We start from the raw sequence: 140,186 nt of genomic DNA on the forward strand, positions 1-140,186 counted from the left end.
ATTAATCACATAAAAATGATTAACCATTTTTTAAAATGGATGCTAATGAGAAGGAAATACTATAATAAAATTCACAAGAATGAATATATATGTGTGCAAGAATTTAAATAAGATTTGGAAAGAAAAAGGGGAAGAAAATATAGAGATTGGATGGAAGAAACAAATGTTTAATGGAGAGGAAGGAGTGGGGAGGGTGAGGGGTCTAATTTTATGGAGTAATTAAAGGGATCCAAGATTTGACTAGGGACAAGGTGGTTGAGGATGGAGGAAAAGGATTGGATTAGGGACAAATGTTGAAGGTTCTCTTTCCTAGAAAAGTGCAATTGGACAATAGACTTAGGGAGTGGTAGCTTAGAGAGTGGCCTAATAGAAATAATGAAGAGGCAATTGACTTTGATTCTTGGATTCCATGTAGCATTAGGGAGCATAAACCATGATCTCAATTCTCAAGTGGACAAGCCATGTGTCTAATAATTGGTTCTTGTAAGTCCAACTAGTGATTGAAGCTTCAAACTAGAAGTCAATATAAGTTGCTATCACAAGAACTAATCAACTGTTTCAGATATATTGTTTGTGTACATCATTATCATATAACTTGTGTAATGTTTGATACTTTTGTGTTCATCCACTGTTAGAGCTTTATAATGGAAGGTAATTGTTGGATTCTTATTGCATGCAATTTTTGTTGCTACACAAGAAGTAATAATTTCAGGACCAAAACTTGTTTCTTTGATGATTGGTTTCAATTGGGTTCCTCAATTTGATTCATCCATTTGAAGTTCACTCATAGAAAATAGGATTGTCAAGGGATCTAGTGATATTTAAACAAATTAGACCAAATAAATGGGCCACATTAGGGTTTTAATTTAGCCTTAACATGCAAGCAAGCAATCAATCTATCACTAGACATTTGAGCTTATGATTGGTAGTAGTTATAGCAAATAAAAATTGACTACACACATTTGACTAATAGGATTCCATGGACATGACATGTGCCTCCCACTTTTCCTCAACCAAAACAACATAGACATTTCATCAACTTCATTGTCAACCCATTAGCATCAAGGGATAGTTCCTACAAGTTAGTATCATGATTCAATAATAACAACTAGATCAAATTAGGAGTGATATTAGAAATATATAGTTATCAAAATTGGATGATATTGTTGAGGTTCATGTCACTAACTCAGTCAAAAATATATGATTAGTACTAAATATTAATTAAAAAGGATATTTTATGATTTTTTAATATATTAGTAACCTAAAGAATAAAATTCTCATTCATGCCATTAACTCGATCAAATCAGTCAAAAATATATGATTAATAATAAATATTACTACAAAAGGGGATATTATATTTTTTTTACCTATTAGTAATTTAAAGAATAAAATTCTCATTCATATCACTAACTTGATCAAATCAGATTAATAATAAATATTACTATAAAAGTAGACATTTTATGATTTTTTTTACCTATTAGTAATTTAAAGAATAAAATTCTCATTCGTGTCACTAACTCGATCAAATAAGTCAAAAATATATGATTATTAATAAATATTAATTAATAGAGGATATTTTATGAATTTTTTAATCTATTAGTAACCTAAAGAATAAAATTCTTAGTCATGTCACTAACTTGATAAAATCAGTGAAAAATATATGATTAATAATAAATCTTAAGTAAAAAGGGGGCATTTTATGATTTTTTTAATCTATTAGTAACCTAAAGAATAAAATTCTCATTCATGTAATAAAAAATATATGACTAATAATAAATATTAATTAAAAAAAAGATATTTTATGAATTTTTTAATCTATTAGTAACCTAAAGAATAAAATTCTCACTAACTTGATCAAATCAGTGAAAAATATATGATTAATAATAAATCTTAACTAAAAAGGGGACATTTTATGATTTTTTTAATATCTATTAGTAACCTAAAGAATAAAGTTCTCATTCATGTCACTAACTTGATCAAATCAGTCAAAAACATATGATTAATAATAAATATTACTATAAAATGGATATTTTATGATTTTTTTTACCTATTAATAATTTAAAGAATAAAATTTAAAGAATCAAATAAGTTAAAAATATATGATTAATAATATATATTACTAAAAAAGCAGGCATTTTATGATTTTTTTTTTACCTATTAGTAACCTAAAGAATAAAGTTCTCATAATTAAATGATTGGTACCGTAAAGATGAAGAGAAGCTTTTAGCCAATTTTATTTTCTACAGCAATCTAATTATTTGATATGCCTATTTTATTTTTTGTAATAGTACTTCAATTTCCTGAATTGCAATGTACAAATGAGTCTCACTCTCATAAGAAATAATCAAAATCTAATTTACCCAAATCAAAATGATATAAAACTTATGGTAGATTCCGAATCTGAAGAAGGTCGATCTTTGCCACCATTCAAACCGACATGAAACTTAACGAGGGAAGGCCACTGCTTTGTTGACAGGGACGGGAAGAGAGCACTGCATCAGTGCAGACGAGCATGCATGCATGCTGACCCATGTCACGCTGCAGTAGGAGCAGCCTTCTGCTGCAGCTGCTGGAGAAGTGCCAGTCCATGCGGCAGCTGAAACAAACCCAATCTCAGATCATCACCACCGGCCTCGCCCAGGACGCCTTCTTCCTCAGCCGCCTCTTGGCCATCTGCTCCCACCCCACCCACGGCAGCCTCAGCCACGCGCATCTCCTCTTCCGGCACATCCACAGCCCGACGCTTTGCGTCCGCAACACCATGATCAAGGCCTTCCTGCTGAGAGAGGACTACGCGAACACCTTCGAGATCTATTGCGGCTTGCTGCGTGACGGCCTCTTCCCGGACAACTACACCTTCCCCTACGTCCTCAAGTCGTGCGCCGGCCTGCGGGACCTCAGAGCCGGAGCGCAGGTCCACAGCCACGTTGTAAAGCTTGGGTTTTGTTCCGACACTTTCGTCGGTAACACGTTGGCGCTGATGTACGTCGCTTGCGGCGATGTGAGCGCGGCGCGAGAAGCGTTCGACGGAATTCTCCAACGAGATGCCGCCTCGTGGACCGTCATGATTTCTGGGTACTCTCAGCTGGGTGATGTCGAGACAGCTCGGATGTTGTTTGACGAATCACCGGTTAAGGATCGAGGAATTTGGGGCGCCGTCATATCTGCTTATGTCCACAACAACTGTTTCAAAGAAGGCCTGTCGATGTTTCGACTGCTGCAAGCAGAAGGTTTGGAGCCAGATGAGGGAGTGTTAGTGAGCGCTCTCTGCGCTTGTGCGCAGACTGGGGCAGTGGACATCGGGTCGTGGATTCACCACTATGTGAACCGAGTTGGCTTCGCACTGAGTGTAAGGTTGGGAACTGCACTTGTGGATATGTATTTGAAATGCGGCTCTCTAAATTCCGCTAAGAAGGTATTCGACGGGATGACGTGCAAGGATACTGTTTGTTGGAATGTGATGATTCTTGGACTGGCAATGCACGGCGATGGAGAGGGAGCGCTTGAACTGTTCACTTGCATGAAGAAGGAAGGGTTGAAGCCGGACGATGCCACGTTTGTCGCTGTCTTGTCTGCTTGCAGTCATTCAGGAATGGTGGAAGAAGGCCTAGAAGTCTTCAAGAGCATGAGGAGTTTGTATCATGTCGAGCCCAGAAGTGAGCACTATGTTTGTGTGGTAGACTTTCTTGGCCGATCGGGGCGTTTTCAAGAGGCAAAAGAAATAATTGAAGGAATGCCCCGTAATAGTAGTCCTGCAGAGAGGGCAATGGCTTGGAGGGCGCTACTAAGTGCTTGTCGGAATCACACAGAGGCACGATGGGCTGAAGTTGCTGCTGGACATCTCCTTGAGTTGGAAGACCACAGTGGAGTTTATGTTCTTCTGTCAAACATATACGACACATACGGGAAACAGGACGATGCTAGGAGAATGAGGAATTGCATGAAGTTGAGAGGAGTGCCTAAAATGCCAGGTTGCAGCTCAATACAGCTTGGCGGGCATGTTCATGAGTTTGTTGCTGGTGAGCAGATTCATCCAGGGATGAAAGAAGTATATAGTGTACTGGAGACAATGAATGAACAGTTGTAGGGCTAGATTATTGAAGGTTGAATAACCTATTATTTAGGACATCTGATATTTGGATCTGCAGCTTCTTTTTCAAGTTAAGATGCTTATCGCCTGCAATATAATAAGCTATTAGATGATTTAATCAATAGGACTCTGAAACAAGAGTTTCAGGTAAGCCACAATTCTTTTTGCAATTTAAGGGTTCCACGAAGTAGGCTGCTGGATATACATCGAACACCTGACTTAGTTATACATTGTAATGGTATCACTACTTTTTGTGTTGTTTTTTATTTAAGGATACTGACATACATAGACTTCGATGAGGGGAAGATACATATAGTTGACCTTGAATAGTTGGGATTCCACAACTCGTTATATTATCATCTAGTATCTGTTTACAAACTTATCTTCGTAATTGAATTCATGTTTATTCTAATACAAATAATCATTATCAATACTTCTTATTAAGAATTGCATTGACTACTAGTATGAGCTTTCTCAAACTATTAGCAGAGGTATGAATTCAAAGATTGCAGTTTCGAATAATGGAATTGTGTCAATCCTTGGCTGTGTCAGTACGGATCAAATTTGTGCTAGTATACCAATACACGGTGGGGAAGGAGGATGAGAAGAGGAGCAGTACCAAAAGATCAAGCTCGTGGCGATGGCATGGGGCAAGGTGTCTTCCATGTTTTGAATCTCACATCTTTTTTTGAAGTGGGAGCTTAAGAGAGAAAAGAAATGAATAGACCAGATTGGACCGCTCGAAAAGGAGAGATCCGCATCTCAATTCATGCTTAGACGTAAATAGGTTTTAATTGTTTTTTGTTTCTGTTTTTTCTGGATGTTTTTTCAGACCTTTTTTGATGATTTATACAATTAACCGTCTTTGCCATTTCTGTTGTTGTATTTCTGGCACTGTTATAGACTTCCTCCTTATGAAATGGTCTGAATTTAGTTATTCTTGTACAAAATTGGTGATTGTGTATATAATTATCTCTGTTTCATGTATACTACCACTAAGTGACTTTGGTTCTGTTGGTTGGCAGTTCAGAGTTTTTCTCCTCAAATTATTCTCCTCTTGTCCATAGTTCTTATATGCCATTTGCATATCACAAATCGGTTAAATTCATTTGTAACCTGGTGAAATCTACTGCTCAAAAGTTAATATTTTTTGTGAATTTGGCATAGCTCTGGTGTGGAATGATTTGTTTGTTTAAATTGATCAGCATCATATTCCATTCACTTGTAAAATTGCAGGAATCAAAGGGGAACAGATTGTCACATGCCTTGCACCCCTGAAGAAGGGCAACTCACATGTATTACCTTTTGCTAGACATTTTATCTTGTTAATCTAACTCATCTTCTTACATGTGAAGCTTGTATTCTAGGAAGGCTTGTATCTTTATTTTATGTCCTCTTCTTCTTGCTGGATGCATCATCCATCAGTCAGAATATCTTCATCTGTTAAGCTACATGCAGTGTGTAATAAATCCTCTACCACTAGGATTCCATGATTCATCAGAAAAGCTGATATGCATGTTATCTGTGATGTACTTTTTGAGTAGAAAAGAGAGGGGTAGGAAATATTGGAGCATGCACAAGTAAAGCCAGCAACTGCTAAGAACTGCATGAGGTCCTGATGTTTGGATTCAGTAGTACAAGTCCAAGGCTGTTGGTACCTGTTCTCCATTCCCAAAAGGTAATAAAATTATTTCTCTCTTTAGTTTGACATGAGTCACCATCAAATATCATTCATCCAAATAGGTTGATTCTGTCTTTTGCTTTCTGAAAGATTCCCTCATACTTGGTTGATTTAGCAAGGGAATATAAGTTGGAATTGATGAAGGCAGTGAAGTGCAAGAAGGCAGGAACAGATGAGCTCCCTGAGAAGGTTAAAGAAGACATATCTGTGTGTGGGCTATTCTTCTACATTACCAACAACACCACATTGATCAAGCAAATTACAATTGGTTTCCTTGCAAAACATTGCCATAGAAAAGTTGGTAGTGAAAGAACAAAGTCATCACTCATCATGTCAACTAATCAACATAAAATTCCAAAAGATTAACTGCAAACCATTAACAGTCAGTTTGTAAGCTTTTTCCTTAAGTTATTTAATATCTATATTTATAAATCTATATCTTCTCCTTTATCTAAGTCGATTTAGACTTAACGCGTCAATAAAATCCCGATACAAATATTTTTAATTAAATACTAAAACAAAAGCGGTATATACAAAAATTCGAATTCATGATTTTGATACCAATTTAAATATTTTAATTGAGTGACCATTAACTATCCGATTTATTTGTTATTGATGTGTCGAATTTATGTAAAATTCATATACATATGTCATAAATCTGATTTGAATACATCGTATTTTCCTTAATAAATATGGCTACAAAATTAAATATTCCTCTCTGAGAATATATCAGTGAGTTAAATTGTATTTCTTTTGTTTTCTTTTTTATTTTAATTATTATTGAAACAAAAGAGGAGTCCGCAAGTTTCCCGTGAAACGGAATCGGTGTGAAACGTGGATGAGAAACGGGGAAACGAGTCATGCGCCAATCTAACCCATGAGTTCCTGATTGGGGGATATCGTTCGACGGCGATGGCTTCGCCTGCTTCGCGAGCGGAGGTGCTCTCGTTGTTCCGCTCGCTCCTCCGCACGGCGACGAAGTTCTCCGACTACAACATACGGGAGTACGCGAAGAGGCGTGCGATCGATGGGTTCCGTGACAACCGGGGTCTCACCGATCCCTCCTCCATCGTTGCGGCTTTCGCCGACGGGAAGTCCCAACTCGAGGTCGCAAAGAGGCAGGCGGTGGTGTACTCTCTCTACGCCCCGAGGATAAAAAGCGTCATGGAGGCCGAGAGCCCGTAAAGCACTCGGTCGAAAGGTATGAAATTTACGCTGGGTGCAGTGGGGGTATGACTCAATTTAGTATGCTTTCGTGAGCTCGATTGGGGATTTGGGGGAAAGACTCGATTTAGGTTTGCTGGTTTTGTGAATTTAGTGCTTGTAGTTGTGGCCTCCATATCAATAACTGCACCGTTGTTTGCTATGATTGCTAGATAGAAGTGGATGCCATAGGATTCATGAATAGTATTTTCTGCTACAGAATCATTTTGGCTAAATCAATTGCCATTCTCATTTATGTTTCCCTACTGAATTGCTTTTGACATTGTAATACCTGCGAGTTTGCCGATTGCCCAGGAGGCATTTCATCTAAGAAGTTGATGTGATTCACCACATTAGCAGTATATTCTCGTTTCATACACTTTATTGATGTTGATTTGTTAACCAATTTCCTAGGTTTTCCTAATGGATGATTTTAATACGTACGTGAATCTTGAGGCTAATTACATATTATTATCCCCCCGTGGTTAACTCCCTTTAGTATCTCGGTCCCTACACTTAAAAAAATAGCATTGGTAATCCTATAGTTACGAAAGTGAAATATCTATGTTTATTTACCCTAACTTCGTTGGTTTTACTAACGAAAACATAAAAACAAAGGGTAAAAAGATAATTTTAACGTTTCAGTTGGTGGTGACGGATAATGACAGTGGTGGCGGACGGTGTCGGTGGTGGCGGACAATGACATCGTTAGGGGCCGCACGTGGTTGTTGTGGATGAGGAGAGTGATTGCGAGAGATGAGGCCGCTTGGCAACTGCGTCGACGACGGGTATGACGACATACTAAGCGTCGAATTTCGTGACCCACATGTTCCTAACGTCATTGGATACGTCCATCGGGAGCTCGACAACTACTTGCCTACCAGCCTTCCCGCTTCCCTTCTCAGTTGAAGACAACCGCGGCGAATAGAACTCCTCCAACGAGTCTCTTATCTCCCCTTTTTTATGCCCATGGCGGAACTAACGCGATAGCGAGGGGAGCAGCAGGAGCTTCGGGTCTAGTAATCCGCCCAACGGGTCAGTGGCGAGGCTGCCACCATCTTCGCCATAGACGTCGTGGCGGCTACCACCATCTATATCGATGCCAATGCAGATGCAGAGCGGCCCCGCTCGACAACTGCATCTGTGCCGATGCAGATGTCGAGCGGTCCTTTCATCACTCGGCAACTGCGTCGACGCCGATGCAGAGTGGCTCTCACCTCTCGTCGCTGTTCTTCTCATCCACAACAACCACCCACTGCCCTCCAATGGCGCCGTCGTTCGCCACCACCGACACCGTCCGCCACCACCAACTAGAACGTTGAAATAATATTTTTTGTCCTTTGTTTTCGTATTTTCATTAGCAAAACCGACGGGGCGTTAGGGTAAATGGACCTAAATGTTTCACTTTCGTAACTATAGGGATTGCCAATGCAACTTTTAAAGTGTAGGAACCGGGATGTTAAAGGTTGCTAACTGCAGGGGATAATCTGTAATTAACCCTTAATCTTATGATTTCCTCATGATTCGTGCATAACTATTAGATAAATTCTAACTCATCTAAGCATACGTTTACCACTTGCCTTAAAGTATTTGACATTTGGATTCGAAAGGTTCCAAGGGGCGAAGAAGTTGACTGGCCTTCTTCCCTAGCTTTTCATCATAATCGTATCCACCCATCCATCCTAATGCCTTAATGGTCTTTTCTCTTCATTGATAGGCTGATGAATCCTATTGACCTGGTGACTTTTAGATTTAATACGAGATGTTCTTTCCTGCCTACCCTTAGTTTTTTTTTTTCTCTATTAGTGAAACTAGTGGATGATCCGCCTGCCAGATGATAACCTACATGAAAAGAGTGCTCTGTTTTTTATGGTATAAATTTGAAATAAAACTCTCTTTTACATGTAGCAGATAGCATGTAGGTTGTGGAGAAATACATTTGAACATTCAAGTTGAACTACTGCTAATATATAGGACAGTTGCTATTGGCAACTTATTAGTTCATTTTTGAACTTTTGATATAGATTTTAGAACCGCTTTCTGGTTCAGTCTGACATTAGCATATTATGTTTTTCTTGCAATGTGCCTGAAAATTGCTATTTTTACTTTATCATGCCATGGTTGTGGTTCTCACTTACAGAAAAAAGAATATGGCTTCATCTGTTCATGCTTTGGTATTTGCTATATTTAGCAAAATGAATTCACACTGTGTAAGGAAGCTTAAATTTGTAGTAATCAGATAAAAGGCAGAAGGCTGGGATGATAATTAGGACTACAAGAAACACTTGCTGTTAAAGGTTTCCAAAAACAATGATACAACTTGGATGCCTCTTGTATACTTGCCGTGAAATGTAATGAAAGGTGTTTGTTGAAATACAGTAGGAAATTATGACAAAGACACCAGAAAACCTCATCAAAATGAGGATATAGCCCTTTATTAGTTTGTCCACATCAAAACTTAAGCCTTTAGTTTGCCTTAGGATAATGGCCTTTTTTGTTGTTTTGGAGCAGTTGTGCATGTCTGCTTGGCTTGTGATTAAATAAAGTAGTATGGTTCATATCTTTGATAAATTGTTCGATGACCTAACTATGTTGGTAGAGCCATGTAATAAAACTATTTTTATTCAAAAGTGTAACCTAAGCATCACGAGTTTCGGCATCGGCCATGCATTAGCTTTGCTATGTGAGTATGTGTGCAGCTAGACACACAAAATTTGTGTATACCAAACGAGTATGCTTGTAGCTGGGACTAGGAAGTTTAAGATAACATTGCACTATAATGAGATGAATGGTGGGAATAAACCCAACAAAGTTATGAGAGGGATCATTTTCTATCCTCTTTGGAGGAGTGTCTAATCCCTTATGTTTTGCTCAGTAGCTGATTTCTGGTAGGATCTTTTACAATTTCCTGTACATAAACCTTAAAAGTTTAGTTAGCCAATTTTGTTCATGTATACCTCCTCTCAGATTAATTTTGTACTGTTAGATTGATTTGTTGGTAACTTGGCAGATGTGGAATTTATACTGCAATTACGTGGTTTGGTACTTAAACTGCATCAATTGCAGAACTATATATATGACCAAGCTGTGAGTCTAAGTAGATTTGCGTTCCAAGTAGTAAGAGCTTAGCGTGATTAAATACTTCAAATTTTACTGTATTTCTACAAGAAATTTCTAAATGTAAACTTTGGACGTTGCATTGGCTTTACATCAAATAGTTTGGCTTTGGCAGGTTCCTTCAGGCAATTCTATTTTCATGAAATCAAGACAATAACAGAGACTCAGTTTGTGTTTCCTCCTGATTAAGAAATATTTATTATGTATGTGGTACACTGGAAAACTCTGGTCTTTCTTTTGAATATAGAACCATAAATTAGAGCTGTCAACTGTTTTACTGTATCCATTGGTTATGAATTTTTGCCTCTTCTCAACTGGAATGGATTTTATATTTTGGATCAGATGATGAATGAGTTTGTGATCAATCTCCATTTTGAGCATTGCCTAGGTTTTTCATGTCTTAGTTTTTCAGATGATGAATGGTTATATATATATATATATATATATATAAACATGACAGTTTAAATGATCTCTAAATAACCATCCCACACGTAAATACATTTCAAATCTGTCAATGTAAGATGTAGCTCATATGGAGATAAAGACTTGCCCTATAATTCACGATTAAGAAGTATATGTTGACAATAAGATCCTTGCTGGCACAAGCGAGACATTCAAGTATACATACCAATGGCAATTTTGTTCCAGTAAAGCACAAAGTTTGCCCTAATTAGGGTGTCAATGCAGCCATAAAAAATGAGATCTACTTTCGAAGCAGTCGGCGTCCTCGAAGGTTTGCACCTTTGACTCTGAAATTTACCTCTTCCACATCATCCTCCATATGATCCAAAGCCGCAGTCTGCCTGCAATTCCAAACAGAAAAGATGGAAAAAGGATGTTATTCTTTGAGGCAAATTAAGGGGAAAAAAGCAAGTATCAAAGATTATGGAACTTGGAACACCAAACTAAAGATTATATGATACTTTGGTTAGTATAAATTAATCGAACTGTATAATCCTTTAAAAGCAGAAAATAGATAGATTTTATCTGACTGCTATAAACAAAATGCACCTTTAACCAGATGCATATTGTCCATTTACAAGTGAAAAAGGTTAAATAAGGGTATCTATGCATCCATCAAGAATGACGAATTCCATGACGAAACAGAACGTTTTTAGTAGCCATGTAAGTTCACATTTGGTCGAAGAATGGCCACAGCAGGATTCATCTATCCTGACACCATTTTGAACTATGTATTACTTTTTTCATGATCTAGTATTGAGGTCAGCATTGTCTTAATGTTGTTCGATTTGATGATAACTTAAGGCCTAGAACAACAAATAGAACCTATGTATAGATAACCCAAGGACATGACAGACATATTTTAGAAACATCAAGATGATATAAAGTCAACTAACCTCTCAATCTCAGAACCCATATCAATAGCCATATTCTTCAAGTCGCCTAGCAAGTTGCTCAAATCAGAAAGAGCATCATCTTGCTTTGCCTTCTCAGTCTGATGTAATCAGTAAAACAGATGAATTAAGTTGTTATTGAATGATAAAATCATACTGTTATCCAATTGGTATCAAGTACCTCAACTTTCTCAAGTGTAGATGTAGGTTCAGAAGAAGAAAAGTGTCGAGGTTCTGATCGGGGAAGGGGAGCTGATAATCCCAATCTTTGTCTCTGTTCCAGGTGGCTACTCCTTTTTATAAAAGAATCATCTACATATTTGTCCATGAGAAGGCAATAAGAACAAATTACACACAAAAAATTCCGACAATATGTTTCAACCTACCTCTTGTTAGGAGTGGTCCTTTTATTTCTCGTGTTTTCTTTGGCTTCCATTTCTTAGAAAACAAGCCTCCAAGATTTCCCAAAAGCTTTTCACCCTGAATGAACATAAACAAATTAATCAGCTAGGACTTCCACCATTAGAACATAATACGTACCTAAAAGTAATTCTGATGCATATCATGATTGATTTAATGGAGTCAGCCTTTTAAGTACTAAGTGCTTTGCTTGATCAAAACATGGAACAGTTAACAAAAAGTATCAAGAAATTGATGTCAGATGCTACCCCCAAACACCATGGAATCCTTCTTGCTAAAAAGAATGAAGATAAAGATTTGCTTTGCATAAATAAATCAGGTACATAGTTTAATTAAAGCTTTATGCTAAGCTATATTCATCTAGCATGCCATCAAATTTAGTTTAACCTGAATTGTGAGTATGAAGAATCATCTGAAGCCTTTGATGAATAGCCCATAACAAATTCCGCACCAACTTTAGCTCAAAGACATGCCAACAAAATTCTATTATATTGTTCTGAAGTCCATCTGGCTTCAAAGCATTTAATCCTATATTTACATGAGGACCCAATGGAAACACCTACGATATGCACATGTGAAACCTTGCTTCTTGTCAGAAGAGTCAGCGGAATTGAGGACACTCCACCATATAAATATTGCATTTTTTTTTTTTCTTTAACTAGGCAGGATGGAAGCTCAGAAAGATAAAATCGATAAAATAAAGTGCATAAATCTTCGTATCCACATGTGGTCAACAACATTATAGAGAAAGCGGAACGTTGTTTTATAATGCTGTCAAAACAAAAATTGATGTTTGACCTCACAGCATAAACCTATTACCATGGTTAACAGATGAACTAAAACAAGTGCATCGATTTTCCTTACCTAAAACAAGTACAAATTATGAGGTAATTTAAGTGTTGCCATAACTTAGGTTAACATCTGGAAAGATCAGTCCATGAACTTATTACTAATTTAACAACTAGAAGAAAGAAAGACAAATTAAAATAACCAACAGGAAAACAGCCAATGTAAACCCTATAATTTATCAGTTCATGCAACTAGAGGAAGCTATCTAGTTGTTGCTAGTTGCTCTCATCCTTCATACGAACCACATGTTTACAAATTAAAAATTTCAAAGACTGGCATCAATGCAGTAACTGACCCTTAGTTGCAAACCTTTGAAAAATGATAGATCCTTGTGTTATGAATGAGTTCAGTTGTGTAGCATCATTAGATAAAACACTTCACCTGGATATTTGTTTAACTCGTTACATAGTTAAAGATAGTGCAGAAAGCCACAAGATCAATATACGAATTAAATTAGGCATGGCTTTTTTTATCCTTAATGTAATGAATTTAGCGTCATAGAGACTTAAAAGTGAGACTAGATGTAAATAGGATAGGGAGGTCTTATGCTAGAAACGAGTTAATTAAAAATAAATAACCAAAGAATTTGTTATCCTAAAATTCACTTTGTCTACTAAGCTACCATGTCTAAATAAAGAAATGTTCATTGTTCAACATGTAAATGGAAAAGGGGGCAAAACTAATAAGATGCATACCCTGCTAAGATCGTGCTCAATGTCTGCAGCAGTTTGATGAGTCCTAGTAATCTGCTCACCTTGTTGATGCAAGGTGACAAGAGTCTTTGTAGCACCTTCTCTAATTTCTTCAGCAATTCTAAGACAACCATTTAGTTTATTTGTAGTCTCCTCAGCCTTGTACACAGCATAATTTTCCAGTTCCTGAACAGATTGGTTCTCAATGCCCCCTGAATCACGGAAGTCATTCTTGTAACTGTTTTTCGCAGCTGAGTATCCCCAAGCTGCCGATGATTCCCACCCAATTTCTTCATTAACATTTTCACCAAACTGATTGCTTTTCATTTTTGCCTTGCTGACCAAAGGCGCCGACGAAGTTTTAGCAGAATTGATGTTTAGATCAAGTTCTGAGTCAGAAACAGACTCGAAAGGGTTGTTGCGAGAAGGTCCAGGTTTGGCATGATGTTGCTTATTGCCCGACAGGGGAGTCCTCCTAGTGCTCATCTTGACGTAGAATTAGTTTCTGTTTGAAGATGACAGGGTTATCAACAGAAGCAGTATTTCAGACTCAACAATGGAACCTAGCACTATAAAAGAAAAGAATAAAGGTATAAGGAATAATTAATAATTTTTGCTCACTACGAATAGAAGTACAATAAGCAACAAAAAAAAAGTTACAGATTGAAAGAGCATCACAGACCTAGTGACACAAACAACAATTTAACTCTTTAACATCTAAAGGTAAGACAAGGTAAAAGACTGAAAAGGGCAGCCTAGCCTAGTGCTTGAGACTAGTCAATATAGGATCTGGCAAGGTTCCAGCCTTGGTCACATAGGATCAACCTCACTGTGGAAGTAAGGCTTAACCTCACAAGGCAACAATCTTGAAGAAGCTAATATAAACCAAACAGAGAGAAAACAGCAACCAGGAAAGCAGTTATGCTGCAACAGGTTGACTTGAGAACAGTGGGCAAAAACCCAAACATCAGACCAAACAGGATCGACCATGAAAAACAAAATAACAAGTCATAGTTTCTCGAGCCAAAGCAGATCACAGTGGGAAAAGATTAGACATGGAAAACAAGATAACATTCAAAAAATTAAACGGGACCATTATTTCTGACAGTCAAGACATGGATTCTACAGAGAGTTCGCTATACAAGAACATACTGACACTGCACTAAGCTGTCTAATTAAATAGATGAAGAAATATATACCCAGAATGAAGAAATTCAGAAAACTAAAAATAAAAAATTGTTCAAGGATCAACATATATGTAGTGGGAATAGAATGACGAATCAAGAAACAGATCAATGGTTAACACCGGAAGAATTCATATGTTGAGGTTAGTAACAGACACTTTCTCCAGCCATTCTGCTTCAGTTACCAGCCGACAAACCAAGACCTTATTTCACACAATAACCTGTACTAAATATCGATGGCATAAACCGCATAAAAGAAAACGCAACCCACAGATCAAAACATGGTTATGTGAAAACCTGTATAGTAGCCACCGAGAGGCCAATTTACACCACTAAGATTAAACCTAAAATGGATCAATCTACAAGTACCGGACGATTATCCGCAGCGAGAAACCCTAAACTGATTCCCAAATTGACATGTAAATATAGCAGGTCAATAGAAGTCACAAAAAAACAAAGGGGTAGCTCGGATCCGACATCTTCCACTCTGTGACAATACATCAAACAGAAAACGATCACGCTTGGGAGGGAACTCAAATCGAAGAGCAAAGAGTTCAATCTCTTAGAGAGGACCATACCTTGGAAATCAAATAGGTGTACCCCTATATCAAAGCTTACGAGAAATCAAACTTAGACCCCAATCCAACACTTTAAAGTGCTTTAAAAAAAAAAAGTTCTTTGATGGAAACATCAAAGATCTGATATAAAAACAACACGATCACAAGAACATCAAAGAGAGGACCATACCTTGGAAATCAAATAGGCGTACGATACCAATAGCCAACGACAAAGTGAGAAACCGTAGAGGCAGGTGGAAGTCAAAAGAGGGAAGTATGCGCTCTGCTGGCGACGATCGCGTCGGAGAAAGTGGGCTGAGAACGCGAAGAGGATAGGAAAGCGGGAGGACGGAGTCTCTCAAGAGCAGAAGACGACTTTTCTTGGAGGGATGAGAAAAGACTCCAATTTGGTCAAGGAAGAAACATATATAATCTTAAATAACAGAAATTAGACCGTTGCGGCTTATTGCCCTTTTTCGATTTTTTTTCCTTGCCGAATATTATTGGCCTACCCGTTTACTCACTCGCCTTGGCATCGGATCCAGACATCAATCAGGTAATTTCCGCCAATAACGAGGCGGGTAGCACATCTGGCATGTTTGATACACCGTTATATAAGGGCAGTTTAATATTTACTTATATATGTCATCATAATTAATATATGTTTGTTGACTATTAATATTCTAATTATCATCTAATTATAATATGCGCCAATTATAATCAAACTAAGACATTTAAAGATGTCAAACTATTATTATTTTTGGTAATTCAAAATTAAAACAAGATCAGACTAATTAATATATATATATATATATATATATTATATTTTTATATGGGTAATTACTTGCTCGAATATTTCACGGATTTTAATCAATTAAATCAACACATCACAATAATTTAATCAATTAGAGAATAATGGGAAATTGTAAAATTTCATGAAATTCATTAACCTTTTGTTTATTAAAATATGAGAATATTTAAATATCCAAAAATTTTAATTATGATTAAAAATGTTAAGAAAATTTCGTAAATATAGAAATAATCCGAGAAAAAAAAATAGAGGATCAACCAATTGATTTTCTCCTTGTTCCCTCCCATCAAGAACAAGAGATAGGGATAGGTAAAAAAGATAAAATAATTTTTGGATTAAATTAACTATATATATTTTTTAATGTAATATCTACCTAAACAGTAGCAAAATCAACTATTTCCTTAATCTTGAATCATAATTTAAGAAATAAATTGTAAACAAATAAATTGGAAAATATGAGTGGCGACAATAGAGGAGAGGAAAAAAACAGAAATAAAGTATTTCTTTTTCATATTCACATTTAAAAAATAAAAAGTCTTGAAAAAAAAAACCCTTATTAACTAAAGATTTATGAATAATTTAGTCTTTTTTTATGCTTAAACAATTTAATTAGTGCAACAAATGGATCCAAGATCCTGTTTCTGATTTTTTAGATCTAATTAGTTAGTCAATTAGTCTGTGACAAAATCCAAGGACCAGAAGACATGCCAAATTCCAGAAACATCAAGAACATATAAAGTCCACTAACCTCTCAATCTCAGAAATAGCCATACACTCATCAGGTTGCTCAAATCAGAGAGAGCATCATCCTTTGCCTTCTCAATCTGATGCTGTCAGTAATGAGTGAAATAGATGAATTAAGTTGCTCTTGAATGAAATATCATATTGTAGTCTAATAATTAGGATAAAGTGCCTCAGCTTTCAGAAAGAAAAATGAAATATGATACAGACAATCCCAATCTTTTGTCTCTGTTTCAGGTGGCTACTCCTTTTTTATAAAAGAATAAATCTGCATTTTTGTTGACGAGAATGGGATAAGAATAAATTAAACACAAAAATTTCCAACAATTTGTTTCAATCTTCCAGCCTTTATTTGGCTTCCATTTCTTAGAAAAAAGACTTTCCCCTGAATTACAACATATAATAGTTATTTGATTTCATGTTGTCTACCATTTTGATTACTTTAGCAGAAGTATTGTAAATCTTACCAAAAGTGTATAACCTAAGATAAAAAAAAATTGATGATGGATGCTACCCTCAATATCTTTCATTTAAAAAAATATAATTTATTTTATCGATCTATACCGATATATACATACTGAGAACATAACACATAATATATGAGAATATATTATGATACAATAAATCTTACTAAAAAGAATGAAGATTTACTTTGAATCAACTACATAGTTAACTAAGTCTTATGATATGTTATATTTATCCAGCAAGCCATCAAATTCAGTTGTCTTGAATTGTGAGTACAAACAATCATCTGAAGCCCTAAATAAAGGATATCTATCTCATCTAACTTCAAAGCATTTAATTCTATTTTCACATAAGAACCAAGTGGAAAATCCCAACAATATGCATATGTGAAACCTTAGCTTCCTGTGGACACTCCACCTCTGAAAGATAAAATGGATAAAATAAAGTGCATAGCTCTTCTTCTCAGACATTATAGAGAAAGCCCTTCTTGTTCTACATTGCTGTCAAAACAAAGCTGATGTTTGACCTCACATCTTAAATCTTCTACCAATGGTCAACAGATGAATAAGGAAAACAAGTGCATCTGTTCTCCTAACTAAAACAAGTACAAGTCATGCAGCAATGTAATTTAAGCATTTCCTAAACTTACTACTAATTTGACAACTATAAAAAAGTAGGATAGATTTATATAAACAAGAGAAAAACAGCTAATGCAAACCATATGGTACATCAGTCAATGCAACCGAAAGAAGTAATCTATTTCTTGCTTGCTGCTCTCATCCTTCATATGAACCACATGAAATCTTGGTGTTGTGAATGAGCTGCATTATATAGCATCATTAGGTAAAACACTTTACCTGGTTATTTATTAACTCATTACGAAGTCAATTTATGAATTAAATTAGGCATGGCTTTCTTATCCTTACTGTAGTGAATTCTGTGTCATGGAGACTTGAAGTGAGACTACATGTAAATAGGACGGATAGGGAGATTAATTGATCAGAAACAACCAAAGGATTTGTTATTCTAAAAGTCTCCAACTTTTTTCCATTTGCATGTTCATTGTTCCACATGCAAATGGAAGAACTAATGAGAAGCTAGCTAAAATCATTCTCTGCTGCAGTTTGAGGAGTCCTAGTAATCTGCTCGAGTCTTTGCAGCATCTTCACTAATTTCTTCGGCAATTCTACGACAACCATTTTTCTAATCATGTGTGGTGTAGTCTCCTCATCCTCAGCCTTGCAGACAGCATAATTATTTTTCCAGTTCCTCAGCAGATTGGCTCTCGATGGCCTCTGAATCGGGAAAGTCATTCTTGTATCTGTTTTTCGCGACTGAGTGTCATTTTCACCAAATTGATCGCTCTTCGTTTTTGCAGAATTGATGTTGTTTAGATCGAGTTCTGAGTCAGAAACAGAATAGAAAAGGTTGTAGCCAGAAGGTCCAGGCTTCCGCATCATGTTGCTTATTGCCTGATAGAGGGGAGGGAGTCCTCCAAGTGCTCGTTACTGGTTGAAGAGGACTGTGTCATCAACAGCAGCAGTATTGTGGAACCTATCACTCTAGAAAAAGAAAATGCAGGTAGAAAATGACCATTAATGACTGAAATAATACCAGAAGCGAAAGTTAAAAGATACAGATGGAAATAGCATCACAGAAGGGCCTGCAGAATGAAACCTTTTATTTGGACTACCATATCATAAGATTGCAGCTGAAGGAAGGCCTTTATATTAACCATTTTCTAATAATAACCATTTTCACATGAATAAAATAACCATATAATATGAATAGTTATCTTTCATATGAATATAATAACTATTTTCTAATAATTATCCAAGATGAAAAAATATATTATTCTTGCACATAATAAATATTTGAAAGAAACTGATACTTTCATTTTTGAGACAGATAAAGATGTTACCTTTGACTCCCACCGGTACTTTTGAGGAGTCTTCAAAGTAGACTTATTTATTCACTATTTTATCTAATTTTTTAAATAAATTTATGTAACGACACATATGATTGCTAGCTTCGATGTCCAAAAACTAATGATATCTTCTTCTTTTATGTGCTAGCAACAAAAGAGAATTTTCGTTCTTTCTTTCCAACTATTTTTATTGTAATAGCATTTCCTTTCTTTTTTTTTTTAATAATAGCATTGAATTTTGAACAATTATACCTTTGGCCTATTGTATCTTCTCTTTTTCTTTTTTTTTTAGACTTTGAATTTTTTTTCCCATTTCTTCCTCTTCCGTATATATATCCTCTATCGTGACCATACTTCTTTTATATCCTTGGCCTCTTCCACAACCATGATCACTAGAGCATTTTTTTTTAATGTGAGCTTTGTTTAAAGAATCTATTAGCTCATCAATAACTATTTGGTATAAATCTTTGATTCTTGACAGAGACTCTAATAAAATTAAACTTTTTATATAGTGATTGAAGTATTTTTTTCGACCCTACGTATATTTTCTATATTCTCATCATTTCTTCTTAATTGATTAACAATGGTAAGAACTCTTGTAAAATAATTTGAAATAGTCCCAAACTCATTCATTTGTAATGTTTCAAATTCAATTCTAAGTGATTAAGTCAAAATTTTCTCATCTTCTTAACCCCTTTAAAGAGTTTTGAAAAATCTTCTAAGCATCTTCTTAGAATTGTAACTTTCTCAAAATTGTAACCCTTGATACATGGTAGATAAGGAAGAACGTCTTCTTATCTTTATTCCTTATGTCTTTCAAAGAATCTTTTTAGCTCGTCACCTCTCATATATCTGGAGGATCCTCGAAATCTCTTTCTATCACCTCTCATATATCTTACGATCTAAACAAGATCTTCATTTGGATGTAATAATTTTCATAGTTATTTTTTGTAAGGTGAGGTACTTGAAGTCAGCCATTTTGACTTTACTTTGATACCACTATCAATTTTTTTATAATTAATTTTATAAAAATAGAAACTAATCTTTGATTAATAAAAACCTGATCTTAATATATTCAGGAATGAAAAAGTAAAAATCTAAGTGTGAGGTGAAAGAGAAATTGTTGACAGAACTGATATGCTTGGCTGGATGCTTTAACATCCTACGTCATGTCAGTATGATTGAGCAGTCAATCATTGCCAAGCCAATGAAAGGGTGATGACGGCCATGTATAGAACCCCATATCATTATCTCATGACAATGTGAGATGAAATAGATTCTTGCACTGTTTTGTTTGGCTGAATGCTTCAACATGCTACATCGCGTCAACATGATGGAGCATCGATTCACTATCCAGCCACAGAAAAGCTGAGGATCATAAAAGAAGATAAGATAGGTAACAAGACCCATACAATAATACACCAAGATTCATATGATAATAAATTTACTTCGAAAATAGCACTAAATCCGATAAATGAAAACCCAACTTTCTACTTCACAAGTTCAATAATTTTCTGAGGTGGCTCTGAATCTATCCTCCATAGTCTCTCGCATCGATCGACCGATGTGCTACAGTCAACCTTACTGTACTACTGAGTACGCACCGCAGAGAATCAAAACAAAACATGGGAGCTTGCTTCTGCTGCTCATGAGGCACATACTTTCACGATCCAAGCAGGTGAACAGCAGCAGATATTGTCGCACAAAACATGGAAGCTTGCATGATTCTTAGTTTTGGCTTCAAAGGTTTTCGAACTTAGCTAGATAGCATAGCATAAGATTTAGAGAAAACTCAACATCAACTGCATCCCATAGCATACAGCTCTGCATAAATAAACAGTTCATAAAATGAGCATGAGATAGATAATTTGCGCTTCGAACCGAATGCCATCTACATTTCTTTTCGCAAACAAAGAAAGGAATCTTGGCCTTTAAAGTTCAATGCTTATCAAAATTCAGGACCATATCTTTCTCTCTTGCTGTCACTTAAACATGATAGAAAAGTTGGCGAGAGACGAACGTACCTGCAGACAACAGGTCTTTTGCCTTTGGCAAAAGAGAAAAATGTAGATTGGCGGTCCAAACTGGGGCTTCAACTGATCCATACGACTGGCCTTGTCAATATCAGAATTAACTACAGACTTGAATTAGGCCAACAAGCCCCCGACAAATGCTATGCAGGGTTTCCAAACTGCTCCTAAGGTTGCTTTCGAGCAAGATGGCAGCAAGTATCCCCGCTAAAAGCAATGGCCAGAGAGCAAGGGGCCACTCAAGCATTGGTGAAGGTGATGCAAGCAAGCATGCTGCTCATAACAATATACAGTGTCAGACTATCTTAATGCTGTCATAAAGATACGATATCACAACATAGAGTCATAGTATACGAGCCAAGCATCGTTCAGCTTCTCGTTGGTCCCATGGGGTAGATTGTAAGTAAGGTCAGAGAAGCTTGTTTTGAACTTTGCAGACCTGCCAAAAAAAGAGTGACTCAACTTAACATGCACGAGTCATATAAATTTAGTAACTTTGACCATCCATCCCATATATTGTTGCACTATTTGGTGGAAGCATCGTATAATGATATCATATGCACTTTATGCATACATGAAAAGAATTTTGACGCACAGGTAAAACATTTACCTGTGCTTCCAGTCATTTTACTCAAAACAATTAGGGTCACTCGAGTTTGTAAAGCTTGAGCAGGTTAGGGAAGGTGGTGGTTCTTTGAGCACTGTTAAGGGGATCCGATGAATTCCATTAGTGAGGAACGTACTCTAAACGCTGAAGCCCCACCAAATCCTCGACTAACTATAGAGCAGATAAGTTTTCCTGTATGTTTGTGCAACTACACCCAACACCGTCAAAAGACGAAGAAAAAGCTGTCTTCAACCCAAGTGTTGAGGGGATGGGCACTCATAGCTCCGGAGGAGGTAATAATCAAATAGAAATTAGAATATTTTTTTATATATGATATAGCATCATCCTCGTGTCCTTAATTAATCTACTCGATTTAATTACTTAGAGTCGTTGCCAATTTTAATTATATATTCTTTCTAAGAGTAATTTTTTGAAAAAAAAAATATATATATCTATTTGGATTTTCCCCGAGAAAGCATTTTCAATGCGATATCCTTTTTTTGGATGAAATGGTCCAGTTATAATATTTTTATATTGTGTTACAATGTAATATCAGAAAAATGCTCTAACGTAATATAAAAATACTATAATATAATATTTTTTATATATTTTAAAAAATATATATTTATAGTGTTTTTAATAATATTAGGAAAACACTATAAAATGATACAAAGACACTAATATTGTTTTCAGTAATAATAAGAAAACACTATAATAATTTTTTTTTAACTACATTATAGTGTTTTTATGGTACCATTGAAAAACATTGTACCGTAGTGTAAAAGAAAAATTAGTTCATCCTAGGGGTAGGTGGAGGGGTATTTCGGGTATTAACTAAAAAAAGTACTATTTGAAAAATGAGCTTATAATTTAGAGCCTCAAGAATCTTTAAATATTCCTAGCATCTTAACAATTATTAAAATAATATTTTATTATTTATAACCCTTTTGATTTTTATTTTATCTTTTTTTTTCTTACACTCTTTATGATCATCTATGCCTAACGTATCGTTACTAATACTCCCTAACACGTCCTACTATCGATCGCTACCCCTTAATTCATATAAAATTTTATGATCCTTCGGTCTATGCTCGTAGCTTCTTATTCTTTCGATACAATTATTTGAGTAGGAAAAGAAAATTATAAATATATATATATATATATATATATTAATAATATATAAATTATAAAATTATTTAAAAATTTTTAAAAAATATATTGTAAATATTAAAGAGAATGTTGTGAATAATAATCTCCTTTCAAAATTTTGAAAATGAGAGATATTTTCTGAAAAAAGAAAAAAAGAAAAAAAAAGTTTTTTTAATATAATATAATATGTAATATTTTCTAAGATATATGATATGTTCAATAGAGTAACCCTTTTTGTACCCGCTCAAACGAATTGGTAAACTAAGCGGGCCCACAACTTGGGACTGATGTCAAAGCGGGTACCGAAGACGAGTGTGTAATTATACGGGCAACCCAAAAGCAATGTGGAACGACGAAAGAGAAGCGTCCGAAAGTACACCTCAAAAGCCTCAACGCGTCTTCTTAATAATAATAATAATGATAATAATAATAATAAAGAAGCGGAGTTTAGTAGTAGTACTTCGGCAGTAGTAGGAGGAGGTGGAGAGAGATCGAAACCCTTACCTGAGCGCTACGTGAACCCCGATCTCCGCCACAGCCGACGCGCCGCCACCCGATCGGGACCGATGGAGGAGGAGGAGGGCTGGCTTTCGCCGACGTCAGACGCGTCCTCCAGCTGGAAATTCCGCGCCGACGTCTCCGTCGCTTCCCTCCACGACCTCTGCGGCGGGGAGGGCGTCGAGTGGTGCACGCCCGCAGGGATCGGGGATGGATTCCCGCCGACGTTCAATCTACCGGCGACAATGGAGGAGGAAGGACAGACGAATCTCCAGCCCGAACCGGGATCCGGTAACGCAGCGGCGGCAGTGGCGTCGAGCATGAGCGAGGAGCCCCCCGGCATGAGGGCTGCAGAGAAAGCGTGAGTCGCTCCGTCTCGTAGCCGTATCGCCGTCTCCCTCTTCCCTCTTCCCCCCCTCCCTCTCCGGCGAGTGGCAGAGTCGTGATAAGACCTCCCTCCGGGGGCGAATTCAGCGACGGAAGGAATCGAAGGCCAGCAGATTCGCCCCCCTTTTCGGTTTTTAGGGTCCGTTTCAGACGATGAAAAGGAGGCAGCGGAGTGACGGTGAGGGGCAATCGCGTAAATAGATGCGACTATGCGGGGGTACGATGGGGAGCGAGCGCAGCCGCCCCCCGCGGCGGGAATTCCGTGTTACGCGCTTTTCTTTTATATATATATTATTATATTAATCTATTTCAGCATCACTCGACAAGTAATAAAAAAACAAAAAAAATTATTATTGATGGTATGATAATTGAATTATATTTATGGAAAATTATAAAGACAATCAGTTGTTAATGCCAATTTTGTTTAATTTCTATTTAAAACATAAAAAATGTTGTGTTTTTGTAAGAAACTCTATTTTGGTCATTTTGCTTTATCATTTGATCTTGATTTCTCTCTCTAACTTATATGTGAAACATTCTAATGATCCCTCCGATCATGACATAACTTTGATCATTTTCTCTGTTCCGATTAGTTGACATAGCAAGTAAAGAGATGAATTTTTGAGATCTTAAGCCCAACCAATCGCACAATTTGTGGATTTCATGTAGTTAATAAACTCTTGTTGACTGCTTCTTATTTCATCAGTATATGTTACATTTCATGGCTGCTTATTGAGAAAGTATTATTCCATTAGAATGAACAGTTGTCTTCCTTTGCTGTTCTCTTATTTCATACATAGATTTGTGTTTGCAAATGGCTATTTCCTTTCATCTTCTTCCCTGTTTGATCATGATTGCCATTAAAGCTTGTACAACTTCTTGTTATTTGATGTGTTCAGTCACTATATGCCATGTATCCTATATTTTGACTCTATCCATAAAGCAAAGATTTATAGGCAGTAAAGTATACTGTATGTCTCTCCTTTGTCTGACAAATACCTTTTCCTCTTAAAAATATAATCTGATTGTACAAATGGCCAATTTTCATTCTTGAATTATATCGTTTCATCGATTCTTCTGCTGAAATTTACTTGATTGAACAGTAAGAGAAGACAGTCTTTTGACAATTGTCTTTTGCAGTTCTTGGATGTATTGTTAGAATTTAATTGCTCTTTCTAGTGATCATTTCATGATTCTACTTTTATGACTAGTGAAAGCTAATAAGGTATTTACATTCGAGAAACCATGTTAGATTTCCTCACTAGTTTGGATTTCAAAGATAAGGTGTTGGACTCGATTTGGCTGCAGGAATACAGGTGCCAAGAGTGGACAAAAGAGAACTCGCCAACCCAGGTTTGCATTCATGACCAAAAGTGAGATCGAGCAACTGGAAGATGGCTATCGATGGAGAAAATATGGGCAAAAAGCTGTCAAGAACAGCCCATTTCCGAGGTAAGTCGATTTCTTTCTCGTATGGTTATGTAAACATTCTCTTATGCAATTTAATGTTCTTATTCTTCGTCCCAAATCACCGTAACTTTCATCCAAATGTTCGTTTTTGCATCTAACAGTGGTTAATATGACCAGCTAATATAACATTCAACATCGTATGATTATGCATGAAATGTTATGTTGGTCGCAAATGATTACTCTTATTTTCTCGTTGAATGTATGTGATTATGCATCCACAGTGCATTCCGGACTTGTCTAAACGAGGATGAAAGCATCAGAACTCGGCTGATGACTGCCTCTCATCATTCTTGCAGGAGCTACTACCGCTGCACGAACAGCAAGTGCACCGTCAAGAAGAGAGTCGAGCGCTCTTCACACGACCCCAGCATCGTGATCACCACATACGAAGGCCAACACTGTCACCACACCATCTCCTTCCCTAGCGGCAGCATACACCCTCGCGACACAAGGTCGACATCTGATCGGCTTGCCTTGTCTTCACCACAGCGACATGTGCACCTTCCCACGCATCCAGGCCAGCTCGTGATGTCCGATCCACGGTATGAGGATCCGATCACACCATTCCTGGTGGAGAGAAGCTCATCAGCTCCCACAGACGAGGGTTTGCTAGATGATATTGTGCCATCCGGAATGAGAAGAGGATGAGGAGAAGAACTTGGTACTGAAACTTAATATTCATGTTTGGGTTTGCCTTTTGCTAGAAGATCGAATATACGAGGTTAACACACAACCAGTATCATCTCCATTAACCTGCATTATCTTGTCCTTTCTATGCCCAGTTGAAGCCATGATCAAACATGCAGTAGTAGTAGTAGTATTGCTGTTGTTGGCTTAGCATATAGAAATATATGGAGATGCATGTGTTCCATAAGCTTCTTGTATTTCTTGTGACAATATGGTTTCTTAAAGAAGATTTCAATTGACATGCACCTGCATGCTCCTCATCTTGTAGTTGTCCTCCTTGTTCATTATTATTTGTCTCTTTGATGATACAATTTCTCATGCAGACTCTTTTGAAGTACGATTGTCTTTGTACATGGAGCTTAAATGACTGTTGGACTGACTTCCAAGAGCCAGAAAACGACTTGAGGAGCAGACAGGGTGATCCATGGTCCATGTAGCATGCACTCTATACATACATAGCTGGAGCTTGTGATTTATGCTTGGCAGGTTTTAGGTTATGCCAGACTCTGCTTAACATCATCTGGTAATGAATCGTAGCTTTCTACTCTAATCTCGACTTCTTCTTCTGTTGTCGTAAGAGTGCCTGAGGAAAGAATACTCACATGATCACCAGTCATGGGAAGCACGAGATCTGCTTGTTGATTTGTACCAGGTTCTGCTTGCACCGAGCACTTGAGGGTCGATGCCTTCTTCGTCTGCAGCTCAAAAGTTCCTGCGCAGACATCCCATTCCATGAAGTTCTACAATAATCTCCTCAACGTAGGTGCCATGCGTGCATGCATTCGCATGAGAAGGCATTCATGTAATCTGTCTTCTCGGTTAGGGTTTTATCTGTTTGTGGAAGTTCTACGTAACACTAGTTTGCATGAGATGCATGTGGGTTTTCTCGATTAAAGCGCCGAGGTGAAGTTTCAGTGTAACACTATATATTGGTGTTTAACTTATGTTCTCTATCTTTTGTTTTGGTTCTCTGGCTTTTACAATATCATTATAATAGCGTCTACGAATGAGAAGGCAACATATAGATTCGAAGTTGACATTTAATTTATAGGCATTTTTACTGAGCTACCAGATATTATATTGTACAGGAACAATGACAGAAAAGGATTCATGTATTGGATACAGAGAGTTTAATTTGGCTTACTGAAATCATCTGGCAAGAATTGCATGTAGAGGAACTGTAATGATGCTGACTTATTCCCGCACTGTAAACAACACATCTGAAGAGTATCTGAAATCAACATGCCTGAAACCGAATGTACTTACTTCATTGAGCAACATGGTAAGTTGCTGAAACCATTTAGAAGCAACCACATCTGGTAAAGAAAGAGGATAACAAGCTTAACTCACAATATTACTAGGCTACATCAAGATGTTCTATATCTAATCATTATGTCCTTTGAGAATTGCAAATGAGCTTCCAGTTCTAATTAAGTAACCATAACATAAAACAGCGGTTTGAAATTAAATTGAGTTCTAAATTAGAGGAATGTTATGGTAAAATTCCGTTTGAGATAATGTGGTAGAAAGCATCGTGCGGCTTGAAGTTGTTCTTGGCTCGGCACAGTTCCTTCTGTTCCATTAGGATTTTAATTTGTCTTGGGTTGATAGTATATGATGGAGCTCGAGCAAAAAAGATTGATTCATTTATCAAGAGGAAAAATCTAAGGTTAGTGTCTGTCATTCGATAAGTTAGACCAACAAAAATTATTAAACAAGCTTAAGTTATGTCAACGCTTGTGTTGAATCACAATAAATCACAGTAAGTCATCAATAACTCCGTTGGGCAGAAGCCAGCCACCATCAAGCTCTGCACATCACATGGATAATGGAAGTATTACACAGCAACAGATCAGGTGTTGTGTGTATGAGAGAGAGAGAGAGAGAGAGAGAGAGAGAGAGAGAGAGATAGGAATGCACGAGGAACAGTAAGCCTAACCAAAAAGGAAGTTTGAGAAGAACATGAAGACACACAGCAGATAAGATGTTATGTCAATCCCATCACATCTCTTCCTACTGCGAATACATAGTTGGATGGAAAGTATTCCTTATAGAAAAGCGAGACTTACAGAAAAACGAGTTTATGGAATACAACAAGGGATTCTATGAAAGGAGGATCGTGGCATTATATATATATATATATATATATATATATATATATAATGAGCAGCAAAAGTTCAATGTTAAAAGAGTTCAATTGTCGCATAAACTGAGACACTGAAATTTCTGCAATCAGTATTACAACCAAGATTCATACATCCTTCAAAATCAAATACTAATACTAATCAGTGGATTTAAGTAAACTATCACATAAATGAGGGTTTTCGAATCATTGTACAGATGAACATTGTTTAAAAGAGGCTGCGTAAAGCATATCTAGACCAATCAAGTAATCACCTGCCTCTCTGCATCCCGTTGGTCTTTTTAACTTCCACAGGCTGCAACTATAGATCAATCCAGTGCAAACGATGCAAGAGCTCTAAAACAGCCTGATCACTCGATGAGCAGTTTATCGTAGTGATAACCGTTCGAAGTATGACTTTTGTATCACTATGTACAACACACAAGTATACATCCATAAATCGGAGGCTGAATTATCGCCTCTATAAGATGGAAGCATCAACTATTGTTCTCTTGCAACATATGTGACGGCGAACCAAACAAACTAGCAGGAAAACCATCCGAAAAAGAAGTTTGAGTTCCCCTTTTGGTTGAATGATACGCCACTCAACTATGATTATTTAGTCCGCAGCCCTTCCTTTCCCTCGAGGCAATTTCTTTGTGGCAGCTGCTGCAATGAATCATGATTCAGCAATTTACCGAGGAATATATAGTGAAACAGCATATAAATACATAAGCTCAGGAGAAGACAAAAAATGTATTGCTACCATCCTCAACATCCTTCATTTGGTAAAAATGAGGTGCTATTTCAATCAGCCACTCTGGTTTCAATTCTATAACCTGCATTAACAACAATATATAAATTGATACCATTTGCTTTCGCCAAAGGATTTGTATGCCAACAAACTGGGACAGGAAACAAGTGCTACCTGTCTCATGTATTCTTTTGTGGTAAGGACAAGTTCATGGTATATGACCCACCGTGGTAGCACCTAAAATAAAAAAGGGAAACAAGAAAGATCAGACAATATCCGCCATAAAAGATTAGTTCTTTTAATAAATTGACACATGTCTTTAGGTGCATATTAGACATTTTAGCTACCTATCATGATTATTAATATTAAAAAGAAATTAAAAATTCAGATGACCAATATTCAAAAGAATCTAAAATTTCATAATGGAACTAAATTTCTTCATTACACGACAAAAAATTGTGATAACCGCCAAAGTTATAAATGAATTCAAATATTTTAGCTATTTTTACCCGGCATAGTTGCCAACAAATGCAGGGCTCAAAAATTACACAAGAAACTTGCCTCAGCTAGACCAGAACTCGGATGAATGTACACTGTTTGAGGATTTTTCACAGTTTTGTAAGCCCCAGTTTTTTGCAGCTTTGCTGAATGATGGAAAAAACCTGAAAGGAACAAAGATTAGGTCATAAAGATATCAATAAATAGATAATATCACAGGCACCAAGACAAACATGCCACATTCCCAAACCTGATGTAATTGCCTTTTTTACTGCATCCAGGTCGCTCAAATTTGAAGTTGGCTCTATCTCAACCCTTTCCAAGAGGCCCTCCAACTGATCTCTGATATCTCTTGCCCGTTTCATGCTGCGAACCTGTGAAGAGGTACATATCAGTAGAAACTCATCTGTAGTGACTGAAGAAAAGATTGCTAGAGATAATAACAGTTCCAAACATATAGTGTAAGTAACTAAATCAATTTGGTCAAATTAGTGAATACTAGTAAAAGAATCGATTATTTGAGAGAAGTTGACATAAAATTGTAATATGTGATTTTTTTACCTACACCAACAAGTAGACTTCAAGGAATTCCTGGTTCATGACATTTCAACCAAATTAAGCAATCACAACAAGAGAGGCAAGGTGCAATCTTGGTCCGAGCAGAGCACCAATCATGCTGGTTATATGTTTAGATGATAATTTCTGAGTAAAAACTATTTCAGCAACTGCGGATTACCAGGTACACTGGTTCTACAAGGCACTCCACTATTAATTTAAGTAGAATAAAGCATGTTTACAAAAACACAGGTCTATATTACTACAGTTGCTTGATTATTCATTGCCATTCTACTTCAGCCTTGTGTCATATGCAACTTACAAAGTCTTGTTCATATAACAATATTGCAAACTAATGGAATCCTGATACAGTATACTTTCACAGCATATATATATCTAGAAAATAAATGAAATATTTGAGATCAAGTATATCAAGTCCACCAGTAGAGATTTTAGCATAGTTATCAAAGAGAAGATTCTTAAAAAAAAGAAGACATGGGAATGCTCATGACTCAGAAAAACATACAGATGATTTTATTACCTGAATATAATTTTCATAGCACCACTGAGTAGAGTAGTTAGTTTCCTTCCACGAATTGTACACCTGAAATAATAAAATCAAGTACGCTTTATCACTAGAATCATAAATTAATAATTGTTGTTGTCAGCTATTTTAGAAAGGATTATGCGATATACATTTAGCAAAGCAATGTGATCCCCAACATTCCCAGTGTGAAAATTCATCCTCGCATTATCTGCATGCACTTGTTTATCTTTTGGACGATAGAAAATTGAATTACCAACAGACAACATTGAGGAGATGGATATAACCTCCTCGGAGCACTTGTATTTTTCTGAAGCCACTATCATTTTGGAGAGCATAGGGTCTAGTGGAAACTCTGCCATCCTTCTTCCAGTCTTGGTCAATTCACCACGGCTGTTTAATGCATTAAGAGCATAAAGTTGTTCAAGAGCCTTTAGTAATGCCTCTGAGGGGGGAGGATCCATAAAATCAAAATTAACCAAGTCATTGATACCCAGACTTTTCAGTGTAAGGACGACATTTGCAAGGTTGGTTCTCTGTATTTCTGGTACAGCATTATCATCAAGATCATTCTGAAAATTATATGCAGTATAAAGACGAAAACACTTTCCAGGCCCAGTACGTCCAGACCGCCCAGCCCTTTGCATTGCTGATGCTTTTGAGATTGGATTCACTAACAATGATTCCATACCAGTTCGTGGATTAAAGGACTTTATCTTACAAAAGCCTGGATCAACAACGTACTTTATCCCATCAATTGTGAGTGATGTTTCTGCTATATTAGTAGCCAACACAACCTTACGAGCACCTTCTGGAGTAGGTTCAAATATTTTTGCTTGAAGCTCAGTTGGAAGATTCGCATAGATTGGGCATATTATTAGTTCTGCTATCTTTGTACCCAAACCCCTTGTCCTATGCTTAAGAATCTCATCAATTGTTTCGATTTCCTCCTGGCCTGTGAGAAATACAAGAATATCTCCAGGTGGTTGTGTCACATGTATCTGAAGAACTGTGACAATGGCAGCATCAATATAGTCTGCTTCTGGTGCTGTTGTGAAGTGAATCTCAACAGGATATCGCCTCCCAGGTATTTTGAAAATTGGGGCCGAGTCAAAATAATCACTGAACTTCTCAGCATCAAGTGTTGCACTTGATATAAGCAACTTAAGATCTTTCCGGAAGCGAGATATATCCTGTGAGAAAACAAGTAGCAACCATATTTAATAAACAATCCAAAAATAAAACACCCAAAAACATGTTACATTTCTGACAGGCAGCTTACCTTTACCAAACCAAACAAAATGTCTGTTGACAATGTTCTCTCATGCGCCTCGTCCACCATGATAACACTGCATTTGACATGAAAAGATAAAAAAACATTTACATTTATGAAAGAAAAGCAACAAAAACTTGGATGGAGCATTCATAAAATACCTGTAACTAGCTAAGTCAGGTTCACTAAGAAATTCCCGAAGCAACATCCCGTCAGTCATATATTTCATTATAGTTTTCTCTGATGTGCAATCTTCAAAACGAATAGAATAACCAACCTGTAAAATAGATCAATTAACAATAAGAATCAAAGAGCACCTGATCAGATCACAACTGGAGAGTAAATAAAGACAGTTTTAACTATAGCAGAGATGTGTGACAAGACAGACCTCATGACCAAGTTTGACTCCCATCTCCTGGGAAACCCTTGCAGCCACACTCATGGCTGCAACACGGCGTGGCTGAGTGCAACCAACCTAAAACGAGGCAAAAAGGTTATAAAATGTCACCAACACAAAAGATTTAAAACAATCCTATGTTATAACCAAGGCTTTTCATTTTGCGGCACATCATGTGCCAGCCAGCTGCCAGAATGGCATGTGCCAAAGTACAATGCCATGCCAAAAGTCAAAAGTCAGCACATGGGGGTGAACCAGAAGCATTGAGAAAATAAAGGAGGCAACCAGAGCACAAAATCTATCTTTGGCACCAAAAACAATTGGCATTAAATGTTCATCTCCAGCAGCCTCCACTCTAGCGCCTTCCTTCCTAGAAACAGAGCAGCATTTGAAGCCAGGATGCATGCTGCTGTGGGAGTGGAAGCATGACCAAAACCCTAGACTTACAAAAGCCTCATATGGTATAGTTTCCTGATAACTAGAAAAGCCAGACCATGATTGAAGCTGAAAAAATTCAATTCTTTTATATTACAGAATGATTAGTCAGATCGCATCTCTAAATTAAACATTTTGGACAAGAATGAGCATTTACATGAAATTTTAATTTCTTACTAAAAGTTGGTTTACATGTCACTATGAGCTAAATATTGACATCGGTTAAGAACTTATAAAACAGTAAAAGAAAATTGTCCTCTCTGAAAAAAAACTGCATTCCATATTAACAAAGATAATCAACAAAAATGATGGATACTTGAATAATATTAGGACTGCACGCATGCACGCACACACACACACACGCACGCACGCACTCACACACACACACACAAACTAAGCAATAGAGAAAAAAAACTGCAAACATAATTTGGCTTAAAGACCATACGTGTAACATGAGTAACTTCACACAGAAACATCTACCTGTCCCCGTTTTGTATATCCAGCCTCATGTAAATATTGGGGTATTTGAGTCGTTTTACCAGAACCTGTTTCTCCAACAATGACAAGAACCTATTCAACAGAAAAAAAATGCCATTAAGAGTATATAATGAAAATGATCCACTATTCGAAAAAAAACATAATGCATATGTATACATATTAGCTGGGAAGAAACAATGCGGTAAATTCCATGTGCTCTAACTGGTTCCCAATCAAAATGAGAGAGGAGTAAATAAATTGGCAACACAAAAGAAAAGAAGATGAATGCAAATTAGGAAAATTTTCCTTCTCTCACAAACTAGCACTAAAAATAAGCCTTAATTTGGTCGATGATTTTGTTGTCTCACATGTTCAATGTAGCTCCCAGATTATATGGAGAGACTTTGGCTTCTTTAGAGACGACTCTTATGCTAACTTATTATTATTTCTCCTTGATTTTTTTTAAAACAAAAATAATTTAAAAAATTATTGAAAAAACAAATTTATTATAAGTATGTTATAATTGGGCAAACAAAGCACAAGAAAATAAAGATGTAGATTGTAGATAATTTCCTTATAAAGAAGAAAATCAAAGTTAGTTATACAAATTCATGCACAACCACAATATTATATTTATGTATTTTCTTAAAATAAAGCAGATAAAAGTTTATCCTACAATTCATACTTTCCTCGAGCACCTCAATTCGGCATGCAGCCTCCAGAAATGGTGCAAATCAAATAATATACAATTAATTCATGTTAACAAAATTACTAACCTGATGATCTTGAACTGCCTGAAGCAGTTGTTCCCGGTATGGATAGATTGGCAAAGTCTTTCTCTCTTCCTGATAGAAAGGATGAAATAATCAAATATTGAATATTGTGTCAAAGTATAAGAATCATGGTCAAAGAACTTCATAGAACCATTTGATATAAAAAACACTATTAGAAACTTAACCCACCACCTCCAAAATGAATCCTATCAAAGAAAAAAGCATACTTGAAGTTTATGCAACGCAGTTTTTGCAATTGAATCATCAGGATCCTCAGAAGGCATCTCATCTTTATACTGCTCAAAAAAGGAATGTTTGGAATTAGAAGCAAGGTGGCACCTTCGTATAGTTATATAAGCAATGTGATTTTTAGTCGCATACATTGACACCATCCATAATGGACTCCTTGATGAAGTCAACACCATCTTCAAAGACATACCTAGTCAGAAAACAGAAGCAAAACAATCAACACAAGAAATAACAATAACAGTTTATATTATACATCAGTTCAGAACAAGGATTTTAATTTTGAATAATACCGTCCAGTACGGGTGGTACATACCGGTCCATCAGCAGACCGGTACACGGACCGTCCGCTACACGACGGAAGCATCGATTGCGACTGTTTCCGTTCCTAAATTGGTCGGTGATGGAGAAAAAAGAAGAGGGAGAAGAAAAACAAAAACCTGGAGATCCGACGTGGCGACGAAGCCTCGGCGACATCGCAGGGAGAAGCGATTTCTTCTCCCCAGCAGAAAAAACCGACCGAGGCGACGCCTTTCTTTTTTTTTCGCACAAGGAAACCGAGCAACGTCGCCGAGGCAACGTCGCCTTTCCCTCTTTTTCTTTTTGCGCGGGGAAACCGAGCGACGTCGCCTTTCCCTTTTCTTTTTTTTTTTGCGCAGGGAAACCAAGGCGACGTTGCCTTTCCCTTTCTTTTTTTTGCGCAGGGAAACCGAGCGACGTTGCCCTTTCCCTCCTCACACGGGCAGAGCCATCATTTTTTTTTTGTTTTTTTTATATATATACCGAGCTATCACGACCTTAGCTGGTTTTGCCTAAGGCGTGCGGCACCCTCGCGCGTCCGTCCGCAAAGGTCAGCCTCCCCGAAGCCTCCCATTGTCCCTTAGGACCAACAAAAGAGAGAACGGGTTAAAGAGAACGCCTCAATCGGGATCCACAAGCAAACATGTCCGAAAAGCACTTCATAGACAATGCAAGTTACAAACAGACTTTACAAGCTCTGAATAGTTGCACAACAAAGGGTAAAATGGTCCATTACAGACCGAAAAGCTCTGTCACGTGTCCACATGACACAACCTTTATTTACAAGCCTAAAGAGGCCACCAACCCAACTAAAATGGGACTTATAAGCCTTCGGCTGCCCCTCTACCTGCTGTACAAGGCATGAACATGCCAAAAGACAACGGACAGACATAAGCATTACATCCAACATCTTGTTTAGAAGTTTGTCCGTTACATTCTCCCCCACTTATCCCTTCGACGTCCTCGTCGAAGCCTTTGTGAACACTGCAACTCTTCGCCTTTGCTGAGTCTTCAATCTTCTGCTCCAGCTGCAATACGCCTCCTGGCTCCCAGCTGCTCTTCGCTGTTGTTTCTGAGTAGTCGAACCTTTGATCCGCCATGCTGCTTCAAGTCGCCAATGACTCTGACTCTGGTGTGGGGTTGGCTGAGTTGTATTGATCCTCGTTGATTCCTGCGGATCCACCAAATGAAGGAAAAGACCATCCTTACTGCGCCAGTCTCTCAAAATTTCCCCATACTGCTTGAACTGGGTGGATGCTTGTTGGAGCTTTAACGAGCATCGCCTCGCAAACTTCTGAAGTTTTGGGTCCTTCCTCCACAAAATCTGCTCATTGACTCTTCTTTCAGTTAGTTGTCACATCCAAGTAGGTTCGCATCACTTCCGCTTTTGATTGGCATTTCGTAGGGAAATGAGGCGGACAATCTACTCTCAGTAGCACTGATCACCGCTGGTGAGGATTTGACAACTATTGTCTTCCGTTATCTTCGAAGGGTCTTTGAACTTGTGCAGAGCTCCTCTGTTGGATAGATAAGAGAACTGGGGTACTCGGTTTCGCCCATTCTCTTAAGAGTTGAGAAGGCAAAGGTTACTTGACTTCGCCCGCCTCCTCGAGGTTGTACTTCATGCATCGAGCTGGTTACTAGCCTTCGCCTGCTCTTTGCTCACACTTCTGAAGCACTCGAAGTGTTTGCACTCCTTGCGTTAAGTTAGCTACTGTGATTCACCTTCTCAAAGCCATTGAACTTCTGGAATGCAGGAAGTTTTCACCCCAACTTGGAGTAATTCTCTGATAGATGAGGTCGCCTCTGGGATTGTACCGTCTTCTCCATCAACCCTGCCGCCTACTCCACTAAGTAGCAAAGGTACAGCACCGCGTACTGCCTGCTTCGTTCCTTGGTCGTGCACTCTTGCATGACCCGAAGTCCTTCACTTACGGCTATCTTGATGAGAAACTTGTTGACACCGGTCTTACGAAGTTTCTTGGCCTCTGCCCTTCAGCCTTGTCTCGGTACTTGGAGATTGCCTCTGCATGCTCCACCTCCTCGGCCCCTTTCACGACCAAGCGCTCTCCCTCCGTGAGAGCAAGGGATCAATGACTTGCACGGAAGTCCCGCCTCTGCGGTACCATGGCGCTGCCATGCCCATGGCCCTACTATCCGTCGCCTCGCCTCTGTATCCCTTTTCTTCACAATCAGTAGAGATGTCTCTGTGGCACTCCTCTGAGTCCACCTCCATTCTAACTGATGCTTGATTTTTGGGTAGCTAAGTCCCTCTGGACTCATCGTCGCTTCCTCGCCCCTTTCGACCCCCTGCTTCAACACCTCTATGTTCTCCAAGCAGTCCGTTTGGTCGATGGAAAGACAGACTGCAACTCCCATGCATGGCCTCTGCCATCACGTTGTAGAGTTTGCACCGATTCTGTTCTCCTTAGCTTCCTTGGTAGCAACGTTCGCTTACTCGACCTTGTCCTCTGACTTGTCGGGCTCCCTTAAGCGAATATGAGCTCTGGAGAAGTCCAACTCTCCAGCTGCTTCGATCATACCTCTACATGATCAAGTCCCTCCCATGGAACTCACTGGTACTTGCATTTGAACTTTTCCCTTGGTGGAACACAGCCCCCATATGCTGATGACCAAGGCTTTCATCCGATGCAAAATTCGATGCACGCCCGGAAGACCCGCCTCTGCGGTACCATGGCCTTCACTCCTTGAATCCATAGCCCTTCTTGCCGTCGTGTTGTTCATCGAAGTGGAGCTTCCAGTAACTCCCGATCATACCTCCATATGATCTCATCCCTCACGGGACAATGTCGTGTGTGTCGCATTGCCACGAACTGTTCCACCACGATCCGCTGCACCATGTCGCCTCCTGGTGACATCTCCATTGCATTCTGATCTTTTTGGAATAAACTCGAATTGTGAACCCTCCATGTGTGGCCTCTGCCAATACATCGCAGGGTCTCCTCCACCTTCGATTTTGTTCACTCCTTTGGCAATCGACCTTCATCCACCCACTCTTGGGTCACACCTAGATGAAGCACCACTCTAGGGCAGTCCGTCGCCTAGTAGCTCCCGAAGTCCACCGACTTCACTGTAGTTTGTGCACCATTGTCTGGATCCTGGGCCTCTGCCCCTACCAGCACAATCTCCGCTACGCACTGCTTCCTTCATGGCAACTTGAATGGCAACACTGTGGCATATTCTTCAAGAGTACCCGCCTCTGCGTCCTCTTGCCCCGTGCAAAGACCTTCTGAACCCAACTTCGCCTCCGCAAATTGAGTCGCCTTAGTTCCTCCATCAAATGCTCCTCCGAGATAAGGTGTAAGTGCCCAGAAGCTCCCTTCGTCTTTGGCACCATGCAAGATGAGTCCGCTCCGTCAGAATGAAGGACCCATGGAACAACATGATCCTACCCTTGCCTCTGCAAGAGTTCATGTCTTTGACCTCTGTCTAAGGAAAGCACTGTGCTTCTGCTCCATGTTCCAACTTCTCTGCTGGCTCCCTTCATGCGGCTTGGGTACTTCGCCAAGTTACACCCAAGTTGCTCCGCTCCTCGTTTTTGCATTGAGTCGATGGTGGCCCTCACGCCCTCCATTCCACGGGTCAGCCCTCCCTTGAGTCCGATCTCCATATCGACTCTAAGTGTGCCTTCATTTAAGTTGCTTCAGGTCGCTCCCCCACTTGATCTCGCAATGCATCCACCAATGCATTCTCTCGAGCGAGATCATGCGACAACTCCTCGCCGCTTGCTCAGTCCATCGAGCTTCATGAAGTTGTTGTTTGTGAGGTACTCCTCCTCAACATGTGAAGTCCGTCTCACATGATTCTCCCTCTGGAGTGCCGAGACTTATCCCTCCTAGATAACTGTCCCGTTGGAGCAACATCTCTCTTCGTTTCGGAGACCCCCATCCCCTTGGACTACTCCGATCTGCTGAACAAACTGTGCATTGTTCTGCCTCTTGCAAACGCACTTGCTAGATTGCGCCTCCACGTCAATACAGCCACCGCCGCACCCCTCAAGGCCTAGCAACATGCTAAACTCATTGCACACTTCAGCCTCCTCCGGACGTATCCTTCACATGACGAAGAGAAAGTTTCAATGCTCCATGGCGCCGAGTCTCGGTCGCCTTGGGATGGCCACGAACATTCCATCGTCCGCATACAAGCCCATGCATGAGTACCAAATTCTTCGAGTTAGCAATTCCCCTCACCTCTGTGAGCTTTGCATAACTCTTTTGGTCGTTGAACAACTCATTCCACCTTGAATGGTCTCATTCTTGCCAAGCGCCTCGCTTGCCTAGAGCACCATCAAGTATAGTTGTCAACATTGAGCCGTAGCTCAAACTCAGCCATCCCAACCTTTGTGCGCTCCAAGTTCAACCAAGCTTGCCTGTTCTCGTGGTGCCTCTTGCACGAAGGGTTGGCCATTCCTCTGAATGCCAATCTCAGATGCTCGCTCCTCTGAGCGACTCTTTTCCCTACATCTCCATGCCCGTTTTCCCTCAAACGGTCGCGCGTGTGCTGACTGCCCTCAACGCAGCCCCGCTAGGTCCCCCACGTTTGCATGTCAAGTGTTTCTATGAGTGCTTGTCCCGCTCTGATACCATAATGTCACGACCTTAGCTGGTTTTGCCTAAGGCGTGCGGCACCCTCGCGCGTCCGTCCGCAAAGGTCAACCTCCCCGAAGCCTCCCATTGTCCCTTAGGACCAACAAAAGAGAGAACGGGTTAAAGAGAACGTCTCAATCGGGATCCACAAGCAAACATGTCCGAAAAACACTTCATAGACAATGCAAGTTACAAACAGACTTTACAAGCTCTGAATAGTTACACAACAAAGGGTAAAATGGTCCATTACAGACCGAAAAGCTCTGTCACGTGTCCACATGACACAACCTTTATTTACAAGCCTAAAGAGGCCACCAACCCAACTAAAATGGGACTTATAAGCCTTCGGCTGCCCCTCTACCTGCTGTACAAGGCATGAACATGCCAAAAGACAACGGACAGACATAAGCATTACATCCAACATCTTGTTTAGAAGTTTGTCCGTTACAGAGCGGTATACCGAAATGTACCGCCCGGTATACTTATACCGTGCCATACCGAACTGAGCTTGAAACTTCAGTACGGTACGAAATTACAAACCTTGGTTCAGAATGTCAGTATATTAAGCCAATTGCTCATTAGCATTTCCAAATCGTAAAAAAAACAATAAAAATTAAAATTAAAACATACTGATAGTCAGCTGAAGCTTGCTTTTTGTCCTTCGAACCATACTTTAAATTTGCCTTCCCTGTGTCAGAAGCATATTAACATCAATATAACAAAAGAGGACAAAGAGAAGATATACCCTAACGAACTAGTCATACCACTTTGATAGTTTTCCCATTCTTCCTGTTCAGCAAAGGGGTCCATCTTTTCTCCAGCACCAGCATCCCTAGAAAGGACAAAAAGTAGAAAAAAATTGCAGATTTGGATGAACAGAATACAAAAAAATTAGTCCACCACCACGACAACAACAAGGTCAGAAATGAATCAAGAATACGATGACCATCAACTATAAAATGATGATGACATCTATGCAGTAAACTGTTTTACCTGTATCGCAGCATAGCTGCCGCAAATCTTCTCTCTTGATTTACACCACCTTCTTGGTCATATGCCTCAGGCATTCTATACTGCAATAATATTGGCAAACAACTATAAGAAATGGTACCGGCACAGTTAGTAGAGATCTAAAATAGTTGCAGAAACGAATTTACTTCAGGAAATGAGCATTATAAGCTGAACCAACATATATTCGCCCAGTCGTAGTGGCAAAGTATGATCAATAACCTTGGTATACCATGGTGTTTAATTTTATGACTATAGATAACAAAAAGCTTGAATAAAGGATTCTAGGGATCTTAATGCTTTCACTAGATACTGATGGTTGAGGATCACATATAAATGAACTCATATAGACTCAATTGCAGCATTTACTTGTACTACTTGATTTCAGACTTAGATAATCTAAGAGACTAGAATTTCAACCTCAAAGAATCATAGCAAATCAAGGCTCCAGATCAAGTTACAGTCTCACCAAGGTAATGAATCAAAATAACCATGCCCGTGAATATTGTATACTGAGTGATCAATGTATTATTTTATAGTGCATTTGTGATTTTAAAATCGACATGATCACTCAATTAAAATGATTAAATTCCAGTACAAGTTAAAAACTTACATCAAAGGTTCTAAATACCTGCCCAACACCGTTTTCAACAGCCTATCAAAATGGTACCAGCAAATTTTACCCTAATCAGACTGGAAACCAAATACCCAAACCCAATTTATGTACATATTTACCTCCCTGAACCTAAGTATGGATACCCGAAGTCATCGGGTGCTGAGAAAGACTGATGTACCACCAATCATAATTACAAAGGCCAATTTAACTACATGAAAATACAGTTACATGGGATCAGTAATTAAATAAATACAATTTTTAACAGATTCATGGAGAGGCAAGAAATCTTTTGACAATACCATCTGATGAAATAATGAGGAGCACAGCCAAAAGGACAAGCAAAAGCATAACAATAGTGGAAAACTAAATTATGACCACAACTTAAAAATAAAGCACAAAACATTTGCATCTCAAAAATTGCTTTATAGATCTAATAGTAGTCAAGAAAACAGGAGGATTACAAAAACACACCTAGATAACTGCAAGCAAAAGTTCATAATCTTGGATCTTCCAATAAAAATTTTCCATCTAATTTTTGCACAATAAATATTTAAGGCTGCAAGTCCAATTTGTGGATTTCTAAGAACAAACTCGATGCACGTGGCTCACACCAATGAAGGATCTATGAAAGGTCAATGTCTGCTGCTTTATCTTTATAAGTGATTGTTCCCGTGACTATGGATATTGGATCACAGAAAATGAATTCTGATAATAGATAGATCCAACCTAATTCATTTCCAAACCCAAGAAACGAAACAACTAAGAATAAATGACTCTTTACTTCTCGAATTATATCCCATCACTTCAATTTTCTGCAGTTAGGTAAAATCACTGTGTCATTGGCAGAGCCAAAGTATAAGATTGCCCAAGTCTTCTAATATCGAGTCATGAAACAACTTCTTTGCTTGGAAATGTAAAGTTGTGCTCATTGATCCTCCTGGGACCTCATATTGATGGTAGACTCATGCACTAGAACCATTCTATGTAACCTAACTATAACTAAGGTTTTTAATCTCGTATCATACCGGCATACCGAGCGGTACGCCAAAGCATGCTTGATGAGATTAGAGGAGCTGCCGAAGTTTCTGTGCTTGAGTTGTGCCACCTCCATCGTCAATGATCCCATGATGGTGATACATCTGATTGATTTCCCAGGAGATAGTTCACACATTATCTACGCCATTGCTGAAGGAAAAAAAAAAAAGAGGAAAAGTTTGGCATCGCATTTTGTGAAATCCATCGTGGATCTGCACAGCGCTTTGACTCGCTGTGGCTGCATGATTCCTTCGCGCAGGTGCAGATCTGCTTTGTTGTTCTTTGACCTCCTGTGCAGAAGGCGGTGGTGGTAGTTGCAGGGGTGGAAAGTGAGGGCTGCTCTGGCCGCTGGTGGTGGCGGCGCCAACGGAGGGACCGTCCTGGGTCTTGTCGCAGAGATCTGACACTAAGAACCGGGCAAACATGGTCTCATTCTAGAGGCTGGAGGCTCTAACGAGGAGGAAGTCCTCACAAACTTCGCCGAGCAGCGAGCTCGGGGATGACCGATACCGGAGGAGGCCAGTGCTCATCTGCTGCTGCTGGTGGTGCCAAAGATCGGATTCGGCTTCCGTTGTTCGTTGTCCACTGAACAAACCGACGAGCGGGTAAGGAAGGTTGAGATCTTTCGACGGCCGCACCAAAGGAGACCTGTACATCACGTCTCCTCCTCCCTCTTCTTGACTCCCAAACTTCCCTATCCTTGCTACCACTTCAAATCAAAAGAAGTTTCTTTTCCCACAAAAGATCTGAACCTACAGCTTCCGCCTCTTCGCCATGAGTGCAGCTCCAAGAACCAGCTTCCCAGGAAACCACCCACATCCAAAGCCAAATCAACCAAACTATGTTATCAGCTAGAACGAAGCAAATTAAAGAGGCCATTCCGATTGGGAATCTCGGGGAGGAACCGATAAAAATTATTCCTTTCACGACTCGCCTCCCTCTCTGCCACCTTTAAATTATCGATAAAAATTTGGTATCACCCGGTAGCGGGCAGTCCACGTGCCGAGAGGCTGTCGGACCGGCACGTACCACCCGGATATGAAATTAAAATCATTTACTACAACATACATAATAAAATAATACCAAATAATATCCTGACAAAAAATGCACCAAATATTAACTGGGAAACAAAGCAAAATTCACAACCCAAAAAAATAAGAATCAATTGTTGTTTAAAAATAGTTGGGTACAAACCAAAGGACAAGTAAATTTTGACAAGATAAATTCAAACATATGTTTCTCATACTCATTTGTAACTGTTAAATGTTAATAAGATTGAAGGGAAATTTTTGTCACTGGTCAAAAATCAATTGAAAACAAAGATAAGCTTAGCAAGTATAACAAAAACTTGGGTTATAGAAGCATCAAGTAATAGTGCTGCCAATGTGTGTTATTCATGTTGCATAGAAGCAACACCAAGAAAGGATATGAAATCATTACCACCCGAGTAAACTGAGAAAAGCTTAATTTATATACATTGTTTTTTTTCAAAAGAGAAGTGTACTTGCAGGTGGTGAAAGGGACTCAGAAAAAGAACAGAAATGTGAACTTTAAAATTTTGGAAGAAAAGACACAAAATGCATACTAGCAGTTGCTCGTAGTCGGTAGCATTACCTCATTGATGTTATCCACATCCTCTAAGTGCTCTGATGCAAGTTCATAAATTTTCTTTTTGTACCTAGAAGAAAAATAGAATGCATCAATAAATCAGATTTACAAGTAAATTTTTCGAAGCAATTGAGTTCAGAATAAGCACTTGCTAAAGGGCCTGTGATTCATGATGATTGAGAACTACAATAGCCACTAGAAAGACAAATCCCAGAGGCTAACCGGAGGACCTATATAAAAATGCCTCTCTAAGCATTTGACAGATGACAGCATACAATTATTCATAAATTGATGGACTTTCTCCAAAACCTACTCAAAAAGCACTGCAAGGGACCTGCCAAGGGAGGTTCTTAAGATTTAAATTGTCCCCTCTGTCAAAAATATCTCCCATTTAATGCTTAAAAGATCAGCATCTTGAACAAAATCTTAACAAAAAACCAACAAATCTTCAACCAACCATATGACAATTGTGCACTTGGCAGACATTACAATGCAAAATTACAAAGCTAATGAATGTCCATACTAAGTAGAGTTATAAGTAAATTTTCAATAGCAAGTCCTAATGTGTCGAGAGATATCAACTGAACTTAAGATAATTGCACTAATTTGGATAACTAGTGAAAACATAATTTCCCACTCTCTTCATAATGATGGTGGCAACTCTACTCTGAAAGTGGCATTTCGTACTTATTCATTTGATGCCTTTTGAACTATTATGCTATCCAACATATTTTTGTCTCGACCAACCACCCACCCTCCCCCCCCCCCCAACCGCCCCGGGCCCCCCCCAGCGCAAGCACGCACCCATGCCCTAGACGCAGTCTCTTTCTCCCCAACAACTACAGCGTATCCTTGGTGTCGAGAGATATAAGTAAATTTTCAATAGCAAGTCCTAATGTGTCGAGAGATATCAACTGAACTTAAGATAATTGCACTAATTTGGATAACTAGTGAAAACATAATTTCCCACTCTCTTTATAATGATGGTGGCAACTCTACTCTGAAAGTGGCATTTCGTACTTATTCATTTGATGCCTTTTGAACTATTATGCTATCCAACATATTTTTGTCTTGACCAACCACCCACCCTCCCCCCCCCCCAACCGCCCCGGGCCCCCCCGGCGCAAGCACGCACCCATGCCCTAGACGCAGTCTCTTTCTCCCCAACAACTACAGCGTATCCTTGGTGCACAGCGGTTGACTTCATCACCATCGGCGAATAGCAACAGCAGCGGCGACGTGTTCCTCCACCAGCAGCAAGCTCTTGTCGCTGCAGCATTTTCCTTGGCAAACAGTGGCAATGGCTTCTTCCCCTCCAGATATCTCTCTCTTTCTCCTCATCAACTTCCTCCTCCTCCATCGCACACTCCCTTCTCCTCCCTCTTCCCCATTCATCGCAGCCCCCCACCCACCCCAGCCTCCTCGCAGCCCCCCTTCCCCGATACCACCCTCCCTCTCCCTTCTCTTCCCTCCTCCTCCCTCCCTCTCTCTCTCTCTCTCTCTCTCTCTCCCCCCACCCCCCCAAAAAAAAAAAAAAAAAAAATTCATCGCAGCCCCCCCACCTGCCTCATCGCAGCCCATCCCCCCCTCCTTCCCTGATTCCTCCTCCCTCCCTTCCCCGACACCAACCTCCCCCACACACTACCTTTTCCTCCCTCTCCCTGCCTCTTCATCGCAGCCCTCCCTGCTCCTGTTCCTGGACTATAGCCCCCTATCATCCCTCTTTCCCAACCACCTAGCTTAACAGGAACCCAGACTCCCAGCGACAAGTCACCCAACCAACACTCCCAAAAAATTGGGTATCCACCGACAGCCATCCAACCACACTCCTCTCATCCCCCAACATGCTCCTTTCATCCTCCTTCTCCTTCCATGTTAATATTTTTATTAATACATGTGGATTTAGTATCTGTTAGTATTTGTCATTAGTACTTTAAATGAATGCAACTTTGATGTGTTATTTTTGTTTTAGTTTATTTTTATCAATCATGATTTATAATTTTTAAAATAAAATATTCGAGAGCGCCTCCTTATGCTCAGGTGAGCACCTAGCATCTTGGACATTTTGGCACCTTGGCGCCTAGCGCCTTTGATTACACTGACAAAGGGTCAGTTATTTCCTTTAAGGGTATAATTATCATGTGCATTTACTTCAATATTTTGTTTAAAAGGAAGAAAATAATAACATAATCTTCTTATTGTATAACAAGATGATAGAAGTCTACATTTCTTAATTCTGAAGAGAATTTATAATCAACATCTGCTTGTTGTTTGCATTGTTAATTTCAGTGATCCAAGGTTCCTCATACTGCAAGTGCATAAAAACACTTCTACGATAAGAAACAGTTGAATGGTAAACTTATCTATGGGATCTCTAACCTAATCTATTGCATTAAAAACAAGTGTAAAGATTTTACCTATAAATTTAGCAGCCATTAGATGTGACAAGTGATTCCCATTTAAAGATAAATTGCATCCACAATTTTAGAAACATCTGGTCCTTGTACTTTGAAGCTTGTATTAGTTAACTCGCCATATATTAATATAAGGACTCGAAAGATTTTCTATATACTGTCAATTATGCAGCTAATATTGGAAAAATATTATCCCAAACTCCAGAAGATATAAACTTCACATGCCAACCATGCTCAGTAACAGTTGCAAAATTGTATTTTTATTACAATTATGCACATAGGATTCTTCATAATTACGGTTCAAATAAGAACAACAAAAACAATGGAGAAAAGGGCAATATGATCAGTAGAAAAATTAACATGAATTATATCCTCTAGCATGAGAAAAAAGCCATAAACTGCACATACCTGAGTTCACGTTCTTCTGCTTCAGTCAACTTTACACCCTCAAAAATATAATCATGGTCAATAATTTCATCCCTGCAGTAACAGAATACCAAACAGATTCAGAGTATCAATCAGATAACACGTAAACATGAAAAAGCAAAAGTGTTGAGCAAATCAAATCCAATAAAAAATATGAACGTTATCATACATACCGTAGTTCCACAAGCTTCTGGTCCCTTCTTTTCTGCAAATATACCTGCCTTGAAACTTTCCTGGTATAAGAAAAGCAGACATCAGAGACTAATATGGAGATTATTTAGCTTCAGATATATGAAAAGTTGAGAAATTTGTTAAAAGCAAAAATGTGAAATGTAATTATTTGTCTATTTGAACTTCCTTTTTGTTAAGTTTAAGGGGTAGATTCGAATAATGTTAAAGATACCTTCAAAACAAACTCAACCTCACATATTTGTGGATCTACTGATGCATTTCTTTTGGATCTTGGCATCAGTGCGCAAAGGAGTATAGAAGAGCCTCCCTTCCAATGTGGTTAACTATAACCGCTTTTAATTTAACTCATAGCTAGGACTTTCCACAACATTATATACAAGTTTTTCACCTAATTCTCTATATTTATAACTAAAAATTACTTCCATATACCACAACCACCCTGTTCTCTTCTCCCCTTGGACCCTATGGTTGAGCCTGCCTTCTTTCATCTATCCGCACGTAAAGTTGTGCACGCTCCTTCATTATTGTATATCTCCCCGGAGATTCAGGAAAAAGCGCAGACCACATTAGAGGGTGAAGTGCTTCAATGCGCAGCGAGAGATGGACCGAGATAGGAGCTAATAGGCAAGCCTCTTGTAGTAAGACAGATATGCATGTGGTAGAACTGTTGACAGAGTGGTCCAGCGGAGACCTTTAGGGACGGTCCTATTTCTGCACGAATCCAGAAGAACGATATGATGTTAATGAATAGAGCCTTTATATCAATAAAGCTTCTTGGCCCTTGTTTCAGCGATCAATGACCCTGTAACAGTGAGAGGAGGTGTCCCGCAAAAAAGGAATGGTAGGGTGGGTAGGTCAGAACTCAAATCGTCTTTGTTCCGGTTGTCTATCCGCTTTTTCATTGTGAAATACTTATGATAGGTTTTTCAAAGTCACATTAAGTATAATCAATCGGGGTACCTTCCTTATCGATAACTTAAGGGTGTCGGCTAATAAATCCACTTTCTCCAATTTCTTAATAGATCTCCACTTTCTCCTATTTCTTAATAGATCCTTTATCCTATTTATATAATGAGTGGTTTTTCTCTCTTTTTTGCCCCCTTTTGAATAAGCTACTGCTGCGGGTGGTAGGGACTCAATGAACAAAATCTACCAATAATTTGACAAAACAAAACTGACAGACAAATGCAAAATATAATTCAGCCATAGAAGACCAATGCAAAACAAATATAAGTGCAAGAATAAGAACCTTAATTCTGAAGTATCATCATCCTCCAGAGCCTTGAACCTCCGAATCTGATCCTCTGTAGAAAAAAATAAAAATTAGATGTAATACAGTTTCCTTAAAGCAACTTGAGTAACCAATGAAGGGAACTAACCTTCCTCCTCCTTGGTTAACTTTGGCTCTGTCAGCTGTTGACAAAAAAAGATTTAAAAAAAGATTAGAAAGATATTAAAATGAAACCAAGCATTTCACATGTTGGAGGAAAAAAAAAGAACTTGATAACAAGGAAAAAATGAACACACAGTTTTTTTAAGAGCAATGAAAAAAAATACAAATAGAAACTCTAGAACTTCCAGGTACATAACATAGTTATTGGAGGATATAAAATAAACTTAGGTACCATATTATTAAATTATTGGTCTAAATTTGAGTAGTTATGAAAACAAATTTTCCAATTCAGACAAATCAGTTTTATGTGTACTTATTTCAATAGATTAAAGTTAAGAAAAAAAAACCCAAATTAAAACCACAGACACACTATGGCTTAATTGAGTAAATGATTCACAACTAAGATAATATATAAATGATATTTCAAGCACTTAGATCTCATCTTTCGTAATTGATTTATAGAGATTAATTGAAAAGGATGAAGAAGTATATACCTTCATCACCAATGAGGAAAATTTTAGGCCATTTAGTTCCATCCATTCTACAACTTTTAATAACTACACCTTTTTAATCATTTAAAACCAGCAATCATAAAACAATTCTTGTATCAAGAAGTAACAAGGTTAACAACATTGAATATTTCATGATGAGGTTATGATCCACAACGTTATATCATAAGCACATACAGAAGTAACACACAAGACAAAGATCATCTGAGAAAGATATTGATTCACATATATAAATTGTATTTTGGCAACATGGTGAAAGTAGCAAAACTAAACCCCAGTGAATTTCCTTACCTTCCGAGTCCCCGCTGCATCTCTTTCTCTGATATTCTTCTCCAATTGTGCTCTTTCTTCTTGATCACGTCTTCTCTCTTCTTCTGACTGCATAATGATGCATTCCGCAACAAACTTTAAATTCATGGCATCACATTGAACAAGATCATGCTAAGAAACATTCATGGCAACTCTTTCTGCATGAAGAGATAATGCTGCATACAATAATTGACAGAACAATATAGTGATAATAGCCGCTAGAACTTGGATACCCATCTAGTATAGGGATAAACAAGTCAAACAGATGTCCGTATGAGAGTCTAAACATATAGTTAACAAAAAATTACAAGTCCAAAGAATAGCTTAAACAGTGTCAGCCAAATAATCCCACATTTAATGTGGTAACTGGTGTGTCACAATGTCTACTCTAAAGCACAAAGCTATTTGCATAACCTTTCAGCCAACGTTAACAGTTTACCATCAAGTGCTTGATATTTGAGCAGGTTTAATCATTGATCACAAACATCACAATTCATTGTAAAACAAAAGTCTTTTCAGCCTTAACTTTGAAGTCGGTTCATGTTGATGACTTCAATTTGGGCAATAAGATATAATCTAAGTTTAAAAAAGCTGGCAAAAAATAGAGTAGACTATCAGTGTTTGGACAAACTAATTTTTAAAAAATATTAAATTTGGAGAACATCAATGTTACGGAAACAAATTAAAAATATTAAATTTGCAAGGGGTTTCAAGATTAAGTGATCATGAAAAATATATGGCACCTTCAACTATGTAAGTTAAAATCCTCCAAGAAACACTTGCAATAATCTTGTTCCATATTAACATGACACAAACTATTCCTCGTTTCACATTTTCCATCAACATATATGAAACTTCAAACGGACCTACACTTTCAAGAATATAACTACTTGCTTCTCTAATATAAACATCTATCACCAGAATTCTTTATGTTTCATAACTATTCTAAAAATATATATTTTGGTAACATATGACCAAACTCTACAAAAAATCCTCTCTGTTGTCACATGAAATGCATTATGACATTTATTAACATTGATCACCGCACAAGAAAGTCTCTTTTGATGGTAGCGTACCAGCAACTAGCATGGGTTGAAGTTTCTGCAGGCACAGATCATGCCTAACAATAGCCAAGCTACCAACCACGATACATTATGGGAAAGACAAGTTTTGCCATGTTTCAACCGGCATGCAGGCCATGCTAATGGTAATATGCTGCATAATGCTATGATGACAAAACATAATTATCTACATCTCAAGATAAACATATAAAAATTTGCAAAGTTAAGATACTTGTCAAACATACCACCAAAATGGTACTGATCGATCCTAAGTATCCAACCCAAGTAGTTTTCATCATCCCAAAAATATATTATACTTCATTGTGATTTGCAAGACACCAAAGTAGTTGTTTCCTATGAGAGTAGTTTGTCTCAGTCATCTTGCATTAGTATAACCAAGTAGAACTGTGGATATTTTCCAAAAAGGAAATGTTGAGAGCATTTTAACTAATTTATTTTGAATTAGAATTCTTGGGTAACATGTGATAATCTGATCAAATAGAGCCACCATTATTCATAGAAATTCAAAAAAATTCAGAAGATAATAATTCCCTCAAAGCATACCTCAACCTCATCATCATCTTCATCTACCTTTGATGTACGACTTCGAACCTGTCGGTCATTCCCTTCTTGTCTAATAACCTGCAGTATAGCATTAAGTCAAAAACAAAAGTAAGAAACCATTAGAAGAGGCGTCAACCTGAAACTTACCACATGAAAAATAAAGTGGAAAAAAAAGAGTAATATAATGCCTCATCATCTTCAGCATCATCGGTCTGGCTCTTCTTTCTAAAGCGCTTTCGATGAGAACCCACTTTCTCCATCTGAGAATCTACATGATTGGCTGGTGCATGGCTGTCTATGTCCTCATCATCAGCATCCAGAAGTTTGTAGCTCCTCTGTTTTTTTGCAAATTGAGTTGCTTCCTTTTCAGCTTTCTGATAATTCTGAGACAAATACATACAAGCAATCAATTGAAATTATAATTTACAGCCAGAACTTATTCTGTCACTGCAAGTATATAGAATGAAAATAACGTTAATCAATTTTAAAAGAATGTGCATATTCTTATAGGAGCTAGCAATCATTACAGTTTGAATAATAAAGATGCAAAGAACTGCTAAAACTAAAAATAAACATCAATGAAATTGACAACAAAGAATATAGTCGAGTAAACCCTGACATTAAATGGACAGCATACAGTTGTCATCCATCACCAGAACAAATCATGAGAGAAGGAATGATCAAAAAATACTGAAACCGGTTACTAGGCTTGATCAAAAAATACTTGCCAGCACGATACTCATCAACATCAGCTTTTGTTTAATAGTCTTTAAATGTTTAAATGTTTAAAAAAGAAATTAATCCATCACTACACTAATAATGTACAAAGTGACCAACTAACAGACCACAAAAATGTTTATACCTGTAGCAGAGAGCACAAGACAACTACAGACTGCCACGGCACTAAAACCTGCTCATGTTTCCTTATGTCCCAACAACCATGTTGTCAACCCATGTATCCAACTCACTACTCTTCATCAACCAGCATCACAATAATAATTTACTATATATTAGTTTTAAAAGATATAAATTTTATACTTACCTCAAAGACCACATAATAACTTAAACCCAAAACCAATATTTACAATGGAAGTATTGAGTTACCCTATCATCCAACAATCACAGGAATGTTCACCATTTTCTCATTGTAAAAAAAAAATAAAATAATTAACAAAATATTCTACTCTCTTAAACGCATTGTGCTGATCAATTTTGACAAAGATAAAGCTCAAGAGTCCATACTCTGAGTAGCTATAAGCACTTTCCAGCACCTACTGAAAGATGAACTTGCAAACAGACTAGTCCTTTTTTCCTACTGCATTGTGATAAAACTTCTTAACAAGAACAAATTTTGATTCACTTTAGCTAGTTTCTTTATATCATTGCATGCACTATGAAGCAATATCACCCGTAAAGCCAGATGAATCTTTAGGTGCATATCTTCCATATAAATTTACTTTTGACAATCACCATCCAAAACAAAACAATGGCAGAAGTGGCAGGAAAGCACAATCCAAGCTCGAGTTACATGAGAATTCAAGAGAACTCACACTAGGACCAGTCTTCTTATGTGGAACTTTTGCATATATCTCTTCAGCAAAGGAGCGAGTTTCTGTTGACGAAGAAAACCCAAACTCTACGAGTTTACACATAAGATCAGCAGGCGAGGGTGACTCTTTAGCTGTCAATGCATAAAAGAAATATATGTTCATTGTCTTTTTGACAAAACAAAAGGAAAAGTCTAACAGAAAAAACATCTAATTCATGCTTACATAATCTAATGACATACTGAACAACTACACCCTTGGAGTAACCCATCAAAGACATAAGCTTATCTGAGACCCATGTCCTCAAGTAGCTTTCATCCGCCATCTTCCTCCAATTGTGCAAGCTTAAAACTAATTATTCGAAGGTAGATACTTGAGGTGGCAAATAAAACGTCTCTTTGGCTTCCTATGGTAAAAAGAAGACAACGGAAGGATTATAACTTCCCTAATGATCAAGCTAAACAGAAAAATAATTGCCATCAATATCCATAGAACAGGCGATTTATGTACAACTTCTTATAGACAAAAAATTGTTAGGAAGTACATATCCCTTTTCTACTCACTATGAAAAACATTTACCACAGATTGCATGGAGAGTGGAAACATATAAAGTTTGGTGCATCATCCAGAAAACATGTAAAGTTGGTGCTTCCTTGAGATAAAGCATTGGGAATTTGGGATGGGAGGGGAGGAGAGGAGAGGGCAAGAGAACAAGAGAAAAGGGAAGGCGAGAGGAGAAGAGAGAGAAGCGAAGAGAGTGTAGGAGATGTGAGGAGAGGAGAGAATAGCACTCACGGGCAAGGGAGGTTGCGGCCTGCAGCAGCAGTAGAGAAGTGCTCCGCCGACGATGTTGGCAGCGGCTAGGGCTCGCGACGCCCGCCCATTGACGACTTCCGTCGAGTTCGTTTTATTTATTGGAATATCAAGCCCATTGACGAGTCGGCTCAGACGAGTCAAACGATTTCACCGAGTCGACTCACGCGTCGGCCCGACCCACTACATTTCCGTTTCAAAGACCGACCCAACTTCACGGGCCTGCTTTGGTCCGTGAAAATAGTACGATTTCCGACCCAGATCTCAGCCCTACATCAGTTAATTGATCATCCAAAAAGGTGGTACAAAGACGAAGCCATTAAGAAAGGTTCAATAATCTTTTATACTTGCATATCCGTTCTTTGCCCAGTTTAAAATAGTGCATTTGACCATATAAATTTTAAGATAGCACAATTGTCCTCATCATCCATGTGAGTTTCTATCATTAGCATCCATGTCAAAATTTCATACTAACCACTAGTTACTAATCATAGTTACATCGCAAAGATTATATCTCCCGGGCAAACAAGATATATATATATATATATATATATATATATATATATGATCAAATTTGTTTCATCGGGTTTTTCTTCATACTGTTCAAAAAAGGACTGACTGTTCAGAATCAGACGCAAGGTGGCACCTTGGTACAGTCACGTAAGCGATGTGTTTCTTAGTCACATGCATGGACGCCATCCACGTTGGACTCCTCCTTGATGAAGACAACACCATCTTCCAAGGCATACATGCCTAGTCAGAAAACAGAAGCAAAACAATTTAAATGAGTAACACAATCGTGCAGTAATACAACACGGTGAATGGGTTCGAATGCCAATTAGGTTCGGCAGAGGGTGATCGACATGATCAATGGACATCAATAGCACATCATGATTGAATTGTAAAGAATACAGTAACCGGTGAAAGGGCAAAATCTTCGATAGAAACACGGAACTGCAGAACTGATTAATATTAAGAATAAGCTTTGCGCACATAGATGATTGCTTTAACGATGACCAGCTTAATCACTTGGAGAAAAAGAACCAAGTCACTCATCCGGGTATTATATGGGAAAAAAGGCGATCCTGTTGAAGCAGCATGCCGCACTCAGAGGGTATTCTGAAACTGCAAAAACACAAGGGAGTTAGCAGGCTCGATCGTCATACAAAATAAAAGTTTCTATATCATACAGTAATCAGATCTTTTGGAGTCACTTTTACAAACAAAAGCTATATATAATCATAAAATACACAATCACTTAGAATTTCCCCATGTCTACTAAAGAAAACCAATGTTACAAAAAAAAGCAGCTGCGCTACCACGAAGAGTTATCATATAGTGCATATATATCTCATATATGATATCTTACTCGATATAAAATCATCAGCGTATTCCTTATCAATCGCTCAATGAGCCATCGCACCAACCTGAAAGTTGGAACCTCGTGCATCACTTACATGATGTTTATTAAGTTCGATTGACAAAACAAATGATCTAACATTTCAAATATACCATAAAAACAAGGGCAGAATCATCATTAGCAGCAGCTACATAATTACACAAGTTAACCGACCTGTCTGAACTATAGGAGAGTCCTACAAAAGAAAAGGCTTCAAAAATCAAACAAGCAATTATCATAAAGTTGCTTGCAAAGAAGAAACAAAGATGCAAGTTATCACCTAATTTCTTGGAATTGACAGGCAAATGGCGAGTCACAGGATTCTTAATGACACACAAGTTTCTCCGGCTTCCCGACAGCAATTATACTTGATTTTTGTAACAATTGGGCTGCAGCAATTACAAAAGGGATGTAGATATTTTCACAGATTAAACTGATCAAACCCACACATACAACGCTTGACGGAAAAATAGTGGTAGATCTACTGTACTTACACATAAGACCGCAGAAACGCTTGAAAGTCCTTGGGATGCGGACATATGGTTTGATTTCAAAAAGAACTCCCTTCTCTGTTTTCACATAGACAGCCTGCAGCCTACCAGCCTTAAGCTAGGGGGCTATCAAATATCGCGAGAAGTGCCTAACATCATCTTCGAGTTGACAATTTAGTCTGTAAGTTAATGAAGACATAAAACTTCTAATGGAAGATAGGAGCTAAGTCATATACATATATTTTTAATGTAGTATGAACACAAAATTCAAACAAATGAACTGAAGCAAATGAGCATTTATGATCATTGGAAATTTTCATCTATCAAAGGTTCGATATCACTCACTTCATGGAGTAATCGGAGGAGCACGTCTGGTGAAGAATGATTATGTTTTAGAAAATTACATGGTAGTGCCTTCCAACTCCGAACCAAAAACGTGAATTCCCAAAAAAAATGAATGCAAGGATTATATAAAGAGAACATAACTCGAAAGAAACCAAAAATGTAATGCAAAAAGAGCAAAATCGACACACCTGATGAATGATGTCGGGCCTATAATCGGCAGGATTTCGATTTTGCTTCCTTAGATAATTTGCATGGTCTGAGTTCAGGATCTGAAAATTCTGAATACAAAGAAAGAAAAGCTTCTAATTTTCACAGCCGAACAAACTAACCACAAGGAGAGACCAGAACGAAAAAGTCGGGCGATGTGTGTTATATACATAATCCATGGAGAACAGCCAAAAAGGAACTTCTTTTTACTTAGCCACTCGAAAGACCAGGAACGCAGAACTGAAACCCAAGATTCTGACAAGAAAAGACAGTTTAAACCCAAGAAGCTTCGATTGCAAGCAACGTTACTTGTATTCCAAGATTCAACCATAAGAATCTACCCACTTAAACCTAGAAATCGCCCATACCCTCTCTTCCAAATACTCCCAACTCCGGAACCACTGATTGCTCGTTCGGGATTGAAAAACCACAACTGTACGAGGATGATGCAAGGTAATAGAACCCTAATTACTTACCCGCAACTAGGAATCATCCATGATTTAGGAGGAAGTAACAAACTACGAATTCCATCAATCAAATCCATACTTTAACCAAAAACCACAGCACCGGGAAACCCTTACTTGAAACTCTACAGTGAATTCCGCTTACCTTCCCGACTTTGCCAACCTCCAAACACGCCTTCTCGAGAACGAATATGACTCCCGGCCGCTTCGCTCCGTCGACTGGCGAGGTGACCCGGATCCCTGGCATCTCGTCCACCCTCTCCTCCGCCCTCCTCTCGTCCTCGGGCTCCGCAATCTCCCCTAAGTTTCCGATCCCTTCTTCAACCCCATCGCGTACTCCCTCGTCGAAGACCTCAACCTCCTCCTCCTCCTCCACCATCGGGGCAGATTCTTCCGCCCTTCTCTTGAGCTTTCACTCTTTGACTCCATCTGGCCGAACCATCTTCCCTCTCGCGCTTCGACCGACAACCGCCGATCGAAGGATGGGGGTTTTACGTCAACATTATAGTTTAGCCCCTCAACTAATCGATTTTTACGTCAACCGTGTCATTGTAACCCAAAACTCATTTTTATTGTTTCGATTTCTTCGGCATCATAATTTCATCATAGTTACATATGAGATGATACAAAAGCGACGAATCGCAGACATCACCGCATGCATCATTCATAGCAACATTATTGATGGCGTAACTCTTAACATCCTTGCCTTTGATCATAGCACACACTATGTAATACAGTAACGTTGCCTTCACTTTTGCGTACGTCCCCCTCCTTTGTTGACCGTCCATCCGTTGATCTTTATCTTGATTGCCACATACGCTTTATCATATATTTGATCAATCATTCGAAAATAAAATATCCTCCAATCTTTCTTAAATAGCATGACGATAAACACGCTCCACAGTCCAACCAAATAACCGAGTGCGATGCCGAAGTAGAGCGATAGCCCATGAAGTCCTTCTTCCTCGTCCTCCTCATCTGTCGCATTGGTATTTGTCTCGTTGAGGCAACTCTTGCTAACCGGAAGCCCACAGAGATACGCATTACCGATGTAACTGGATGCCGGAAGTGTTTGAAGTTGAAAACCCGATGGAATGGCTCCGGATAGATTGTTATAAGACAGATTCAAGTGGCTAAGAGAATTCAAAGCTGACATACTCTGAGGAATAGCTCCGGATAAGTTATTGAATGATAAGTCGAGAGTTTCCAGTGATTTCATTCCGCCAATGGTACTCGGAATCATACCTCCGATGCTATTTCTTGATAGATTTAAAGTTTGAAGTGCGGCGAGGTACCCGATCTCTGTGGGGATTGCTCCGGTTAGAGAATTTTTTGAAAGGTCAATGCTCTTCACGAGATGGAGAATGGACGAAAAGCTTCGTTGGTCTCCCTTTGTTACTAGAGCTATGCTTTCGATGGCTACGAAAGAGGACAACTCGAAGTTTGGGTCGGACGAAATCGTGGAAGACATCGACTTTGATATGGAAATTATGGCGCTGAAATTGCCGAAGGAGCGTGGTATGATCCCTGATAGCTCGTTGTCGGCAAGGTCGATGATTTGAAGATTACTTAGTTGACCAAGCTGTGGTGGAATGTCGCCGGAGAACATGTTCGAACGTAGCAGAAGTACCTCCAGATATCGAAAGCTTTGCCCGATCCATGCCGGAATCTTGCCCGAAAATTGGTTGCGACCGAGATCGATGACAGCTAACTGGCTACAACTTTGCAACGATGGTGGAAGATCTCCATGGAGGCTGTTGTTGCTCAGATGCAAGAACTTGAGCTCGGTCAAGTTTCCGATGGAGTTGGGAATCTTTCCACCGAGCTTATTATTCGCCAGATTGATAAACAAAAGTTCATTTGCCTCTTGCCAACACCGAGGTATTTCTCCTGATATCTGATTGTTCGACAGATCGAGGGCGAAAAGCTGCTGCAAAGTGCAGACGGAGGATGGTACGCTCCCGTTAATATGATTGTTTGAGAAGAACAAGTATACCGACACCGGTGCAAAGGTCGATGGTAGCGGTCCTGAGAGAGCGTTGCTTGATAGATCCAGTGCTTGTAGTAATGGTGGCGAAACAGGGACGAGACCTTGGAACAGATTAGAGCTCAAATTTAGGAACATCAAGTTGGTCAGACTCTCCAAGGATGCCGGCAGAGTGCCAGAAATCTTGTTGTGGGACAGATTTATGACCATTAAGGAAGAGGAAGAAGAATTCCAGAGCCAGTCGGGCAAAGTGTCCTCGATACTTGTGTTCGACAAATTCAAATCCACCATGGATTCCTGCGAGCGCAGCCATCCGGGAAACGAAGGGCCCAGCTTACAGGAATCCACTCCGATTGTCTCGAGTTGAAAAGGTGGAATCCAATCATGGCCTATTGCGATGTCCAAGGAGTTCCTGTACAAGTATAAGACGTCTAGCTTGGCGAGGTTGGCGAAATGGAGTTCGGACATGGTACCTTTCAGGGAATTGAGAGAGAGATCAAGCGAGGTTAGGTTGGAAAGCTTGCCGATCTCAGGTGGTACGGATCCAGTGAGAGAATTACGACCCAAGTCGAGCGTTGTTAGAGCAGTCAAATTACCGATCTCGGCAGGTATGGGACCGGTGAGTCGATTGCCACTGAGGTGCAGCTCCTTGAGACGAGTCAAACTCCCAATCGCAGCAGGGATGCTGCCACTGAGTGAGCAGTTGAGCAGATATACCTGTGAGAGACTACTCCAATTCCCTGCTTCCACTTGCATCGGACCTCGGAACGAATTAAAGCTGAGGTCGATGCTTGAGAGACTCCTCGAACTCCAAATCTCCGCGGGGAGAGGACCAGAGAGTGAATTAGCGCTGAGATCAAGCTGGGTCAGACGAGTCAATCTTCCGATCCCAGCAGGTAGCTCGCCATGCAACTTTGAATCGCTAAGAGCAAGATAGGACAGGCTGCGGAGTTCCATAAGCCAGCTGGGGAAGGTGGAGTTGAAGACGTTGCCACGGAGATCGAGAATGCTCAACGAGGTGAGGTTGACATGGGAAAGAGAAGAGGGGAGGTCGATGAGGCCACAGTATGGTAAATGTAGCTCCTCCAGCGGGGACAACGTGTTCACCGCTTGAAGCCAATCGTGGGAGGCCATGGAAAGGTTCACACCGCTCATGTCGAGGTATCTCAAGGAAGAGAGACGCGAGAGCCAGTGCAGGCCATCGGTCGATAAGCCATACGAATGGAGATCGAGAGAGCGGAGGCTGGACAGGTTGCCCAGCTGGGGCGGAATGGCTCCGCTGAAGTTGGACCAGGAGAGGTTGAGATACGTCAGTTTGGGGAAAGAGCCCAGAAAGGCGGGGATCGGTGACCCCCCGAAGTCATTGTGATTGAGATCCAAGCGATCCAAATGCGTCAAAGAGAGCAAGGACGGACTGATCTCACCCCGCAGAACCGCCTGATTCGACTCGAAAGTCATGTCCGCCGAGTTCTCAAGGTTGAGCTCCACGACGCGGCCCGTGGTGTTGTCGCACACCACGCCGTTCCATCTGCAGCAGTCTACTCGGCGACGCCACGAGGACAGGCGGTGGGACGGATCGACGATGCGGGCTCTGAAGGCGAGGAGGGCGTCCCTCTCCACCTCAACGCACCCCTTGGCCGACGCCGTGGTTGTGAGCACGAAGAGCAGCAGAATGCTGGTGAGCCAGACGCGTGTGCTTCTCCTTGGAGTAGCCATCTTTGACTGGTGAATGGCTACTACCTTATGGAGGAATTGAAGACGATGAAGGGCATGTATATATGCGACACAGAAGGCGTCCTGTTAGGCAAAGGTCACACCTCGCATGTGAACAGCCACTGGGTCTGCAGGACCGCATCTCATCCGTCCATTAGAGTTTGAGATGACATCAAGGGAAAGGTGAGACGTAGGATTGCAATTATCTGTACGGATAAGAGAGACCCCCATTTGGTGTAATGGGCCTTACTGCGTGGAAGATGGCCGATGTGACCTGACAAGTTTCAAGGTCACGGGCGTGGCGGCAATGGCCCAGGAAATGTTGGGTGTCCCATCCGAAGACCAAGAGAAATTTCCGTATCGCCACTTGGAATTAGTCCAACCTCCTTTTGATTTTTCTTTGTCGAATTGTATCTTTCTCGCTTACCTAATAAGTAACGCAAGATGATAAATAAAAATGTAACATAAAAAAAATAAAAAGAAAAAGAAATAGTGATGTTGTTGAAGAGTTCTGCGTGCCCGGATGGAAATAAATGTTACTTAATTATGCTTTATTGATAAAGACATTTTGAAAACGTGTGGTTCCGTTACCTCTTCGTCCTCCATTATTCGTTCTATTCAAAATCTATAGTCTTTTAACTATTAGAATTAGAATCGAGTCGGTACTATAAGAGGAGGGTGAATTAATGCAGCGAATAAAAATGTTAATTTTGAAAATCTAGTTTGATAAAATTATTTCGATAAAGTGAGTTCAACTTTGAAAGCAGAAGGGTATATAGCAAAAGTAATGAGGAAGTAAAATAGTTTACAATAAATATAAACAGTAAAACAAAAATACATGGTTTGATCGTCATGATCTATATCCACTCCATCAATTTCTCTTCTGTTGAGGTCACCGACATCCATTAACAATCTTCCTGCTAGTCATAGGTGCCCAGCAAACCAATCACGTGAGTGATGACATGTGTTACTTGACACGCAATCATTTTACTTATTATATTTTGATATTTTATCACTTTATATATATATATATATATATATATATATATATATATATATATATATATATATATATATATATTGTGATGTCTTTGGATCTGTGTAATGGAAATCAAATCGTGATGAGATCCTAAATATTCTCGGTCATAGGTTACTCGAGTGGGACATCGAGATAATCAGAGATACTGATGTGTTGTATACTCTTCCATACGATGAATGCAGTTGGTCTCTTAGCTACTTATGTGAGGGCACTCGGGATATGATACAGGTGGTCATTGAGGAATGAGTTTACTGATTTATTCGCTTATGGAATGTTGGATAGTTGATGATGTCTTATTGTCATACAGTAATTCTGTAGTCTTACTGGTGTATCTAGTCCTTAAACTTGAGACACCAAGAATATCCTATATGAATGCTTCACTCTTTGATATCGGACTTATAGATTTGGATGTCCCAGATCTAGCATAGTCGGTCTTCGGGAGTGGTAGTAAACCTTACGAGGACTATTGAGTGTCGATAGAGGATCATCCACTCTCGGTGTCATGAGAGGAACGTCTCATGTATTCTCGCTCGGACAAATCCCTTACCAGGGTCATTCAAATTGAGAGAGAAATGATTATTTGGGAGAATCTAATTAGAACAAGACTCGAGTAGAAATCGTATGGGTCTGACAGCACCATGCCCGGTATGCGGTCTTTGGGATATTAGATGGATGAGAGACTATATGTATATGGTAAATAAGGACAGATTGGTCCAATGGATTGGATTCCCCTGTAGCGTCTGAGGACTGCGACGTAGTTGCCTAGTACGTCTACAGTCGATGAGTCGAGTGAATTATTATGGAAATAATAATTCGTTGAGTCAGAAGGAGTTCTAACAGGTATGACTCACAACCAGCTCGATATTGAGCCTAGAGGATCACACACATATGGTAGGCGTTACGATGAGTAGAAGTTCGGATATGAGATATCTGTCGGAGCCCATATCTTATTGGATATCCAATAAGCCCATGAATTAATGGATCCTATAGATGAGATCCAATAAGTGCCCATGAGAGATTATTGGATGGAGATTCACTATTCTAAAAGACTTGTAGTTAGATGAAGATCCAATACCTAGTAAGGGGTTGATCTATTAGGGTTAAGTTGATAAGAGACTTCTATAAATAGGAGAAATTCGATAGTTTATGGGCTAGAGCTTATACGATCTTCCTACATAATACAATATATATTATATACAGTTTTAAGTTTATTTGTACGCATCAATCTCACATTTGTAACGTTGGGTGTTGGGTGTCCCATCCGAAGACCAAGAGAAATTTCCGTATCGCCACTTGGAATTAGTTCACCTCTTTTTTATTTTTCAACCTCATTTGGAATTAGTCCCATCCGAAAACCAAGAGAAATTTCCGTATATGCTCATCCGAATGAGAAATTGGTGACAACCAAGAGTGCTACATCTCGGATGAAAGAAAGAAGAGGCATAAATAAGGGCAAGGAACATTTAGGATATTATAAATAAATAAATAAATAAATCTGAAAATATATGGGTATAATTGGAAAAAAAAACCTAAAAAGAGAGTTGTTTTTAGAAATCGCCTCTTTGATTTTTCTTGGGACCTGAGAAATTATTGGGGTTGAATTTGTTTTATATATATATATATATATATATAATGCTTTAATTTCCCCTTGGATGGGGACACAGGACTTATTCATAGTCAGTGCATGGATGTGGGAAAACATCATCATTTACGTCAAATGCTGGAAGACGCAGAGTAGTAGAACTCCAATATCAATATCAAGATACGAATGCGGAACAAGTGCATGATTGATGAAGCCTTACATGAGGCGTAGACTCTGCATGGAGTCCACGGGCACCACAGGGAGAGGAGGAGGACAATATAATGGTGAGACTACAATCTGACGGACTCAGAGATTAATTATACTATATTTCCAAGGAACCGTTCAAACAAAAACGAGTGCCGTCGCCATCTGGCTTGAAGGGAAGCGTGTGGAATTGGCCCAACGGTAGTACAGTTTACTCAGATGAATCCACCCTCCTCGTGGAAGCCTTCCTTTCACTCCTGCTTCTGTCGATCCGGAAAAAATCAAGGACTGATGGTGTTGAAAGAGAGAGATTTCCGAAACGTGGACTAAATCTTGACTTCCCTTATGCATGAGTGAGTTCACATGATAATTAGAAGACCAAACATTTCCATGCGTCTCAGATTCAAAAATACTACATTCAAAGCCAACATGCTTCTGCTGGTCATGCAGAGAAACTTAGAAGAATATTTTACCATCATAATTACTTCTTGAGAGTCTTTAGTAAATTCAGTAAGAAAGATATGGATGCAACCACAGTGGAAATGAAGATCAACTAAATGCCTGCAACAGAAAATCTTTGTGCTAATTCGAATTAGGTGGATGATTTTCCAGTTACATCAGTCAGGGATTTCGATAAAAGCTTTGTGCATGAATGTGATGCTACAAGTTTATGATAAGGTTAACATGATCAGATAACATTTCTAAAGATCAAAAGCTGAAGCTGTTGTCTGAAAGAAAACTCACCTTGTTGTTGGAACAATCCTGTCAGGTCTATTTTTCACTCTCTGCAACTGAAAATTTTACAAATGGAAAGTTATAAGAATCTTATAGCATGTCATCATCATCAGTGATAGATTCATGAGAATCAAATAGCACTTACATCAAGGAAAGGAGAGTTCATCCTGCATCCATTGTGGTCTTTGCTAGGTCAACATATACAGCAGCTAACCCAGTTATATTTTCCAATGAACCCTGGATAATTTGAAAGGTAATGACAGGCAAAATACAGTTGATGACAGAAGTCCAGCCCAAACACAAATTTTAAATTTAATCAATGAGATTTAACAACATAGATTAGGATCGAGGTCATCTGTGCTTCACCTCTTTTTGCTTTAGAACATGGAATTATTAAGTATGGTTACAGTTCAACAGCTACAGAAATCATATACATACAACAGTATTTAATCTGACTGGCATTCAGTGACATTCAAAGTGAGAAACTTCATTCTCGCAAGATTTCTCAGAACATAAAGTTTAACTTTTCGCACTAAGTCAAAATAGTTATTGATTTCCTGCAAAATTCCAAAAGCATTCTGCTCTTGCTGAAAAAGGATAAGGGAGAATGAATCTGGCAACGAGTTGGTTATTAAACATAGTGGTGTATCTTTCCTGTGATATAAACAAAATGCTAATGGCAATAACAGTTCAGAAGAATAACACATCTATAAATGGTGCGAGTTACTGCTCATCCTTGATGAAAAAGCTCTGTGGCAAGGAAAAATCGTCTTCTCTAAAAATCTCTGCCTCCTCATCGTCTGGTTTCTGGCATACGGTAGAGCATTCAACTGTTAGTACTTTAGCATTATCAATCAAAAGTTAATATCATATTGTTGGACAACTGGTTCCAGTAAATCCACATGATGCTTCTAACGAATATAAATTTGCAGATTAAAACACCGAATATTGGTCAGAATATACAATTGTTGTAGTTCAGTCATGAAAAGTCAACCTATAACAACACGAAAATTCATCTTCACGGATTATCTTATATGTTGCTCTAAATGGATCGTGTTTGTGTTTCAAACTATAAGCAAACACCGAAAAGGCAAAAGCCATAGGTGGTGACGCTAAAACCTCATCAAATACAGCAGACAAATAACATGCATGTATCAAATGCTCATGTAGATGACAGGGTACAACAAATACCTTTGACACAACATGCATTATAGAGATTGCATTTGCATGATATTGCAAAGAAACAAAAAAAACATGAGTGAACACATGCTGCTTCAGCCACCTATAAGGTAAATGAAGGCTTTAAAAAAATAAAAGCAATGGATGCATAGACAATAAGCAAGCTTCTGCTCACCAGCAATTCTAGATTATAGAAGCGATCCAGCAACTGCAAGACCTCCTCTGCTGAAAAGTGTCTGTCAAAGCTGCAAGAACAAGATATGAACTTTAAAGCATAAAAACATTTTGTAATGGGTCCTGCAATTCATGCATAAGATGATTTTGTAGTCCATCATAAACAAATTAAATACCACTAAACTGACCTTCTCCTTAGATATTCCATCAGTCCATAAAGAACAAAGTGACGATGGATGCCTGCACAGTTATGGTCATCCAATGCTGGTAAGCAGATATTCAACAACCATATTCGTTGTATTAAAGGAATTTAAGCGAGTAGCAGTGATCGATTGACCTAACTATCTAGACAGGCAAGTAACAATACTGATCATATTGGAAGAACTTAAACCATCATCAGTAACATGTATATACATTTATGTTCATCAGGCTTCAAGATCACGGGCATTAACACATAAAAAGAAGCTAAGATATTCATACATCAGAAGAATTGCTTCATCGGTCAAGATCCAACCATAAAAAAGGGAAAGCAAACAAGTTGATGAACTGTAGTGATACTTGTAAGGTCAGAGATCTCGATCTTACAAGCAGGAACATTGGCTTTATAATGAGAAAGCTGATACTTCATATAAATATATTTATCTCTATTAATAGAAAAAATGTTGAATAATAATAACAAAAATGCATCATGGCTCTGGCTTTGTTGTTCGAAGGCCTTGCATAAACCATGACGTATTGTTATGAAATTTGTATCCAGCTAGCACTCGGCAATATATATAATAAGGTCAATTTCAGTTCATCAAAGCAGGATTGATATACATGAGATTTCGTATCTTTAAAACCTAGTTACAGTTGTAGGTATAAATCTCATCCCCAAAACCTTTCTTGCATGTGGAGATATAACACTTGCAACTGAGAAGATAACAGAAAAAAAAAACTGTATATAAATGTTTACTTCACTTGACAATTTTACATGAAGACAATGTGAATTGGTGCACATCAACAAACACTATCGGCTCAATCTGAAGCTGACAAATGGAGAATTTGGAGAACAGAATTTATCTAGTAGAACAACAGAGAAAAAGCATATATAACTGACTACATGTACCAAACAATATGCTACTCATCCATTCTTTACTTGTATTCTATTTGATAACAAATATTCCCTAATATAACCAATTTTCTAGTTTCTTTTCCATCTCAACAATCCCTATTGTAAAAAGATCCACGGCCACTAACCAGTGTTTACTTTGCACGTCAAGTGAAGAGCATTGGATATTGTATTATAAGTTGGAACAAAAATCTCAAACTGCACTGGTTATCAGATGTGCCATTTGACATCAAATGACAATTGCATAAACTCTTTCATGTTATAGACAAAGTTTTGACTTTAAATTTTACAAGACTTTTAATTCCCTAACATAATTGAAAGTTGTCAAGCAAGACCCCTGAATGTTCATTAGTGACGCTTCGTCATTCTGTTTCTTTTCTCCAGGTTTGCGATAAAGCCTATCTGACCAGCTAAGGAAAAAGATCAGATCATTCTCTTTTGCTCTATGATCACCCTATACTTTTCAGTCCATATGCAACAAATTCCAAGCCGAGGCAACAAGTTAAGAACTTCACCTTTTACTGATTTATATTGTCAACTAAAATTGTCACAGAACATGAATAACAGCAGAAAAAGTTCAAAATGTCAAAAGGGCGAAAAAAAAAGAAAACTCCATTCACCCACAAATGATTGAATTATTATGAACTCACCCTGCAGTCTCCATGGAGGATAGATTTCCAATGCTTCCAACACCCTCAGTTCCAACTCAACCTGCGATTGCTCCTGATGAAACCGGAAATTTAACATAAAAAATATGTAAAAGATCGTAATTTTATATGATTCATATTGATGCATCAGATGTCAACACACAGATGGACTGGAGAACGGCAGAGAGAAAGACAAAGGAAGGGGCAAAGAACCTTGGGCAACGAAGAGGCGGAGGAGGGCGGCGCCTGGCCGGGCGAGTGAACCGAAAGGCCGTCTTGCTCCTCCTCACCGGCCGCCTCCATCCTCGTCGATCCTCAACTAAACCCTAATCCGAGGACGACTCCAACAGAGAAAAGAACTAAGAAGGGGAAAAACCTTGCTATCTCCAGAGACAGAATGCGACAAATTTCCTTCTCCTATCCTGATTTCTCAGTTGTTCGCCCTCGGCATTATCCCGTGCGAGGAGGACGAGAGCGTGGGAGAAAGCGAGGAAGCGACGGCGAGCGCAACTCCGCCTTCGATTCGTTCCGGTTCATATTTTTTTTGAAAGTCCGGACCGGATCGGCTAAAGATCCAATTGCCGGTTCATCCGGCTTCACCGACCGGTTCAATTTATCGGCTCAGACAAAAGTAGGTATTTGTCGGCTCAAACCAGAATTAAACATTGTTTAATCGAATATGAAATATTGAGCTTAAATATAAATATATAAGTCTAAGTAATTAATTGGATTTAGATCCGAAGAGAACGAAATTTGTGAATATATTATCAGTATATTAAATCAGGATAATTGATGTGATCATTTTTTATCATTTCGATCGAAGGTAATATCATTCAAAATCATTAATTCAAAATCATTTCGATATAAAATCATTTTTTATCATATATTATCATTTTTTATCATTAATTCAAAATCAGGATAATTGATTTTGATCATTTCATTAGATAAAAAAATCATTTTAATTTTAATTCCACCACATAATTTTAATTTTATTTTATTAAAATTTTTGGATAAGTAGATTTATCAAGTTCACAAAAACATACTGAATCTTATAGATCAATCATGTATTATGTCAGTATCATAAGATACTACCAAGAATGTCAAAGATTTCATAGTGCATGCCTTGTTGTTTACATGCATTATTTTTTATAGGAATCTCCAAAGCTCTTTCTTAAAGAATAAATCTTGGATCTCAGCATCCCCCAGTCTTACCTAAAAATAATGAACACCTTTTGATTGATTCTATTCCATCTCACAACCTTCTCATCTCCAACAAGTTCAGGTGATCGATCTCATATGTTGCTCGAGGAGAAGAACATTTGAACTTGAACAAGGGAGGGAAGACAACACGAGTGATACTGGAGACAGCACCTAACGGTCAAATTGAGGACAGGAGTTTTGGGCCCCGGAGAATCCCCGCGAGGAGGAGGAGGAGAGGAGGAAGGAGACGGGTCGAGCTCTGGATCTTGTCCTCGCTCCACATGTGGGCTTGTGACCGTTGATGAAGGACACACAACAGAAAGCAACGTTGGCTCGGTTCCCTATGGCACGGCGTCTGCAGAGAGGCAGCCCAATAAACCGAGCAATGGGTGAAGGATTTGAAAGCTCGGGTGTGAAGACACAAATCCTCTCTCCCTCTCTCGATAGTTTCTCCTCTCTCCCTGTCATGGCTGCTCTTGCTCTTGTAGTTCTCATCTTCACCATGTTTGGTGGATCAGGCAAGCTCGAGTTCACAGCTCTCATCTTTTTTATGTTCTTCTCTACATGTATCATCATCTTGGTGGAGATCAGGATTTCTCATGTTCTCCCATGTTTTCTCTGCTTCCTTCTTGACTACTCTTACTAGATTTTGTTGCAGCAAGACTTGCGCCCCGTTGAACAGAGGACCATCGTTTGTTTTATCTTTCTCTTAATCTTTTTGAAATTTCATGGGGAAAATGATCTCAAGTCTGCATCTTTCTGGTGGCAGACGCGGCTTGGTGTGTCTGCAAGCCTGATATGAGTGACACTGCTCTCCAGAAGACACTGGATTATGCTTGTGGAGCTGGAGCTGACTGCACTCCTATCCTCCAAAACGGAGCTTGTTACAATCCCAACACAGTGAAAGCCCATTGCTCCTATGCTGCTAACAGCTACTACCAGAGGAAAGGGCAGGCACAAGGGACCTGTGATTTCTCGGGCACTGCTGCTCTTGCCACCACAGATCCAAGTAAGTCCATGAACGTTCTTAGTTCCCCATCACCTGGTTGTCATTTCCCACAAAAATGCACCATTAATCTTCATCTGATTGCTTACAGGTTACAGTGGTTGCACTTTCCCTGCAACTGCCAGGTACATCTCTGAGTACATTACAATCAATGAGCATGACCATCATCTATTTTGACTTCATTTCTCTGCTTCTTCTTCTTCTTCTTCCTCCTCCTCCAGTGCTGCAGGCACAGGATCTACACCAGCAACGACCACACCCGGCACAACACCCGGCACCTTCTCCCCAACCAGTGGAGTAGTAGGGGGATTGGGGCCTTCAAGTAGCATGTCCAACGAGGACATGAGCCATGGTGGGTTCCTCATGAAGGCAGGGATGGGTTCTCTCCTCCTCACTGTCATTAGCTCAGTGATGGCTTTGTTGGGTTGATGAAAAGCCTCCGGTTCTAGCGTATGATCCCATTGTTGTAACATGGACTGATACAGAGGCATTTCTCGTCCAGCCTATGGTTTTTGTCTTTCCCCTGTGGCAGACAGGATTGATTCCATCTGAGTGATGCAGTGAAACATTGTAATAGCTGTAGCTCTTATTCTTGTCCAACTTCTTTCTTCTCCATTGTTGCTGATGAGCTGCTGTTGATGTGTATGTGTTAACATTATGCTTCTTCTTCTATTTCGATGGTATAAAGGAAATGGAAGATGCATTCAAGTTTCTCGTGAACATTCAGAATGCAAATTCTGCAATAATGATTTTAAATATACAAAAATAATAAATCGTGCTTATATTCATTAAATATTTTTCTTGGATATTATTATTAGTAAAAAATTATCAATTCAAAAGGTCCAGGCCATTCCAATCATCGATGACGGGGGATGAACGGCCGAGATCAATTCGATCTTCCAGAATCTCAAACAAAAACGTTCTGATGCGTGCTTAGGGTTTATTTACCCGCGTGTAAACCCTCCTTGAAGAAAGTAATATGTCGGTCCCACAGGTTAAATAACAGGGAGACGTCAAGGGTAGATGTCGGTAGAAGTCTCGAACGCAAACAGTGAACTTTAAATATAATAATAATAATAATAAATGGAGGAAAATCTACTGCTGCTTTGTCTGTTTTAGGTTTGGAATCCCGCTGTTTGGAGGCGAGGGAAGAGATGGGCGCTCTGCGCTTGAGGGCTTCCTTCGCCGTTGCGAGGTTGGCGTTGGGTTCTGCTCATCCCCTGTCGTCCGATGCCCAACCCCCTCGCACTCTTTCCCTCCCTGTTGCGGTTCCTTCTGGTTTGGTGCTTCTGATTGTTGCCTTCTTCCGTTGACTGCTTGCTTCCACGCCAAGATTGATTTTTTTCCTTCTTCCTTGGATCGCTTCGGCTGAAAGATCGGATCTTTGGCGGTGACGGCGCTAGCGTTAGTGCCTGTCCCGTTGGTTCTCGGTTATCCGCCCCAAAGATCCGATCTTTTCTCGTATGTTATTGTCTTTGTTAGTAGCAATCTGGGTTTTGGAGCTTTGAAGTGCCCTTCTTTATGTGTGTCTGTGTTTCTCTTTTTGGGATCTGAGTTTCGATCCGTGGGCTGTTTGCATTTTATTAGGCTTTTCGTATTGGAGATTTATTTGACTGGGAAAAGATGAAATTTTGTGGGTACGGAAGCTTTGCTCGGCGCTTTTAATTTGCACGTAAGGGGCAGAATTGTGTAGATACTGTGGCAGTGAATGTTGTACAGCAGTTAGTCCAGCAGTGTATTTTATTGGGTAATAGGAAGGAGGAATTCTTGTCAGAAAAAAATTCCTCAATTCAGTTGTATGTAATCCAAGCTAGTCTTTTGAATGGATAAGCAGGTATACCAGAAGAGAGTCAAATCTGGAGGTAGAATTTTTCAGCGATTAGCATGCAAACAAGCCCCAGAAGATGCTTCTTCTAATGATGATAAAGTTCCTTGCAACACCCCTAGAGGTTATACGGAGTCAACATGCGTTTCTTTACGTGAGGGTATGGCTTCCAGTAGTGCTGATAATGGAGATGCCTTCATGAGTTCAGGGGAGTATGTGAGGGACCATGGTTCTCTTTTAAGTTTGCAGCCATGGATTTTCAAAACGGGAAGTTATCAGAGAGATGAGGAATTAGTGAAACCAAATGATGATTGTTCTGAGAAATGTGGGTATGAAATGGATGGTTTCATGTATAATTCTCTTCCAGAGATCTCTCCACAGAGTATTAGTCTGGGTTACGCGTGTGGTAGAGGTCAAAGCACTATTAGAGCCAGGCGCTCTCACCGCAGCTCAATTAAGCCGCTTTCTTCCACAGAGAACTGCCTAATCCCTCAACTTTACGATGCAAATTTTGAAATTGAAGAGTTTGTTTTCAGTTCGTTTCCTTCTTCCACCACACCAGGCTTGAGGCCCTTTATTGTAACAGATGAGAGCAAGATAGTTAACAAATCTAGTTTTGGATCTACAGGCATAACTTTTGATAGTGGAATGAACAAGGGGAATATGAAGAATATGACAGGGGTTTCTTCTCTTCCTGAGTTGAGGACACCAAAAAGAAAGAGTAGGGAGACACCACATGATATTGTGGGACCTTCCAACAGTCGAAGATCACACATGATCTCCCATCAAAAAGGTAGTATAATTACCATGTTTTCATTGGTTCTGATACTAAAGATGCCTGTAGTGTGATGGTTGCTGACTTGTATTTTACTTTGTCTGCTGAAATAGTCATTGACCATATCCAATGAAAAATTAGATTTACTAGGAAGGGAAAAACAGCATTAAAGATTTGAAGCAAAAGCATACAATCATATTTTATTAATATTTCTGTATATTGTGTTTTCTCTAGTTTCCTCAGTCCTATCTTTTGTTTTAACTCTTTGTGGACTGTATTATGTACTCGTCAATATTTCTTCTCACCATATCACTCTGTTGATAATTAGTTTGACTGGTATACTGGACTTTTTTTTTTTTTTTTTTTTTAATTTTCTGCCCAAATGGATATCACTAGTTGATTCCTTGACTAATAACATCACCCTGGTCAATTTCTTGGTTGAAGAATATAAAAAATGGAAAATCCAGGTTGGTGTGTTTAATTTTTATTCTTGTTCGATTAACTGTTTCCATGTTGAGTATAGAAGTGGAAGTTCTTGTTGCTGTAGTCCATCTTCCAATTCCTAGTCACCAATTAATTGATTGTTCATCTAATTGAGTAATATATATCTGTTTTGCATAGCGATGTGCTAAGTTGCTTTATAATGTTACTGTGTTTCTGATGTTTTGAGAATAGTTTCTTTGTTTTGACTTATAAATATTCTTTTCTTTTGTAATTGGACGAAGGTCAATTGATCTGGTGACATTTTTATTTGTAGTATATTGTCATATGTGATGGACTATTGTCTGTTAAGATTGGCATATCATTGTGATGGGGTGTTTTTCCATTCTGGAAGGTGGAGAAATGATTTCTGTAGCCTTTGAGATGTCATATTAAATCCTACTTTCGAGTTTCAGTGGGTCTTGGCATCGAGTTAGGATGATATCAGTATGGGTTCTGTGTCATGCGAAGGGTTTGCTGACACACAGGGCAATTGCATATCTACCATTGGAAATAGGTGAAATTCATTTACGATCTCTCAAAGCTATGGCCTACAAGTATCATGGTTCTTATAATTTCATAGTCTTTCCATGCTCATATTGTTCAGAAATTTGTAAGGGCATTTGTGAAACTTTAGAAGGGTATCCATATATTTGTAGGGCATTCATGGAAGTTTGAATCGTAACCTTTAGACAATGACCTAAGCTGTGGGGTATGTAGAAATTGCACCATAATGTTAACTTGTATTTATCAGCATAAACCTTTCCAATTGTGTGTGACAGTGAACTTTACTCCTATGTCGAGATGGCTGTTTCCTTAGAATATAGAGCTCCAAAGGGAGTCCCACAGTAGATGCAGTGTGCTTCCATCCCTAGGGTTACTCCTTTCAGGTTACGTGGATGGACCTTGCACTTTTCACTTGCTACTATAATCTATATATTTCAATGCTTCCTCTTGCTTAAAAATTTTACTTCAATTTTCTTATTTCATCATGTGAATTTGTAGTTTTCATCAATGATTTTAATTTTGAATGATACCACCCGTATCGGGCGGTACGTACCAGTCCGTCAGCAGATCGGTACACGAATCGTCCGCTATCGGGATAGCGGGCGATAGCATCGATCGGTGACAAAGAAGAAAGAAAGGGAGAAGAAAGAGGTCGGTGACAGAGAAGAAAGAAGAGGGAGAAGAAAGAAGAAAACCTGGAGATTCGGTGTGGCGACGAAGCCTCGGCGTTGTCATGGGGAGAAGCAATTTCTTCTCCCCAGCAAAAGAAACCGAGCGAGGCGATGCCTTTTTTTTTTTTTTTTCGCGTGGGGAAACTGAGCGACATCGTCGAGGCGATGTTGCTTTTCCCTTTTTTTTTGCGCGGGGAAACCGAGCGACGACGCCTTGCCCTTTTTGTTTTTTTTTTGTCTAGGGAAACCGAGGGGACGTTGTCGAGCGTGGGGAAACCGAGTGACGTCGCCGAGTGCGAGGAAATTGAGTGACGTCGCCTCAGCGACGTTGCTCCCCTTTCTTTTTTTTTTCGCATGGCTCCTCACGTGGGCAAAGCCGTCGTATATATATATACCGAATGGTACACCAAAATGTACTGCTCAATACACTTATACCATACCGAACCGAGCTCAAAACTTCGGTACGGTACGAAATTACAAACCTTGGTTTTCATAACACGTCCTTGATGTATAAAAGATATACATGCATTATCAGTATGTTTCTTTTGTGACTGGTAACACCAATGTACTAAGACAGCAACTTACATTTGTTATGCAAGTGCTGTGTGATCTGTAATTTTTGTCTCAAAACTACTAATCTATGAGTATGCTGGCATAATGTGGCAACCAGACTGACATTTATCGGCAGTCTTCTTCGTAATCCTTTTTGCCGCAGAACAAGCATTGTCATCTATCATGGTCGATGCATCTCATGAGATCTTTTCATATATTATTCAGTTTTACGATAGTTTATTGCCTTCTTTCTGTGGCAGTTTTGCTGCCTCATTGCTGCTACACATACACAGGTTACACAACATTTCATTGATGTATTGGCAATGGCACAGTCTCCACTTGCCCCCTAGGTGTCACCCATGCAGAGGCATCAAATTCAACCTCTTGTGGGGTTCCCCATGTCACCTAGAATGCCATGTGGGTCTTATACATTAATGTATATATAACATCATCCTGGCTAAATTGTTATCTGAGTTTTAGTTGATTGTCTCAAATTCTAAATAATTTCGCAATATAATTTGATTACAGTGTTCATTCTAAAGCAGCACCGACATTGTACCCAGGTTTGCATGATGGAATACATATCTTCTCTATTGGAGTCAGCCTTGGAATCATATCCACTGTGCTATCAAATAGAAAAGAAATAGAGAATTTAAACAACATGTTGAAGGGTTCGGAGAACTTGATTCAAGATTTGCAAGAGGAGTTGGATATGAAAGATGCCGTAACTGTTAAAGAATTGGCTAATGAAGCTTGTGGGCACCAAAAACCAGTTGACAGCATTGCTGAATCAATTAAATCTGCCATTGATCAACTTCCAGAATCCTATTTTCCTGTAGAGGAAAAAGATGAATATGACCAGCTAAATTTCTCTAAGGAAGAGTCAAGGAGTAAGATTGAAGCAGAGCTTGAGATTGAACTGGAGAAACTGGAACTGACCATGAACAGGTCAAGTCTGAACGGAACAAAGTTAGCACTTGGTGAGGTAAGGCCAAAAGACCTTTGTTTTTGTTGTTTGTGAATTGTAAATAAAAGCTATTTATTTGAAACAGCTACTTCTTGCTTTTTATTTATCATATCCTATAAAGATTCTTTAGTGGTACCTTTCTAGAAAACATTTGACATAGTATGTTTTCATGTTCTTGCCAGAACATTCTAGCAATCTTCTGAATCTGAATTGCAGCAAACACAACCATTCTGGCTAACTTGGTCCATTTCTTATTCAATGCTTGCAAAACAATATTTCCTTCCAAATCTGTATATGTATATGAAACCAGCTACATTGACCAAGGTAGAATGAGACATGCTAGAAATACTAATAGAAAAATTTTCACACTTTCTCGTCATCTTTGAGTTTTCTTCTGAACTTCCTTTACAGCTTTCTGAAAACAATAATTGAGTGGATGACGTGATAAATAGTCTTGTGTATTTCTTTCGTAGTGTTCTACCTAGATATTCTGTCTCTACCTTGTTCAAATGGCCTTTATATAATGGATCTGATCCATGCTTGCTTTCCTTTTTCCTTTCATCCATTGATCCTTACTTATATCAGGTCCGTGATATAACATATCAGAAGGTATCGTAGAAGTTATTGGCAAACATTCAAAGTCTTATCCATCTATTCTGCATTCTTAGTCTCACTTGAACAAATAAGTGAATATCCATACAGATGAGATGAGACTTGTTAAGGATCATCCATCATACAATTCTTACAGATGACATCTGTATGGATATTTCACTACTTCCAATGTCCATGTTCAAGAAAGCAGTACTCGATTTTTATAGATTGGGGCTCAAAACCTGAACCATCGATCTGTTTTATAAAAAGAAGGCTAATAACCAAAACATTTTTCCCATCTTTCTGTTTCACAAACAACTTGACCTGACCTTCTGGCCATGCTGAAATTACAGATTATATCTGCTGTGATCATCATTTGGGTCCTAATTCAGTGGGTAGATTTCTTTCCTTCCTTGCGGATCCTTTTATTTTTTCCCTTTGGTTTCGTATTCAGGAATCAATCCCAATGTTATTCATCTACAGACCTAAACAGCAAGGCTTCTTGATTTGTAGGCTCACTTACATCATGATTGCTTCGTCTGCTGCAATATCCATCGCCTTACATAGGTGTTTTATAAGGCATGAAGATGGTGCTAAGATTTAACTTGTTACAATTCATGTATGTCTTTGGTACTAAATTTTATTTATTGAACTCTGAAGTTTTACTTCCAGATACTGAGATGTGATTTTTGGTAAATTGATTTTTGAAATTGGGAAGAACATTATATTTACTTGTATTTGCACCGTATGGGAGCCAGATGTCTGATGCCATTGTACCTGATGATGGTGATAAATCTAATCTCCACAATTTTATTTCTGTCAATGGTATATTACTTGGGCTTTTGTGTTATGTTTTCCTAATAAATTTCCTTAAAAATTCTAAACACACATTTATGGTCAACAACTTGTTTCTGGGTAGCTTTTGGTCGTGGAAGGATAATGCATGACATCCTTCGATGATAACTTTTGGTCATGTTTCTGTGTCACTTTATATAGATATCATTCTTATATACACGCTAATGTGATTTAAGATGCATTTTATCATGATGCCTCTCTTCTGACAACAGTGACATGTCCAACCTTTCTCGAAATGTCTCATTGCAGCTTGATCTGGATGTAGTTGCTGATGTCGTATATGGGGAACTAAAGGCAGATATGCTCCCCGGTGGGGTTTCTGAGGACCAGGATGATAGTGCAAGTGACAGCGAGAACACTACAAACCATATCTACAATGTCAACCATGCAGTTTCACCACGAGAGCTTAGCTTACGCCTGCACGATGTGATCCAACTCAGGCTAGAAGAAAGAATCAAAGAGCTAGAGGATGAGCTTCAGCAAACCAAGAAGCAACTTCAGTCGGCAGAATCCGAGCGCCTTCCTTCGCAAAGAGCCTTCTCAAGCAGCGACATGGAATCTTCCTCCAACCAGGACAGCCCAACGGGTATTGCCGGAGACACGGCTTTGGCTCAGCCATTTTGCTTGAACCTTGCTGGAGATGCTCTAGACACGTACAATGAAGCTTATGAAGAGATCACACGGACAGCCAACATGGTGAACAACTTGCCATCCACGACTAACATGACTGGTGAACTTGGACATGGCTTATATTCATCTGAACGGAGTTTTACATGGGCAATGGAAGTGCCAAAACGTTGCGGGAGGGAGACTAAGTGGGAGCAAAATCTGAAGAGCACGGGATTGAACGATGATCATGAGATTCTTGAGATCCATACGACGAATGAAGATGAATATAACGATGATGAAGATGACGACGAAATGAAAATGTTAATCGAACAAATTTTAGAGCGAACAAGGCAAGGCTCACCAATTGTACTACATGCACAAAGGTATCTCTTTCCAAAGGACGATTGAATCCCCAAGGATCGTTGTCTATGAGATGGATTTTTGTATATTACCTATAATGAAAAGTTGAACATGTTCTGGTTTCTGAGTTTTAGCCTTTTTTATCTCATCAGTGTGTCATTTCCTTTCTCCAAACATCCTGGATCTGATTCATTCTGATTCTATACTTGTTTTGTACAGCTTGTTGAGATGCACTCTCTTTACAACAAGCCCCAAGTGAGAAAAATACAATCTGAGGCACTTTTAGATCTTGATATTGTATTCATATGGATCATCGTCAGTTGTTATCAGTTGGATCATTATCGATCTGTATATCGGTAGGAAGGAGGAAAAATATATCGGTAGGAAGGAGGAAAAAGAATTGAAGACGGAGAATCGGATGTCTCGGATGATCTGCAGATCAGTAAATACCATCGATATGATCCAATCTGAACGACATACATTTTGAATTGTGCCAAAACAACTTGAACCTTGCTTCAAGATTGTTTCAAGACCCTTCAGAAAAAAAGCATTGCAATCTACAAATCAAAGAATAAGAATGGATGATCATGAAAACCATGATGTCAAGTGTTTTCCCCATCCTTTTACAGGTTATTCTTTTTGGCTTTCTTGGATTAAAGAAGAAATCCAACACAAGCGTGTGATAGCTTGGTTGGTAGGTGTTTTTTTCTTCCTTGTTTTTGTTTTCTATTCTTCTTCTTGGTTGGTAAGTGGTTTTTTCTTCCTTGTTTTTGTTTTCTATTCTTCTCATGTTTCGATGTGTCTGACTGCTTTGAAGTCAACTTACCTATTTATTGCTCCTCTCTTAACCCAAAAGCGTCTCCTTTGCCTCTTCCGCCTCCGATGGCTGAAGCAAACCCTAATTCCAACCCGGGCGTCCTCGAAACGCTGGGCGAGGAGATCGTCCGCATCGTCGCCCCCGTCTCCGCCTGCATGCTCCTCGTCGTCCTCCTCGTCACTGCCCTTTCCTCTTCCTCGGGCGGCGGCCTCGCCTCCATCGCCACCATCGCCTATTCCGATGACTCCTCCGACTCCTTCTGGGACAAGCTCAAGGGCGCCCTCCTCAGCTCCCTCTCCTTCGTCGTCCTCATCACCCTCCTCACCTTCGTCATCGTCCTCCTCTTCTACCTCCGCTGCACTCGATTCCTCAAGTCCTACATGGCCTTCTCCTCCTTAGTCGTCCTCGCCTTTCTCGGCGGTGAGGTCTTCCTGCTGCTCATCTCGCGCTTCTACGTCCCCATTGACGTCGTCACCTTCTCGCTGCTCTTGTTCAATTTCGCCGTTGTTGGAGTTCTGGCCGTATTCTTGGCGAAAGTTCCGATCATGGTCAACCAGGGGTATTTGGTGATCATCGGGGTTCTCGTCGCCTACTGGTTCACTCTCCTTCCGGAGTGGACCACCTGGGCGCTTCTGATTGCCATGTCTTTGTACGATTTAGCTGCTGTTCTGTTGCCGGGCGGACCCTTGAGATTGCTTGTGGAGCTTGCCATCTCGAGGGACGAGGAGTTACCGGCATTGGTCTATGAGGCAAGGCCCGTGGAGCATCTCCCGGGGGCGGGTAGGAGGCTGTGGAGAGAAAGAAGGGATCTTGCTTCTAATTCAAGTTCGAACTCAAATAATTTGGAAGCTGGAGATCCTGCATCGCAGGACACAAGTCTGGTTATTGCCGAAGAAGGGCCATCCGTTTCAGCATTGACGGCACCTTTCCTACAACAGCAATTGGAAAGGCATGGAGAAGTGGAACTTGAAGGAATTGGGTTGAGTTCATCAGGTGCAATCAAGCTGGGGCTTGGAGATTTTATATTTTATAGTGTGTTGGTGGGGAGAGCAGCACTGTACGATTTCATGACAGTGTATGCTTGTTATCTTGCAATCATGTCTGGGCTGGGTATCACTTTGTTGCTCTTAGCATTTTATCGCAAGGCATTGCCAGCTCTGCCAGTGTCCATAGCACTTGGTATAATCTTCTATCTCTTGACGAGGGCTTCATTGGAAGTGTTTATGGTCCAGTGTTCCACAAATCTATTGATGTTCTAGCATGGTGTTTTTCTTCATTCCAATGGAAATTAGAGATATGATCTCTTTACTGCTTTCTGCAGCATTATTGTGGAATGCAAATGCTCAAGAATTGTGCCTGAGGCTTTGTATAATGGTAATTTATAATGTCACAAAAGATTTATTCTCAACTTTGTTCTCTTTTCTCCAGTTCCATAGATTTTGCACCATTTAGTGAATATTGTGCTTTGATAAAATTGAAAATGTGATTTCAAGTGATGCTTTTTATGGAACTGGAGTTACATTCAGTTCTTTTTAGAATTCTGCTTTCATTATAGTTCATTGTCGCCTTAATAAAGAGAGACTTACGCAGATAAGACAGATAAATTCACACAACAGGCACAATATGAAGAGTGCAAGTTTGTGAAATGTATGCATTTAAATAGTGATTGCTATATTGGCATGCAGCATTTTTCAGAGACAGCATGAGTTTGCATCTTGTGGAAGCTTGAGCAAAGTAAGAACTTATATGATGGTACCAGATTCAGCTCCCTATTACTCCAAGCATACTTGCCCCTTACATTTGCAAATGTTAATTTTATTGCTATTGTATTTTAATGAAATAGGCTTCACAAATCCTTTTGATTTTAAGGTTGTTCTGAAGCTCATATGTTTGGTAAAGCTTCTGATAATTTGTGTTGTATAATTATTGAAAACAATTTATCTGGTCTGTACTTTGCCAGGTTGAGCATTTCCACAATAATCAACTAGAGGTTTTTGGGTCGTCATTTTACTTTATCTGAATTTAGAATGTTCTTCCAAAGTTACTGCCTTCTCTTTGTTTGTTTCTTCTACTATAAAGACACAACATTAAACCCTTGAGCTGTGGGCATCATCCAAATGGCAACAATGATTAAAGATTTTAGCTTGACAAGTATCATAACAAATGAAACCTTCAAACCTTCAGGTAGCATCAACCTATCAAACTCTGTAGATTTAACCAGTTTAAAATTTTTGATATTGTGGCAATTAGTGATATCTGGAATATGACTTATACATCGTCTTCGTAAAACGGTTTAACCCTTGCAATTCTTCATGAATCTTATGAAAGTACCAAACAATATTATGACTCTAACAAAACCTAGGGAAATAATGTGTTGTTTTTTCTTTTGTTTTCATATATGCTCGAACAACTTCAAAATTTCTTAAGGTTGATTTTTTAAACAAAATTGAGGCCAATCTACATCTGGAAAAAGGTGATGATGATATTTTTCTTGTGCATCTTAATCTGATCTGTCACTCAACATTGAAGATGATCTTTTTCTCTTGGTGATTTACATTAGTGCAATAATTCTCATTTAATTTTCCACTATGTCATTTGCTATAAAACCAACTTTATCTAAAAGCTTGCTTGGACAGAGTACTTAACCTTTATGGACTGATAAGTTATCTCGTTACAAACATTCGTCAAGAATATGGATCATCAGTGTTTCTTCTCTAATTATCTGTGAAACCCTGAAGTTTCCCTGTGCTTAAGGAATATACGAGAAAACTTACGAGAGTCCTCATCACAATCAGGTATCTCTTATCTTTTTTCATCAAACAGGCTGAGTAAAAGCTTATTGATCTGTATTCTACTTTAATTTTCAGCTTTCAGTCACCTGGTTAACTATATTCAAGAAGCAGTGGATTACATGGGCATTTAAACAGCTGATTTTCTTGCTAAACTACTGGCATCAGCTTCCATTATTTCAGATGATAATGTTTATAGGAATAACCAAAGGTTTTGATTGTAGCGTGACATTTTTTGGGCAGCGGTGATAGCTTTAGCTCATATGCAGCTTTGAAGAAGATTGAACAATTTCTCTCAAAATCATAATGGGATTCAACTGGGTTTGCCTCCATGGCAGTGGTTATACAAAGGCTTAGATAAGATTAGGTGTTCTTTGTACTCCTGCATTTGCAGTCTAATCTTACATTTTTCTTTGTTTTCAATAGGTTTAATTTCTGTGTGTCGAGGATTCATAGTCACTTCAAATTCAAGCATTCAGCTAGTAAGTTCTTGATGAAGATGCCAGGCACTCAAGGAATCATCTGATGACTCCGTCATCTCCAATTTGAACACTCAAACCATTCACAGTGTATTCTTTCATCTTGCTATATCTGCAAGTTGATGCTAGCCAAAATGTAAAAATGAAGTAGATTGCTTGGATGACACCTTGCTTAATGTGTCAGTAATATCAAAGTATGCTTTTAGTAATGCATTTAAACTTCTGAACATGACTTCTCCAATTGGATGTTCTTCTTCTTGAGCTCTCATGTTGGCTGAACCTTGTAATAGTACTGTTGAAGGCCTTGTGGTTGCCTAATACCGTAACATGTGGTTGATACATGTGGAGATACTGATATATAAAGTTGCCAAATGAGACACTACTGGAGCATCTCATGTGGATGAATGAGCATGCAAGTGCTGCAGCTCTTGTAGATTCTACTCAAAGATGAGGTCATTTCACTTATGGAAAGTGATTAGCTGTAAGAACTAGATTTAAGAAATTAACATGCAGCACAGAAATGTACTCTTGATTTTGTTTTCCCTTCACAAATCTCTGAAATATCAGCATTTCCTTGTTGGTTTCCAGGAGACAATGGCTTCAATATCTTCATTTGATGTGTTAATGTGATAACAAAATGAAACTTGTGATTCCTTTCTCTCTTGTAGTCAATCAGAGTTCAGATTGAGAACCGGATCATACACTCTTGAGACTGGTGAAAGTATCACAAGTCAATCAAGAAGATCTCACATGCAGATTGTGTTTGATCTTGGTTATAACTATATCCGTGGAAATCATCATTCTCAGTGTCATCCTAAAAAATCATAAATGTTCAGAGTCCTCTCAAAGTTCTCAGTCCAGATTTGATTCTTAGACAATTGCTGCTAATATACACCATCATGTTAGTGTTGGTATAAAGATGTAATAACAACTGTAATATACAAAAACTGGTAACAAATGTCTGTTCTAATAAACCTAAACCCTACAGACATTGTGACATCTTCCTTCCTAATTCCCTATTATGAAAGCACTCTTGGAGATCATTAGGTCCTGCTAAGTTATATAAGCATAATCTTCCTCGAGCAAACTAGTCTGATGGACAGTGGAAAAATAGTCAAATCAAGCAGATGATGTAAAAGCACAATGTATCCTATGTTTGCAAATGCCTTGCACCTACCTTTTAAGCAGCAAGGATGTAGATAATAGTATCAACCAAATCCATCTCACAGAAAACTGGTGTGGGAGGAACAGGAAATGAAAGAAGATGCTGTAGGAACCTTTATGATGTTTGATGAAACGAGAAGGCAATCTGGTAGAAGATTAGAATAGGATGTCAGTAACTAATAAAACATTGAATGATTTGCCCAAACTCTGAACTATAGTTGGATCTCCAAAACCAGGCATTAGTAATGAGATATCATTACAAACTAACGGCAGGTTAACACGATGTGTTGATGATAGACACACCTGTCGCTTCTACATGAACGACTCGAAAGACTGATTGAATAAACAAAAGAATTGCTGCATAATGATTCTGTGTCAGTGATGTATAACTTGAGAATTTATCTCTATAAAAGTAATTGATCTTGTAAAGTTATGAACCAACATATATTTACATCTAAAAGGAGAAAAGAATCAGGAAGATCCAAATTCCTAAGAATGTGATAATATATACCGTAAGAATCAGCAATGAACACTGGAGCACCAGAGGCATTTTTGTATACAAGTACTTTGTCAACAATCTAGAAGACTGAACAGAAAGTGGCGGCAATTGTGAAACTGTCCGGATATCACCTTCTTCGTTGACTCTGCAAAGATTTTGGGGACCCTTCAAAAAGATCTAGCAAGTATTCCTCTAAGTCATCTGGGGAGTATTTGATGTACCTTTCTCGATGTCTCTCACCATCCAGATGGCTAGCATACCTACCTTCAAATATTCGGTACGCTTGTATCAACTGGGCAGATACGGAAATCCTCAGATCTTCTCGGAGTCCATCATTAGGAACAAACCATGCTGTCTGAGCCTTATAAACCTCTTCAAATGCATGGTTGAAGCCTCTGAACCTGTCCTTAAGAACTGTCAAGGAAGGAATGCTACAACCTGGCTTGTGAAGCCCCTCTGCCCTCAGGAAAGAGAGAACAGAAGTCCATGAGGCTCTCTCGTATTTCTGTTCATGCACATGGAACTTCCTGATGTGCACACGAATCCATTCATCACCAAAGAAGTTTCTGAGGTTAGAAAGTTTAACTTTGTCAACCATGTAACAGATGTTGTTCATCATAAAAATATTTCGCAGAGAAACATCATTGTAAAGTTGTGATTTATGATCAAGATTTGTTTCCAAAATTGTGGTCAGTGACTTCAGATGCCAAGACAGAGGGGACTGATCCAAAGAAGTCTTTCTACCACCATCTTCTGTAGATGAAGATTGGTCGGCACCTTGTTGGTCCTCAAGAATCAGACCAAGGGTCTCACTGTAAGCGGAAAGCGCTTTGATGTAGTTCATGACATACTTTGTAAGATGATGGACTCCGCCTCCTGCAAATGCAGTGGATGATCTATTTGATTGAATATTATTTTTGAACTCCTCTATGGTCCCACTCACAGATTCCTTCAACCTCAGCAAAACTTCATCGCATTCAGTTAGCACGCAAGATCCATAGTCTTCTGGGAAGAAATGCTCCATGCGCACAAGAAGATCATTCAAAACCTCATAGGTATTAAGTATCTGAAATAGCCTTTCTGGCTTCGGAGGTGCAATGGCTATGGCCATAGCAATGCCGAGAAGTTGAAGAATCGAACTCTTTGAGATCTCGACAAAGCAAGATTCCCTTGCTGATCTTGGAAGCTTCCCAAAGACAAGATTACAGAGGTGTCTTTCCCTGGCAAGAAAGTCCTGAATGAATGCACACATTGCTTGTTTCCATTTATTTATCATGTGATTCAATTGCTTCCACTCCATTTTGAACACTTCGCTGATGCTAAATTTGTCTATTTGGAGAACTGAGAGGTACTCCTCAAGTGCTTCCTTTCTGACTGCTACATAGGCCTGACAACATTCCTTGTCATAATTGGATAGGAACATTAAATTTGAAATGGAGATGATATTAGAAACTAGACCATGCTGGATTGAACTGGTAACATCATTCTCCGACTCTCTGATGGTATCACCATGAGATATGCCCCCAACAGATTCGTCGTCAAAAGAGCTGCTTGAGAAATTGTCCACATTGTCATCTTCTGCAGAATGAAATGATGTGATGTCAGGCTCCACAGGTTGGCAACATTGTCTGAGAAGCTCAACCAACTCATCCTCGAGCATTTCCATAGCCATCTGAAGAATGCTTTTAGCAAACTTCAGGAGTTCATAATGTTTTTCATCTTTGTTGCTCGAATACAGTAGTCCGAGTACTTCACCAAGTTCCCGAACTTCAGTCACATCCTGTAAGCATATCATCGACTTATCAGCATCCCATCTGAGGATCTTCTTCTCCAATTCCTTCAACTGCTCTTCAATGTCACAGATTCCTACTTCTTCTGCAATTGTCAAGTTCGAGTACTGGATACCAAGATCTGCAATCATTTCTGCCATCTCATCAGTAAGGTTTACAGTCTCTTCCTGCATCACAACATGCCTTCCTTCCACCTGAGCAGCTCCAACAGACACACACCCTGCCATAGAATGATTTTGATACGATCCCACTACTTCACCACAATAACATGAACACGCAGGGTTACAACAACACAAAAGCCCACCCTTGGGTAACCGGGTGGGTAACCCCCCAAACTTCTCTTCACGCTTCTCTGTATCAGTGATGCACAAAACTAAGGTATTATTTGCACAAATCAACAAGAAAGAATGGCACAACAAACAGAAAATGAGAAAATTGCCCGAATGATCTACCAATAGGGGAAAAAGATAGGCACAAGAATTAATGTCTTTAACAGATAACTTGGGCAGTGGTCAAAACCATTGATACACAAAAATGGAGGGCAACAATATCTTGCTAGTCAAAGGTGCCCTGCAAGCCAATCACGTGAGTGATGACACGTGTGACATGGTATGCGCTCTTTTTGTTTATTATTATTATGGTATTTTCTCACTTTATATTATTTGTTGTATATATATATTGTGATGTCCATGAATATATGCAATGAGAATCGAATCGTGATGAGATCACGATAATGAGACCGATTCACCTTTAAACGCAGGTCCTAAATAATCTCAATCATATGTTATTTGAGATGGACATCGAGATAACCGGACAGACTGGTGAACTATATATCCGTCCATATGATGGAGGCGGTTGATTTCATAGGTGCTCGTGTGGGACACTAGGGATACAGTACATGTGCTTATAAGAGAATGAGTTCATTGATTGATCCGCTCATTGAATGTTAGATGATCGATGATGCCTCATTATCAGACAACGATTCTGTCGTCCTAGTGGTGTATCTAGTCCTAAGACTCGAGACACCAAGGATATTCTGTATGAGTACTCCACTCTTTGATACCAGACTTACAAGTTTGAAAGTTCCAGATCTAGCATAGCCGATCATCAGGAGTGACAACCAACCTTACGAGGGCTATTGAGTGTCGATAGAGGATCATCCACTCTCGGTGTCATAAGAGGAATATCTCATATGTTCTTGCTTAGACAAATCCTTGGCCAGGGTCATTTGGATTGAGAGTGAAAGAGTTCTTCGGGAGAATCCGATTAAAGCGATACTCGAGTAAAAATTGTATGCGCCTAGCAACACCATGCCCGATATACGATCTTTGGGACATTAGATGGATGAGAAACTATATATACATAGTAACTGAAGACAGAAAGGTTTGGGGACTGCGGCGTTGTGGCCCAGGGATTACGACGTAGTAGCCTAGTACGTCCGCAGTCGATGAGTCGAGTGAATTGTTATAGAGATAATAATTCACTGAGCCAGAAAGAGTTCTAACATGTATGACTCACGGCTAACTTGATGTTGGGCCTAGAGGGTCACACACATATGATAGGTGTTGCGGTGAGTAGAAATTCGAATATGAGATATCTGCTAGAGCCCCTATCTTATTGGATATCCAATAAGCCCATGAATTATTGGATATCCAATAAGTTATTGGAACCTATGGATGAGATCTAATAAAAGTCAATGAGAGATTATTGGGTAGAGATCCACTAATCTAAGAATATTAGATATTTGGATAAAGATTCAGTACCTAATATGACATGATACATTAGGGTTAAGTTGATAAGAGACATCTATAAATATAAGGAAACCAAAGGGTCAGAGGCTAGACCTTTTTTACTGTCACCTCCTATTCTCCTCTCCCTTTCTCCTCCTCAACCAACAACCCTTATTTGAGGTGTGTGGAGATTTAGGTAACGATTCGAGGAGCATCTTCGTAGCTCCTATCGTGTGGATCACCGCTAGAGAGGATGATAATTGATCTCTTTCATCCTCTCTCATATATTTATAGGATTTCAGAGACATACGATCTCTCTAGGTAAAACATATCTCTCGTGTATGCACGGTTTTCGATTTTACGGTTTCACGCATCAATCTTCGTACAACGATAAAAAATTTTTAGTAAAAATCTGGGATTTTTCTTTTTGTTCTTCTATCGTGCATGTGATGTCGATCGTAGAGTTCCCTGCATATCTAACAGTATATAAAGCGCAAAAGAACAAGTCAGATGACTAGGAAGTTCTCGAGAAATCAACTAAAGACGGTATCCAATCCTAACTGCAACAGACTGTATGCTAGGAAGGAAATCCTAGTAGCTAAAATGGACAGATGAATAAGGGTTCAATGAGCTTAGATCCCCATTCTTTATTGTTCTCTTTGAAGTTCGATCAAATATATGGAAGACTCGGATAAAAGCCACAAAACTAGTCATGGAATTGAAGATTAGCAAAACAAAAGGAACAAACAAGAGACGGAATCAAACTGCAGATTTCCCACTCAAAATCTCACCTTTGGAATTTCAAAGCGAGAAAACCCCGTTCCTGTCTCTCCTCCTTCCTTCCTGAAGCGGAGATCAGCTCTGACAAGCAGCACCACCAAAACGGCAAGTCAATCCAACAAGAAGACCGGAAGAGGAAGACACTCGACTTAAAGATCTTGACTAGATGAGGAGGATAGGTCGACGAACGGGATTGGAAGGGGGGGTGGGGGGAGGGGTCCAAAAATCCAAGGACTCAAAGACAGAACTTTGTGTCCGAGAAATCTGATGGAGATCTCAGAGAGGATTTGAGGCAAATGAAGAAGGTGAACCGAAGTTTCCCAAAGTTCCAAGCGGCTGCGTCTCTCGTCTCTTCTTTCCCTTCTCTTCCCTTAGCCTCTAATTTTTTCTTCGGCGTGCGCTGCTGTCACGACCCGTCACGACCTCTGGAACGAAGTGGCGAAAGAGGACAAAAGAAAAAGATCATCACTTGGCCTACTGTAGCACATTCGTGACCCTATGTTCTACTTATTTCTTGACTGGATAGAGCAATGGGGCCCATATCTCTTGGTGACGAAATGAAAGGTCGGTGTTCAACGAGCGACGCAGTTGGAGATGAAAGAACGGGGCAAAAAGGAAGACGAACGCCAAAATCCGACCGTCGGATCGACGGGTCAAAACGCGCTTTCGGTGCCATTAGCGCGCGGAGAGCCGTTGGATGCTTGATGGGCGTTGATGAGCACGACATGGTTGGATCGTAACGTCCGGTTTGGGGGTTTGGTGGTGGTCGCGATGCCCGCGGGAACGTTGACTTAGACCTTGACTTACCTCTCTGTCAAAAGGAATATCTCCCACACACCCATTTCTCTGATACCCACTGGAGTACTTGCCATGTAATTGGAGACAGCGACGGTCCCACCGATTGCGAAGAAAAGGATTGCCGTATCACCTTACAGTTCTTTCTCCAGTTTAGAACATCTCCCTATTGAAACTTCCCTGTTGTATGACACAGCATTAGAACAAAAGCAATGTTTGATATGAAATCATTCAAGAAATATATCCTGCGTTTAATATCAAAACATTCAAGAAGAATTTAGCAGCATAACTCTTATTATCTAATTTGTTGCCTTTTCTTTCTTACGTCAGCACCTGCTCATGCTCTAGTCACTGTTTGATTGGCTGACATCAGTAGTGAAACATTCATGCTAATAACCATTTGTGCTTCTTTCTCTCTCTCTCTCTCTCTCTCTCTCTCTCACTCTGCTCAATGGCTGAACTGGAGTGGTGCCTCTCACACGTGGCAGTAATATTCTAGTTTTATGAAAGACACAATAAATTCATATGCAACCCTTATCATTAAGCATAAAGGTGCAGAGAGATTTGGATCATTTAAGTTGAGGAACATGTCTAGACAAATCGAGATGTTTTAATAAATGTCAGTATGTGAGCATGATAAGCTAACCAACCCTATCATTTTCAGTTTAATTCATTCTTTATAAGTTAATTTTATTTTATATTAAAATTAATAATAATATGATCGATCATATTCTTATAAGTTAATCTTAATCTTATATATCTTTCGATTGAAAACTAATCAAGATATTATAATCTCTCGTACTTAAACGTTTGACAGCAATCTAACACAACAAAGATCAAACTTTAGCAGGATGGTGGCTAAGTAACTTATATCACGACCTAAGTCTAATATGTTAATTGTTTCATCAACTTCGTTTGATATAAATCATTATTCAAAATATTTAAGTTAACATTCATAGTAATATACTTATTAAACTTATCATATTTTTACAAGTCGATTTTAATCTTATTCATTTTTTATATAAGATTAGTCGTGAAGTTACAAATAAAGAATATAAAAATCAAATCTTTTGAGGTAGGTCATTTTTTTTTATCTCTTTTATTTTTAGCATTGACACTTACATATATTTAGAGGTATCTGTTCACTTATACGTGGGATTGAATAAAAAATCAATCCGACTATGAACGTTACTTATAATTGAGAATGTGAAGATTTTTTTAATACTGAATGTTATCACCATAGGTTGTCTTTTCCTCAAAGTATGATTCTCATCTATATAAATTAAAGACTGTTTCTTTGAAATTCCACTACTGATATATTGGTATAAAAATGATTATATATATATATATATATATCTTGGTGTTCTGAGTATTTTGAGATAATTTACTGTGATATCTAAGGAGAATTTCGTATTAAAAAATTAAAAAATTTAATTATTATATATTTTTAAAAATTAAGAGCAATGTTATATTTTTTATATAATTCATTGGATATAGAAGAGCAATGTTAACATTTCTTGAAAAAAAAGGAAAAAGAAAAAAAAAACGGTGGGACACACGGTATGGGCACTATTAAAGAGAAAATAATGGTGTTGATATTGACACTGTAAAGGAGTTCTTGCAAGACCAAACTAGATATTTATTGCTTGTTTTTGGCTAGATCAAGATCATCTGTATACAATTCGATCAAGATTTATGTTTATGAGATGTGATGTAATTCTATACCGATTGTTAATCGCATAAAATAATCCTCCTATATTTAGGTTCATTTAAAAATTAAAATTGACCCATGATATAAATATTTGTAAGAAAATACTTATATTAAAAACCCTTCCTTTTAACATTTATATTTATGTTATGATATGTACACAAACAAGAGATTAGTGAAATCTCACCGTCCATCGTGATTGATTAATCCTAGTGAAAAATAGTTGATTAGGTAATACAAGAAATAAATTTGGAAGAGAGGGTGATCCAATAAATATATGTTTATGAAGTCCTGAGACACATTGGATATACCTAGAAACACCATATTAAATAGATAATATATGTTTTGACATTATATATATATATATATATATATATATATATATATATATATATATATTTGTGGCGAAAGAATCATCATTAGCTTATTGTACTACACAAATTATAATTTCTGATGTCAATTATAACTAATTATTAACAAAACTATTGCTGAAAGTTATCCTGAAAATTCAATTTCATAATTTTTTGATAAATAAATATGCATCGGATGAATTATTATTATTATTATTATTTTGGTTGGATATTATTATTGGGTCCCGCTTACCACTCAGACGCCAACACGGGTTTCCACCGCTCATTCTTCACCACGTCACGTGATCAAGCGGGTCGCATCCGATCGATATAGTGGAAGACGCAGCTTCTTATCCTATTCAAAAATCGAAGCGAGAGAGAGAGTAAAAATCTCGCCTTGTTCTTCGTCAAGCCCTCGTCCTCGTCCTCCTTTTGCCACTCCTTTTTCCATGTAAGATTAGCGCTGGGGTTCTGTGCGAACTCGACGGCCTACTTATCCGCTCTCTAAGGTTTCCGACGTGTTGCCGGCCGGCCAGCGCCGATGAACCTCCGCCGGAGAATCCACGCCGGAACCCTCGCCTCTTCCTTCGTCTTCCTGCTCTTGGCCGTGATCTACTTCCGCGGCTGCGGCGCCGAGCTGGACGCCCGTGAGGCGGAGAGATCCGCGCTTCTTCAGTTCAAGCGCTCCGTCTCGGCCGACCCCGCCGAGCTACTCCATGGCTGGAATAGCTCCGTGGACCACTGCTTCTGGCCCGGCGTCGCGTGCGACGGCCGGTACCGGGTCGTGTCCGTCAACATCTCCGCGAAAGGCGGATCCTTTCCGCTCCCCTGCGCTCGATTTGGCCCGTATCGGCGGAGCTGCGGTGACCCTGGTCGGAGGCTAGCTGGAAGGCTGAGCGCCGCTGTCGGGAGCCTCTCCGAGCTCAGGGTGCTCTCTTTGCCGTTCCATGGCTTTGATGGCGAGATCCCGGTCGGGATCTGGGGGTTGGAGAATCTGCAAGTGCTTGATCTCGAAGGTAACTCGATTTCGGGTAGCCTGCCCTCGCGTCTCCCTCGCTGGTTGCGTGTGCTAAATCTGGCTTCCAATTCGATCGAAGGTGAGATCCGGCCCTCGCTCTCGAGATGTATCGACTTAGAAACCCTAGACCTCTCTGGCAACGAGATCAATGGAACGATTCCGAAATTTCTTGGTGGCTTATGTAAACTTAGAGAGCTGTATCTCTCTTTTAATCGGCTTGGTGGGTCGATTCCTGATGAGATTGGATACGGGTGCCGGAGTCTCCAGATACTTGACTTGGCTGGAAATCTATTGGTCGGAAGCATTCCGTCCAATTTAGGCAGCTGCACTGAGCTGCAAGTTCTGTTGCTGTTTTCCAACCTTTTGGATGGATATATTCCTTCTGATCTTGGGCGATTGAACAAGCTGCAAGTTATGGATGTGTCAAGGAACAGTCTGAGCGGAACCGTACCTGCGGAGCTAGGGAACTGCTTAGAATTATCCGTCATTGTTCTTCTGAATCTATATGAACCGGTGCTGCAGGAAGCAGCTTCTAATTCTGTTGATATGGATGAATTCAATTATTTCCAAGGTAGACTTTCTGAAAACATCACTGCTCTGCCGAAGCTTAGGGTGCTTTGGGCCCCAAGGGCAATGTTTCAAGGTGAGATTCCTGGAAATTGGGGTACCTGTGAGAGCTTAGAAATGCTTAATTTGGGCCAGAATCTTTTCACAGGACAGATACCTAAAGTGTTCGGCCAGTGCAAAAATCTTAGGTTTCTTAATCTGAGCTCAAACAGCTTGACGGGTTGGCTTGACAAGGAGCTTCCCGTGCCTTGTATGGACGTCTTTGATATCAGTGGGAATCGATTGTCTGCCTTGATCCCAAGGTTTACTTACAAAGAATGCCCTTCATCTCAGTTCCCGTTAGATGACATGTCCTTAGCTTACACTTCATTCTTTGCTTATAAGAGTCGCACAGGAGTTGACTTCCCTATTCTTGAAACTGATGGTGAATTTCTTATATATCATAATTTTGGAAAGAATGATTTTAAAGGTACTCTGCCTTTTTTACCATTGGCCTCTCATAGGTATGGTAACCAGACTGTTTATGCATTTATAGCTAATGGGAACCATCTCTTTGGATCACTGAATGCTTTAATTTTAGAGAAGTGCAACAAAGTGAACCGTCTGATCATGGACTTAAGCAACAACATGGTACATGGGGTGGTGTCATCAGAAGTAGGTGCAGTGTGCAGTTCTCTTGTTGTTCTGGATGTATCTAATAATCAGATTTCAGGAACAATCCCAGCTAGTTTTGGGTTATTGTGGAAGCTTGTTAATCTGGATATGAGTAGGAATTGGCTGCAGGGCAAGATACCTGACAGTATTAAGCAGTTAAAAAGCTTGACTTATCTCTCATTAGCGAGTAACAATTTAAGTGGTCACATTCCTTTTGGCATGGATCAGTTGCAATCTCTCAAGGTTCTGGATCTCTCATCAAATTCCCTCACTGGTTATATTCCTAGTGATCTCGTGAAGATGACTAATCTCACTGCTCTTTTACTCAACGACAACAAGCTCTCTGGGAGTATTCCTTCTGCTCTTGCTAATAAGACATCACTCATTAAGTTCAACATTTCAGTCAACAATTTGTCTGGACCATTGCCTTTGAATGCCAGTACACTGAGATGTGACAGTGTCTTTGGGAACCCTTTACTCCAGCCCTGTCATACATACTCTCTCTCTGTTCCATCATCTGATCTGCAAGGGAGTAGCCAGAACCCGCAAGCATATACTGACTCACCACCAGGTAGCACTCCAAATGATAGCGGCAATAGTGGCTTTAGTTCTATTGAAATTGCTTCAATTGCTTCAGCAGCCGCCATAGTATCTGTCCTCCTATCTTTGATAGTCCTCTATATTTACACAAGGAAGTGTGCACCTAGGTCCTCTGTTAGGTCATCTGGAAGAAAAGAAGTGGCAATTTTTGTTGATATTGGGGTTCCACTGACTTATGAGAGTGTTGCACGAGCCACCGGGGGTTTTAATGCGAGCAACTGCATTGGAAGTGGAGGCTTTGGGGCCACATACAAGGCTGAGATTTCACCAGGTGTGCTGGTGGCTATAAAGAGACTTGCAGTAGGAAGGTTCCAAGGTGTTCAGCAGTTCCATGCAGAGATCAAGACACTTGGAAGATGGCGGCATCCTAATCTCGTGACTTTAATAGGTTACCATGTTAGTGACTCTGAGATGTTTCTGATATATAATTATCTTCCAGGAGGTAATTTGGAGAGATTTATACAAGAAAGGTCGAGAAGACCTGTGGATTGGAGGATGCTTCACAAGATTGCTCTAGACATTGCATGTGCACTTGCTTATCTGCATGAACAATGTGTTCCCCGTATCCTCCACCGGGATGTTAAGCCTAGCAATATATTATTGGACAATGAATTCAATGCCTATCTCTCTGATTTTGGATTGGCTAGGCTTCTAGGGAATTCTGAGACCCATGCAACCACTGGTGTGGCTGGGACATTTGGTTATGTCGCTCCTGAGTATGCCATGACATGTCGTGTTTCTGATAAAGCAGATGTATATAGCTACGGTGTGGTGCTTTTGGAATTAATTTCAGACAAGAAAGCACTGGATCCATCCTTCTCTCCATATGGGAATGGTTTCAACATAGTTACTTGGGCATGCATGCTGCTGCAAAAAGGCCGGGCTCGTGAATTTTTCACTGATGGGCTGTGGGATGTGGCTCCACATGATGATTTAGTGGAGACTTTACACTTGGGTGTCAAGTGTACTGTTGATTCACTTTCTATTAGGCCCACAATGAAGCAAGTTGTTAAACTGTTAAAGGAACTCCAACCTCCACATTTTGGGCTTGGTTGACATATTCACGTTGAGAGGTATCATGCTACATATTCTTCATCTTTTTTTTTCTTTTTCTTTTTTCATTTTACCTACTTTATCTGTACCATAAAATATCCTTTTTCAGTTGCTAATATTCATCTGTGCTGTGCTCTGCTGTTACATTTGCCATTACTAGGAAATGGAGCAGCCAGGTGTTGCATAGAATAAACTTGAAAAAGTTCCTGCCCCCAAACTTTATGTGCTTAGAGATAGTATACTTTTAAGTGAAAGAGTGTTTATCCCTCATTTATATAGCTCTTCTTTTGAAAGTGCAGGAATAATATGTACATGATAATAGACTTTGTTAGAATAAAAAATGAAGAAAATATTTTTAGATCTTCTAGTAATCAAGCTAGATGATTACAACTCGTGCTTCTTCTATAAAATTTGAAGAACTGGTACATTCTGCATTAAACATCTTATAGGCAGAGTATGAAGTTGAAACTGATGAAGAATTTTGCATAAAATATAACGATCGCCTTTTGAGATGTGTTTGAGATTGATTTTGTTGATCCCTTGCTCTGACTTACTAAAAATTGTAGTCCTTTATGTTTCTGTTTTTTGATTCATGCAGGCTTTTTTTTTCAGTTTAATGTGCTCCTTTAAGATTAGGCTATATTTTTATTTGCACCCTCTACGTCAAAGCCAAATCCTGCAAAAAATGGGAGGTCATGCCTCGTATGTTGCCTGGATTTTTTTTTCACCATTTCTACTTGTTTGCTAGCCGATTGTAAAAGAGTTGTCTAAAATTTGATAGCAGGTGATGTGATACATTACTCATGAACCCTCCCCGTGCAGAAATAATGGAACTATTTTAAGGGTGCAACTCCTTGGAGTTTTGTCCAAGTATGTTTCTTTTTCTTTTCTCTATTTACCAGACAAAAAGCTATATCAGTCAGTTTTTCAATTATTTTTATAAAAATTGATGAAATGCTGTCGTCATCTCATTTAAAAGTACTATAAATAGATATAATGATGGAGATATCTGCAAAAATGTTTGTTTTAATTAAATTTTGCCCTTTTATCTAATATATGTGCTGCCTATCTTACACACAAACCACAACTTTTTATCTTCAATTGTCTTTATCAGTTTATTGTCTCCTGTGCATATACCATTGCATAAGTTTCAGTTTATTGTTTTTCTGAATATTACTGTGGCATTTGACTATTGCTTTTGTAAATTGTTAGTTTCTATAAAATTTTATCACTTTCATTAACTATCTGATATAGTTAAAAGAAAATATGTCTTTTGATGCAAAAATTCTTTCCTCCCCTGGCATGACATTCATAAAATCAACAGCCACCATTACTGTTCTTCATTTACAAAGATGAACATGCTATCTGAAATGGAAGTAACATGTTTAGGCTTTTTGGAAGCTAACTGCACATATATTCTGCAACTTTATCATAACCTGTACATGATATTTTGATCTTAAATCAAAGTTTTTTGGCAAGCGCTTATCCTTTTTCACTCTTTTCGATTTCTAACTTCTTAATTTTCCTAAAACTTGTAAATCATATTATGGAACATCTCCTGGAATGCATTACTAAGCACTTATCAGACCTGATCAGTTTATGTTTGATTGATTCAGGTTGTGACTCAATTCTATGCCTCTGGACCATAGGGGTGCATCGTAATGAGTTTATTGGCAATCATTACATAGGTTATGATCTTCAATATCAGCTGGTACTGCTAATGTGTGAACCAACATTGACAATTTTGATTTCAATAGTCTAATTGATACTTGAGCATGTTTAAAAAGGGAGAGAAAAAGATTCTTGCTAGTCGCTTATTACTTTCTAGTATGTCATTGTCATGGCCGAGGAGTCTGTTGGTCTAATTAAATATAAAGATGAGACAGTAAACAGAAACTTATATTTTCTATTCCCATATCATGTTAGAATTCTTAAGAACCTCTTCACCGTAACTGTTGTATCTTAATATGTTTTCTCATTGCACATAATTGAAGCTAAACAGGAGTGGATTTAGATGATTGGACTGAAATTGAGAAGAGAAATGGTGAAAGCCTGGTGCCCAAGAAGGTGGACGGAGATACTAAAACAGTCAGCTTTCGGCACAAGGTAGAATGAGATTTGTTTAGCCAATTCCTGCAGTGGATGTTTTATAAATGCATCCTTGCAAAGTTTCATTTTTGTTTGTTATTCTTGCAAGTTTACAGTGTGTGTATACCCTATAAATCTTGTTTATGGATGCATTTAGCCTTGTTACCTTGCAAACCTATAAATCTTGTTTATTTTTCCTGCAACTGTGCATTTACCTCCCATCCAACATCCTAGAATTAACTATAGTACTGTTGGAGGTCATTAATAAACAAACAAGCCATATTGCGAGTTTCTCTTTCCATACTTGATAGCATTAGATGGGTGTCCACATAGTTAATAGTTACTATTAAACAGAGAGATGTTTAATGTGGTTTGCAAGTAAAGAGCAATGGTGCAGGAACTACTATCCGATATGCAACTTTGCAATGGGCAAATAGGTGGCTGTTTCTCTTAGCAAATCTCAAGACAAAAATTTGTCAATTAGACTGAATAATTTAGAAAATAGATTCAGACCAGTTTGTTCTTCCTGCAGATGTAGATTATCAAAGGGAGGAAAGCACGGTTACGATAATACGTTACATCTTGCATACTTGGTTCTCCTGATATGATGTTTTGATCTCCAGCACCATGTTCCTTTTCAGTGAATCCAGTTAGTCTTGGAAGTCTTGGCTTATTAAGGAATTCTGGGTTTACTGTGCAGATGGTTGTTCTTCATGAAGCCCTGATGATGCAGTAGTGGTTGATGGAAATATGGCTCACCGAAGACCGAAATCATCTTTATTCATGTAAGAAAACCTCATTGTGTTAAAGGTGTTAATTTTTCTTTATAACCATTTTGATCTGGCAGGAGCTGCGATCTGTAGATCTAAGTCTCACAACTGGATCATACTACTACTGTCAACTCTTGTTAGTATCTCCGCAAAACAGCTTCTACATAATTTGTGATTCACTTGCATGTTCCTCCACAAGATGTGGATCTCTTTTTTCTTCGTGGTTTAGGATAACTTGTGACCCAAATCTCACCTTTTGTTTTTTTTAGCAACAAAGTCCTATGAAATCACATGACTTAGTCAGACATCTATTTGTCGTCCTCCTATTGAGATAATTTATGCTCTTGTTTCTTTGTTATGTCCTCCTTTGCAATGAAATGGGGACATTTCACCATACCAATCATGCAATCCAACATAAATGTGTGCCGACGGAATGATGCATTCTTTTGTTGTATTTGTGTTCCATCTTAGTCATAAACTGTTAGTAATACAGGCAGAAGAAGGGATCGCCAGGTGTCGATTAACGAGTCATCTGCGGGCCATGGGAGTCAGCTGCTTCATCGCCGATCTCCATCTCTCTTGCGTGAATTCAATACTGTTATTGCTGAAGTCAACCGCTCAAATCTCTTTCACTTACAGCGCAAAGCCTCTCTGAAACACCACAAACGGATGGGATAAGTAGAAGAACATCACGGGCACATACAATATGCCCACTCTTCATGAAATCTTTTGTTGCAAAAACATGAAATCACAGCCATGCCTGAGAGAGAGAGAGAGATGCTGAATCTGTAGTCAAGAGTGTTGAACAAAGAATCTCTACAACCTTGTCAGTTCGTGAACATATGCAAAGAATTTGCTAAATACCTTAAATGCTGTGAGGAGATCAAAATTTATTGAGCATTCTATGAGGAGAGAAGATTGAGTCCAATAATGAAACTGTAGTCAAAGTGTTAAATGAAGAATCTTTTTTTTCGCTTGGAAAAGCAATATATAATCTTTTTTTGGCTTGGAAAAGGGAAAAAAAATTGCTGTGCATTCTCATATTGGAATAAATGAATGAATGCATGAAGATGCCGGCGATGTACAGGTTCAGGGTGATCATGTTCTACATGGCTAGAAAAAGTTAGTTTCGTTCATGAAAAATGGTCCTACGGATAAAATGTATGCTCCTAAACTACTCGAAGGCATCGAGCGACACACAGTAATCAATCATACATGAAGAAGGAAGAATCTTCTTACTCAAATATTCGTATGCCACAATCATTGTTGTGCCCCATGCCGACATGCTCGCAAACCTTGGGCCTAATCCTCTGTATAACCCTCTCCATCCATCTTCAGCAATCAATCTTTTCATAACTTGTCCTACATCTCGTTTCTCGGTAGTGTCCATGACCTCCAAAGAATCAAAATATTTTCATTAGAATTAATCAAAAGCTAAACATGGGACAAAAAAATAGAGGAAAACCAATGTAAACTGCCTTGTTTCACAAACCATACTTGCATTGGGTGTACATTTCTTCCTAGTCAAACATGTATTTATAGAAACAGGCATGCGCATAATTAATTGCTTGTGAAGAAAATATTAGTAACAGAATGAGACAGGTTCCGAAAGCAGTGTATGCTAGAATAAGAAGAATTCATTAGCCCACTTCTATATCCACATTTACTCGAGCATGCATCCTCAGCCAAAAGTTAAATATCATAGTTTGCAGGGATTTTCACGAATCTAACATAGTTTCAGTTCTTGATGGTTTTATATTGTAGGGGTTTTCACAAATCTATCATTTCAAAGTTTGTAAATATCATAGTTTCCCTTGCAGATTTTGGCATAGCATATAAAACCTTCCCAAATATTAAGGTCATTCGCATATATCCTTACCATTAACATCCATTTAGAACACTCAGGTTGCACGCAATAGTTCCAGATCCCACACATTCTTGTGGACCGGAGAGAATGATGCTCTGGATATTCTTATAATCATAATAATTTCTTAAAAGGCATTATTGTCATTTAGAGATTTAATTGACAATCAAATGATAATTAACTAATGTGGACTAACCATGATGTCATGTATGTAAGTTTTTAAATTCCGCAAGGATCTATATTTAAACTCAAACAAAACTCACTTATTTTGGAGGTTCTATATATATATATATCTGTGTATGTGTGTGTGTATATATGTATATGTATATATGTGTATATATATAACATTTGATATATCATACATATCATCTAAATAAAAACAACATATGATAATGAGTGAAGCTGACAATTGCAGTACATCATATATCATCTTAGAGACAGCCTATTATCCTAAAATTACATTGAATGGGATTGGGTGTCAGGGCACCTATCAGCACCATGTCACATGATGTTGGTAGACCTCATGGCGCTGTTGAATAAGCTGATGTGCATTTAATTGATTCTGATGAATTAGTAGGGTCTACTAAATGGTGTGTTTGGAAAAGGTATTGATTTGTATCAACATGTTCAGGTAGGTGCCGATGTTGTGTCTGATATTTGTACAATTCACATTATTTGGAGTATGATATTAGTAAAGCATATTCCTTGTTTTATCGACTTCCATAACAACTATTTAAGAAACAATATGTGCACATCCTCCGATAAGAACTAACATAATGCAAAAATATACTTGAAGTCCTCAATCATCAAGTGGAGGACTAAGTAACAAATGACATATGTTTACTCATATTTTATGGCTCCAAAAATAAACATCAGTTGCAAACTTGTAGGATTAAGTGGGAACGGGGAGCTTCATCAGCATTATCCTACTTTCTACATCACTTATATAAGTATTTTGGCTTTGTTACATTTTGTTAACCTAAGCACATACTCATCCATCAGATGCAAAAAATTCAACCTCTCTTTGCTGCTCATTTTCAGCAAGTATCTTGTCAGTGACAATCAATACAGACATTTTTTAATAGCATAGACTGAATTATACATGAAATATTACATACTAATAGATAATTAATTGGAGTTAAAAAATTCAAGGTTTCTTACCTCTCTCTCTCTCTCTCTCTCTCTCTCTCTCTTTTGAGCAATCTTACCTCTATATTAGCAGTGAAGTTTATAAAGCATTTTTCACTCCTTTGCTTTGAGCTTACTTCTGAAGTATACATTAAAATATATTCCAACAATGAACGTATTCCGAATTGCTAAAATCAATATGCAATCAGAAGCAGGCTATATTGTAAGACTGTAGAGACGAAACTTAGGCAGAAATCACAACTGAAAACAGAGTAAAGATGAAGATGGTACCTGCAATCGAGTCTTAATTGTGTCAAGAGGGGTTGTGACACAAGATGTCACAGCACCTGCTACAACACCACTGGCTGCTTGAGCACAGACTATATTCCACTGACTAGAAACATTTTTCTTCTCATTTCCACAACCTAGGAGCCTGCACACAGAGACCAGTAAAATACATGTACATGATTCATGAAAAGTGCACATAAGTATGAAGTAAAAATCATGACAAAAATATATGCTTGCGTGTCTGTGAATGTATATGTGTGTGTGTATATAACTATATATACATACAAACATACATACGTACATATGTGTATATATATACACATACATAAATGTATATGTATATAAACACATCAATGAACACTACTTTCTTAGCTTCTTTTACACAAGGAAAAAATCAATATTCCATGGTTAAAATGTGAACAAAATACTCAGGCTTTAATGAGCTACAATGATCCACTCTAGATAATCTACCGAGTCATGTGAACCATCAAATGGACAAGAATTCCATATGGATGGATAACCCTCACTTATATATTATGACAATGATTATGAGACAGAAGGCAATACCATCAGCAAATAGCCTAAACATGTTCTGTTGATGTCTAATTGAAATGTAAAACCACAAGTCTATATATTTGCATTATGAGGTGGTCAAATAGAGCAAGTTTCTCTCAGAACATGAATAAAAAAGATAATGATCAGGATAAGTTCTAACACAAAATGCACAAAAGGTATTATTGACCAAAATACAGAGTCCCGTTTCTAGTGCCCAAAAGCATTAGACATGACCTGCAAAAATGACTGAATGTTCTATATTTGATGAAACATAATCGAGAGCATTTCCATTTACAGTCGATGGGAGATATCTAAGCATGAAAGCAAGACATAATATATGAATAATTATCAAATCAAGTAGTGTACATCATCATATGCATGTTCTTCAACATAAGATTTAGCTTTAGAGCTGACAGGAAAGACAGCAACTTACTTCCAGATAATATGTTGGCTGGATCCGTAACTTGCCCACCATACAGCACTAGAAGGAGGATATGTCATAACGGACAGGCCAAATCCTCTGTATAGTCCCCAGACTCCATCAGACTTGATAATTCTATGAACAACGTCAAATCCACCATTATACTTTGCAAAACCAGAGTACCCTTGTACCATCAACTTTTGGCTAACCTAGTAGAAAAACACCTTGTTCATAGCTGAGTAGAATATGTGGATATGATAATAATAAAAGATGAAAAATAAAGGATAGCTCCAGGCTTCAAAATGGATCAAACCATCAATTCAAAGCACCTAGTTGTAACTAGATTAGAGCACCTTCTAGAGGTACTGAGATGGTGAGACCTATATGTCTGATGTTGATTATTCTGAACTGTGCAACCGATAGAAATAAACCACAATGAGAATGACAACTGCAACCAATATGGTCCTATGTGATCATCAGAAAATTTTACTTGTATATATAGACATTTCAACAGAAAGCAGTTCTGAATATCTAATTCCTGATTGAAACAAAATGTAGTTGTAAAAATTTATGACAATGCTATTTTTGCTAGAAAAGCTTCTTCTGATGTTTTTCTGGGAAGGAGGTTTACCTTTCAACTTAGCTTTTTTGGTTCACTGTGACGCGAACAGGCTTGGTTGTATTCATTATGCTTAGCTTGTTAATATAGTTTACTCTCTTCTTTTGGAAAAAAAAAAATTATGACAATGAGTGACCAAAAACCAAAAAAGTAAGTCACCACAACCTCTATAAATGCTAATTCTTCTGACTGTACTACCAACTCTTGGCATCACAATTAGGTTGTGCTTTTGCGACCTATTTAAGTCAAGTATATAGATTAACTCTCTCCAGACCTTGTATTGATAGGAGCCTCAGCAACTGACCTACCCTTTATATTGGTTTCTTATCATGAACTTTTTTTAGTGGAATGCAAGGCACTGAAAGATATTTGAGAAACACTGAAGGGTTCAGTTCTAAGAGATTCAATCTTGACTTGAAATGTGATGCATCAACAAACTCCACACTGATTGTGGACTATAGCTTTAGTGAGTATTATATGTCACTAGCCTAAAAAGGCATAATCTGGATACTCCTTTTTGAGGATTTGGCACATGTGATTTATAGGCTCAAACTGTGACCACTATGGTGTCAGAGTATCAGCTGTCTGTCATATGTTGACCATGTTGGGAGCTCTCATGCCTCCCAATGAGCCTCTGGTCTGACAGGGATTAGCAGTGACATATTGGAGCGAAGCACCTCCAAACTCCAGGTTATCTGTGAGAGATCCAGGTAATCTGTGAGAGGACCAGGTAATCCATGTGATAATTATAATAGTGTGTGGATACAAGAAATCGACGGTTTGAGTGAGAGAAATCGGCATACCACAATTAGTTCACATCAAGAATAGGCTATAAATTTAATTAGTATATGAATTGCTATATCCTCCAAAAACACCTTCAGGAATTTCTCAGGATCTTGGCCCATTTATGGGCTCTGTTAATGAGACGAATAATTTACTTTGACTAGCAACTCATTTATTTTCAAAGAGAATAAATGCATAGATAACTTTTAGTCAAAAGAAAATTATGGGCAAGCCATCTTGTGAAATAAAACCATATTTCTTGAGCAAAGCAGAAAAGCAAATGTTGCTGGAGTTCTGGAAATTGACATATCATAAGAAATTGTTGAAAACCAACTTCATACCACATCAAGAGGAACAAACACAGCCTGGGAGCATAGAGATCCTGACATGCCAGCAATGCCATTTGCTATGGCAGCTTGAACTGGTTCAGAAAGTTTAAATGGTTCCACCAGCTTTAATGAAGCCTCTTTCGTCATTTCCAAAGAAGTGAGGAAAACAATCCTGGCAGGAACAGCTCCAGTTATAACTGTGCCGAAACCCCTGTAAAGACCAGGGATGCCATCAACCTTTACAATATTTCTGAAAGCCGAAAATACATTCTTCTGCACAGCATCCTTTGAAGCAACCTGCATCCTAGTCTTTATGACAGAGAGTGGATATAGTGCCAGAGTAACACCACTGAAAATTCCAGCTCCTAGAACATAGAACTTGGTTTTGTCAAGCCTGCAGGATACAGTACGAAAAAAATGATAAGCACCTAGATTGATGAAAACACAATTAGGAACAGAGACAAAAAAGCATAAGCATGCAATCTAAATTAAGGGTGTAGTACTAAAATCCACTGAAACTAGTGGCAAAATTAGGTTCCAATTGCAATGCTGGAGAAGAGGGGATAGGGGAAGAAAAGCAATGACAACACTGAGATCTCCATACGAATCATCGATGGCAGGAATAGCTCCAAACTTAGCTACCTTGGTTTAATGAATAATGGAATAGATGATTCATGGTAACCTATTTGAAGGAACAAAAATGTTAGTTTTCCTTAACAAATTTAAGTTCTCTTTTCAATTTAATGAAAAGAGTCCAAAAAGTTCTAAGTAGTAATGCAAAAAGGCACTATCATAGTTAACTATAAAGCAAAGACCAAGACAGTTGTCAAATAGCCAGCATATCACTCAGAAAAGTTAGGAAGAGTAACTCTTACTAAATACCAACTTGGATATGAAACACCAACCAAGGCACAGTGTTGTGTTATTGAATATATTTGAATACCACACCAAGACATACTTTGAAAATTGTTCCATTGCATGAAATGTTTCTGGAAACCAATTTAAAATAAAACTAACCAAATAATTTTAATGGAAGCTCAGTGAAAATTCATAGAATTTAACTACCACACAAATTCTGAAAGAATTTTCACAGAGAACAGGAAAAACACTCATGGTTGACATAAGAAATTTATTCACAATTTGTTTCCTTAACATAAAAACATCCCTCGTTAGTTATATAATATGCATCACTATAAGATTGTAAAGTTTTATAATAAGGCCCTACAGAAAGGAACTCAGATGATCAAATCTTTGGTATTGGTAACTGGTGATAAGCTAAAATTGAAATCTTAAGAGCATGAAGCAGATGGTGGATGGTAATCTGAAAGCTCAGCTTCAACACAGCCTAGCCTAGACCATTTTTGAAGCCCTTTTTTCTCCCCAGAACGTTGTGGTATTGTTTGATTTGACAAGGTCAAAATGTGCATCTAACAGAGAAGAGCTCTAGTTGATAGATTGACATATATGCTTAAGACAACAAAATCATCTTTCTTTGCAACATCAAGCTATGTTTTTTGTGATATTCCTAATTCTCTCATAGAGACAGAAATAACCAATAACAGAAATATCCAATGGTTTTGCTCCATATAAGTAACATGAAAATGAATATAAAAAAAATCTAATGACAAAGCGAAATAAAAGGTGGAAAAAAAAGTGAATGACACCTGAAGAACCCAAAAGTGCAAATGGCATCGAATACATTAATTCAATCTAAGAATTCCATATAAAATCTCCATAAGTGGGGCGTTAATGAACAATCAATACATTCTCGATTTATATTACCTTGAAATTTCAATTAGAATCTGGAAAACTATTTTCACCATAGAGCAAAACCACCTGCTGGCATAAAGCACGAAAGAGAAAAATCTGAATCCATAACATCTCATTGAGACTAACTCAAATAGAAAAATCCACTATTTGAGGAAGAATTTAATGAGCTAGCGAGTATCAGCACAAAAGACACAAGCAAACCTCTAATTAATCTTTAGCAATATCCAAGCACATCTAAAATATCAAATCTTGAAAGAGAGAAAAAACCGAACAACAACAACAACGACCGAAATATACATACCCACAATTTCAAGGAAACTAATGATTCAGATGAAACAACAAGTTGAACCAGCACAGCCAAGAAATTCTCGAATTGATAGTCAAATCTTGAGGTGGAATTCGACAAAAAAGCAACCACCGACATAATAGAGACAAGTAATCCTCGAATCAACAATTGGAAATATCAAGAACACCAAATATAACAATCCTGAAAGAGAGTAAAACCTGAACAACAACAAGAACGAACAACCAGATTGACATACCGACAACTTGAGTACAAGCAACGAGCGTTGACCCAACAGATAAGAAATCGTCGAGTTAACGGTAGGCAATGTCCAGGAACACCTAAAAAGGTCAAAACTCGAAAGAAACATCAAATCTTGATAAGTAAGCCTCGAGTTAATGCTAGCTAAAATCCAAGAACGTCATAAAAAAGCCAATCCTGCGCGCGTAAAGACGAACAAGAACAACAACCAGAATTGACTTACCCACATTTCCAAGAATTAAAGGAAGAATCAGACGCAATGTTCAAGAGTACCAATAATGCACGAATCTTGAAAGGAAACATAGAGAGAGGACGAGACGCTTTACTTGTCCCAGCTGATCTCGGTCTCGTAGAAAGATGGAACATCGGGACGGGCGATCTCCGTCGAACCCATTCACCTCAGCACCAAACCGATAAAAAGAGAGATCCGAGAAGAGAAGCGGAGAACTCCTCTCCCTGTCTCCCTCTCCCCCTCTCTTAGATTGCGAGAAATGAGAGCCGACACGCTCATATTACAACTTGCAAGGTGACAAATTAGGCTCCTCTACAATAATTCTACGAGTCCACTTATGATCGCACGTTCGTAATCGCATGTGATGATTGGAGTACAGTAACGGACGGCAGTGATGTGGGACATGGACGTCGCCACTGAAGGAATATTTTGGACGGGATCCGTCATAGTCTCGATCATTGCTCGGTTAAAAACATTTTTTAAAAACTGATTAAATTAATTCAGAAAACATTCACTTTTAGGTTGTTTTTAAAAACTGTTATCCCTTTTCATAATTTTCAAACAGTCATCCTTATTTCAAAAATCTCAAAAAAGATCCCCCAAAAGCTATTATGTATTTTCCATCCAAATCCAAAAGGTTTTTCCATCAACTGTTCACAGTATTTTTATTTCAAAAACATTACACAATGTTTTTGTTTCAAAAACCCTATATAGTGTTTTCATTTAAAAAATTATGTGAAAAATATTATTTAATATTTTTAAACTAGTCTTATAATATTATTTTTGATAAAAACACTACAAGACTATTTTAAAAGTACTATAAAATATTTTAAAAATACTATACAGTGGTTTTATATTTTGTGGATAAAAAATAATCTACAAAACATTGTGAATAATTGACGATTTTTTTTTTTGAATTTGGGTGGAAAAAATGATAACTTTTTGAAAGGACATTTTTTGGAATATTAGAAATAGGGGTGATTGTTTAAGAATTATGAAAAGTGGTACCGTTCGAAGAAAAAAAACTCAAAAAGAAAATATTTTCCTTGGAAATGGACCTAAATAATTAATTTATTTTTTCAATTATTTTTAAATTTTGAATGAAATAACCATGCGTTTGACCATTTTTTACTACACAAAATCTACTGGACCAGAATCTAATCAGGAACACAACAGAAGGGCGTGGACTAGATTTATATGTAGCGAATCTAATTAATTAGAATTTGCCATCCAACCTTTCAACAGAACTCAAGCAAGAGAGAAGCAACAAACATGTTTTATGTTCATAATTTCTTCTCTTAGATGGTCTCTCACACTGATAGATAATTATCTCAAGTTTCACATCAATATAACAAGCATTCCACTTAAATAGCAATTCAAAGACAATGAGCGGTAGCCACAGGAGAACATAATCATCAAGAAAGCAGAAAAAGGACTTGAGCCAGGATCTAAATTGGTTCATGTGCGATATGATGTTCGTAGATATACATGATGGTTCCCCAATTTGATAGAATTACCGATGGATGGTTTAACTGCTCTGTGTCAGGACTTCCGCTTCAGCTGCTGCCATGGGATCAGCCATCTTTTCTGTTTCTTCTTCCTTTTCCCCTTCTCTCTCTTCCGCCAGCTTCTTCCGATGAAGCTCCTCAGCTGCTCGCATTGCAGCTTGGTGTTCCGCCTGCAGGCGCTGCATTTCTTCCTCTTGCTGTTGCCTCTCAAACCACGTATCAGCATCAGCCCAAACTGAACAACAATTAAAATGAATACTTAGAGAACATAAAAAGGCCATCAAGCTAACCATATGTCAGATAAACGGTACTCTCATTGTATCATTGCTTCTATAATGTAACTTGCAGCGGTATAAGTAGGTCTACACTGATTTAATCAGTACATTTACATTGTGAATCAAAAAACAACAAAACACTTTTATGAAAGGGACAACACTATAGTAACTATGGTTTTTTGTCACTTGAGAAACTGAAGTGATTTGTCATCACTTAATCATCTGTAAAATCTCCATTCCAAGAAGATATGGACACTCACTGAGGGACACGAGAGATGAACATGACATTCATCATAGCATCCATTAATTGGAAAGTTAACCCTAAGGTATCTTGCCACACGGCATAGCTACTAATGTTGGTGACAAGCATCATTCAATAAGTAGTGTAACTCGTAGTGTTGTAATAACCTAAATTTAAGAAGTTAAGCTAATTTTCTGACTAATCATTATCACAATAGCCTCTGGTTGTCGAAATTAGGAACATAAAGCAGGAAAATACTCTTGTTCATCTAGTGATTCTCTTTTCAAAAGTTAAAAGAAGGCAAATAAATCCTACATATGGTTGTTTATACGATTTTATTCCCTTCTGATTTATCTATAATGCCACCCACTTATCATCTGCAATCTTTACTTTTCCTCTTTTTGAACACTAATGATTCAGTTTAAATGTTGGCCTCAAGGTCGGATGCTATCTCTTGTCTGCTGCAACATAATTCATCCCATAAAGTCCTTGTTATTCAAAACATTGTGAAACTCAGTGAAGCTGTGATGTCGCAGTTCCTTTCACTAGTAACTTTCCTGATTGGACTTCAACAACAGGTAATAGGAGCTGAATGTTCAAAGCAAGGTTCGCAATACCGTACCGTACCGGAGTTTCGATCTGGGCTCGATACCGGTACGGTACGGTATACCGCTCGGTACACCCAGGTGTACCGAGCGGTATATTCAGGAGTGCCGAGCACTGTAGCAGTTCTACAGTACTGCTACAGTCGGAACGGTAACCTATGGTCCGCGTACCGAAAGTCTGTCGGACCAGTACTGCAAACCATGGTTCAAAGAATGGCTTGACCATACAACTACAAAACTAAGTGCTACGCGAATTCTTGTATAACTATTGACATAAAACAGTAATAAGAATGTACTCAACTAAACCCAAAAATGGAACCAACATATAATTGAGCTCACATTGACACTCAAACCAAAACCTAAATTGTTCAAATCCAAGACTCAAACTGATGCAGGAAGAAACCAACCGCCACCAACTTCTGCAATAACAAGTCGACAAAAGGACCTAACGATCCTACCCCACCCCTGCCCTGGATATGGCCTTAATGAGCTATGGCTGTTTAGCATTCCATGCATGGCTAGAAACACATTTTTCCCTTGTTTAGCAAAACAAGAAAAATAATTGACAAGTTAAAATATCATAAAATTGTTTGATGTGTAGAAATACATGAAGGTAGAAGCCATCAAAGTAGTGTACTCAAACTCAAAGAACGGACTGGTAATCAATGATTAGTAACACTGAATGTGCCAAGCAACATAGGAACATCTTGCTTCAGAAAAAAAGAGATTTTGAGACATCAATCTCGTCAATAATATAATGACCACATGATAATATGAGCTAAGAACAATAGATGTAGATTGGTTCGTAGAACAGTAAAAGAGGAAAGGAAAAGACTGCTCAAGATGGGAGAGATACTGACTGGGCTGGGCGGCCCATCCTTGCTCGCCACCCTTGATGCGCTCGGGGAAGGCGTAATTGACGGTGAGGACGCGGCCGTAGAGCTCGGCGCCGTCCATGTTGTCCATGGCGGCGGCGGCGTCCTCGCGCTCGAGGAAGGTGACGAAGCCAAAGGAGCGGTGCTTCTGGGTGGCCTGGTCCAGCGGCGTCTTCACGTCCTTGATGTCCCCGAACGGTATGAACGCCGAGTGCAGGATCGCCTCGTTCACCTCCTCCGCCAACCCACCTGTTCTCAAGCGTTCCCACCCCAGACCCCATAAGAAAGAAAAGGGCATCAGAAGAACACAACATTAGGCTAAAAGAATTCCTATGAGGCAATCCGTCGAACACGTTCCAAACAAGACGAAAAATCTTCTTCTTCTTCTTCTTCTTCTTCTTCTTTTCCTACTCACCTACATAGAGGGTGTTCTTCTGCACTGGGTAGTTCATGATGCTCGTCTCCTCCCACTCCGCTTTTTCCTCCCACTCCGCTTCGCCTCTCGATCAATCGAAAGGGATGACGGGCCGCGCCTGTCGACGCTTCTATTTATCTTGCATCCACAGGACTCGTTCACGTGCACTGCACGCCAGAAGAGGAAATCCTTAATCACGTGCTCGGCACCTGAGGATTCTCAAAATTTTGCATTATATATATATATATATATACACACACACACACACACTCCTCTAAATTAGTGATTTATATATTTGCCCCTCTAAATTTAAATATAGTCCATATAAAATAATATTATAAAATCCTTCAAAAATGTCGAAATGTATAATAAGCCAAGTATTTGAGACATTTATAAGATTAATTTTTACATACAATGATGGTCATAGTAATCAATATTTAACTTGAAATCATTGATGCTTCTTGGAACTCTAGAAAGTCCAAAGTCATAACTTTGGTCACTAATCACCATCACTTTACTTGTGAGAAGAGATCAAAATGTCTGATGAACGCATTGGTTATCCATCTTTCGACATGGGTTGGATTTGGGCTTACGAAGATTACAATTCTCATAATACAACTAAGCGCTCGATGAATAACCGAACTCAAATGGTCCGAATTGAACGCAGGCTTCAACGATTCCAGTCTCGATTCTGGCAACGAGGAAGCTTTGTCACGTGAGCCTGCAATAAAATAATGCATTTGTACGTTTCATACGTGCCTACAGCCTACCGGTTCTACCTAACACGCCTCACATGTGACGTGCACGTACCTATCCTACAACTCTCTCTCTCTCTCTCTCTCTATATATATATATATATATATATATATATATAGAGAGAGAGAGAGAGAGAGAGAGAGGGTTTGTGAGATGGCGTAGTGATGCATGAACGTGAGAAGATTCTTCGTCTCCATCGAAACTGTGGCCGCATGCAACGTGCAAATAATTGCTGCTATTATATTTGACATATACTCCCCTCCACCAAACTCTTTTGACAGTCGACGGATGCGTCCTTGACTCGACGTCTCACCCACCACCACCACCATTCAAGTCTCCCAGCTTCGTGGTCCCCATGGAGGACAGTCCCATGCAAGCCAGTAAGGAGGTGGTCTGCATCGTGCAGAGCATCTCTTTCTTTCTTCTCGTCAAGCGTTTGGTGGGCGAAGCCATTAACGCCCACGTTGTAGTTCGATGATTGGGGAAGGACTAAGGAGAATGAAACCAAATTTTTTTGGCCTAATTTAGGTCAGGTTCCAATCGAAGAGGGGAGTAATTAAGATGGGTTAAACCACCTCTTGATTATTCATATATTTATTAAAGTCAATTTATATTCCTATCAATTCAACTTCAAAATATAGAAATTTATGCTTTGCCTATTAATATGTTTTTATATTATTATTATTATTATTATTAATGAAGTAAATGAATCACGAGACTGTGCTTCTTTTACTCGGGTGATAGCTCACAGATCACCATCTCACGACGCAGAAGAAACGAGGGAGAAAGCAATTGATATGACTGAGCCAACGAATGATGGCCTCTTACCAAACCCATGTGACCTCAACGGTGGGCTTCCAATGGAACCTTTTCCTTTGGCTTCTATTTTCTGATCTCACATCAGATCCGATGTTAGATGAGTATTTCGTTAAAAAGCGTGCATTATGATCTCCTATCATAGTGACCGTTCGATATCTCATCGACGGTTACGGTAGTACGTAGAAGAGTGGATCCGCAAGATCGGATTCTGAAGATCTCGCACGAATCACGGGGTTATTGAGCTTCACATCCGCCGTCGGCTTCTCGGCACCGACGCTTCCGCACGTGATGGCACGTGCCATCGCCATTTATATGGAGAACGAAACCCCTCCCTCCCGAGGAAACCATCGCGCTCTTGCTCGTCACTTCTCCCTCTTCTTCTTCTTGGATCTGGTTTTTGTGTGGAGAGAGAGAGAGAGAGAGGAGGAATGGCGAAGGAGTCGTCGTCGATCCCGTGCACGCCATTGCTGAAGGATGAGCTCGACATCGTGATCCCGACGATACGGAACCTAGATTTCCTGGAGATGTGGCGGCCTTTCTTCCTGCCGTACCACCTCATCATCGTGCAGGACGGGGACCCGAGCAAGACGATCAAGGTGCCGGAGGGGTTCGACTACGAGCTCTACAACCGAAACGACATCAACCGCATCCTGGGCCCCAAGTCCGCCTGCATCTCCTTCAAGGACTCCGCCTGCCGCTGCTTCGGCTACATGGTCTCCAAGAAGAAGTACATCTACACCATCGACGACGACTGCTTCGTGAGTCTTCTGCCTCTTCCTTTCTTTTCAGATCTGGAGTTTTTTGAGTGAGAGCCAGGGGAGTTTGGATCTGAGAGAAAAAGTGTGATTTTTGTCCCCTCCCCTTCCTGATTTATCGGATTTAGGGATTTCGTGCTTCGACTTCGTTTTTTCTTTCATTTACTCGTTGTTTTCGACTTCGTAGCTTTGCCTGAATGCAAGATTTGTTTGACCTGCAGAAACAACATCGAGTCACATCTATTCCTTAATCCTCTGTTTCTTCTTCTTGTGGTGATTCTCATACTCTGTATGCCAGATGCAAGTTTAATGTTCAAAATAATATTTTTAGCACACTAATTTTATATTAGATCTCACTGTATGGATCACAAGCTGTTCTATAGCCTGATCTGGCCAGATCCTGATCAGAACAGGTCAAACTTACTGAGCTGCATCCATTTACTTCCATAGATTTCGCCACTCCCACTGGTTGCCAACCTTTAATGTATTATGCAAGTCAAATGATGACTTCATCATGAATTCATCATCTGTTTGTTGCTTTTTTTGTTCATCTCATTTTTTATCATCTGATTGTGTGATCAAATGGCAATTTAATATCTGAACTTGGACTATTAAAATTAGGATCCATGCTTTCTGGATCTCGTTGGAAAAATAAAATAAAATGGTGAATCAATCATGCCAACTGAGGTTTGTGGCCTAAGGATACAACTATATTATAGATAGGTTCCTTATAGAATAATCCAAATAAACTCTGATTAGATATATGCCCATGTTTATTGGTAGCCCTTTCTTTCACTTTCTATGTTGTAACCACACTAGGTGGTAAATAGTGTGCACAAGTGCTACCTAGGATTGTATACCTCAACCTGTGGAAGGTCACCAGGATCGTGGCGTGTTCACTGGTGGTTGTCCTTGGGTTTAATTCTAAACCATAGTATTTGATGTTCTCAATCAGGTTGCCAAAGATCCCACTGGTAAGGAGATCAATGCACTTGAACAGCACATAAAGAATCTCCTTTCCCCTGCCACTCCACACTTCTTCAACACCTTGTATGATCCCTACCGAGAAGGAGCAGACTTTGTTCGTGGGTATCCTTTCAGCCTCCGGGAAGGTGCTCGAACAGCTGTTTCTCATGGTCTTTGGCTCAATATTCCTGACTATGATGCTCCCACTCAGCTCGTCAAGCCTCGCGAGAGGAACACAAGGTACAGCGTCCGGTGACAAAGATCTAAATTGTTGATTGTTTGCTGAACATTTTCTCAGTGTTGCTGACCGTCCTCTGCCTTTTCTTGTCAGGTATGTTGATGCGGTTCTTACCATACCAAAGGGAACATTGTTTCCTATGTGTGGAATGAACCTGGCCTTTGACCGTGAGCTGATTGGCCCTGCAATGTACTTTGGACTTATGGGTGATGGCCAGCCGATTGGGCGCTACGATGACATGTGGGCTGGATGGTGTACTAAGGTCAGCCATTATGTTTTTCTATTAGATAGATCAGTCTTTTAAATAATCTCATCGGACTAGACTTATGGTGGATCAATCTTAGCATCAGAACTTCAGTATGTTTCAATTTTGTATGTTCTTTACACTAGATGAAGTGTACGTCTAGAGCTAAGATACTCTACTAAGCAACTCTAGTTCTGAATTGTTGATGTTCTAATGTAGGTAATTTGCGATCACTTGGGATTGGGAATTAAGACAGGATTACCTTACATCTGGCACAGCAAGGCCAGCAACCCTTTTGTGAACCTGAAGAAAGAGTACAAAGGTATCTTCTGGCAAGAAGAGCTGATCCCGTTCTTCCAGTCTGCAGTCCTTTCCAAGGAGTGCACCACCGTGCAGAAATGCTACATTGAACTGTCCAAGCAGGTGAGGGAAAAGCTCGGCAAGATCGACCCTTACTTCACCAAGCTTGCAGACGCCATGGTCACATGGATTGAGGCATGGGATGATCTCAACCCACCCAAAGTAGCTGCTGAAGTGCCCAATGGCCCGGCCAAGGGGAAGTAGAGTAGTATATCATATTTATCATTTGCTTTCTCATTAGTGTTGTGAAATGGTGCTCATTATATATTTACCCCTTCAGATTTTTTTCATTTCGCTTAATTATATTCATGTTATATTTTTGCAGTTTGGTACCGCTACCCATTTTCAAACTTTAGTTGACAATAAAATGTTCATCTTTAATGGAATTCTGGTTTATTGTGGTACCTTGGATTCTTTCATCTCCTGACACTGCTTATGCCTGTATGGTTGTGCTGTCCTCATTTCATAGTATCAAACCTAGGATATCTGATGGTGATGAGGTAGATGATGTTTACGTGTATGCCCTTCAAGGAAGTTAGTATTCTTAGTGCCATTCATTGAAAATGAAGCATCAAAGGGCAACACTAGCATCAAAAACTTTCAGGTGGCATTTGACTGTATAGAACAGCATGAAGTATGTTACCCCAAGTAGCCTAGAAAAAAATTCATCACCTTACCTGGTGCACCTGATTGTGGTGAATCATCCGATTGAAGTCGACAAAATTCTTGATTGGTGTTGCTGATCCATGTTGAGAACCACCTAAACTAGTAGCAAAAATCTGATCCCAATGGAAAAGATGTATATCAGTGGAGTTGATAATTAGACAATAATGAGAGCTGTTGAAATCTAATGTTCGTAGAACATAACCGGATACATCAGTTGGCACCAAGACAAAGATCATCAGGTACACCACGGAAGTGTGCTCATGCTTCATGGTTTTGATGGTCAAAGCACAAGCAACTTTTGGTGCCCTCTCCCGCCTCATCTGTTAAGAACTACAAGGCATGTCAGATTCTGTTAGAGAACTTGAACAGGAACCAAGCTCTGGAGCTGCTATTTTAATTTCTTCAGCCAGTTAGTGCATGCATTTATGATATTTGAAACAAATGCAGTAGAGTACGCTCGATTTCTCTGCAGCATGGCAAAACCTTCATGTAGATCCCAGGAGCCTTATACACTCCAGAGGGCAGTCTAATTTACAATGCATTAGACATGGAGATGGGCAGTAAACAGTAAACCTTCGGAGCTAAAAACGACGGGAAGATATGATATTCCCATAATGGTTTTTTTTTTCCTTAAGATCAAAATGATGCTATGTACACAGTAAATGTAACGTCCCAGGTGAAACGTTGTGACTACTGAGAGAAGGCCGTTCGGCTGTATCCTTTAGTAGTCTACAGGTAGGGAAGCACGAACCATGGACCATGCCACGGGCCCTCGGAATCACAAGATCAAGTTTCTAAAACTTGAATTGTGGTAGATGTTGTGGATTTGTGGATCTCATGTTTGAAGCAGTGACTGGCACCCGGACAGTAGTACCCTAGGTAAAGATAGCCATCAATGCATGTTGAAAAGATCATGGATCTACTGGATTGACAAGCATGTCAAGCCCTCATGTTATCCAAATGAAAGTTCCTCTTGAATTATTTTGAGCCATAAAGCCGGCAAAGTGCATCACTCTTCCAGACTGAAGGATGTCTTCAGATGACTAAATCTTGAACCTTCATCACTTGTGGTTGTTTAAAAATCAGTAACCTGCATTTGTCATCAGCTACCGCCAGAACACCAGATTTGGATTCGATTGACGCACACAAGATGCTTCCCTTTGCTGTGGTCGGGATAATAGTAGAGTTAGATTCAAGGTAATGTACTAAACTGAAGGATGTAGTGCAAAATTGAGCAAGACTCACCATACTTGAAGTAAGATATAACCACCAGGTGCGTGGTTCAAAATGGAAACCAACAGTTAACTAGGATGTAAAACAATAATTTTATTCAAATGCTTTAAAGTTGTGCTTCCGAAGATGCATCTCAAAATGAAATATCCATTAAGTGATTGATAACCATTAAAAAAAGGTATCAGGAAGAATTATGAGCATAAAGATTTAATCGATAACATACAGAAACGATCTCAATAGAATTTCAGAAAAATGCAGATTATTGTAGGTTTGTATTAAGTAGCAATAAACATGAACATAAGAAATGCAATGATATCCGACTTACATTTTAGAGAGATCAAGTTGGCCAACTTCTTCCCTGTAGATAATTCCCACTTGTACACAAGACCATCATATGTGCCAATAATCCCGTAATCAGCAGAGGCAACAGCAGAAGAAGCTCTGTGATAATAACAGACTGTTATTAGATGTGCTCAGCAAATACTATACCACATCTCCTAGAAGAACTATATTACTTTCATGATTGATGAAGATCTGCCATTTTTTCTGATAATGATAAATATTACATTGCATCCTGCAGTAACTATTGAGAAATTAGATTAATATGCTGGATATTGAAATTACCTAGGATCCAACACACTCCCCATGATTACCATATTTTTCAGTAAAAGAGCTAGTCTCCACCATCTGTCCGGATGTCTGTTTGGTTCCTTCAACTGATAAGTCACTTGATCTTCTAAACCTGAAGCAGCAGAAACTAGTATCCAAACGGCTATATCTTGTCTCAATGGCAATGGATTTGCAGCATGTTCGGTAACCCAATCATTTGCCTTCAGTATCTCTTGCATGTGCTCCATCTCCTGAGCAGCTGAAAAAATTGTCTCGTCTTTAAAGCCGAAGATACCAATTGGAAGCATCTGAAATATCAAATTGCCTGGGGATGAAAACATAGCCAGGAGAGCACGCTTTGAGATGTCCCTGGAGGAAACCAGATATTCAGCCATAATATTAGGCAAATTGAGTTACAGATCAAACTTTGGCAAAAAAAGGACTTCTTTGACAAAACTAACAGGAAAAAAGAGACAATAAAGTTGTAGTGCACAAGATACAAACCAAGCTAGCACAGCAACTCCTATAAACAAATGAAGGGAATGTCATGATTGACCAATTAGACATATAAAATACCAAGCACAAAAATACTCACAAGCCCACAATACTAAAAGATCTATCATCAGAAACAACTATAGTTGAAAACTAGGCATAGAAGAAAGCCATAATTACTGACAAGACTGACATAGTTCAAGAAATTAAAAACTTCTAACATGTGATACTGTGATGCAAGTTACGGAACCTACCATAAGCCAAATCCACCAGTGCCGTTATGACCAACAATAATGGAGTCACTCTTTGCTACCATTTTCAGCTCTATTGCTGGTGTTAAGTGATCAAAACTAGGTAGCACGAACTCCTCAAAAGCTCCACTGCAGGTAAATCAATGACAATATGATGATCACATATCACAAAACAATAATAAGTAGTTTATATCAAACTACTAGTTTATCAACTGAGAAATTTGCACATTCTACAGGAAAATGTTAATTTGCAATGCAAAATAACTGAAGGGAATACCTGACTTCATGTACAAGATATGTATATGTAAGAGTCAAGAACTAACAAGCCAAAAATATCTAAGATTAAAAGAATGATAATTAAATTGAAAGGTAGTATTAAATAGTAACTAATCTAACATCAAATGAGTTTCTGTACTGAATAGAATTTACTTTTTAAATTACCTAGTGAAGCTTTAGGTGAGTAATCTTGGTATGTTAGGATAAGCATATCCACAAAACAGGGACTATAGTCAGTCATCTGCTTGACGAACAAGTGGTTCTCCCTCTGAAAGTTCAAGACTATCACTTTTCCTTGATCATCACACCAAGCTTGCTCGATGTCTCTTTGGTTAGGATTCAGCATTAAATCATTGATTGTTGATGTCAAGTTGAGAACTAATTGTAGAAGAATAATAACCATTTTACGGTGAATCTTATAAACCAGAAAACACAACACAAGGACAATGCTTGGAGATAATACTTCTGATCTCCTGGACCAATTTGGAAATGATCCAAGCCCTGATGACTTTAGTGTTGAGTTTATAGAATTATTGGGACATTTAAGGGAAAACATTAAGGCCAAGAGGTACAAGGTCATCTATGCATTTAATGCGGAATGGAACAGAACTAAGACTCGTCTTGTTCCCAAAAGAGATAATCCTAGCGTGTCACAAACTGTAGACTCATTGCTGTCTGCACTGTGGTCTATAAGATTCTCATCACAGAAGAATGCAATCTTTGATCCATTTATCATTTCTTCTGAGCATTCTTGATTCTGTGGCTGGAGGAACATTCAAAACAGTTTCCAAAATGCCCAGGAAATTACTTACAATATTAATACTTCTTAATTCCATTAAGAGTTTCATAATGACAAAGGAAGAATGAAAAAAGCCTATGGTAATCTCTTGGAAGGTTCTCAAGGCTCTAAGAATTCAAATGAAATTGAACTTGAATTTTGTTAAATGAATTTTAGAATGCTAGTGCTTCTTATAGTGTTACTGCTAATAGGTTTAATTCTAGGCCATCCTATGTTTCTCCATGTCTCTTAATATGGTGAGAGAGACTTTGGAACTAAGTTTCCTAATTCCTACCTTCACTTTTGACTAGAAAACCAAATTTAAACCTTCTTCCTATTTCCCACATCTTGTGATGCTCAGACAGGAAAGCTTATTAAAGAGTATAGATTTTGACCATCAAACCATAAATGAACATACATGGGGAACGGATGCAAAGGAAGAGAGGGCAAAAGGCAAGAGGTAACTGGCATCTTTACGACCACCATGAACTACCCCCATGCTTCACCTACATAAACAATAAAAAAGACATGCACACATGGACATAACCCACCCAGAAAACAAAGAATAAGGAAGGAAGAATTAGATATGTTAACCAAATCTTCAAATATGGTGATCGGTGACTACCATGAGTCATGAAAACATACTGAAGCATTTCCAAAAAATCAGCATGTTGGAACTATACTCGCGTATTCTAAAAAGACAAGTGGAGGGAATATTTTAAAAAATTATCATTAAAGAATGTATACCTCCACTTGCAGTTCATCAGCCAGACATGCAATGTCCCACTCGCTTCAGCAGCAATTAGATAATTAGGTTCACAAACTAAAATGCAGGACACTCTCTCTGTTGTCATCAATTTGGCCAATGGTAAGACATACCCAAAGTTTACTTGTCCAACTCGTACAGCATTTTCTTCATGACAATCAGATTCGCATGTTGGGCATGAGCAGTTGATATTTCGTTCACTGCACATATTCAGGATTGATTAGAATGATTATGCAATCAAAATTCATCATCCAATAGACATAACTATCAAATGCAGGTGACTTTTACAACCTGCAAAGAGGTACTTTGATACTACTAAGAAAAACAAGGGACTGGCTGTCAGGCATGAACTGTAACCCAGATGTATCAAATGCTGTCTACAAGAAGAAGACACAAATTAAGTCAATTTCATTGAGGGAATGTTACACAAGCACATCGTCTTCTGATGGATAATTTACCCTTTTAATTGAAGGTCCTGTAAGGAGAGGCAGCAGCAGTGGTGTATACCCAATAAAAGATGGGCAGTTTCCTCCCTGATCTTTAAGAGAAATTGTGTATATGAAAAGGTTTCTTTCATTGCTTTCTTGAAGGCCACAAGTCACAGAAATTTGTAAAGTATTTTCCTTTGAGCTTAAGAATATAGACAGGACTGGTTCTGGGTGCATATAACAACCTGCAAGCTCAAAAGGTCCACCCAACTCTTTATTTGATTCAAATGAACAACCATCCAGCTGACCATTCTGCTTGTGTTGTTTATCAAAAAAATTATTACTTTCTTCATCTACGGTCACCCTCATGGTTGGATTTTTAACTGAAAAAGTTAAATCTTCAAGAACATCTCTGCTTTCATTATGCACATCTTTTACGCACTCCTGATATGTTGGTAGCCAAAGATGGGTGGATGATTGAAGCTTATTCATAAAATCTGCGGTCCTCTCAGCACATAATGTAGAAGGATCACCAACTTTAGAGCTTTTTATGTTGGCATTGACATACGTATCCAAATCATGGGCTTGAGAAACCAGCCTCAAATTTGATTTACTACTTATCATCCTGGTTTTTGTACTTTCTGCCATTTCTGATGTCCTTGGAGTCAAGTATGTCTCAGTGGCATCATCATCCATATAATTTCTGCATATTATACTTTCTGAAAGAACATTGCATTTGCCAGAAAAATGAGATGGATTCAAAAGCTTCCCTATATTGAAACTGGAAGGTTGCTGCCCTTCAGTTGAAAGTATTATGTTTGGCATATGAAAGAAAGAAGCAGAATCTCCCTTCAAGTTAACCACTGACTCACTGTTACCTAATGGAAATGTATGAGCAGCACTTATTTGGTCCCTAAGCTTACAATCTTTATGGTCAGTAATATTGTGAATTTCAGACTCAACCGGCTTATCCGAGGATGAACTTTGGAGTTCTTTGTTTGGGATCTCATTGATGTGAGAAGATTCTTTTATAACTATCATGGAAGTTCTTCTCTCCCCCAAGTTAGAATCAGAATTTACAGCAGAAGGACATTGCTCAAGACATTCAAGTATGACCATTTCTTCTAGGACATCTTCTCCATTTCCAGTATTTAGATTCTGAAAATCATCATGCTTATTGAAACCAGGATTCAAGTATTGCAACTCATGATCAACACAAGCACCTAAACTGCAGGAAGCATCTGAAATATTTTCTTTCCGGACAAAGAGATCATCATTAAGTGCTTCTTCCAAACAGTGTTCAAGAGAATCAGTTAACAAGTACTCACCCTTCTCAGTTTCCTTAGGCATCATAACTACTTTATCAGAATCAGAAGGAACTTGTACCTTCTCGGCTTCAGCAATAACAGGTTTTGCAGTGATAATTTTTTCTCTGGTTATATCAGAAGCTGTACAGTCATTTCCATAAGCCATAGTTGAATGTTTCTTTATATGGACAGTGCAATCATTCTCAAAGCTATCTGGAATCATATGCTCTGCATCATCCAAATATATTCTTCTATCAAATTGTTCCATTTTTTTCATCTGGTATTGACAATTAACACCTGACACCAATATTGGGTCGCTCAATCTCTCAGTAAAATTTTCTTCTGTATCACTCAAAAGCATGCCAGCTTCAAACTCTCCTGAAAAATAAGAACCAGAGTGTAACAGAAAACAACTTTTTTCTGTCAATTGGGAGATCGTATTACAGAGAAATGCTTTCTCAACACTGAACAAAGCAAAATATTATTGACCCAACTAATTAAGTATGAATACCTTGAAGCATGTTGCCATTGAAGTGCTCACTTCCTACTTTATCTTGATCATCCTTTACTTCTTGATTCCGACAACGTGTCTTCCCTTTCACACAAGTCTTCTCAAGAAGGGGAACAGCTCGAGGAAGCAGAAAAGTCATCATAGACTTTGCCAGTTCCTGGTCTGCTAAGTTCAAACTAGGATTTGAGGAACCTGATGATGAGACAGCTTCTGGAAGTGAATCTTTAATAAGTTCTTTTAAAGTAGCATCATCTGATGATGAGACTACTTTTTCTGATGGAAGTTCCAATTGCCTCAGTCTACCATTTGATGATATATCAAGCTGTAAGAATTTTCTGTTCAGGTCAATGAACGATGGAAGATACATTCTGTATATAACAAGAATACATACGTTTAAGATCCACAGGCAGCACTAGATAAAAGTAAAGGATAATATTGTATACAAAATGTCAATAAATTATGAAGCAACCATTAAAGACATAAAATCATATTTGATCAAATAATTCATTATATGTGAGCTTCAAAAGGACCATTGCTTGCTGGATCCATAAAAGGATAAAAAGAAAGTATGTGACTACATATTCTATCTATGACGCTACATGAATAAAATAATAAATGTAAAAGAATTAACATTTTTCCCTTCAGTTGAGGTATTAGAAAATTTTAATCCTGATAACCAAGAAGTTTATGTATGCCTTTATGATTATATATTTTAATTTATGCAAACATAAATACATAAATGAATACATGTATATGCAAACTTGTGTAGTAGTTGTTAAATACTAATGACAATTGGAAAAATTAACTAACTTATATTCATTTTATGTAGAGATGAATTTCAAAACTGATATCGAATGTGCTATGCATGCATGTCTAGATATCAATAGATTAATCTAGACTTCAAAAACCATTGACCAATATCCACACCTAAGACAGCAAATTCAACATCCACCAACAAACAAAAGTTCAGATAGAAGTTCAGGAATGCTTATAAGGATTTGCATTTTGAGCCACCAAATTCAGCATGGACTGACAAGTAGCATAATGATTGTAGAGCAAAGAGATGAGTTTTCAAGCTTGATAAGTCAATCCTGCAGTCTGCCAATAGCCAAAACAAGTTGTATTTTCATACCAGAATAGAATAACAACCAAGATTCCAATAAAATTTTCTGTATCAGTTCATCCAAGAAATTGAGCTCCATCGTGAAGTCAAGGATACCCATAGTAATGACAATGGACTAAAGTTCCTAAAAGTCAACATCTGATATCTAATGTGTCCATAATGCTAATGAACAAGGGATTAGAAACTTTTAAGGAAAGCAAAAATCTCATCTATTGCTTCATTGTATATAAATATTTTAATAAGGAAATCTGTTAACTTAAGAATTCCAACAACAACAACAAAACCGTAAGTCCCAACTATTTGAGGTCGATTACATGAATCTTTTGCTACCATTAAAATCTTTAAAAAATTATATGTTTAGTTGAGTTTATGATATTTAAATCTTTATTTATAACTTCTATTAAAGTATTTTTAGGTTTTCCTTTACCTCTCCTCATACTACTAACATTAATCATTTCACTTCTTTTGACTATTGCATCCGAAGGCCTCCTAAACACATGCTCATATCGTCTCAAACGATTTTCTCTCATCTTCTCCTTTATAGAAGCAATATCTAATTGTTTACAAATAAAAATATTTCTTTGTTTATCTTTCCTAGTAACTCCACACATACATCTCAATATAATTGTCTCGACAACATAAACTTTTTGTATATGTTGTTTCTTAACTGTCCAACACTCAGATCCATAAAACATTATTGGTTTCAAAACTGTCTTATACTTAAGAATTTCATGCAAAACAAATATAAATTATCTTAAACTATAACAAGTGGTCATATATGTATTACAATCTATAACAAAAGGAGAATTTTCAATGCAACATGTAAAAACAATATTCCCAGAGCAGCTGTGCTAAATACTCTATAATTTGGGTCTTTAACAAGCCTATTAATAGAAATCAATAATTTGTTCTTCCATGCATTTTCGTTCCCACCAATCATCTCAAGTAAATCGAAAGTTGGTCAACAATGGGCAAACAATATCTATCCTAATCACCAAAACAAGTGATTATTTGTGGTTCAGTTTATTACCATATCACTTGTGCAACACTTTTCATATACAAAAGTACTAACAGATACATTTGCAAAAGTTACTAAAAACTGAAAATGAAAAACTTCAAAATTCATAAGCACAACAAGAATCATGACAAATTAGTGACTTCACGATCTAATAGTATGTTACCACGTTATTGTCAGCATCACAAATATTGTCCACGTAAGTCAGATGAGGATCTCGACTTGTAAATTTGGTCTCCCTGACAAATATAACATGTTTTTCAATAGAATTATCAGGATCTTCCATTTCCTGCAGAAGCTCATCTCTGGCAAGCAAGAAATGACAATTTCCCCCAACAGCAGACGCTTTCCCTAACAAAATGTCAAGATCTCCTCCATCTCTATTCTTATTTTTACTGTCACTTCTACAATCTGTACTAGCTTGACAGCAAGTCTCATTACTTAAAGCAAAAGTGTTACAGTTTGTTGAGTAACTAAGATGACTTTGAGATACCTGAAGTTGAGAAGTCTGAAGTCTTGATGAGGGCATATTGTTTTCTTTGACAAACTTTCTTTTTCTAATTTCAGCATGAGAGCAAATCTCATTAAGTTGTTCTGGATTTCCAGCTCCAGAATCACTTGGTGCATATTGGCATCGAATCCTTTTAGCTTTGACTGCATTGCTATTGATTCTACTACAATTTTTGTTCATTGTACACCTTTTTCTTGCAGTCCGACGTTTTCTTGAGTATACAAGCATATCACTACAATCAAGAGAGTCCTGAATGTGCATCTTATCATCCAATCTAAGAGCTTCATTGCCAACTGGAGGGGATAAATAATCTGGTTCTGTAACTCCATATACATTGGCCAAAAGCTCACGAAGCAGTCGCTGAACAAATGGATTTCTGAATCCAAAAAGCTGTATTATGCCATAAAAGGAAAAAACACATTAAGCAAAAGAAAGATGCAAGTGTTTGTTCTAGTTCCGTGAATATAGTACTTTATGGTGTATGAAAGTTCATATGGTGAAAGGATTTAATAATTTAGACTCCAGGTACACTCCTTGGCTGGTGATGTAAAGCAGTTTACACTTCACAGAAAAAAAAGTCAAACGAACACTGCCAGAAATTTAAAAAATGACATAGAAGTGGGAATAAAATGAAGGGTTGGATTGGACAAATATCAAGTTTCCCACAGGCCTTAAAAAGAGAATTGAATTAGTTTGCTAACACTACAACTGAATTAGTTCACAAATTCCAGTGGTACTCAATAACTTTCAAGGCATGTATAACTTCATTAATAGAAAGGTGGATTCCAATTTGGTTTCAAAAATAAAAACAAAGTTTAGCAGAAAATGAATTTTCTCTTCACTATGCCAGTGGTAGGCATTCTAATCTTACATACCATACCAAATCATCATCTTCGGATGTGAGACAGACTGCAGTAGTGTTACAAATATAATAGAAGTTCAACAAGAATTTCAGCTCCAAAATCATATGCTAATAAGTGATGTATTTAAATCAATTGTGTTAAGAATGACAAATTCTTCAAAACTCATACTTCAACAAAAACCCAGTTGGTTGATAAGATGAAACTAACAACCAATAAACTTTTTGTATGGGGGAAAGGTATAATTTGACAAGCTCTGACCTTGAGATACAAGAGCAGCAGGACTACTAACAGAGGGTACTTATCTCAGCATGGTTAGAGTCAAACAAATTAGTCCCCATAAATCTACATATCATGCAGATCGTTTTCAAGGAAACAAAAGTTTGCTCACCTAATATGAAAATTAGGTGTGTAGAAACATACCTCAACCCCATCAATCTTAGAAGAAAACCTCTTTCCATTCCGGTTTTTCACCCTGGGACCATTCTTCTTTTGCAAATTTTCCCATGCAATATCGGGTGTATGCCCAGTTGATGAGTCTCCATCAGTTGATGTGACCTGCAGATTCTATGTAGTTATCACCTTGAAGCTGATCCAGAATTGAACGACCACAAATACAGTTGGCATTGACAATAGGCAAACAAGGGAGAGGCACACTTAAATGAACAGACTAGAAAGTGTGGGCAAGGAAGGGGACTTGTAACAGACCACAAACATAGGGCCTTTAACACCTTCATGAATTTCCATCCGGTACATGTTTCCACCATGAGTTCGGACAGCATGATATCCAACTGGGTAAGGATATCTATCTTTACCCTGTCAATATTAACAACAATCACAAATATGTAAGCACGATATCAATCCCAGGTAAACCACATATACTAAAAGCAAAAGGATGCATTAATTCAGCTAACTACATAACTGCAGAAAGCAGACAATATCACACAAAAATTGGCTACAAAATTTACTTCCATTGTGATGTTACCACATAAACTCTATTAAGAATAGCATTAGTAGCACCAGACAAGACAATTAGAATTAACTTGGCCTGGCATAATACAGCTACATACACCCATAAACAATCATATATCTCATGAAAATCTTACTTATCTATCACGAGTCGCATGAGAACTCTACTAATAGATACTATTTCAGGGCTTCATCTTTTAAACATATGTACTCTGGGTTCAACTTGCAGAGAAGAGCATCTAAGATTTATGGAAAGGACAAGTATCTCAATCAGAAGTTGGCATGCATCAATTCAAATCCAACCATAGCAAACATCTTCTGTGGAATGCATGCTCATAACAATATTTTCTGACTTCAAATTTTCACAGTATGCACTCTCTGCTACATTCTACATTGCATGGCCCTAATCAACTTAGATTTCTTGATTCTTTTACCACTTTGTTGGTCCATGAACAGTCAAATTCACAGCATGAGTTCCCTGATTAATATGTGTTGGTCAATCATGAGTACTTCCACAACTCGATCTAATGGGCGATAACCTTCGCAGCACCCAAGATTCTCACCTAATTAAACTCGAGAAATCAAGTCTTCATAGCATGACGGCCGTTTTTTTTCCTTAGAAAAAAATTGCCACCAAATGCAGGGACGAGTCTTCGATTAGCCACTCGCATAGCTGCTCTGCCACAGAGTTTTGGGACATCACGCGCGCAGGATCATGGCCCAGCACAAAGGAATCTAAATAACCTACAGTGTTCGAGACTTTTGTGTGCGAGTGGGAAAGAGAGATCGAACCCTAGAGGCGCTCCAGTATTTCTTGTCCCACGGTCCACGGTAGAGGGCGCCGATGGAGGTGATTTCGAGGTCGTCCCGATCACCACCGCGAGAGTTTCCGTCCTCCATCCACGGATCGGGGAGAGGGTTGCAGCAGCGCAAATCTACTCAAACAACGACGCCGGAGGCGGCCATCCTCTTTTGCACTAATCCATCAATTGGGTGGGAAACATGAAACATATTCTAGAGATGTCGATTCGCACCTTGAGTCATAACTAAAGTCGGAGTGACAAGCATCTCCGGAGTTTACGTCCCAGAAAAAAGCTACCCCGAACGAGCTACGCTCTCTCGGCTCACAGACCTGACGCTCCATCTATGGGTCCCACCACGGTACGTGAGAGGCCTTGCGGAGGTGGTCGTCAGGGACGCGAAAAGTTCCTAGCTTTGCCTTTGCTCTGACTCGTTGATTTGTGCTTACGCGCGTGTTGGCTTTAAGAACGTATTTTCCCGCCCAAAATTATATGGGCTTTCTTACGAGAATGGGCCGCTCATAGAGGGAACCCATAATTCCAAGAGTCACCTAAAATCAATTGAATTTTTGGGATATATATATATATATATATATATATATATATATATATATATATATATATATCACATTTGTTTTTATACATTTTAATATGGCATATACATCTAAAAAATTAAGTTCATTCATACATATCCTAACTCCTATTTACACTCATTTGGAAAATTCAAATTAATCATGGCTAGTTGTAGTTTATATGTAGCTTCCTATTCACAATTCTTTATTTATTATTCACAATCTCTCGTTATTGATCATTTTTTTAAAAATATAACATTATTTTCTTATTTATATATCTTTATTTTTTCTTTCCCATAACCTCTTATTTTGTCTTGCTCTATATTAAAACCATCGTCACTTGCTATCGATGTCACCTGTCGACGATGCTAACTATCGATGCCATCACCACCGATAATACTTGCCACCCCCTCAATGCCATCATTCAAGAAAGAAGAATACGATATTTACATTCATTTGTGAATATAAATTTTAGAAACATGAAAAATTTTTAGAACGAGGTTGTAAATGATAATAAGGGGTTACAAAAGTAATATTCATTTATATTAGTTAATTCAAGTTAAAAATATTTAAATACCTAAAACATCTCTAATATTTATAGAATCATATATGTCCTTAGAAATTTTGGTCCAGCATGTTGTTGATCTACATCAAAAAATAGTTTGTATAGTATAATATAAAATCGTTGAGAAAAATGCACCAAATATATGTTAATATACTTTTTTATTCATGAATAATCATTTATTACCACAATAACAAATAACATAAGGATGAATAATCTATTATGTCATGGACATGTTAAATGGTAGAAATAGAGGTATATTATGATCTAAAAAAATATTAAAATGATCTAAATAGAATAATACTCTTGATTTGACTTCGATAGTTTATTAAACATAATTCAATCATATAAAAAAAAATGTATAGAATATCTCTTTGGTCTCTCACATATATATCTTCTGTTAATGTTCATTCACCTTAGGTTGACTCAACATGGATAATAAAATGCATATATTTAAGTCTTTTTTTAAAGAATATATATATATATATATATATATATATATTTATAGAGAGAGAGAGAGAGAGAGAGAGAGAGAGAGAGAGAGAGAGAATACCTCTGTGGTTTTTACAATCTCAATGAGATTTTGCATGCCAAACTGTTTGAGAGGCCAAGAGGAACTCAATCATCATGGCAATCGCATGCCAAGTAGTGAATCCATCATGGCCTTTCAACTCAAGGCAAGAAGGTAGGCTTCTCAAGAACATCATGCTGACAGTTCAACAAAGAGGCTGTTGTGGCTTTTGAGGTAATCAAACCTACAAGGACCACACAACATGCATGGCATCAGTCCTTTGCAATGGCATATAGGTTTATATTATCTGAGATTGATGTGTCATTATGAATTTGCCTTGTGACAGCACCTCACTAATCTTTGTCTTGTCAAAAAAGCAAAAGGCATCACTCTCTGTGTTTTGCATGCAGTGTTGGGGTTTGCAGTGTCAGGTTGGATTCTTTTATGTGCACTGGTTGGCTATGGCAGCACATACATAGTTCCCATCAAATTAACCTAACAATTCCCTTCTGCTCATCAGTGTTTGATTCATCTCCAGCATATGATTCACCTTTTATACAGCTTTCGAATCTCAAAACGAATTATTAAGGTCCGTAAAATCGACATATCGTAAGCGTCAAGTTTGATGATCAAATCAATATAATAGAATTTATTCGACCTTTCGATCTTTATACAAATGTCACTTGGATTTAAGATCGGGTTCGATATCAAATCGGTCAATAAAAATTTATGTTCGAGATATGTCCGATAAGATCTCTTTAATATTAAACATTAGTAAATATTCTACGAGAATATTTTGAATACAACTAATTGAAAATAAAATATTGAGAGAGAGAATCCTTTTATATCTCTTTTTTTTTTTATTGTTCAAAGACTGCTTATCATTAAGAAAATAGTATTCAATCATGACAATATATTCTGTTGGGATCTGACAGGACAAACTTCATTCACTTGTTTTATCATTTTCTGATGTTAAGTTCTGACAAAAGTTGACAGTATTTATCATATCAATGATATATCCATAGATATTATCCGATTTTAGTCCTATCAACTATATAGCCGTAATGATATGAGGAATATTCGACAGAAAAGAGAAACCTCTTCCAAAAAGGAATCTTCAAGCTCTATATATTATATCAAGAAGCTTTCTCCATGGCTGCAACTTCATCTTGTGCATCCAGTGAACTTATTCCTTGGTGCAGTAAAGTGCAACCTTATTCCACACCAAAACCCTCTTCATCAACAAGAAGTTCACAGACCTGAGAACATGATTCGATTGCAGCTTCTTTTGACTCTTTAATCTCTCTCTCTCTCTCTCTCTCTCTCTCTCTCTCTCTCTCTCTGAGAAGAGAGGGTTGGCAGTCCTATTCGTTCTTCCATCCAGTTATGGTAGAGATGAGACCCCATACATGTAAAGGGTAAACCTCAATTCCTGATAATACAGTGCTGAGTGGTGGAGAGTGAAAGAAGCCTCCATCCTCATGTCTTAATCTCAAGAAGCCAGCAAATAGTTCTTTGTGTTCTTCCTGCATCACACACACTGATAACAGGCAAAATTGGGTACCCATGCAGTGGACATGTCCTACTTCCCACTGTTTAGGGGTCAAAGAATCAGATGTGTGAATGATGCCTAGTTTGATGTGTACATTTGGGCCAATAATTTGCACCTTTGACACAATGATGTTGCGGTTCTCAATATTATTCCAAAGTAACAACACTGAATTTTAGGGTACTGAACCCTTCCTTGAATTGGTTTCCTTCACATTGTTTTGAGAAAAATTTAATTATGAAAATGATAACAAAAATAGCCAATAGTCATAAAAAAAATCAAGCATTAAATAATTAATTATAAAACATTAATCAAGAGTTCAAATCCTCATCGACCATATTATTTATATCTAAAATATTAGATCCGTAACGGTGAACACAATCGACTGACCATTGGTTGACGATTTGAAACTTCATCGAATATATTTACACTTAAAATATTAATTTAATGATAATAAATAATAATTTTTTATACATAGAATATTAGTTTAACGATAGTGTCTCAAATCGAGTCATTTACTAAAAATTGAGGATTCAAACCCTCGTTCGATATATTGTTCTACATAAGATATTAGTCTGATGATAATACATTGAACCCACTTATCGATTACTTTGACTAATTTCCATCATTTATCGATTAACAAAGAAGAAAAAAAATGAAATGACTGCATGGAGAAACTTTGAGTTTTCTTACAAATTCTAACAATTAATAGACAGTAGTCACATTTTTCTGGTCTACTAAAACTTTTTTATGCTTGCAAATATGTAATGATGTTAACAATAAGAATCATGACAAGATTATGAATCAGCCTATTCCATCTCATTCTAATCAAATCCTAACTTTCTCCTTATCTTGGCTCGAAGGCATTCAGTTCTTCTCTTGCTTTAATCTCAAACGTTAAATCATTGTCCTTTTGGTCCTTCATATTCCCAACAGGAATACATTGGTTCATGTGATAGGTGGAGAATCTTACTGTAGCTCATAGTTAGCCAACACTATCCACTATTACTTATCTTAATGGAACCATGCTTAATCATATTGAAAAAGCTTATCTCCTTTTCCATCTTAACTTTTTAGAACACTTCCAATTGATTTAGAGGAATCAAATACACACAAAAGCAAAAGCTGAGAGAAAAAGGTAACGTGGTAATTAATTTAGTAAATAATCAATGGAGTAATCATTCAACAATTAATCGGCCAATTTAAGTAGGCTACTGAATCATCATATGTGATGAGAGAGGCTTTAAAATGGTTGGCAAAACATTTCTGATGTATTGCAAAGTTATTGTATGATGTTTATAATTGCTATGTTGTGAAGTTGTGATGGGTCTTTTGTCAAGAACCAATAGATTCTTTAACACACACACACACACAAGGATATTAATTGTTCACAAGGAAATGAATAATTGCCAATAAATCTTTAACATGCCTCTTTTGTGAATGATAGATTTATAGAATAAGAGGGCACAATGGAGTCCAACTATACCCATGAAAGATCACTTCAGAAGTAGTCTCCAGGATTCCTTCTTATGATTATTGTAATATTTGTGGCTTACTATTGAATCTCTTATGTTTTAGAGAGAAAAAAATATTAAATAATAATCGATATCATGTTTAGTCTCACATCGACTGAATAATAATAAATTATATGTACCAAAGTCATCATTTTTTTTATTTATCTTCAAAGTGGCACAACTATGTGTTCATCCACATAGTAAAAAAATCATTAGGTATTTGAATGATTTAAACACTAATCGACTATTTGAATGATCGTCTACTCGTCTAACGAAACAAGTCCTCCCTCCCTAGAGAAGAAAAGAGAGAAGAAGACTTGTGTTTCTCCATCTCCACAATATTCATTAGGTATCCATCCACATCGTCCTATAAGGAAAATCTCCGACATACGTGATAACTCCATGGCGTCGCCCGTCTTGGGTAAGCGGGCTCCTCTTAAGATTAGTCGGCAACAATCGTGAATCCCCTTTTAGTTAATGGTCAGCTCGAGTCTTCAATGAAATCGCATCAATTAACTCTTGGAAGAAACAATAACATGCACAAATGTACCTTCTGCTCACATGGTGTGATCTCTCTTGGTTAGATTTTTTATTTTGAGATGACTTGTCTTGAGATCTTTATCGTATGAACCGTCGTGTTCTTTAACATTTTATAGTCGATTATTTATCAAATTAATTTAAGCTTATCACACACACACATATATATATATATATATATATATATTAAATTCAAATTATATATAAAATATTTTATAATTTGGAAGAGAAAGAGTGGGGGGTGTGACGGCATCATTATTTTTATTGGAATTCTCCTGTTATTATGTATGCGTTTCATTCAAACCAAAAAGTCCGACTTCGATCCGTACGATGTAAGCGAGCGTTACTGTGTGTCGCTGCAAACACACACATCCGCACGCCCCTTAACGACTCCTCAACCAATCATCGCTCGACAGCGTGTTCACCCCCTTACCGCCCTGGTTTCTATAAAACCACCCTTGCCGTCTCCACCCCCCCCCTCCTCCCCCCCCGCCCAACCACCAACCCAACCCCATCTCTCTCTTTCTCTCTCGCTTCTGCTGCTGTGTTTTTCTCACCGACGACCGACCGACCGAGCAACCGAGGTTAGAGTTTGAGGAAGGGAGAGGAGGAGGGAGGAGGCGGAGGATCGAGATGGGGAGGGGGAGGGTGCAGCTGAAGCGGATCGAGAACAAGATCAATAGGCAAGTGACCTTCTCCAAGCGCCGGTCTGGTCTGCTCAAGAAGGCCCACGAGATCTCCGTCCTCTGCGACGCCGAGGTCGCCCTCATCATCTTCTCGACCAAGGGCAAGCTCTATGAGTACTCCACCGATTCCAGGTTTGCTTTCCTCATCTCTTCGTTTCCTTCCACTTCTTCTCGTTGATGCTCTACTCCAAACCCTAGTCGTCTCTAAGCCAAATATAAATGGACTGTGATCTGAATTCTGCTTGTGTTTTTGGTTCACCTCTTCGATGAAGTTTGAGTGACCCATTCTCATATCGACCTGTTCCTTGTCTTGCTTTATGTATTTCTTTTCTTCCAAGAATAGATTAGGGTTTCCGCCTCGTGAACTGCGTTGCGGACTGGGTAGAAGCGTACGGGAGATCGATCATTGTTTTGGACGGTTAAGATCTGACTTCTCCGTTTTGGGGTGTAATGCACCTCCCAGTCTAACAAACTTTATCTCTTAGCTAAAAGCAGCTGCTGTATCCCGGGTCATATTGAGGAAGGGGTCCATCACTATCGTACATCGGGAATGCACGTTTAATGCTATAAGAAGTACGGTTGCAAGCCATCAAATTTTAGGGCACGCAAACGGGTTCCTTAGTGCTTTCGTGGATTCCATCTATTTTCTTGAGATCTCAAATAAGTAGTAGCTTGTAGTAGATCTACGGCTTCTTTTTTCGGTTTCTGTATACTTTCCGCCGATCATTTCCTAGGCCAGTCAACCATGAAATATGGACATCATTCTCAGCTTTCGGTTTCATTCTTTTCATGATGGATTTAGTCTTCCGTGCGCTACTCTCAATGTTCTCATCGTGTTGAGTTTGAAACATTAACTGTTGCTGCTTATGTCAATTTGTTCCGACATCTTCCATGTTTGTTCTTTCATTTAAATTCTTTGTTCCTTTGTCAATCTTCTACTCAATGTTTTGATCCACTGATCCTGTACTTGGATTACATCCTCTCTTTGATGATTAAGCATAACCTTGATTTAAAAGACCTTAGCTATTAGCTTTTAGTTCTGCATCCTTGCTACCTGATGCTATCGGATTTCTTGCTTAAATCGATAGCAAATTTCTTTTAAGTAGATCCTCATCTTTCCCATTATATTCATGGTCAGTGATGTTGTACATCTTCTCCTAAAATCTTCAGCCTTTTTCTTTCTACAATATCCTCATAAGTCTGATCTCCAGATTTTTTTTTTTTTTTTTTTATGTATAACCTATATCGCTCGCCATGATCATACAGATATTGTGTCACATGTCGTCATGCATGTGAAGAAAATTCGTAAAGTCCGAGCAACCATTATTTCTGAATTAGGTGAAAGGATTATGCTATTATAAATGGGATGATGTATGACCTGCTTATGTTGTCAGTGTTTCCTAAGTGTTAGATCAACAAAAATTGGAAGCACAGGTAGAAGAATAAGAAAAAGCGACTGGATAAGTTAGATTGTTTTTGTACAAACAATCGAACTTTTATGGGATACTGGTGGTCATAGTTCTGGTGGTACTAAAGTTTTCTAAACCCCGAAGATTATTCGTGGGATACACAAATTAAATATACTTTTTCTTTTATCATTTCCCAATACTTTTATGGGATTCTAATTTGTCTGATAATTAATGCCATTAGTGCACTTTAGAAGATATGGGTCCGCGGTACACTATGTTGAAACTAAAGCATAATTAGTTTCTTGGTTATAAGGACTGAAGCTATCCTGTTGGCCTTCACATTGTGACTGACTTGGGTGCCACTCTCAAGACTGCATAAGAAACCCAAGAGAGTAAGTTGCTTGCATAAGAAACCATTTACGTGGTCAATGGTTTAACTAATATTCCTTCTATTATATATATTATCACTCTGACAAGTCCCAAGCGCACACAAACCTATATAATCACAGCTTTTTTTCCTCTTAAACCATATGATTCAATAAATGTTTAGAATCTAATGTTAGGTTGAATTCTCTGATGTTCCATTGATCGACTTAATTTTCATTTAGGATTATTGAAATTCTCCATTATATATATGAAACTATTTTCAGTTTTTCTTATTGACTTACATTCTTATCTTAAAGTGCCTCATAGACCCTAGTAACATTAAGGCATTGCACTTGTTACAATCCAAAAGAAATTGATGTGTTCCTTCATCAGCATTTGATAATAGATAACTCATTAGGAAGTTATTCATGTTATTGGTCAGAATTTGAATAACTTTAGTTTTGCGATTAACCAGTTAGACGGGTTCACATCTTTTACCTCATCTTCTTACCAAGGAACAGTTTAGGTAAAGGATTCAAAATACTAATATTAAAGAAGATGATGAAAAACAATATAATAGGCTCTTCATAATGTTTTAAGATCATGATAAATGAGGAGCATCTTGCCACTGCCAGATAGGTGAGATCGTCATTTAATGAGAAATCAGTGAGATCAGCAATTTACATTAGAATGTGTGGTGAACGTAAATTTATAATTGAACATCATTATCAATCCATTATATGAAATTGAAGATCCTAATATTATCGATAGTTTATTTTTTGTTAGAAATATTTATGTTTGTGAGATAAAAAGAGATGTATTAAGAAACAATCCCATATCACACAGAATTTCAAAAGTTGGTGTTATATATAGTGTATGACCCATAATCTAAAAATTTAAATTTCTGGATTGAATTAATGTCTCATTTGATATTTATTAATCCTGAGCATTTTAACTCAAACTCATCATTATTTGATTTTTAACATGGTATTTGAGCTACATTAACAAAAGTTGATCTAATTGAACCAACGTATGCTTGGTAGCCAACATCAAATTAAGATTGACTGACTGAAAATGAGTCATACCGCATTGGACAAACACAGATAAGTGAACTACCTTGCGGTACAACCATGCTTTTGATAGTCAAAGATATTGACTAATAAAAAACTCTCACATAGTTAATGATAAAACGAATAATATTATATATATTGGGTATGACCTGCACCTAAAAGTTTTAAGTTTGTGATCGTGAGTCACGACCTAAAATTTAAAATTTTAGATTAAATTGATGCCTAACCTAATATATGTTAGCACGCTCAAACTCGTCATTATTTGATTTCTAATAATTTCTTGTGCAAATTATCTTTAACATTATATCTATGGAAGATCCCACGATACTCCTAATAGGATTTTGAGACTTTAATTTTATTCATATTCGTATAAGAGAAAATTCCAGCACTTCTTTGACACGACTGAGGAAAAAATGGATCATCAAAACCAGCTAAAAATTTTAAGTAATGGTTGTATTTGTTCTTCAGGTAGAAGGACTCAATTTCTACAACTAGATTCGAGCAAGTTTGAAAGTCCTCAGGGAAAACTTATCCTTGATATAATTCTTTCTACCTAGGAATTCACTTCAACTCTTCTTTCTTATTTTCTTCTATATTCGTAACTTTTATTCTTCTAACCCCATGATATTTTTAGCATTAATATTACATCTTTGGTTAATTCATGTTGCATTTTTAGGTTGTGTGGTAATGACGATAAGAATTAACTACTTGTATTTTCTGGTAGTATGATTGATTAGCATAGAGAGGTATCTCTATAAGATCTTTATGATCAATCTGGTTCCTAATTGTAACTGTTCAGGAAAAATATCAAACTTATGACGTGTTTTCTTTCGTGTTTCTGTATCTAACTTGCATTTCCAGCACATTTAAACCATCTGATTATGATTGAATTAATTCGTAGGCATACCCCTAAATAGTGTATAAAAAATGGCATAGGTCCATCAGTTTATTCAAAAGGAATATAAAGAAGACTTCTAATTGTTCTCTACAAGGTATTGTGCTATACTAAATGGTTACAGTTTCATAATGCACAAGTTCTTGGTTCATAAACGAGAACCAGATACTTGGTGAACAAGGGTTCCTTGTTGAATCTGTATCGTGAAGGAAGTGCAATCTTTTCTTAGATTTACTAATCACTATACATTTTGCTCCCTGACTTGCTGATTGATATCTATGATGACGCCTTGGTATGTCGTATGAGGATAGCATGTCTATCTGCTAAAGCTTTTAATTGCCAAACTTGACACCTATAAGGATGGAAAACAAAAAAAATCATGTAGAAATAATAAACACGATGAAGATACTATAATAGAGAAAAAAAAAAGAAAAAGAAAAAGTATTAGATTCAATGAGCAACTCTATTATTTCTTGGGTGGACTCGGCCTCCATGATCACTTTCGGAACCTCTAGAGTTTACATAGAGCATACTCAAAAGTGAAAGAAGTTTCAGTTCTATATGAATGCGAATGGCAGACTTGCACTTAAAATTAGAGAATGTTTGAATAATGATAGAGGAAATGTTTTTTACAAGTTAATGAATATATCTTGCAAGATGCTTCACATAAAATGATTCGTTAGCTAAGCAGACACCACAACTCCTGATCATGCATAGAATTTCATTTCCTATAACTTCTAAAGTGCAATATTCATGCAAATTTCTCTTTGTCGCACCTATGTTAAAGCACAACGCACCATTATATCATTTTAGGCAGTGCAGTACCATTAAATCTGCGAGTCTGCCTTCTTGGTTGCGAGTGCAGTGACAAAACTGTATGTGCATGCTCAAGCTATCCATGAACTTCTTATTTGTGCTTTTCTTGTATTATACTCTTTTACGTTCTTCATTAAAGAAACAAAACTACATTGAAGAAAGATGATCTTTTCCATTAATCAGTTTTGTATAGTCACTGATGTATTTGGAGATTATCCTTTTACTTTCTGTATTAAAGAAATAGTACATTATGCAAAACTGATAATGTCCAAAAAAAGAATAGCACGCTATACAGTAAGGTAGAATGATCGTATCTATGCCTCAGTTTTGTGTAGTCACTGATGCACTATGGACATTATCCTGTTGCTTTGCTCCAACTAATCATGAATATTTACTTACAAAAGTATATATTTTTTCCAGTATGGAAAAGATTCTCGGACGTTACGAGCAGTACTCTTATGCAGAAAAGGCAATTGCCTCATCGGATCTTGAATCACAGGTCCGTAAGCTCATTGCTGATTCATGCATCATATAGATCTGGAACAACTCTAAACACATGTCCTAGTTGCTACAGATTTATTTGACAAGTTTCCAAGTAATTTTATCTTTTGGACCTGATTGTATACCACGGATTATCTTACGCTACACATTAGTTGAAATCTTGTGACGTCTTGCACTTATTAGTTAATGTGCAGTACTTGATATTCTTTTGCCCCCTGACAAATTTAATTGCGTGCTATAGTATTTAATTTTGTCCTCATTTAGATATGTGGAATATGTCCTCATAAGTAGGTAGATCAGTATAGATTAATGCTCTTTTACTAGTCACAATGGGCTGTTATACATCCATGTTCTAGTTTAATTAAATGTATCTAATAATCACATAACTATCAACTTTCTTAAAAGAGAATATTCTGGAAAGACTTTAGCCATGAGCTGCATACAAGATCAAGTCTAAGCTTTATGAAACGTTGACTTGGTGATAATAGCAATACTTAATACTGCTCAAACTTGGCTTGCTGACATTCGGCTGAGCTTAATTGACCTCAAAACCTCGCGGAAGTCTGAGCTACCGATGATTAATAGGATGGAAATAAGCCCTGTTATAGGGGAAGGATTATCTAAATCGGGCCAGTCCTTAAAAAAGACTACATGAAAGGTAAAACATTGTTTGAAATGAAACTTCAACAAAATTATATTCTATGACATTATTGCTGATTAGACTCGTTATTTCTTTGTACATCTTGCATCTTGAGCTAATAGTTCTCATCAATCATGTTAGTATCTACTAAATAATGATTTACATGGTAAGAAATACCGGTCGGAGGGAACGTGTTCTAGCCTTATTTTTCTGTTTGACATGCGGACTGAAAGGAAGAAAAGGGAGGGAACAGAAGAAAGGTCAGGAATAAGTATGATCCTCGAATGCTTATTATTGGGAAGGTTCTTTATTTGCATTCTTATTTAGTGGAACTTTAGAACGTGAATCTTTCTTAACTGTACTTGCTTTTCTTATGCGTGCAGGCATTCTCCGATTGATCCTTTAGTGCATCTGCAAGAGTATAAATTGCATTTAGTTTTCAGGCCCATTTGCATCATCAGAGGCTTCTGCTAATAGCTGAAAAATTAGAAGTCTTCTTATATTCAGTTTGAACTAGGGAAAGTTAATTACTACTAGTTTAAACTGTTATATTTCAAGGGTTGCAAATTACAACACAGAACATCAAATCGTTGCATCAGTTTGTGCTTTCTAGTTGTGTGTGGATCGCTTAGTAGATGCAAATTACCAACAATGAGTCACCGGCGACAAGCAATTTGCTTGCTGTCTTCTAATATTTTGGCCGATACTACACAGGGCAACTGGTGTCACGAATATGGCAAACTTAAGGCTAAGGTTGAGGCTTTAAGTAAAAGTCAAAGGTAATAAATTATGATCACAGTTGAGAATTCGATTACTACAGATGAGTTACATGCCATGTTCCTATTACTTCAGGCACCTAATGGGAGAACAATTAGACTCCTTGAACGTTAAAGAACTCCAACAACTAGAGAATCAGCTGGAAACTTCTCTGAGGCACATTAGATCAAGAAAGGTAAGGCATATGTCTCAGAAGTTTTGCTAATCTCATAATCAAGGTATACCTAGCATGTAAGTAAGACATGTTCCTCAATTGATGTATAGTTCTTGGACTCTTGAAGCTGCCGAAGCTGATGGAATTTATTTCTGTTGCAGAGCCAAGTAATGTTTGATTCCATTGCTGAGCTTCAAACCAAGGTAAATGAATTTGTTTGAAGGTGTATATTGCCCGTAATTATGCAGTAGATGTCTTCCATATGCATATAGAATATCTAGTGACCTAAAAATCGATCAAATTCCACACGTTCTGGGTTGAGTTCAGGTGCAGTGTAGTGTTAGCACTGATTTGAGGTTCAGTATCCTGCTTGCAGTTTCAATTTATTGCCAATAATTACTGTGTTTAAGAAAGGGAATCACAGGGCAACAAGTACACATGTAAGTCTAGGTATTCAATTGGGGATAGAGCCATTTAGTTTTCAATCCATAAAGCATGAATGTTGACACGGACAATTAATATTACACAATATGGATATATCATTATGTAATTTTGAAAGATGAAATATAAATATAACAACAAGAAATATTCCAAAAGACCGGGTATTAGTTGAAACAAGCCTTGATGTTCATTTAGGTGGCTAAAACAAATTCATAAACAATAACAAGCAATTGCACACGAACTCATTTAGAAGTCATTCTAATAACATGAGGCTCCAAAAGTATAGAGAAGGTGAACTGATCATTTTGATTTCATTAATGATGACATGAGGCTGGATACACATGATAACAAGAAACATCTTTTCCTTATCGGAAGTTCAGTTCAAAGTAACACAAACACCTCAAGAATTATGAATAAAGCAGCTCTCGAGTACTTCACAAGGTGTGGTTGGTTGTGTACTAATCTCAGAAATAGTTTCTTTTCTTAAGACAAACAATGAAAGCACCATAATAAGCTGGACTTGGGATCAAGTAAAAAAGTCGATGCAGTTATGCATCCGTCTCCATGAAGGATGACGTCTTCTGATAGCCCCTAGGAGTAGTCTCTCTCTCTCTACTCTGATAAAGAGATTTCGGTCTTTTGCTTTTCACCCTTACCGACAAGGGTACAGTGACTACATGGCACAAATGAACTTTGATCAAAGTATGATTGCAAAGTAAAACTGATGGTTTCATCAGTATGAAGCATTTAGCTCATTTTCAGATACTTCCACAGTTCTTCCATTCCACAATTTTGGATCTCTGGTTCTACAGGCGATAAGGAATTAATGGTTGCAGTATATTGTAACCGGTCGGTTTTTATTTTTTACTTTTACTTTCAACTTGCTTGCCAGAATATTAGCATGCTAAAGCTGCGCTCCGCAATTGGTCGGAATTTTGTCAGGGATCATATTTTCTCAAACTAATAATGATGAAACCATTTGTGATAGCCTGACGATGAGTTGCAGTGAATTTTTTATTCACATGTTCATGTTTAATGTATGATATGTATCCTGTTCAAAGACAGATAAACCTACTTCTTGGGTCGCCAGACAGAAGGTAGAAGTCGGCTTTCATATAATTGATATCAATAGTTAAAGTTAATATTTCTTGATGATTCAGTAGATTCCATGGTCTGGAAATCGACATTTTTGCCTTTCACTTTCTTAAGTTACATTTAAGTCGGCATTTCTTTCTAATGTACAGGAGAAGGCACTGCGGGAGCAAAACAAGAATTTGGAGAAACAGGTAGCTTCTTGTCCATTGCCTGATTTAATGTGGTTCTGTAACTTCCTAATTAGCTTCGCTCCGATCCGAACAAGATTACGGAGAAGCAGAAGGCCAAGGTTCTCATCCAGCAAGCACAATGGGAACACCCTCAAACAATCTCCTCGCCACCGCCTGCCTTCTTAATGGCCGAACCTCATTCTACCCTAAACATCAGGTAATATTAACTACACAAACTTGCAATCCTATACATATTAAAATCATGTTTGTTATACACCTCGATGGCTTGCTAGTTACAAGATAAAATCCAAGTAAAAGAAAATCATGTATATGTTTTGTTATAATTGCCAAGTTCCATTTTTAAGAAAATAACATGTGCAGTTTGCACCGTTAGCAAGTGATTTTTAATCAGATTAATCAAAATTGATTAATTAATTTTTAATCTTAAGTGCTTTAAAAAAAATATAAATATCTAATGAACCGATTTGGCTCGATGAAGTGATTTAATTTAATTACATCGAACTAGAATTTTGATCCAATTTGATCGATATTTTCAAAAAATTATATCACAAAATATTATTCTAAATATTAAAAAAAAAGGTGTAGAAAGAAAAAAAGGAATCAATAATAACATAATACAAAGATGAAACTCCTGACAACAACCTTAAAGAAAGCTATAAGGTTGTATCGATTAATTTAATTGGAAGAGTAACCTCCCAAACTGGAATAGTTTATAACATTCAAAATTCAGATTGTATCGGTTCGATTAAGATTCGGCTCAAGTTCGATTTGATTATTTAATTCAATTTGAATATTTATAAGTGCAAGGTCTAATGTCATTAGGTTAATTTAATTTAATTTTTTTTCCTTCAATGTGTGGAACTAAAAGCTAATCTAAAGGTATCATTGGTCGTCGATTCAAATACTATGTTTCCTGTGCATCAAATTAATCTATTGGTATGTTTCAAAAGTCCTATCGAACCCTATAAAGATATCGGTATCTACGTAGGTATC

General features: G+C 38.2%; 17 protein-coding genes, 1 long non-coding RNA gene and 1 pseudogene across 58 annotated transcripts in view; 9 read left to right on the top strand and 10 right to left on the bottom strand.

The window, feature by feature from the left end:
• Positions 1–2,421: 2,421 nt before the first annotated feature.
• LOC103982916 (pentatricopeptide repeat-containing protein At5g06540-like) lies at positions 2,422–4,128 on the top strand. The gene has a single exon (XM_009400003.3). It carries the CDS (start codon positions 2,531–2,533, stop codon positions 4,085–4,087), a length of 1,557 nt encoding a protein of 518 aa, XP_009398278.2. The 5' UTR covers positions 2,422–2,530; the 3' UTR covers positions 4,088–4,128.
• Positions 4,129–6,653: 2,525 nt separating this feature from the next.
• Positions 6,654–10,432, top strand: LOC103982915 (uncharacterized). Of its 2 annotated transcripts, none has more exons than XM_065105978.1 (2): positions 6,654–6,972; positions 10,193–10,432. In XM_065105978.1, the coding sequence occupies exon 1, from the start codon at positions 6,684–6,686 to the stop codon at positions 6,954–6,956; it is 273 nt and encodes a 90-aa protein (XP_064962050.1). In that variant the 5' UTR covers positions 6,654–6,683; the 3' UTR covers positions 6,957–6,972; positions 10,193–10,432. The 2 variants fall into 2 exon arrangements, with proteins under 2 accessions (XP_064962050.1, XP_009398276.2); XM_009400001.3 differs by having other exon boundaries at positions 10,207–10,432.
• A 192-nt stretch (positions 10,433–10,624) lies between these two features.
• Positions 10,625–15,557, bottom strand: LOC135610918 (SNAP25 homologous protein SNAP32-like). Of its 3 annotated transcripts, none has more exons than XM_065105975.1 (6): positions 15,339–15,557; positions 13,411–13,912; positions 11,833–11,926; positions 11,628–11,758; positions 11,450–11,547; positions 10,625–10,894 (listed from the first exon to the last, which is right to left on the bottom strand). In XM_065105975.1, exons 2-6 carry the CDS (start codon positions 13,891–13,893, stop codon positions 10,795–10,797), a joined length of 906 nt encoding a protein of 301 aa, XP_064962047.1. In that variant the 5' UTR covers positions 13,894–13,912; positions 15,339–15,557; the 3' UTR covers positions 10,625–10,794. The 3 variants fall into 3 exon arrangements, with proteins under 3 accessions (XP_064962047.1, XP_064962048.1, XP_064962049.1); XM_065105976.1 differs by having other exon boundaries at positions 13,411–13,976; XM_065105977.1 differs by lacking the exon at positions 15,339–15,557 and adding an exon at positions 15,170–15,295.
• Positions 15,558–20,523: 4,966 nt separating this feature from the next.
• LOC108952531 (uncharacterized) lies at positions 20,524–23,513 on the bottom strand. Its single transcript, XR_001977572.2, has 3 exons — positions 23,383–23,513; positions 21,117–21,561; positions 20,524–20,916 (listed from the first exon to the last, which is right to left on the bottom strand). It is a non-coding gene; the product is annotated as an uncharacterized LOC108952531 (long non-coding RNA).
• LOC103982913 (probable WRKY transcription factor 57) lies at positions 23,324–26,882 on the top strand. 4 transcript variants are annotated; one of them, XR_010486383.1, is made up of 4 exons: positions 23,324–23,737; positions 25,072–25,215; positions 25,530–26,443; positions 26,534–26,882. XR_010486383.1 is itself a non-coding variant. In XM_009399998.3 (4 exons), exons 1-3 carry the CDS (start codon positions 23,445–23,447, stop codon positions 25,879–25,881), a joined length of 789 nt encoding a protein of 262 aa, XP_009398273.2. In that variant the 5' UTR covers positions 23,324–23,444; the 3' UTR covers positions 25,882–25,894; positions 26,244–26,882. The 4 variants fall into 4 exon arrangements, 2 of the variants coding, with proteins under 2 accessions (XP_009398273.2, XP_064962051.1); XR_671534.3 differs by having other exon boundaries at positions 25,530–25,954; positions 26,244–26,882; XM_009399998.3 differs by having other exon boundaries at positions 25,530–25,894; positions 26,244–26,882.
• A 1,235-nt stretch (positions 26,883–28,117) lies between these two features.
• LOC135610919 (pre-mRNA-splicing factor ATP-dependent RNA helicase DEAH1-like) lies at positions 28,118–52,534 on the bottom strand. 6 transcript variants are annotated; one of them, XM_065105984.1, is made up of 28 exons: positions 52,379–52,534; positions 51,809–51,989; positions 51,587–51,717; positions 50,225–50,419; positions 50,037–50,114; positions 48,394–48,480; positions 47,580–47,613; positions 47,450–47,504; positions 46,182–46,241; positions 45,991–46,062; positions 43,175–43,238; positions 39,895–39,974; positions 39,666–39,733; positions 39,532–39,589; positions 34,130–34,187; positions 33,976–34,044; positions 33,752–33,820; positions 32,979–33,068; positions 32,055–32,141; positions 31,828–31,943; positions 31,676–31,742; positions 30,681–31,586; positions 30,391–30,453; positions 29,545–29,668; positions 29,358–29,458; positions 28,971–29,033; positions 28,809–28,881; positions 28,118–28,711 (listed from the first exon to the last, which is right to left on the bottom strand). In XM_065105984.1, exons 2-28 carry the CDS (start codon positions 51,906–51,908, stop codon positions 28,662–28,664), a joined length of 3,018 nt encoding a protein of 1,005 aa, XP_064962056.1. In that variant the 5' UTR covers positions 51,909–51,989; positions 52,379–52,534; the 3' UTR covers positions 28,118–28,661. The 6 variants fall into 6 exon arrangements, 5 of the variants coding, with proteins under 5 accessions (XP_064962056.1, XP_064962055.1, XP_064962053.1 ...); XM_065105983.1 differs by having other exon boundaries at positions 28,118–28,708; positions 30,546–31,586; XM_065105981.1 differs by having other exon boundaries at positions 30,546–31,586.
• A 629-nt stretch (positions 52,535–53,163) lies between these two features.
• LOC135586266 (uncharacterized) lies at positions 53,164–55,744 on the bottom strand (annotated as a pseudogene).
• Positions 55,745–56,050: 306 nt separating this feature from the next.
• On the bottom strand, positions 56,051–59,005 carry LOC103983472 (receptor-like protein EIX2). Its single transcript, XM_009400685.3, has one exon. It carries the CDS (start codon positions 59,003–59,005, stop codon positions 56,051–56,053), a length of 2,955 nt encoding a protein of 984 aa, XP_009398960.2.
• Positions 59,006–63,095: 4,090 nt separating this feature from the next.
• Positions 63,096–66,195, bottom strand: LOC135610920 (uncharacterized). The gene is made up of 5 exons (XM_065105987.1): positions 65,887–66,195; positions 65,677–65,749; positions 64,104–64,155; positions 63,917–63,986; positions 63,096–63,369 (listed from the first exon to the last, which is right to left on the bottom strand). The coding sequence occupies exons 1-5, from the start codon at positions 65,974–65,976 to the stop codon at positions 63,286–63,288; spliced, it is 369 nt and encodes a 122-aa protein (XP_064962059.1). The 5' UTR covers positions 65,977–66,195; the 3' UTR covers positions 63,096–63,285.
• A 1,018-nt stretch (positions 66,196–67,213) lies between these two features.
• Positions 67,214–68,487, top strand: LOC103982910 (PLASMODESMATA CALLOSE-BINDING PROTEIN 3). The gene is made up of 4 exons (XM_009399990.3): positions 67,214–67,391; positions 67,643–67,882; positions 67,971–68,004; positions 68,101–68,487. The coding sequence occupies exons 1-4, from the start codon at positions 67,217–67,219 to the stop codon at positions 68,306–68,308; spliced, it is 657 nt and encodes a 218-aa protein (XP_009398265.3). The 5' UTR covers positions 67,214–67,216; the 3' UTR covers positions 68,309–68,487.
• Positions 68,488–68,975: 488 nt separating this feature from the next.
• Positions 68,976–76,619, top strand: LOC135585216 (uncharacterized). 3 transcript variants are annotated; one of them, XM_065105988.1, is made up of 4 exons: positions 68,994–70,497; positions 73,235–73,674; positions 75,352–76,094; positions 76,291–76,619. In XM_065105988.1, the coding sequence occupies exons 1-4, from the start codon at positions 69,702–69,704 to the stop codon at positions 76,328–76,330; spliced, it is 2,019 nt and encodes a 672-aa protein (XP_064962060.1). In that variant the 5' UTR covers positions 68,994–69,701; the 3' UTR covers positions 76,331–76,619. The 3 variants fall into 3 exon arrangements, with proteins under 3 accessions (XP_064962062.1, XP_064962060.1, XP_064962061.1); XM_065105989.1 differs by having other exon boundaries at positions 73,253–73,674; positions 76,291–76,608; XM_065105990.1 differs by lacking the exon at positions 76,291–76,619 and having other exon boundaries at positions 68,976–70,497; positions 73,253–73,674; positions 75,352–76,195.
• A 289-nt stretch (positions 76,620–76,908) lies between these two features.
• Positions 76,909–78,296, top strand: LOC103982907 (presenilin-like protein At2g29900). Its single transcript, XM_009399985.3, has one exon. It carries the CDS (start codon positions 76,954–76,956, stop codon positions 78,145–78,147), a length of 1,194 nt encoding a protein of 397 aa, XP_009398260.2. The 5' UTR covers positions 76,909–76,953; the 3' UTR covers positions 78,148–78,296.
• A 3,403-nt stretch (positions 78,297–81,699) lies between these two features.
• On the bottom strand, positions 81,700–86,530 carry LOC103982906 (exocyst complex component EXO70E2). Of its 2 annotated transcripts, none has more exons than XM_009399984.3 (2): positions 86,131–86,530; positions 81,700–83,961 (listed from the first exon to the last, which is right to left on the bottom strand). In XM_009399984.3, the coding sequence occupies exon 2, from the start codon at positions 83,834–83,836 to the stop codon at positions 81,947–81,949; it is 1,890 nt and encodes a 629-aa protein (XP_009398259.2). In that variant the 5' UTR covers positions 83,837–83,961; positions 86,131–86,530; the 3' UTR covers positions 81,700–81,946. The 2 variants fall into 2 exon arrangements, with proteins under 2 accessions (XP_009398259.2, XP_064962063.1); XM_065105991.1 differs by having other exon boundaries at positions 81,700–83,982.
• Positions 86,531–89,324: 2,794 nt separating this feature from the next.
• Positions 89,325–96,755, top strand: LOC135610921 (LRR receptor-like serine/threonine-protein kinase RPK2). 18 transcript variants are annotated; one of them, XM_065106001.1, is made up of 6 exons: positions 89,325–92,884; positions 93,649–93,734; positions 94,481–94,970; positions 95,653–95,737; positions 95,800–95,858; positions 96,216–96,755. In XM_065106001.1, the coding sequence occupies exon 1, from the start codon at positions 89,514–89,516 to the stop codon at positions 92,865–92,867; it is 3,354 nt and encodes a 1,117-aa protein (XP_064962073.1). In that variant the 5' UTR covers positions 89,325–89,513; the 3' UTR covers positions 92,868–92,884; positions 93,649–93,734; positions 94,481–94,970; positions 95,653–95,737; positions 95,800–95,858; positions 96,216–96,755. The 18 variants fall into 18 exon arrangements, with proteins under 18 accessions (XP_064962073.1, XP_064962067.1, XP_064962070.1 ...); XM_065105995.1 differs by having other exon boundaries at positions 95,653–95,858; XM_065105998.1 differs by lacking the exon at positions 95,800–95,858.
• LOC103982903 (uncharacterized) lies at positions 96,146–104,517 on the bottom strand. Of its 8 annotated transcripts, none has more exons than XM_065106012.1 (8): positions 104,350–104,517; positions 104,022–104,103; positions 103,492–103,545; positions 101,722–102,103; positions 99,991–100,187; positions 99,006–99,147; positions 96,962–97,115; positions 96,146–96,373 (listed from the first exon to the last, which is right to left on the bottom strand). In XM_065106012.1, exons 1-8 carry the CDS (start codon positions 104,387–104,389, stop codon positions 96,333–96,335), a joined length of 1,092 nt encoding a protein of 363 aa, XP_064962084.1. In that variant the 5' UTR covers positions 104,390–104,517; the 3' UTR covers positions 96,146–96,332. The 8 variants fall into 8 exon arrangements, with proteins under 8 accessions (XP_064962084.1, XP_018680408.2, XP_064962088.1 ...); XM_018824863.2 differs by having other exon boundaries at positions 103,492–103,548; XM_065106016.1 differs by having other exon boundaries at positions 103,492–103,548; positions 104,247–104,507.
• Positions 104,518–105,591: 1,074 nt separating this feature from the next.
• LOC135610922 (uncharacterized) lies at positions 105,592–108,317 on the bottom strand. The gene is made up of 3 exons (XM_065106017.1): positions 108,175–108,317; positions 107,745–108,008; positions 105,592–105,998 (listed from the first exon to the last, which is right to left on the bottom strand). The coding sequence occupies exons 1-3, from the start codon at positions 108,209–108,211 to the stop codon at positions 105,784–105,786; spliced, it is 516 nt and encodes a 171-aa protein (XP_064962089.1). The 5' UTR covers positions 108,212–108,317; the 3' UTR covers positions 105,592–105,783.
• A 1,760-nt stretch (positions 108,318–110,077) lies between these two features.
• LOC135610924 (UDP-arabinopyranose mutase 1-like) lies at positions 110,078–112,716 on the top strand. Its single transcript, XM_065106021.1, has 4 exons — positions 110,078–110,507; positions 111,460–111,710; positions 111,802–111,970; positions 112,172–112,716. The coding sequence occupies exons 1-4, from the start codon at positions 110,178–110,180 to the stop codon at positions 112,514–112,516; spliced, it is 1,095 nt and encodes a 364-aa protein (XP_064962093.1). The 5' UTR covers positions 110,078–110,177; the 3' UTR covers positions 112,517–112,716.
• Positions 112,717–113,556: 840 nt separating this feature from the next.
• Positions 113,557–125,129, bottom strand: LOC135610923 (uncharacterized). Of its 3 annotated transcripts, none has more exons than XM_065106018.1 (12): positions 124,900–125,127; positions 123,847–123,954; positions 123,562–123,696; positions 121,934–122,668; positions 119,630–119,951; positions 117,842–119,496; positions 117,675–117,760; positions 117,365–117,583; positions 115,567–115,692; positions 114,836–115,189; positions 114,537–114,652; positions 113,557–114,141 (listed from the first exon to the last, which is right to left on the bottom strand). In XM_065106018.1, exons 1-12 carry the CDS (start codon positions 125,005–125,007, stop codon positions 114,014–114,016), a joined length of 4,092 nt encoding a protein of 1,363 aa, XP_064962090.1. In that variant the 5' UTR covers positions 125,008–125,127; the 3' UTR covers positions 113,557–114,013. The 3 variants fall into 3 exon arrangements, 2 of the variants coding, with proteins under 2 accessions (XP_064962090.1, XP_064962091.1); XM_065106019.1 differs by lacking the exon at positions 124,900–125,127 and adding an exon at positions 124,671–124,864; XR_010486385.1 differs by lacking the exons at positions 113,557–114,141; positions 114,537–114,652 and having other exon boundaries at positions 115,051–115,189; positions 117,365–117,407; positions 117,497–117,583; positions 124,900–125,129.
• Positions 125,130–130,635: 5,506 nt separating this feature from the next.
• The window catches only part of LOC103982900 (truncated transcription factor CAULIFLOWER A), a 9,992-nt gene continuing 441 nt past the window's right edge, over positions 130,636–140,186 (top strand). Inside the window, exons 1-7 of the mRNA XM_009399972.3 lie at positions 130,636–130,970; positions 135,815–135,893; positions 137,250–137,314; positions 137,388–137,487; positions 137,628–137,669; positions 139,152–139,193; positions 139,268–139,389. Of these exons, the coding sequence (XP_009398247.2) occupies positions 130,786–130,970; positions 135,815–135,893; positions 137,250–137,314; positions 137,388–137,487; positions 137,628–137,669; positions 139,152–139,193; positions 139,268–139,389 (635 nt within the window). The 5' untranslated portion in view covers positions 130,636–130,785. The remainder of the gene's footprint in view (positions 130,971–135,814; positions 135,894–137,249; positions 137,315–137,387; positions 137,488–137,627; positions 137,670–139,151; positions 139,194–139,267; positions 139,390–140,186) is intronic.

The sequence above is a fragment of the Musa acuminata genome, chromosome BXJ2-4, assembly GCF_036884655.1.
Source record: "Musa acuminata AAA Group cultivar baxijiao chromosome BXJ2-4, Cavendish_Baxijiao_AAA, whole genome shotgun sequence".
Lineage (NCBI taxonomy): Eukaryota > Viridiplantae > Streptophyta > Magnoliopsida > Zingiberales > Musaceae > Musa > Musa acuminata.

Coding starts and splice junctions, on each gene's coding strand:
- LOC103982916 (XM_009400003.3), top strand. CDS start 2,531: ATGTCACGCTGCAGTAGGAGCAGCCTTCTGCTGCAGCTGCTGGAGAAG.
- LOC103982915 (XM_065105978.1), top strand. CDS start 6,684: ATGGCTTCGCCTGCTTCGCGAGCGGAGGTGCTCTCGTTGTTCCGCTCG.
- LOC135610918 (XM_065105975.1), bottom strand. CDS start 13,893: ATGAGCACTAGGAGGACTCCCCTGTCGGGCAATAAGCAACATCATGCC. Junction 11,759..11,832: donor AGGACCACTCCTAACAAGAG/GTAGGTTGAAAC, acceptor ACAAATATGTAG/ATGATTCTTTTATAAAAAGG. Junction 10,895..11,449: donor ATGGGTTCTGAGATTGAGAG/GTTAGTTGACTT, acceptor TTGGAATTGCAG/GCAGACTGCGGCTTTGGATC.
- LOC103982913 (XM_065105979.1), top strand. CDS start 23,445: ATGGAGGAGGAGGAGGGCTGGCTTTCGCCGACGTCAGACGCGTCCTCC. Junction 23,738..25,071: donor ATGAGGGCTGCAGAGAAAGC/GTGAGTCGCTCC, acceptor ATTTGGCTGCAG/GAATACAGGTGCCAAGAGTG. Junction 25,216..25,529: donor AAGAACAGCCCATTTCCGAG/GTAAGTCGATTT, acceptor TCATTCTTGCAG/GAGCTACTACCGCTGCACGA.
- LOC135610919 (XM_065105981.1), bottom strand. CDS start 51,908: ATGGCGGATGAAAGCTACTTGAGGACATGGGTCTCAGATAAGCTTATG. Junction 43,239..45,990: donor GCAGAAGAACGTGAACTCAG/GTATGTGCAGTT, acceptor TTTTTCTTCTAG/GTACAAAAAGAAAATTTATG. Junction 33,069..33,751: donor AGGCAGTTCAAGATCATCAG/GTTAGTAATTTT, acceptor TCTGTTGAATAG/GTTCTTGTCATTGTTGGAGA.
- LOC103983472 (XM_009400685.3), bottom strand. CDS start 59,005: ATGGCTACTCCAAGGAGAAGCACACGCGTCTGGCTCACCAGCATTCTG.
- LOC135610920 (XM_065105987.1), bottom strand. CDS start 65,976: ATGGAGGCGGCCGGTGAGGAGGAGCAAGACGGCCTTTCGGTTCACTCG. Junction 63,987..64,103: donor ATGGAATATCTAAGGAGAAG/GTCAGTTTAGTG, acceptor TTGTTCTTGCAG/CTTTGACAGACACTTTTCAG. Junction 63,370..63,916: donor TCTATAATCTAGAATTGCTG/GTGAGCAGAAGC, acceptor ACCGTATGCCAG/AAACCAGACGATGAGGAGGC.
- LOC103982910 (XM_009399990.3), top strand. CDS start 67,217: ATGGCACGGCGTCTGCAGAGAGGCAGCCCAATAAACCGAGCAATGGGT. Junction 67,883..67,970: donor TCTTGCCACCACAGATCCAA/GTAAGTCCATGA, acceptor GATTGCTTACAG/GTTACAGTGGTTGCACTTTC. Junction 68,005..68,100: donor ACTTTCCCTGCAACTGCCAG/GTACATCTCTGA, acceptor CTCCTCCTCCAG/TGCTGCAGGCACAGGATCTA.
- LOC135585216 (XM_065105988.1), top strand. CDS start 69,702: ATGGATAAGCAGGTATACCAGAAGAGAGTCAAATCTGGAGGTAGAATT. Junction 70,498..73,234: donor CATGATCTCCCATCAAAAAG/GTAGTATAATTA, acceptor ATTCTAAAGCAG/CACCGACATTGTACCCAGGT. Junction 76,095..76,290: donor ATTGTACTACATGCACAAAG/GTATCTCTTTCC, acceptor TGTTTTGTACAG/CTTGTTGAGATGCACTCTCT.
- LOC103982907 (XM_009399985.3), top strand. CDS start 76,954: ATGGCTGAAGCAAACCCTAATTCCAACCCGGGCGTCCTCGAAACGCTG.
- LOC103982906 (XM_009399984.3), bottom strand. CDS start 83,836: ATGGCAGGGTGTGTGTCTGTTGGAGCTGCTCAGGTGGAAGGAAGGCAT.
- LOC135610921 (XM_065105995.1), top strand. CDS start 89,514: ATGAACCTCCGCCGGAGAATCCACGCCGGAACCCTCGCCTCTTCCTTC.
- LOC103982903 (XM_018824863.2), bottom strand. CDS start 104,389: ATGTTCCATCTTTCTACGAGACCGAGATCAGCTGGGACAA. Junction 100,188..101,721: donor TGTTTGTTCCTCTTGATGTG/GTATGAAGTTGG, acceptor TTTTTCTACTAG/GTTAGCCAAAAGTTGATGGT. Junction 96,374..96,961: donor TGTGGCATACGAATATTTGA/GTAAGAAGATTC, acceptor GTGGTGTTTCAG/AGAGGCTTTGCGCTGTAAGT.
- LOC135610922 (XM_065106017.1), bottom strand. CDS start 108,211: ATGAACTACCCAGTGCAGAAGAACACCCTCTATGTAG. Junction 108,009..108,174: donor GAAGAACACCCTCTATGTAG/GTGAGTAGGAAA, acceptor GCTTGAGAACAG/GTGGGTTGGCGGAGGAGGTG. Junction 105,999..107,744: donor AGGATGGGCCGCCCAGCCCA/GTCAGTATCTCT, acceptor ATTGTTGTTCAG/TTTGGGCTGATGCTGATACG.
- LOC135610924 (XM_065106021.1), top strand. CDS start 110,178: ATGGCGAAGGAGTCGTCGTCGATCCCGTGCACGCCATTGCTGAAGGAT. Junction 111,711..111,801: donor CCTCGCGAGAGGAACACAAG/GTACAGCGTCCG, acceptor TTTTCTTGTCAG/GTATGTTGATGCGGTTCTTA. Junction 111,971..112,171: donor GGGCTGGATGGTGTACTAAG/GTCAGCCATTAT, acceptor GTTCTAATGTAG/GTAATTTGCGATCACTTGGG.
- LOC135610923 (XM_065106018.1), bottom strand. CDS start 125,007: ATGGAGGACGGAAACTCTCGCGGTGGTGATCGGGACGACCTCGAAATC. Junction 115,190..115,566: donor ACTGGTGGATTTGGCTTATG/GTAGGTTCCGTA, acceptor GGTTTCCTCCAG/GGACATCTCAAAGCGTGCTC. Junction 114,653..114,835: donor GGGAGTGTGTTGGATCCTAG/GTAATTTCAATA, acceptor TTATTATCACAG/AGCTTCTTCTGCTGTTGCCT.